This window comes from Eublepharis macularius, chromosome 16 (assembly GCF_028583425.1).
Source record: "Eublepharis macularius isolate TG4126 chromosome 16, MPM_Emac_v1.0, whole genome shotgun sequence".
NCBI classification, from domain to species: domain Eukaryota; kingdom Metazoa; phylum Chordata; class Lepidosauria; order Squamata; family Eublepharidae; genus Eublepharis; species Eublepharis macularius.
In genome coordinates this window covers 30818362-30925808 of record NC_072805.1, presented here as the reverse complement: position 1 = coordinate 30925808, position 107447 = coordinate 30818362, and the positions used below count along the sequence as shown (strand labels likewise).

The following is a 107447-nucleotide window of genomic DNA, read 5'->3' as shown; positions in this document are numbered from 1 at the left end:
TAAATTTTACATAAGTATCTCTCTCTCTTCATGTCCAGCATTCCCCTTTGACCCTACAGTTTGTTTTTCTTTTGTCATAACCTCCGAAAGACATGGACTGCTTACTGAATTCATCTAATTGGGCAATTTTATGGCTATTACAAAAAGTCCATAAAAACTTTAACTTGAATAAAAACATGTCTTTAAAGTGTTATAAAACTCCTTATTTGTGGTTACCTGTCTCTCATGGGAGGCTTTTAACTAATGTCTATTATTCTGCTATAATTAAGGGTTTTTTTCAATTGAAATAATATTGCAAAGATATATTATTGTAAGTGGATATTTAATTCTTTTTGGTACTGGGATCAACTCAGATTTGGGGATTTGGGCTGAATTCCTGTTTCTTTCACTGGTCTGTAAAATTGGGTAATGGTGCATACAGGCCTAGCTAATTTAAGCAGATACTATGCTGTGGAAGCATAAATATTGCATTTTGCCTCACTTATTATTGATGGAGCACAAGGGAAAACGTTTCTGTCTGACTTGCAGCAGCTCTGTGCACAGCTCTGACTGGCAGGGATATAGGAAGTCATGACTGCTACCCACCCCCAAACGATTTTTAAACTATTTAAAAATGTAAAATCAGTGAATAAATTTAAATTACATTAATTGAATATTAAACATGCTGGCAGCACCATAAAAATCAGGAAGCCTGCTTGAAGCATGGGAGAAGTATGAGAATAGATCTGCTGATTAGTATGTCTATTTTTGACATTTTTGAGGAAGTCGGGCTCCCTTCTCTGGAGGGGAGAATACAGGCAGCTCTTGGTTTCTGCTTTTTGTAGGCTGGCTCATTCTGTTGTACTGATGTGTCCTGAATAGACTGCCAAACCTAAATTCACCAGCTCTTGCTCTTGTATCAAAAGAGATTTCCTATGCTTGCTAGACCACTGGCTGATTGTGCTGTAACTGTTCTTTTTTCTTGCTGAGGGGATCCCGGATGATAGCAGACATCCCTTTGTATGGTCACCATGGTACAAAATGCTGATAATTTTCTAATAATTATAATAATCTTATTTCCATATTAGAAATATCGTTCTAAGAATCCAGACTTAGCTGCTTCTTTGGCGGCCAAAAATGCCACATCTTAGACGTCTTCCACTAATCCACGCCCTTTCCTACCCTACTTTGTCCAATATTGCAATACAGCATCTGAGGTTGGCTGCAGTTTCCGGTGACATAATGCTGTTCTGTTCATATTCTCCCACTAGACTAGCAGTTCAGCCACAGTTTCACGAGACCTGATTATGCTGGTAATTGTTACCTATCCCAGTCTAAATTTGCTAGAGTAATGGATCTGACTATCCTGGATTTGAAGAAAATGAAGTTTATTATTTTTGTTTTTTGCTTGAAGTGTCACCAATTTAAGAATTATTAGCAGTTTAAAGTATTTGGGCAGCAGAATGAAATTTCCTGCACAACTAATACAAAAGGCCCTTAATGTAAATGTGTGGCTCCTGGAGAAGAAAAAGAAGAAGGAAACTCCCTTCGATCAGGCAGTCTTTGATCCTTCTCAACTAGACAGTACCCATCTCAACGTTTGCATTGTGTTAGTGCCTCTTCATTTCATCTCCATATTTATCCATCAGTGCTGTGAGAGGAAAATGTACCTTATTCCATATTTATAAACTTATTAGCTACAGATTTTCACAGCCAGGATTTAAAGTAGATAATGGTTAGGATTTATGCTATGACTTCATTTTTGTGTTGTTCATGATGAAAGAGAGGTGCTCTATAGCGGGTTTTTAATGTGCCCCCCCCCCCAGTGGTGGACTATTGTGCGCTCATTTGTTTCCAATTGAGGGAGCTTGAGAGTCTAGCTTGCCAAAATATTTTTGCTTTCAAGAAAAATTTCAGGAAATAAATAAGATGCTGTGCCAATAGCTCAAGGCTACTTTTATTCTTGCTTGATGTGCTATCTCTGTCTCTGTGTATTACAAACAGTTGTGCAGTCACAAAGGAAAAGGTAGCTTTAAGCACATCTCAAAGAAATTTGTTAATCTTTGTTGGGCAGTGTGTTCAGCTCTTGGGACCATATATAGTAAGCAGGAAGCAGGTTTAGCATAATTTAGCAGCATGTAGACTGGAACTCTCATTAATTTGGCAGATAAATACTTGACACTGATAACAGCTAATAAACATGGGCTTATTCTGAAAATAATCTTAACGTTGAATGTGCAAAATTTGAGACAGCTTGAGGAAAGTGTGTATTTACTTAAATTGACAGAAAACATGAGAAAACTAACAAATGACGAGCAGCTTTTATGCTTCCTTGCTTCTCATATTTTATTGACTACAATTTTCCCCTGCCCTTCCTCCAAGGAGCTTCAGGTGGCTCATATGATTTTTTCCTCCTTCATTTTTGTCTTTTATAACCCTGCAAGGCATGTTAGGCTGCAAGACTGACTGATTTAAGGCCACCAGTAAGCTCTCCAGTTGAACAATGATTTGAATCTTAAGCCAACCAGGCCTAAGGCCGCTTTTCTGGTATGCTACACATTTAGCTGTAAAGAGTAGGAACTTTCCTTTTAAACAAAAATGGTATTAGCAGTTTTCCACCAAGCATCCACATAGATCACAAAATTGAGTTGGGGTTTTTTTTTTTGGAAATGTTGTACTTTTCAAGACTTTTTTCTCTTCAATGGATTGAAAGATATCTTCAATGGACTGAAAGATACCTTCATTCCAGGGCAGGGCATTGCAGAGGTTTCTTTCCACTATCCTGAGGAGGTATTCGTCTTGCCATAGCAATCAGAAAATGATGAGCTTCTCCCTGGAGATACTGTAAGACTGAAAAAACGGGTGAGAAAAACTCCAGGCGGTCTCTCTCTTGACCTAGGGAGTTCCTTTCCAATTCCAGCTCTGCCTGTTGTTGTTGGATTTATTATCCACTCCCCCCGGAAACCAGTTCAGTGCAGATTACAACATAAATAAATTATAATAAAAACTCCATTAAAATCATAAAATGTAATAATATATTTGGGTGGCAACCCAAGTTGCTCAACCCCCAACCAAAAACATTCCATGATGTTTGAATGGGCAGAATATATTAATATTTCAGTGGAAACCGGAGTGAGGGTTTTTTCGATCTAGGGCAGTCGGGTATCTTCCAGTCTACGGATGAGAAGGCACCCTCATAGTAAGGCCAATTTTCTTTCTCCGTTAGTGGAGGATGGTGTCCTTGTGTGACATAGTGAAAACCTCTATTATCCTAGGTGGTGGTAAAAGAGGAGAGGAATTACTGAGCAACTAACTTCCTGAGAACTCTTCTGTCAAACGCAGCCTCATCTAAAGCAAATACCCCTAGTATATTGCCTGAGGTTGCTATACTACATATTTCTGCAATGGATGCATTGGTGGAGGGGGCTGCAGATGTAGCAGTCACTCTAGTAGAATGGGCAACGACCTTGGAGGGTGGTGGAAGATGCTGAACATTGTAAGCCAGGAAAATGCATCCTTTGATGCACCTTGCTATGGTTGATGATGATACCTTCTTTCCCATAGTATTGGGTAAGAGGGAGACAAGCAAGGCATCCAAAGATTTGAAGCCTGCATGCCCCCTAATGTAGATGCAGAGAGCCCTCCAAACATCTAACTTACGCTAGTCATGTTCCTTAGGATGGCTAGGATATGGATCTGATTCCTATGGAACAAAATGTTAACCTTGAAGGGTTGATGCATCAGATCATCAAATCCTTCTGAAAGGAAGAGCTCGTCTCTGATGGAGAGTGCAGCAAGTTTTGAGATTCTTCTGGCCAAATTTACAGCTAGAAGAAAGGTCTACCTTGAAAGAAAGAGTTCTGAGGGGAATGAATCTCAAGTATTCCGATGGTTTGTGTTGACCTCTCAACAGCTTGTGAAGGTCACACACAGGAGAGTGATGCTGAATGCAGAAGATTAGGTAGGGCTGTGTGTCTGGAAAGTGATTGTTCTGCGACGGGATGGAGAACTGATGAGAGATCTGGCGCCTGGTGCTGAAGAGTGTGAGGTCTGAAGCTCTGATCCAGAACATCTTGGAGGAAGTGAAGGACCTCTGGTATGGCTGATGCTGGAGCGCTGGGTTTCTTTTGGCGGCGTAGCAGATTGCTTTATAGATCCTATGGGGAGAAGGCCTTCTTGAAGCCAAGATCACAGTCACAATTTTCTCTGGATAGCCATCTTGTTCTTGTGCAACACCTAGTCTGTTACACTTTAGGTGAAAAATTGTGTATTTGCCCAAGTGTTTTCAATTGTTTTGCAATTGGTAGAGGGTTTTGACTGCCTTGTGCTGGGTTCTTTTATCACTTCTTGCAAGTGACAATGGGCATCCTTGCTTAGAAAGTTCTTTTTATACTATTTTTATCTCTTATCCTGCTGTTTTTATTCTGCTCTTTTATAATTTTATTGGTTTAGTCATTTTATGTTTGCGTTCTGAGGTTCTTTTTTTAAAGCCTTTTTAGAAAATACAATACAGCTAGCTCATCCCCTAAAAAGAAATATTATCCTTGTAATCTATCATCGTTGTTTCTAGGCACACTGCAGCATTTTCTTTCTTAAAGCCCTCAACAGGCTGGAGCTAGGTTCCCTGCCCTGTGAGCTTGCCTTTTCTCTAAGGTCCCTTCAGAAACCCTTCTCTGGGTCTCACTGCCTACAGAAGAGAGGCAAGTAATGACCAGGGACGCAACTTTTTGCAGTAGCATGCTGCATCTTTTGTAGGACTCTTTTCTGGTAGATTGCCCAGCATCTTCCTTGCCAGGCAAACCTACCTGGGGAAAAAACATATATTCCCTTCAAGTTTTGATTTTTTCCCTGTCTGAATTTGTCATTAATCCTATTAACTAAAGTACCCTCTGGACCTTGCCCCAGCCAACCCCAATAATCATATTGAAAACAAATCATATCATTTCCTGGACTTCCTGACCTCCCCCAAGTGACTATGCTGTTGCTTAATTTTTCTTATTTGCATTGTTTTATGCATTGTTTTGTTGAAGCAAACAGCTTTGGACAAAATGGTACCCTAAAATGGGGGAAGGGTGTCTCCTTGTGAGTTGGAGGAATTAGCATACAAGGAGATGCAGGGAAAGGGAATAACTGGGATCTCCATCAATGTATATCAGGATTGTTCCCTTAGAGAACTCTCAAATAAGCAGGCAGATTCTCTACAGGAAAGGTTTCTTTATTAACAGAGAGGTAAAAGGCAAACATACAGGGAAATACACACTGCATGCACACAGAGCTAACTAGAAAACGGAGGAAAATGGGAGAGTAGTTGGGATGGGGTGATATTTACCAGTCTAGGAGAGAGAGGATATCTGTAGAGACAGCAGCTTGAGCAACTAGTGCTTCATGGCAGGAAGGAGAAGGCTCAGACATGCGTCTGAGGGTGTGCGACTGGATCCAAGGAGAGAGACACAGTGAGCACATGGCAGGGCAGCCCAATTATAGAGCAAAACATATCCTGGGGCAAAACTGACATCTTGTTCCCAAAGACAATGACTTGAGTATCTCTGGAGGTGGACAGTGGAGTTGCGAGAGGCTTCCTAAAGTGGACTACAGATGTGAAAATGCTTGATGACCTGCGATTGCCAGATGGGAGGGACGAACAGGTCCCTGAATAGTCCAGATTTGGAAGGTGGGGAAGAGTGTGGATGAGATTAACTCAGGAACTTTTGGGAGACCTCTTGGTTTCCCTTAAATGCTTCTCCTGTGCATGAAGGGGCAGCTAGTCAATCTGACACACCTTCTGTAATTTTCCAGCTTCAGCCGGGGTTGACCTCTGTTCTGCCTTGGCACATTGAAGAGGGGTCTATGATATTCCATATTCATAAACTGCTCTTTCAGTATAAGGACTGCTTACAAAATCCCTTTGGCAGTAGAAAAGAGCATCTACGCTTTCTGCTAGTTTTCAAGTTTGCAGCTACCATACCGTATTGTATCTGTTTTCACTGGCAGTCATAACCGTTGATCGTATTATATCTTTGCCTAGAGAATGTCCTAGCTCTCGATTCTATTGTATCCACTTGCAGTGTATAAACCGCCTTGAATCTCAGTGAGAAAGGCGGATTATAAAGAAAACAACTCTAGAAGCCGCAGTCAGGACATTCAATGAAGAGATACAATAGGGTAGGGTAGCCTAAAATTTGAAAATGAGCATAAAGCCAAAAAACCCCACTGAAATTCTTCATTCAGAAGGGCAGCTGTGGGCCCTCGCCGTGCAGAATCCAACAGGTGAAGCTTCTCCCTGTTGAAGTTTGAGGCCTGGCACCAGCAACACCCCACAGCCGCTACGAGCCTCGAAGCCCGGGCCTTTCTGAGGAGAACTCTTCTCCCCCTGAGGGGCGCTCCCAAGGCGGCCGCCTCGGCCCCTTCTCCCCACCGCTTCGGGGCGGGCTTTCTCCCCGTCTCTCCCCTCCCTTTCCGCCGCCGAGCGAGGGAAGGCGGAGCGCGGCCAGCCGGGGAGAGGGAGGGAAGGAGGCGGCCTCTCCGGCGGCCGGCGCTGCAGCCACCCGGTGAGGAGAGGCGGCGTTGCCTCAGGCGGGCGCCGCCGCGGTGAGGCGCCCGAGGCGGGAAAGCGGCCGGGGGAGCGAAGGGGGCAGCGCTTCCCTCCCGAGATGCCTCCTCTGCCGCCGCCGCCGCCGCCCGCCTGAAGCGGCGGGACCCGCTCGCCGCCCCGCCAGCCCCCCGTCCCCGGGCGCCCGGAGGAGCCACCATGAGGAGCGGCGAGGACCTGGAGGGCTTCGACGGCGAGGCGTCCAGCACCTCCATGATCTCGGGCGCCAGCAGCCCCTACCAGCCCACCACCGAGCCGGTCAGCCAGCGCCACGGGCTGCGCGGCCTCCGCTGCGACCCCGACTACCTGAAGGGGACCCTGGGCAGGCTCAAGATCGCCCAGGTGGTGGGTACCCGCCCGGGGGAAGGCGCGGGGGGCCGGGGGCGCGGACCCGCCAGGTCGCCTCCTGGAGGGGAGCTGCCTTCAGTGTCGTTTGTTATGTTAGGAGCTTCTAGTTCTTGTCCAGGGATCCAGCTTCACTCTTAAGTCGGGGAGGCTGCTGGTTCTTCTCCAGGGACCCTTCTTTATTGTCATGTATTATGTTACGGTCTTCTGCGGGGATCCACCTTCATTAATGTTGGGAGGCTTCTGATTCTTCTCCAGGGATCCTCCTTTATTGTCATGTATTATGTTAAGGACTTTTGGTTCTTCTCCAGGGATCCACCGTCTTTATTATGTTTGAGGGGTCCTACTCCCTTGTTCTTCTCAAGGGATGCACCTTCATTATTATGAGTGTGTGTGGGGGGGTTCTGGTTCTTCTCCAGGGATCCACCTTTATTGCCATGTATTATGTTAAGGACTTTTGGTTCTTCTCCAGGGATCCACCTTTATTGTCATGTATTATGTTAAAATCTTTCAGTTCTTCTCCAGGGATCCACCTTCTTTATTATGTTGGGGGGGTTCCTAGTTCTTCTCAAGGGATCCACCTTCATTATCATGTGTGTGGGGGGGGAGGGGGTTCCTGGTACTACTCCAGGGATCCATCTTTGTTGTCATGTATTATGTTAAGGTCTTTCAGTTCTTTTCCAGGTATCCACCTTCATTATTATGTTGGAGGGTTCCTAGTTCTTCTCAAGGGATCCACCTTCATTATCATGTGTGTTCTGGTTCTTCTCCAGGGATCCATCTTTGTTGTCATGTATTATGTTAAGGTTTTTCAGTTCTTTTCCAGGGATCTACCTTCATTATTATGTGGGGGGCTCCTAGTTCTTCTGCAGGTATCAACCTTCATTGTCTTGTATTATGTTATGGTCTTTTGGTTCTTCTCCAAGGAGCTATCTCCGTTGTCATTTAGTATGTTAAAGTCTTTCATTTCTTATCCAAGGATCCACCTGGGTTTTCTTTTATGCTAGGATCTTTTGGTTCTTCTCCATGAATCTGTCTTCCCTATTACGTTGGGGTCTCCCCACTCCCTTTTTGATTGAAAGTATCACCTTGTTTTGCCCTCCCTGCCCTTCCACCTGCCCCATTCCATATCCCTGCTTAGAGAACCCACAGAATTTGGGGGCTGGTGGCTGTCAGCTGGGATCGCTCTGTACAAGCAGCAGCTTCATGGGCAGCAAGCCTCCTTGATTTTCTAGTGTGGTGTTGCAGTTAGAGGGTCAAGCTAGGACATGGGAGGCCTGGGTTCGAAACTCCACTGACATGAAGCTGGCCAGGTGACCTTGAGCCAGTCATTCTTTCTCAGCCTTTCCTCACAAGGTTGTTGTCAGGTTAAAATAAGGAAGGGAGAGCCATGTAGGTTTCTGAGCTTCTTGTAGGGAGGATGGGATTAACAATCCATAGTTCGTTGTGTGTGTTTGGAGGGAGAGGGTGCAATAGTCCAAAGGAGCTATTTATGAACCTTTTTGTGGTTCTGGGATTTGGAGGAGAGGTTCCCTGGGGAAGAATGGTGGAATACTTTAGTGCGTGTTTAATGCTGTAGAATGGTCAGAGTGCTTTGTACACACTATCTTTCTGTAAGTCTTTCAGCAACTGTGTACATTTTATTATCACTATTGCACATGGGGGTGGGGAGAAGTGGCCAAAACTATCTGGTAAGTTTATGGCTGCGGCAAGATATGAACAGGGGCTTTCTGATTTGCAGGGCAGTGCAAACTCGATTTTTACGTGGTCTATCACGTCCCTCTTCACTAGAGGACCTTTGACTTAAATGCGAAGCGAACTTTGCAGTTCCTGTATTGTGGCCCACCCTAGCCCTCCCTAATATTACCCAAGTGGATGACATTGGCCTTTCCCTCCTATCTCTTGGACCACCACTTAAATATTTTTCCTTTATGGGTATCTTTGTTATCTTTCCCCACTCTAGCACTGTTGCTATTGCAAAATTTCCTAATCCTGTTGCGATAAGGTTAGATAAGGAGGTGGGTGAAGGACACATTTAGATAACAGGTGATATCCGGCATGATTCCTAGCATTCATTTAGCCTAGGAAGGTCACCTTTTAAGACAGAGAGAAAAATGACACGTATGAAGTCACCTCTCCTTTTCTAGTATCTGTTTTTCATTGTCTGTTTCTCCATCTTTTCAATCAAGGTGCATATATTTATGCCCCCTTTTGTCTGTTCAACATATTTGCTGTATTAATTGCTCTGTTGCCTACAAACCCTCATGATCCATTAAACCAGTTAGATCCAGGTTCAATAGCACCTCGAAGACCAACTAGATCTCCAAGCTTTTGAGAGTCAAAACTTCCCTGGGCTATCCACTTGAAACATTATGCCAGTTAGTCCCTTAATTAGGGAGGAGGGAGTCTCTTCCCTTTCATTTTGGGAGAGATGGAGTGGGAAGCACCAAGGCTTATGATTGTTTATGATTGCTGTTTTCATCTGAAGCTCCTTTACGCAGAATCAGGTCTTTGGCCCATTTAGCTCAGTATCGTGTGCTCTTACTGGCAGTGGCTTGTTAGGGTCTTGGGCAGAGAGAGGTCTTTCCCATAACCTAATATCTGAAGTCTTCTAACTAGAGATTCCGGGGAGTGAACTTGAGACCTTCTGCATGCCAAACATTTGTATCCTCACTCAGCTGTGGATTTCCACTGTTAAAAGTTTATCATGCCTCCATGTTCTACAAGCAGTTTCCAATCACTAACAACCCGCCCCCCCCCCCACCACCACCACAGTTCTTCTTATATCTCTACGTTCTTTGGATGATTTTAATGTAGGTGACTTTAAGAAGAAAAAAATCTGGTGTACTCTCTGCTTTATACTTGACATGCAAACAGTGTTTTGTTTTAACTGCAAGGTGACTTAACTGTAAGCACTGTGTGATGAAGGAGAGCCACATGATCTCTGTTCTTGTCAATCTGGAATTCTAATGTCAGATCAGCTGAGTTAGGGAGGCTTGGAAAAAATGCAACTTACACTAGCCCATGATTGGACAGTTGTCAGTCCATTCACAGGATCATGAGCAACATTTCAGGGTGATGGAAAAACAGCTGTGACTACCCTAATTTTCCCCCCAACATAAAAAGTGCTTAATGTAGATAGAAGCCTTAGAAATAGCTAGGTGAGACAGACTGTGGTTATTCTGTGAAAAGTATCTAATCTGACTAGTATGCGTTGAGTACATTGTGTTAATGTTTCTTCTTGGGAATGCTTGGCTGCTCTTTTTCTGGCGATTCTGCTGGGTGCTTAGTGTCTTGAAAGTTCTAATCTTTCAGTGTCATCCGAGATTTACACATTAACATATTAAAAGAAAAGATCTGTAACATCGTTATTAAGAGGCAGAGCACAACTTTTTTTCCTGGATTTTGCTATGGACTCAACGTAGCTAAGATTTTTGTCTGCATTGACCATATTGTACCACACTGCTCTTGCCAATTACAGTTTTTATAACAAAAGAAAGTGGGTGTGTAGTGGTACTAATTTTTTACTGGTTGTACACTGATTTGACTTCCTTTGCGTATTTCACTTAGGTGCCACTGTTCTTATCTCTCTGTTTAGGTACTGCTCTGTTTACATTCTTGTTACTTTTTTTTAAAGGGTACTTCAAGATCAGAGGCACTGAAAAGGAGTGCAAAGTTTTGTATATTTTGTGCATTTAATTGGAAAATTAATTTAGAGTTCTGATGTCAGAGACTTGTTATTTTGACTTAGTAGGAATCCTATGGCATGAAAATAATTGTGGGTGGTTATCATGACTTAGCTATCAAATTAAGGGCTACATCCATGTAGTCTTTATTAATTAATAATAATATTATTACTGGTATCATATTTCTGGAGTGGTATAGGATCACACTGGAAGGAAGTAGCTCTCTTATCACTGACGTCTACTATGAATTGGCCTCAGTTGTGATCTGGTAGAAATGTTGTATTTGGATTAATTTGCATTGAAGTGACATACAAGTGAATGTGTTGTCCTGATTTCTTTAATTGGCTGTTTGAGTTAATTGGGCACAGGATGGCCAAAGATCAATTTCACTGTTTTCTTTATTTTCTTTATTTATACCACGTTTTTCTCCCCAGTGTGGACCCAAAGCAGTTTATATTGTTCTCTCCTCCATTTCATCACAACAACCTTGTGAGGTAGGTTAGACTGAGAGAGGGTGACTGGCCCAAAGTTAACCAGCAAGCTTCCATGACAGAGTGAGGATTTGAACCTGGCAGTTTCAGATCCTCGCCTGATCCTCGCCTTTAACCACTATACCACACTGGTTTTCACTCTGGTTTCTTGGTTCCCTTTTTTTTTACTGATATCAAAAAATGCTGCTAACTTGACCTCTGTTCTGTTTCAGTCAGCTCAAAATAACTGCAGGGAATGCTTGCTGTTCCTTTTGTCCTATATATTTGTATTGCGTTAATGTTAAAGGATACCCAACAGGGCTTAGTTCTCCCCTCTGCCTCAGTGCAAAGCTCTTAGTAAACACCTTGTTTAAACTTGTGCTTGTGGTATAAAGTACCAAGCAAAGGGTACTGGTAAAGCTTGTGAAGACAATCACGTGAACATGCTATGAAAATATATGTTTAGTTTACACCCTGGGTACTGACCAAGATATAATGGAGAATATACCATGGCTTTATAACCCTCCATGTGATATAAACTGAAGCATGAGGTGGCTGAGGTTGAGCAGAATTATGAATATTTCATCTTTTTTAAAAGTCTAGTTTCTACCTCTAAGGCTTGAGAAGGAAAGAAAATGAAGAAGTAATCAGGTGAAATTGACAGGGAGCAGTGTGTGTCTTCCTAACATGTCATTCATGAAGACTGGCTTTAGCATCTGTATAGTGTTTTGTAGCTTCAGCAAGCTCTGATTTGCGTACTGGGCTTCTCCATCACTTCCAAGGATTTCCTTTGTATCGTTGTGCCACATTTTAGGCACAGTTATGTGAAATAGCATGTTGGTGGCTGAAAGCAGAGAATGGCTTTGTGAAAATTCTGATTAGAGTTGGGATCCCTTTACTTGGCACAGGTATGGGTCATTCCACATAGCTATCTGTCCATGTTTCCTCAACTGCATATATGTTCCATTTCTCTTCCAGATTTTTCCATGACGCAAGTCCCTGCTTTCCCAAGCCATCACAGCATACATACATCCCCTTCCAAGCTCTAGAGACTCTGCCTGTGATCATCCAGTGTGTCAAAACAAATGATTGGCTTGCCAAATCAATGTGCAGTTTGACATGTTTTGGCTTTGTTTAGCGAATTACCATTTGGCACCAGGAATCTGACTGTTAGGCTTTATTGACATGGCTTAAAGAATATCAGGTGCAAAACTGAGTTTGCAGTTTATGACAAGATACAATAAGTCAATACAGGAAGTGCAGGTAGATATTCTAACCATAATAGGCTATTTATACAGGGTGTGAGCAGTTAGTGCACATCAAGCTTTAGCTTTTCCCATCTTTTCTAGGTTTGTTAAAAAATAGACTTGTTTCGGCAGGTACACAACTGATAAGTGCAAACTGAAATTTGCACCTCTCCTTTCAGTTTGGTAGGAACTTGTAGTGTTCTTTAAACTGAAGAAGAGATCTATTTCAGGCCACCTCACGAGGCCCCCCCACACTGAAAGAATATGATATGGCTGGCAGTATTGTAATTTGGGGTGTCCACTGACACATAATTGGCAGGCAGTTCAAACAATGTGGTGGGAAGCCTCGTAATTGAAGTAGGGAGTCTGAAATGTGTTTCTAAAAAAATTTAGCTGTGGAAAACTTGTACTTTGGGGGGCATAATCTAAAACACATTTGAGTGGCTTTGTTTCAACCCAGGGTAGAAGGTAATTTTTCTGATTACTCTGAAAAAAACCCTCATCTTTAAGTCTTTTAGTTCTAAAACATTTGTCCAATTTGCAATCCAGAGCTAATATTTGAATTGCCCGGGGATTTTATATGCTTATCAATATCCCTCTCTATGGTGTATGATTTCCTTGATGCATACTGTGTTCTATGGGTGATGGCAGTGACTGCCTGTTTTGAATTGTTAGCTGCAGGTTGTCGTGGTACTTTCTACCACGATATTGAACATGTTGAAGTAATTTGCCACAGAAGTTTCTGTTTCTCTATCCTGCTCTTTGCTTTTTTTCGCCCTTTCCCCCGGCCTGTGCAGTAAGCTCTTTTGGCTGGCAAAGGCATGTTGTGCAAAGTTTTAATGACAGTCTTTAAACCTCAAACAGGTGGAGTCCCCCTGTGCTCTTCTTGATTAGATTTGAAAATTCACATTCTACAAGCCCAGATCCCCTTTCTTAAATGGAACTTTTCATACTGGGAGCCATCTAGGGAAAGGGACATACTGTGCTCGTGTTAATTGTGGGAGGTTTCTTATCTTCTTCAGCAAATTCTTCATTACGTTCCATTTCCTGTTGGGGAAAAAAATTGCACGCCCCAATATGTTTATGGGAACAAATAATAAGCCATGTTTGAGATTGCAGTAAATAAGAGTTTAAGAGGACATGCCACTATTGCCAGAGTTGGATTGAATGTTTTACTATGGCCAGTCTATGTCTGTTGCTTCTGCAGCATTAGATTTAAGGGAGTTGCCAGGTTGAGCCATCCCTTCGCATTTTCTACTGTACAGTTTACTGTACTGAAAGTAGTTGCATCACAAGCAGTTTAAACTTATCATGTTCTTGATATCCAGTACAAAACGGGAATTGCTGGCTTAGATTGTTGGAGATTCCTGAGGTTCTTTCAGAGGTTGTGGATTTGAGATCATATTTAAATCAATAAATGTTGCTTTACTCAGGGAGAATACAGGGGAGTTAATCACCCCCTTGCTTATCAAGGTGGACCCTTTTGCACTTGTACCCATCTCTGGATGAAATCAGCCTAGTGCGCTTATAGTCATTTGCCTGTATATTGTGGCTTTTGCAAGCATATTTTAACTGGGATCCTTTTATTGGAGACAGTCAACAAAGAGAGCGTTGACTTTTGCAAACCCATACCTTAGAAATCTAGTTGGTCTCTACTGGACTTGAGTCTTGCTCTTCTGCTGCAGACCAACACGATTTACCTACCTGAATCTGATACTGTTTATGTGTTTCTCTCTTTCAGTTCAGTGGGGCAATGTTGGGCAGAAAATTCTGCAGTACCATCTACCTTAGTTCTTCTGCAACAGTCCTGTCCCCAGGATGCTTTGGTCCCCAATGAAAATTTCATGAAATGGGGGGAAGGTGGTAGAGAAGAGAGGTGGGCGGGGGGGGGATGTACATTCTAGAAGAAGCAAGATCTTTTAAAAATAGCATCACATGGCTAATCTGCTTCTGCTTCTCCCTTCCCAGCAACCTGTTAGTAGTACTCGTGGATGCATCTTTACCCCCTCCCAAGCACGTAACTGCTGCCATTCTCCCAAAATATCCCACAGCATCTGCTTCTCCATTTTTAATTCTTTGTTCTGTGATTAGCTAAAACTTAGGCATGTTTTCTATCTATTTCATATCTCATTCACCTTAAAATATCAAGAAGCATTCTGGCACTGTAGACCCTCTGATTTTAATGTGGGTGTTAATTTCCATGGATTTTTCCCCCCTGATGAATTGCAGTCTAGCTCATGCCACTCAGAGCCGAGCTACAAGTGATGCCTGACACAGGTTGGACACTTGTCAGCTTCCCTCAAGTTTTGATGGGAAGTGTAGGCATCCTGGTCTTGCAGCTGTAATGGAGAGCCAAGCTGTAAAACCAGGATGCCTACATTTCCCATCAAAACTTGAGGGAAGCTGACAAGTGTCCAACCTGTGTAAGGCGTCACTTGTAGCTTGGCTCTCAGTGCCCCCTATCTGATAGTTTTGAGGGTGCCACAGGACCCTCGGAAGTTTTCATTGGAATGATATGAAAGAACAGTTTAAGCATTTGTATTTCACCTGACATTTTTATTGGGGCATAAGCTTTACAATGCATCGGATGAAGTCCATACAAGCTTATGTTGCAACAAGTTATCTGATATTTAAGGTGCTACAAGATTCTTTTTCTTTTTATTCCTTTAGGTTACCTCTGGAATTTTTCCACTCGTTTCATTGTCGCATCTTATTAATTTTTCTAAGCAAAGCTTTCTATATTTAACTTCCTTCATATAAAGGTGCTACATAGTTATTGTCTCTTTTCTAACTGTCACTCTCAATCTTCTTACAGAGCTTCTCTCTGATCTTAGTAATTTTTGAAACCTGTTTAATTATCTAGGAGCTCTGTGAAAGATAAGCTTATTTATTGCCTTTGACTTGATGCTTTTGTGGATTGGTAACTATGTAATTAAGGACCTGAATCTTCAAGTGATGCCACGTCGCCCTGCGATGCCCTCTGAACATGTTTACTGACTAACAGAGTTAATTATTCGGAGAACTGAATTTACCCACAGGAAGAAAAATGGCACTTCTCTTGATTTCAGTGCTGCCACACCTCTGAGAGGATTGAAATGCAAAATTTATGCTTTTTAAAAAAAACAGCACATCCACTGGAGCATTTATTTGTTTTAATTCTGTCTCACTTTTGATCCAGGAGGGTTTCCAGAAGGCAGCTAAAATAAAATAATAATCACCCAGGTATACTGGGGGTGCCACGATCCCACATAGGATTGCTCAGGGTTGCCTTTACCAGTTGAATATATTGTACTTGTTCATATTTTTAAAGCTAGAAAGATCCTCATCAAAAAGTTTTGTAAATTTATTATTTGAAGATGATTTAAACTTTGTCACAGGTGATGAGATAATTGGCTGTTTGCAAACACGTTTTTGTTTGCTAATGTAACACAATGTTATAGAATATGAGGTGACAAATGAGAGAGAGCGAAAATTTTAATTCCTCACTTTGCAAATAACCACTTTCCTGGTTTCTGGGCAATTGGGAATGATTCAGTGTCTTCCTTTTGTAATTCCTATCCAGTGGGAGTCTGGTCTTTTTATAGAACTGGAATCCATTGCGCAGGTTTAATTCAGGGCTGAGTGAACTTTAAATTATGTGAGATTGTTTCTCCCAATGTTTTTTTTTGAAAAATCAGAGTTGCAGTGTGGGAGTGAAGTTCCCACTGTGCCATTTTGCTGATAGAAATATACCTCCCTTTCCATCTGTTATTAGCCCCAACGAACTGCTTCTTTGGAATTATCTCAACAGACTATTAAGAAAAGAAATAAAGAACCAAGAGAAAAAAGAACATTTGGCATTTTTAAGCCCTGAACAGCTGTTTTGATGCCATTATTTTCAGCGCATGAGATTAAAGCATATTTTAAATATAAACATATACATATATTATGTTTTAAAAAAGAAATCCCCATGGCTAGTACAATTTTTTGTGGGCTGGTAAATTTTGTGGACTTGTATGAACATCACAGCCTTGGACAGTTTGGAGCTAAATTTCTTTAAAACGTTATTTTCAGAGTTTACCTGTGTTGGATATTTTATAAATGAAGCTGTGCATGTTTCTCATTTGCGGAACATACCATTTGATGCGCTCATTTAATATTTAGTATGCAGGATAGTTTTGAATTCTATATATAGTTTCCCTTTCCGTTGTTTTCTGTCTTTCTGGCCTGATTCATCCTTTTCACTTATCATTAGAAAGTAGAGTTGTTCTTTTATTTTAAAAAAAAAATGTTGAAGCATCCTTTGCAATATGAAAGTCATGTTGAGTCTTCCCATTATGTAAAATGGGATTTTTAAAAAAGGCTCTGCGAAGCCTGGTTACCACTTCTGGTTTATCATTGGCCAAATATTCATTGTTCTCACTTTTTCCCATTGTACTTTCCCTTCCAAAATAGCTTTAGGGTTAATGCTGGCAATGGAAAGGGAAGCCTGAAGCCATTAAGTGGTTTTTCTGCAAGCGTGTTTGCTCCATTGACAGTGTTCTTAGTGTTGTGGCTTATACATACACTTTTTTAAGGTTCTATTTTTCCAGCATGTCTAGACTAGTTTTCCTTTTAAGGCATGGCATCTAAGGGGGCCATCAGATTGCAAACTGTGGATTCTTGGGATTGCAAATACTTTAAGCTGTTAAAATTCTTGTTCTAATGGGTTCCTTTTAGGCCACTCCTGATTATTCCCCTCATTAAAATTCTTCTCCCACTCTGGCACTGGTAGTTGGATACTTGATATTTATGTATGACTAATCTCAAACAGGAGTCTTTATGAAATGATAGGTTAAAATGGAACTTGAATGCGAACTTCTTCATTTATATAAGAATTCTAAAAACCTGTCCCAGATTAATCTGCAAGCACTTCTACTTTTTGTAAAATGGGAAATCGTGTCCATTTGTGCTAGCTTTCAGTGGATTTTCCTATACAAATAGTTCAAACCTTATCCGTTCATTTCACCTCTTTTCCATTATATAGAAACTCAGCATTGAGGTACTTAGCACCTATGATGCGGTAACTTCACAAGAAAACTTACCAAATGAAAATTGCCTGCTTGGGAAAGAGGCATCCTATAATATCTTCTCTGCATTGAAAATGGCCCTAGGCGGTGGTCACATGGTGAAGTGGCCCTTAACTTCTAGTGCAGAGAGAGCTTGCCACAATTCAAACACAAAAATTGCAACATATGTTGTGTGTTTTAAACAAAGCACTGTTGCTGCAGAATGACCAGGTGGAAGCATTGTTTCTGGCTTGGAGAAGATCCTGTCATGATTATTGAACCAGCGACTGCAACTGCATGCTGCGCAGAGTATGCGGGCACTTGCTGTACGCCTAACCTGTAACTGGCTCGTTGCTTGGTGTTAATCCTGTATTGTGAACACTGTGGGGATGTTTAATTGTGTTTATAATGCATGACACGAGTCAGGGTAAAGTTCCATTCAGTTCTGCCCAATTCCATTGCCAGGGGATGTCTTTCTACTTATTTTGTGTAGCATACATGGCTCATTTTTTAGGGATAATGTAGAATAATGCCCTTTCTTCCAAGACAGTTGGTATGGCTTTGGTGTTCTCCTTTTATGCCCATCCACGTCATAGCCTGACTTGCCAAGGGCTCCCCAATGACCTTCAAGTTGAAGCAATTTGAACCTAGGTTTCTCATATATGGGGTCAACACTCCAGCAGCTATAACATAACAGCAGTCTCTGTGATTTCAATGTTCTGTCTGAATTGCCTTACATTGTTGTGGCTGACTGAAAGAAGAATAGTTTTCTACACCTAATAGTTTGTTCTATAAGTGTCTGAGACATCATGGCATTAGCTCTGCTTTCAGATAATCTTTCTCACTAATTCTTCTTTCTGCCTGCATGATTCAACTTAAAATCATATCCATTAAAAAAAAACTTGGCAGGAATTGTTTCAGATAATGAAACTTACAGGAACTCTAGCATCTACCCCTCCTCAGTATAAACACAGTTCATGTCAGACTTCATCTGTAGTCAGCAGCAATCATCAGTATATCTGATGCCAAGAACAAGTTTTATCATCAAGAACAAAATTTATTTTAAAAACAGTAGTAGGAAAACATAATTAGGTCAGACAGTGGGTGTGCTGACATAGGCTGGTATAAAAGCCAAGAACATATGAAACTTATTTCTTCGCACAGTTATGTCCCTAAATCCAGATCTGGAGGAAAGCATATAAACAAAATTAATGGCGTTTTCAGGTAGAGATTGCGTTTTAAAATATAATTTTCTAATAGGACATCTCCTATGAATATATGAGTAGTCTATTGATCTGCACAAATGTTTTTGTTTATTTTAAAGGATTGCTAATTTTGATGTAGCAGAAAGGAAAAGTCATGGGTAACCAGCCTGTGTGCTAGAGCCAAATTAAAATTCATCATAACCAGTGCATAACAGCCCTAACGTGGGCAGGCCAGGCCAGTCCAATCTCATCAGATCTCGGAAGCTAAGCAGGATCAGCCCTGATTAGTACTTGGATGGCAGACCTCCAAGGAAGTCCAGGGCTGGTATGCAGAGGTAGGCAATGGTAAACCAGGTCTGAACGGCTCTTGCCTTGAGAACTCCGTGGGGTCGCTGTAAGTCAACTGCAATTTGACTGCTAGTTTGCTAGCTTTAAAATAAAGTTGCCTACATCTTTTTTTTAAAAAAAACCTTTGAGTAAATAAGAAATCTTAATTTGTAGCTACAAGATTGCTCGTATAAATCCAAAGAATCACGCAACTGCTTTTTGAGCCCAAATAGGCTAAAATGTTGATCCCTGTGCTATTTAACATCTATTAGAAACTGCTGGGGGAAATTGTCTGGAGATCTGGGATGAAACCAACATGCAGATGACATCCAGCTCTGCTTCTCCTTTTCATCTGATCCAGGGGTACCTGTGGAAGTCCTGAATTGCTTGGATTCAGTAACAGGCCGGATGAATGCTAATAAAATGAATCTTAACCTGGATGAGGTCATGTGAACAGGTGGTTAATTTGGAACCTGATGGTATTTGATCAGTATGGGGTGGAGGGCTGCTCCTCCTTCAAAAATCAGGACTCAGATCCTGAGCAGTGCAAGTGAAGTCACGCTAGAGGAAGGCAACTTCCCTGCTTCATCCACCTCATTGCAGACCCCCGAATCCGGGGCCCAAAGAAACAGCTTGTGGCTGAGGCTTGGGTTAATTGGCAGCCTGCAGCAAGAGGGGAGAATCACTCTGAATTACCCTCCCCTCTTCCACAGATGAGAAAGCCATTCGGTTGGTGGAGCTGCTGCTGTGCTGACAGAAGGGCATCCTCGGTTCCCTGCCTTGTTTTACAGCTTGGTTGTGTGGAACCCTTTTCCACACAACCAAGCTCTACAATTTGGCTCTAGCACACAGGCTGATTACCCCATAACTTTTCCTTTGAGCTACATCAAAATTAGCAACCCTTTAAAATAAACAAAAACATTTGTGCAGATTAATAGATCAATATATTAATTAATATATAGGAGCCCCGTGGCACAGAGTGGTAAGCTGCAGTACTGCAGTCCAAGCTCTGCTCGTGACCTGAGTTCGATCCTGGCGGAAGCCGGGTTCAGCTAACCAGCTCAAGGTTGACTCAGCCTTCCATCCTTCCTACGTTGGTAAAATGAATACCCAGTTTCCTGGGGGTAAATTGTAGATGTCTGGGGAAGGTGATGGCAAACCACCCCGTAACAAAAAAGTCTACCAAGAAAATGTCATGATGCGACGTCCCCCCATGGGTCAGTAATGACTCGGTGCTTGCACCTTTACCTTTTTACCTGTGTGGAATATAACATGCCATGTGAGGACTGAAATAGCATCCATTGCATGAAGTGCCTTTGGCCAACTTCAGTGCTTACACCACTGTGTCTGCTTCTGGAATGAGAAGATCTGATCTGGCCACTCCTGTGTTTTGGTCATGTCCAGACTTGTGCAGCGCATTGTAGATGGGACTGCCTTTGAAGAGCAGCGTGGTGGTTAGAATGCCAGGCGCCATCTAAGAAGACCTGGGTTCCAATTCCTTTCCCATTCTTCCATGAAACTTACCAAATGACCTTAGTCTGAGTGTGCATTACTGACCCAGTTTAACTCGTGGGGTTGTTGGAGGAAATAAAATGAGAGAAGACCATGCATGCTACTTTGAGTTTCCTAAAGGAAGGGTGGGATAAAAGTCCAATAAATGCACAATCATTTGGAAGCTTCAGCTAGTCCAGAATATGGTGACAAGTTGTTTACTGAGTAGTGATAATCTCATTCCAACATTGAAAGGCCTTGTTAGGCTGTTTCCAAGCACAATGGAAGCTGCTGTTTCATACCTATCAAGTCCTAAATAATGATCAGATTCCCCAGGGCCATTACAAGTCTTCCTGAGAATTAAGATCTCTCTTTGAGACCCTTCTCTGGGTGCTCCCCCACCCAAGTAAATGGGTAGCTACAATGGCAGTTAGCGTGTGTGTGCATACACACACATACAGTCACATTAGAGAAAAGGTGTTTTCTGTAAAGGCACCCTGGTTTTGGAATTTTTGCCCTTGAACGATTTGCCTAGCGGCGTTAGTTAGTTAGTTAGTTAGTTTAGGCACCTGACTAAATGTCTCCTGTTCATGTCAGCTTTTAATGACAAACATTTTTATGGGATTTACTGTCACTGCTTTTTTGAAATCCTGTGCTTCTGTTGTCAGCTATTTTTATGTTATTTTTCTTGATGTATTTTATGGACTTTTTGTTGCATTGAGGATTTTATAATAGACAGGGCATACATTTTTAAATATGTCATTGTCTTGTTTTTCTCGGGTACAGTGGGGTATAGCCGTTATGAAACTAAAAGGAGTTTAAAAAAATTGAAATCAGGGCTTCTGTGAGGACTTGGGGGGAAGGGGGAATTCTGCGTCCCTCATCTTCATCACTGACTGCTTTGGGTCGCTTCCAGCTCTTCCCCACTTTTGACTCTGGTTTACCTGCCTTCTCATTGCAGCTCTCTCCTTCCCACCCTGCCTCCTTTTCCGGGTGGCCGTGGCTACTGCTTTCTGATGGTCACTAATTTTTTGCATACTTTTTTTTGCGGGGGGAGTGTTACTACAGAAATTTACAATGCGACCTGAATCTTACTTTTTTTGTGGGGGTGACTTCTGTGCATGTATAAATGTGGCTGTTAACTTTTTGGGAGATTGGGTTACTTACACTCAAATTAGGATATTTTAGTGTGTGTTAAACTCAGATTTTTTCCTGCAATCCTAGGGTTTTCAGAATAGCTGTAGCTGTCCTCATTGTACTGACTTGCCTGTTAACATACAGGTATATGGCATGGATGGCAGCTTTTGAAGTTAATAGAATTTATTGGATGTACACAAGCCCTACGAGCCTGAAGTAACTCATTGGATCATAGCTATCATATTTGGTTTTCATTTGACTTGCCTTGGCTGGTATAATTTTAAATGTTGTCTCTGGAAATCTGCCTATTTCTATAGCTGTGTCTGGGATACCAGGCACACGTTCGTTCGTTCGTTCGTTCGTTCGTTCGTTCGTTCGTTCGTTCGTTCGTTCTCTTTCTTTCTTTCTTTCTTTCTTTCTTTCTTTCTTTCTTTCTTTCTTTCTTTCTTTCTTTCTTTCTTTCTTTCTTTCTTTCTTTCTTTTTTCTTGCTTGCTTGCTTGCTTAAGTTTAAGTTTAAGTTTAATATAGGGTGGGATATTATTATCCATCTTCAAACAGGATTTTTGTTCTGGCTAATGAGTTTCTTCAAGTTCAGTATGAGTGCTGCCTCCAGTCATTTTGATCACTTACAGTAAAATCCTAAACAGAGTTACTTCAGTCTAAGCCCGTTCATTTCAGTGGGCTTAGATTGGAGTAACTCTGTTAAGGATTTCGCTGTCATTTTTGCTGTAAACTAGTGATGCTGGATATATTTCAGGAAACATAGAACTAGCCTTGTTAGTGGGATTGCGGTGAGATCACATTTTGATCCGTTGTAATCCATGTTGGGGCGGGGATGTAATTGTATCACAAAACACGGCGGGAGTCATGCCCAAAGGCATAGCCAGTGTGTCTAATTTTCTCTCTGAATTTCTTGGTAAAATCTGTAGGTTGGATCCCCTGATTTTCTTCTGCTAAGTTAGGAGTCTTTCTTGGATGAAAGATGTCTTCCTTTGCAGGAAGTGAAAGAGAATTATTGGATCCCATCCTGTGGTTTTGTTGTAACATGGAGTTCCCCATCACACATGTAGGTGCTTTTGGCAGCAGGGTGGAATCTCTAAACATCTTACAGTTATTGACTGCAATTAACTCCTTTTCTTGGCCTCCTGAGTATGTGATGGGGGACGCCAGGGGTTCATTTAGAAAGCATCTTTGGCGCCTTAAGTGAATATGTAAATCCGGTCTTAATAATATGAGACCAGATGGGAAATTAATTCTCCTTTTGCTTTGACAAAAAGATAGTTTCCTCTTCAGGAAGCAGTGCTGCACTGTAGCCATATATCGAAAATATTCAGATTTATGCCAGCTGTTTTAGATGTGGGAAAGACATCCACTTTATGAGGAATGGGGCCTACTCAGATGCAGACTCTTGAGTTGGCCAAGAAAAAAATGGTAACAGTAAATCTGTTTGAATGCAAGAAAGAGGTTTTTAATACCTTTAGATATATTTCATGAAGGCGTAAAAGCAATTTTTTTCCTATCTCTGTACTGTATATGAGTATTGTTTATGCTGTCCGGTTGTTTAAGCCATCAGGAAATAAATCCTGGCAGTGTGACATTCTTACTAAAATATTGTGGGCATTTTTAAGGAGGAAAAATGTTGACTGTTCTGTGGCTTTTCCAAAATCATGTGTAATTATATCATTGAACCGCACAATAAGTCTTTTTGTGGGCCTTTTCAGATAAACAGGAAAGCTGTTCTTTAAAACATTCATAATGGAACCATTTTGTAGTTCTTAGGTTCCTCGATTTATCAAAAAAATAAAACACAGCAAATTTTATCTTTAATAAGGAAAAAGATGTGGTGCTACAGTTGTCTTCCTCCAAAACCTTCTGTTGAGGTTTAATATGTCTTGAAACACATTCTGTTCATTTTTCTGAAATGCTGACTGTAGCAGTTAGTTCAGACGGCTTGCAAAAGCTAATCTGGTACAGCTACAGTTCATTTACAAAGCCATAGGGCTGGATGGCTTTTGTGTTTTTCAGATGTCCATTCAAAAACATGTGCTTTAGCATCTTTCTAGAGTTGGACAAAATATTCTGGCTTCATTTTTACACATAATGACTGTAAAGGGACTGGCGAACCTGCGTTGAATAAAAGGAATGCTGAAGGGATTTGGAAAGTTGCAAAGAAAAAGAAAGCTAAGGAACACCTTATGTCATGTTGGTCTAAGTAGGATGGCTTTCACTTCTCCTCTATGGAGGCTTCCTCTGATTTAAGTGGATGTTCCTCTGATGGAAGCTCCTTCATCAGGAGGAAGTCTTCAACATTTGCTCAGTGGACTGGTAGGATGGAGATGTGGCTGGCTACTTGCTGGGACATATTTGGGGGTGGAGACAGGCTTGCTAGCATTGTGTTGATGTGCAATATCACTTCTGATGGAAAACTGGAAGCAGCATCGTAGTGTCGGGGACATAGAATTCTTGGAGAATCCTAGAACATTGCCTTAATGCGATGATGGAGAAACAGTTGTTCGCAGAAGGAAAAAAAACCCAGGTGCAAGGTGAATAAGTTTTGTAAATCCCTTTGTGATTCCCTCAAAAGTTTTATCAGGGGATCTTCTAGGAGATATTTCAAGTGTCACCTTGAACAATGGTTCTTTTTTTCTCCTAACACAATGATGTCACCTGGTTTTGTGGCAAAGTGGTATCATACACTAGATAGCGCTATTCATTACCTCCCCACCAGCCTGTGAAGCGGCACAGGGGAATGTGGAGCCAATGGCAGGCCTCCCAACCCCACTTGGCCTCCCTAACCCCACTAAATTGCCACTTACCCTGTTGGAACATAGATGGGCTAACAAATAGCCCTACCTCTGTTGCATATTGCATATATGTTAAATTTTGTAAAGTGTTATTTACATTATGTTCTTAAAATAACTGAACAATGTGTTTTCCATGGTTGTTGTGGGGTTTCCGGGCTGTATTGCCGTGGTCTTGGCATTGTAGTTCCTGACGTTTCGCCAGCAGCTGTGGCTGGCATCTTCAGAGGTGTAGCACCAAAAGACTCTCGTTCTCCGGCCGTGAAAGCCTTCGACAATGTGTTTTCCATATTGCAAATATTAGGTTTTATCTTTCTTCCTTATCTTTTAAGATTGAAGGCGTGACTTTGTTCTGAATCCTACTTCAAGTCAGGGGAATATATTTTTGTGACATAGATTAATCTGCAATAATGTTATGTTTAGTGTGGCTTATGCAGGAAGAAGTGACCAAGTAAATTTCAGACAGTTGGTGCTTCTATTTCATATTCTTGAAAGAGCCAATGAGAGATTAGATTTGCAATGATGCTAATTTGGTGGAAGAAAATGATTGACATAAATTTAGTATCTGACTGATTTATTTTTTTTACTGCAAGCTAGAAATAGCGGTAAAGAACTTGTGTTGTTGCCAGTGGCATCTGTCTGTTGGCTCCATCATTGGGATTCTGTAAATTTTTGACTTGGCTTCACGTTAAATGCAAATTTGTCTTACGTGAGTGGTCTCTCTTCTTTCATCTGCAGTAACGAGAAAAATGTAACTAGCTGTTGTGTATTTTTACATTCCGTCTCCTTGCATCTGGTCAATACCTTTTCTTGGATTTTAGGCACAACTGAGGGCCACTCTCGCCAAACTCACCACCTCTAAATTTACCATTTTCTTCCTATTCTTATACTTTTATGTAGTTCCACTGAATCAAGCTGTATTCATAGTACTGTTGGATAAAATTCATTGATTCCAAGAGGTAAAATTTAAATCACAAAATGGAGATATGAAATACTTGTTTAGACTTCAGCTGCAGAAATAAGGGCTAATATAAATGTTGGCCGTACATATATCATCACCCCTCCCCCACCTCCCCCACGCCAAGATGAGTATTGGTACATAAGACATGCAAACAGCATGTATTGACTTATTTTTATAAATAAAATATTTATTTTATAAATAATGTATCATCTTGTAAATTGAAGGAACATTTCAGGATTATTTATAGTCGCTTTCAAAACGTCGTGGATCCATTTATATTTTCTTCCCACTTTTTCCTCTCCTTAGGTTTTGGCGTTGATTTCCTTCATCTGCATTGAGACCATAATGGAATGTTCCCCGTGTGAAGGCCTTTATTTCTTCGAATTCGTCAGCTGTAGTGCATCTGTAGTTACCGGAGTTCTGTTGCTTATGTTCAGTCTAAATCTCCACTCAAGAATACCGCAGATCAACTGGAACATTACAGTAAGTTCTCATCCAAACCTTCACTTTATAAAAATAGCTGAATAAACATTTGAAGTTTAGACGTTAAGCTCTGCCTGCGTCGTGCAGAAATTTGAGAGCCTTAATAAATGCTCTTTGCACTAAGCGGACTACATGTGCCGCTTTATATTCAGCATGAACCCCACTGGTGTAATAAGCTTTATGAAATATTGGATGTTAAAAGTATATAAAGCTGAAATTGTGTCTAAAAGTGATCCCTCTCTCCCCCGCTGCACGGCAGACTTTTCCTTCAGTGTAAGTCTTCATTGTTCACAATTGAGCGGCGCAGTCTGCAGTTCTCCAACTGTTCAATATCAACCAACGGTTTAAAAATTAAGTGTGAATTGAGGGAGTTAACCCTGTAAACTAGTAGGGCATCAGTAGAAACGATTCTGAAAACACAAGAAGTGTTTTAGAGATGAATTCTCTGGTGGTAGAAGCAGATTGGCCCACAGGTTGGGAGCGTGGGAGGGTCTTCTAACTGGCCCTGCTCCTGCACTGCCACAACAGGCTGAAACACAGGAATTCAACAGGTGAAGCATTTTCCCATTATGGAAATAAGTTGTGGGGAAACCTTCCTTTTCTCATTTTCTGCATATCATGCTCAGGAGTAGGTCCAACAAGGAAGGCTGAAGACGGAATGTTTAACAATAGGTTTGGGTGTTTCCGCTTAATTTTATGTCACTGTTGCCCATCTGGGGAAATTTCCCTTGGCTTAGTTTGGAGTGGCTTACCTAAAATGAGCTAATGTGGGTTTGGTTCAGATCAGACCCCAATTTAGTTGCTTTATCCTGATCATCACATCTTATCCTGCTCCCAGTGATAGGTCCCCTTCCTCGGCTTGGGAATGTGGCAAGTCCTTCTCAATTCCATTGTGACTCTTTCCTGTCCCCCATTGTTTTCTTTATCCCCAAATGCTTATGTTAGTGGTGGCAGGTGAGAAGGGCTGCCGATGTGGCCTTGAGGCACCATATTACTCTATTGCAGGATTGCTGGGAATTGTAGTTTCTCCTGGCAGACCCTTGTGCATAGGACACTGCCAGAAATACTTTTGGGTACCAGCGCCCTTGGGAACTGTAGTTCCCAAGGTCTTCTACATTTTTTCTGGGGGTCTTCATCCATCCTGAGGATAATTGATTGGAATGGCTGTTGCTAGATCTCTAAACTTCAGATTCACTGGTTTGTACCCTTCTTTCCAGAGTACACAATTTCAAAGACTACAATGAGGTCTTGCACATAGACTAAGAGCTTTTGAATATTGAAAATGGTGTTGTGTTGTGACACTTCATCTACTCTTGGCTTCAGTGAAGATGAACAATATGCCAGCCATTTAGTGACAGTGCTCTTTCATCTGTGCTATCCTTTGTTATAAATAACAGCATATTTTGGATTCTGCATCTTCTCTTTGCTTACTGTATTTGATAAATATTCATGAGCTTTTGACAGTAGCAGCATAAAGAAAGAAAGGCTGTTCAGTACCGTTTTTGGCAACAGCGCTCCAGTTTTCTTCCTAAACCATTTGAAATCTGAAATGTTTTTCTGCAATGTAGCACGTGGAAAGTGCATGCCGCATAGCTTGTGGTATGTTGGAAGGATGGCAGAAAATTTTGTGTCAAGGGGAAAGAGTGGATAAGTCATTCTACTTCATAAGATTGACAGCTTTGCCGTAAGAATTATGGGAGGGGGGAGATGATAGTGGAAATTTCCATTCTCCTCTTGCGATGCTTAACAAATGCGTTCAGCAGTGCAAGGATGCATGCAGGTAGCATCAAGGAATGTGACGGACATCTAAACATAAGTTCCAGATGAGCTTATATAGCTCATAGCACTTGATTAAACATATTACAGATATTGGATACATTTGTAGTGGGTATAGTTTATTCCCCATTATATGCTTGAGTAGATCCCATTTTAAACCAAGAACAGGACAACGGGAAACTTATCGCTGCTAAGTTTTTGCCAACAAATGATTTGACTAAAATTGGTTGGAAATCATTTCAGCGCAGGGGAAGGCCTGCCGGGTTAGTACAACTGAGTGGAAAACACACAACTCTGAACCCTTACCCAGTTTTTAACACTTGGCAGTGGTGGGGGCTGTCACTGCCTAGTGCCAGCGCATAACACAGAAGTGACATTGTTCCTTCCTGTCCAGGAGGCTCGCAGTTTAAGAAAGGCAGGGGAAGGATGAAAGGGACACAGCACAGAGGCTCCCAGAGAAGTAGCAAGGACGGTGAACGGAGAGGGCTAACTGACACTAGTTAGCATACAAAAGATGAGCTTCTTATACTCCAGTCAAGTGTTGCCTAGAGTTGATTCTGAAGGATAGGAGTTAAAGGAGACTGTGCTGGTTTGCAAGAGAGAGACTCGGGACGCTGGCCCTGGCATATGGAGTAAAAGGTGTGATACTAGGAGGGGAGAGAGAACCGGGCTGCTCCGCTATGGGAATTTCTGATGTAAATCATTTTTCCTTTTTCTGTCTTAAGAGGATTCAGAGAATTTACCCCAGCAAATACTGATTTCAAAACCTGGGACGGTGATGCTAACAAGCTGTCTTGGATTGAGGGGGTTTGGTGCTCGGATAGCAGAAAATGTTGACATGCGGGTCGTCTTTTAGCAGTGACCAGTAAAATGCATTTTCTTATCCCATTGTTGCAGCTGTTGCATTTTAAGCCCCCGTTCCTCTTCTAGTTCGTCTGCAAAGGCCTTCGGGTGGCTTTTGCACGCTGGAACATAAAGGACAGTTCCAAGTAGGAAGCTAGCGATGCCGTGCCATTATGTGCTGGGTTTGGCTTGATCCACTTGGCTCTTGGCTTCCGTCTAATATAAACACAAGCCCCATAATTGCCAAGCGTATAAGAAAATCATTGTGCCTATTCTGAGTTTTTAAATGATATTCTGTGAACTGCGAGATCAGCTTGTTTTTTATTTAATCCCCTGTTCCATATCGTAATGGAAAGTTTTGGCATTTGACCTTCTCAGTGCCTAAAAATTAACTCCGGCAACTCTGCTTACACATGCCAAAATGGATTGTATTATATAAATGCCCTAGTTGCTAACACCAAATTGAGATGCAGACGTATTTTGTTTTGGAGTCATCAGAGACAGAGACTTAATTTTCTTATTATGGATGGTAGGTGTCAGGATTACCGCTAGTCATTGAATAAATTGGTGTGTGTGTTTAGAGTCCTGGCTTCCTTCAGTGAATGCGGAATGGAAAGTGATTGTTTTACCCATTTCAAGTCAGCAAAGTCCATTTCTGTTTGTTCCTGTTTTGTCTGAAAATGTCAGGTGTTCAGGGATTTGGATCTGCCTTTAAAATGTTAGTTTCTGCTTGGATCTAAAACAGGAAATGCTTTGTGGAAGCCTGCAAAAAGAATGATAAACAGCAAAGTGAACATATTGGAAACTGAATGCTGAAGGATATGGGGGAGGGAAAGGAGGGTTGTCCAAAAAGTGCTACTATATTACAATCATTGGGGAAATAAAGCTACAGCAAGAGGTAGAAAGAAGCACACATTTGCACATTCATGAAGTTAAAACTGGTACGGAGCCAAGAGGTCTAACATATGCCTTGACCAGTGGTGAATTACTAAACTAAGAGGCCTAGAGGCCTGCGCTTGCTTGGCAGCTGTCCCCTTCATGTCCAGGGACAGGTTGTGGCTAGGGACTGATTGCTTTCATTTCAGGAATACTCTTTATTACCATCTTGCAGGTTACACTATTTTAAAAAAAATTCTGAGCAGTTTCAGTGGGTAACCATGTTGGTGTGCAGTAGAACAGTAGGATTTGAGTCCAGTGGTACCTTAAAGGCCAACAAGATATTCAGGGAATAAGTTTCCAAGACTCAAAGCTCACTTCCTTCTTCAGATCTGGAGCAGTGATTGGTTAGAGTGGGGCTAAGATTAACCCCTCCCTTATACTGTCGGCTTTTCAGGGAGCTGCTCTGATCTTACTCTGGCTTGCTGTGGCTGCTTGAATGTTTTATTTCCCTCTATTATGAGAGAGTGCAAGAGCGTTGTCCGCTCCCACCCATCTGTCTGCTTAATGAGTAACTATAAACTATCGCCTCCTGCAACCTAAGACAGACACAGCAGTGAGTCTGGCTTGGGTTCAGCTGCCAGCAATTTCAGACTTGCACTAGAGTTCCCAGGGCAAAGGACTGGGTCCGTGCAAGTCCAGTTCTTCTGGGGGAGTTTTTAGTGAGAGTAACATTGGCGATATGTGCTGGGGTGGGTGGGAAGGTTTCTCACATTTCCTGAAAGTTGAGGAATGTACATAGTGTTTGTGAAAGCAGCTGACATGAGAACAGATTAGATAGGGTACTGGCATTTAGGGTACTTAAGTATTTTCGCTTTGAAGACCACCAGCAGGTTGGAGTTCCATCGTGGAGCAGAGTAAGCAAGAGGCTCTTGTGCAGTGAGGATCAGTTCCTGGTACATCTGTATCATTTGAAGCTGTGTCTTCATCAGGAAGGTGAGAGGGGAGATCATGGGGCTATGCAAAGAACTCAATTTGTATCGGGGTTGGGGGAATGAGTGAACTCTTTTTGGGAGAGAAGGCATGAGTGGAGAAGATGTCCTGGGTGTTATTGTGGGAAAGGATTTCCACCTCACTTGCACCCCAGGAAGATCCCGAACTGATGCTGACTCAACCACCAAGAAGCAGCTGACTCCCTCCCCCATGGCCTGATAGGACTTATATTTTCAAAAGTAAACGCAAGTTTGGTTCCTAAATCTACATGTCAGATGACAAACAACCACATTACATTTTTTCCCCATCCCACAAGATGAAAGACAAGATTAAAACTGTTGTCCCAGCAACTGAATTTTAAAGATGTACTGTGTGCTCATGGATGGCCTTTCCAAGCCGCCCGTGGAGCTGTTTTCCTTTCCTCTCTTTATGTGCGGAATTTCATGTGGCTTTGGCATGACGGACAGGTCTTTCAGAAGAATGCCAAAGGCTCTGGTTATAGGGGGTTTAGACTAAAGAAGACTGAGTTGGCTTTTGGCAGTGGTTCCAACTTGGGGTATTTGGAGGAGGCTCTTTCCTAGCTGATCCCCAAGTTTCTCTTCCGAAGGAACGTTGTGGCTGGCAGAGCTTAGAAATTCTCTAACGGCTATGGCCTGCCGTAATGTGCCTGACATATCTTGGATTGGATCTTTCTGCTCACAACCAGGGCAAGCAAGACCTGATGTTACACTTGCCGATGTTTCAGGGCTTACATCTTTGTTTGTTCATTTTGCTTGAAATACTTGTACATCCTTCATCCTTGAGCATAGTAGCGATCAAGGCAATTTTCAAAGCTTTAACAAAAACCATAACAGCGATTAAAACAAAGCTCAATGAACCTGCAATAAAACTATTTTAAACAAAGCATCAAAATAATCAACAGACCAATAGCATAAAATTAGCAATTATTGAACATTAGAGGTAACAAACCCAATATTAAACCAGTGCATTTTACCCTGGCAACTTTTGGTAATGAATTATTTTAGCAAACTGACTTGAAGTAATACCTGATGCCTTTCCCGTCTCCTCCTCCTCCTGTTCTCCCACCCATTATGAGATGGGTAGAATTTCCTGCTTTGGCAGGAGACCAGCAAATGCTTTAAGGACAGGCAGGCGGAAATGAAACAGTGGAGCAGGAAGGAGTTGGCTGGAAAGCCTGCCCGTGCCGTGAGCAGACAATGACACGAGCAAGTTGTAAAGCTGGTCAAGGAATGCGTTCTTTGCTGCCGTGCTGCTGCAGTTGCATGCTTCTTGCATGCTTTTGGTCTTTCTGCACAGGCCACTCTTTCAGAGGCTGTGGGTGATATCCAGGTGGAGCTAAAACGACTCACTGCCCATGGGGAAAGTCTAACACAAATTCTAGCAGTTAGAATATTAATGGGGGCTGCTGTCACAGAACCCACATTTTCAGAAAGTGGGTTGGCAAGGACCACTCAAGTGTCCTTTTCAGCTGCTGCTCCTAAACTGTGGAACTTCCTCCCCCAGGAAATGCGACTGGCACAATTGTTGCAGGCCTTGTGTTGTTTTTTTAGTTATTTGATTTTATGTTTTTGTCATTTGTGAGCTGCCCTTTGGGATTTTATCAAGCGGAAAGGCAGCCTACAAATATGGTAATCAATAAACCCACTAGAGGAATGCACATGCATACTCTGGTGGTAAATTGTATCGTACCTGCGGTGTCCAGTTAGAAGAGAAGCATGCATTATTCCTTTTAATACACTGGTAGGCCAGAAGGAGTCAACCACTGCTAATATGTACAATCTTTTGTAACAAGCTCTCTAAGGGTTTGCTTCCAGGATCCCACCAAGAGTCAGGCATGAACTACTTGATTCAGTATTAACTTTTATTTAGCCAGATGGTTTGCCTATGCTTTTCTCCAAAGTCTACAAATGCATACCCTTTAAGCTTTTGAGGTTTCAAGTGTCTGAGCTTGAGCATTTTCCAGAAGTGCTTTGACAAACCAGCCCATGTGGTTTCAGTTTACATAAAGGTAAATTTTTAGTAGGAGTTGACCTGATAGTTCACGCTCCTGACCTTAAGTCTTAAGATATCTAAATGAACTGGAAGCAGCCTAAGGAATAATATAATGGGTACAAGTTTCTGAATCCCTCCTTTTAACTTTGGATTTTACTGTGCTGTAGTGCAGTTGTTGTTGAATCAAAATGAGAATTCTTGAAGCAGGTGAAGTTTTGGAAGGAAGCTGGCACTGTGGAAATCACTGCTCCTTAAGTTGCAGTTCAAACTATCTGGCTAAAGATTGCCCTCTGGGTTACTACCTTAAAAATAATTCCTTTCTGTCATAATTTAGACACTGCTTTCCTTTTGATCAGGCCCCCTAATACAATCTCTGAATACTCGGACAAGATGACCCATAAAAGCGACTGCAGTTTTTCATTAAATTACTTACAAATGGGATGATGGATGATCACAGTTTAAGACCGCCTTCGAATCTCATCCGAGATGGCCCTGTGAACTGTTCTGTCCTGTGAACTGTTTTATGTAAGAAATTGCTGTCTTGAAGCTGCTCTGATTTCAGATGAAATTCTTTCCTCCGTGTGATGTGGTTTTACTATGTCTAAAAATATCATAGTACAGTCTTCACTGAGGCCTAACTCAGAATAGCTCATCTTTTTCTAATTAGTTGGTCTTTTTTACATTGAATTTTTGTTCATATTTGGCTGGTTAAAAGAATTTTTAAGAAGCATCTCTTCCTCTTTTTTTGGCCCCATTTTCCCTAGGGAGTGGGTATTTGAGCAGCCCCCTAAATCATCTCATTGTGAACAAGAGGTGGGGAAGAAATAGGGCAGTGGGTGGAAATTTGAAGAGCTTCTTGTGTGAGGTTGTACTCTTGTATTGCCCCACTCATGCTGTATGCAACCTAAGCAGCTCTTCTTACTCAAAATTGACAGATGTACATTGGAGCTGTTACTTTGCTTAGCCTTTGGAGACTTTCTCAGTTCAATGGGTTCACAGCAGGTGTGGATAAAACTTGAGCTCAGCATGCCATAGCTTTGATGAGGAATTTCCCAGGATGCTTTCAGGGAGAAGGTGTGGCATCTGTAAAGTTCTCGAGAATTGCTTGAGTGCATTTGTTTCTTTAAATAATTCCTATCTTACTCTTCTGGGTATGAAACATGCTCAGGATGGCTCAAAAATATTAAAATACATGAAATGCAATAGTACATTAAAAAACAGTAGCATAAAACCCCACAGATCACCCTGCTTAGTGGCCTCCTGTGACAGGCGATGCTTTAAAGCTGCCAGAAGAGGGGATACAATGAAATTCGTGAAGGTTCCCCAGTTTAGGGGTGGCTGGTCTGAAGTCCCTTGCAAGGCGCCAGAAGCATGCCCCCCTTGCCAGACTTCAGTGTCTGGGCAGCAATCTACAGGTGGAGGCTCTCTGTCAGGGAATTTGGACAGGTTTTGTTAAGGCACTCTTGGACCCCTGAGCAAAGTTCCAGCAGTCCTCCTCTTTATAACTTTCTTAAGCAGAAGCATCTGACAAAATGACTGGTGTTCAAAGTGAGTCTTCCACCTGCTTTAAGTACCAATTCATTTCAACATCACGGGAACTTTAACAAAACGATAACATAAAACAGGACTGAACCCCCACTGTTCAAGACAGCATGCTAAAATGCTGTTTTTTCCCACAGTTGCAGATGCAGTGTTTACCAGCTGATTCTGAGTAATATATGGTAATTGTTTAAAAGGTACAAGGCCCATACGCCAGAGGCTGTGCTTAAGTTTTATAAAATTTAAAGTGGGGAAGAGACTGGATCATCAGCCCAACAGTCGAGCGGGAACATGACCCTGGTCTTCCCTATTCAAACTCCAACACCATAAAATTATGCCACACTGTTGGAAATTATTTTTATATGTAGCAATTACAGGTGGAGTTGAGAAAATGGAAATGGTGTCCTATCTGGCCTCTTAACAGGATGGGAGAGTGTATGGGAGGATGTTTCCCTAAGCCTATTAACATATCTGAACCTCCTGTGTGTCAATTTGCCTCCCTCTGTGCTTGTCCCTTTGAGGCAGTATTCTGGCAGGCATTCTGTTGGATTCATGATCCTCTGGGTTGCTGAGCAGAATACCCAGAATCCATAAGAGATTCCTCACCCATTGGGTAATGCACTTTCAATGCACTTTAGCTATCATTTGGAAGTGGATTTTTTGTTTCACACTCAAAAAATTCAGTTCCAAATGATCTCTAAAGAGGATTGGAAGTGCATTATCCAACATGTGCGGAATCAGCTCATGTCTCTAAGCCTTTAGAGGACAGTGATATTTCCATCAGTTTTTGTCACCATCCCAGATGCCCATACAGCCAAAATCTGCTCATTGGTCCATCACATCTTTGAAATGCTGCATGGGGGGATGGCTGCTTGGTTGGATTTATTTGTCCAGAGTGTACTAATCTGCAGATTTGGCAGAGCTCTGTTCACTTTTGGTGGCATTTCTCCTAACTGAGGATGATATTCTTAAGTAGTATAATAGCTTCGCATCCCACTAATATCCATTAGCCTCCAGGTGGAGTGAGGTACAGTGTGATCTGGTGAGTACGCTTGTATGGGGCCACATTGGATAAATATGGCACTCGTGCCATGTCGCTTAAAAATATGGTCTCACAGACTGCACATTGCTCATAATCGACATAATGGAGCCACATAAGGTTTTAGATGCTTTGTGGGACTTTTTGGCAGTGTTCAAGTTCAGATTTATTGCTTAACCAATTACCTATCACAATAAACAATAATTAGAGAACAAATTGTCAGACCCAAGCAAATATTATCAGTGTACTTGGCAGTTCCAAATAGAATCAAAATAATGACATTAGTTACTGGTGTGATAAATCAGCAGTGGTACGTTTGTCAATACCATCCACCTAAGATTACATCTGATTAGATGCCCATCTTGACAAGCAATGGCCTCAGGTAAGATAAATGTCTGTTGTTGCCATTGCTAATTTTATTGGTTATGGGAGAAGATATATTTTTAATGGAGGCAAAGAGGTGATAGATAACTCTACCCATGCCTGAATCTAAAGAAAAAATAACCTCTTGTCAGATCCGTCATAAAGCTTATTCCCACCCCCAAACAAATAATGTAGAAGATTTTTTATTCTATACATCCTACACGGACTTGATCAATTTTTATAATTTGTAGGACTAATCCTGACATTCAATACCACGGTATTTGTACTTCGTAGTTGTGATGAAAAAGCCTTCCTTAATTTAAAGCAAAACAAAGTAGTTACGTTGTCTGTTAGAACCTAGAATAGGAGTAAGAAACTTGGTTGCTGTGGGTTTTCCGGGCTGTATTGCCGCGGTCTTGGCATTGTAGTTCCTGACGTTTCGCCAGCAGCTGTGGCTGGCATCTTCAGAGGTGTAGCACCAAAAGACAGAGATCTCTCAGTGTCACTGAGAGAAACTTGTTTGGTTCAAGTACTGAAAGAGTACCCAGTTTCCTGGGGGTAAAGTGTAGACGACTGGGGCAAACCACCCTGTAAAAAGTCTGCCAATAAAATGTCGTGATGCGACGTCCCCCCATGGGTCAGTAATGGCTCGGTGTTCGCATCTATGAAGATGGTGGTGTGCAAAATGGGGTGGGTGGGAGGCGGAAGTTGTACATGGCTAGAGATGAACCAAGCTTTAGCAGTGCTGGCAGCATCTCATTGATTACATTTCAACTTTGCTGGTGGCTGTGCAGGCCTGGGAAGCAATGATGAGCATAAGCCATGTCCTTTTGCTTGTTCTGAACTGCTGGCCTCAGCAGTGCTGCCAATGCCTCGGTTGCTTGGGCAGAGCAGTGCCCAAAGTAGTAAGGTGTGCCGCTGTCAGCACGCATGCCATGTGTTGCCTACTTCTGGGCCCTCGAATATTGTATCAAGGGGAACTATTGGCACTGTGCACAAAGGAAAAAAACCATTTTGAAGGCCTACAACTTAGTCAACTTAGTATTAACCTGAGCTCTAGTGAAGGTCATATTAAGTTAGAAAAACCCACTCTGTGGATATACTCTTCCGTTATAGGTTGTAATTTTGGCTTCTTGTTAGCTATTTTCTTAATATGGAAGCCTGCTTAGAATCATCCTCTATGCTGGTGAGTCACAAGAAGTCAGACGTGGCTGTGAGCTTTACAAAATGAGAGTGGGAGTAGAGGCTGAGCAGCCCAAAACAATTTTTAAAATGCATCCTAGATGCTACATGAAGGCATAGCCAGTGTCCCAAAACATGAGTGCCAGATACGGTGGTGAAGTTCGGAGGGGAGGATGGAAGTGGAAAAAGAAAAAGTTGGTAAAATGATCATAGATCCAGAGGAGTTAGCCGTGTTAGTCTGTAGTAGCAAAATCAAAAAGAGTCCAGTAGCACCTTTAAGACTAACCAATTTTATTGTAGCATAAGCTTTCGAGAATCAAGTTCGCTTCGTCAGATGCATGGTACAGAAACTGGTCAAATATAGAAGAGGAGGGGGGAGGAGAGAGAAGATGCAATTAGGTTGCATCCTCCCTCTCCCCCCCCCAATTGCCTCTTCTCTCTCCTCCCCTCCTCCTCCCTCCTCTTCTATATTTGACCAGTTTCTGTACCATGCATCTGACGAAGAGAACTTGATTCTCGAAAGCTTATGCTACAATAAAATTGGTTAGTCTTAAAGGTGCTCCTGGACTCTTTTTGATTTTGTTGGTAAAATGGTTATCTTTTATCTCCAACATCGGCATTGGCCATTTATTTTCAGTGATGATGTTGACTGTTCTGTGTTTGTTTTTCATAATCTGCTTGTTGGCAAGTCAATAAAGTACGGAACAAGTTTCCTTTGCATTCGTAACCTCTCAGAATAGTCAGAATGGTAATTATGCCCATAGCAATATGTTAATGACATGGCTTGGAATGCTGAGGGCTTGGAAGCATGTCAGCTTCATTGCTAAGCAACGGTACGCCTGTGAAACCGAACGGTGCGAGTTTCTGAAGGGTTTTTTTCTGTTTGAGGAGGGAGAAAAATGCATTTAAAGACAATCCTCCAATGTGGGGAAAATGTGTGTTAATGTGGATAAATATAGAGCTCATCTTATTTATGCAAATAAAATCAGTATATATAGAACAGATGTCCTATGTTATATAATGCAATAGATACATGTGGTAGGCATATGAGTAACATTCTGCCTTCCAGAGAGCTAGCAGGCCAAAAAAAAAAAATCTATATGTTCACTATATAGTTGGTTCACATAACAGTATTTGTGGCTGGAAGAAAGAACAGTGGTTTTGGTTGAGTAGACACGTTGCATTAAAATTCATCCCTTGGAATGGAAGAAGCATGGTTTTCTGGTCCTCCCCTTTCTTTTCTTTTAACGTTACAGATTAGCTTTGCTCTTTTGACTAGCAGTTTTTCCCCCTGACTGCCAATGCCCACCACATTCTCAGAACAGTAATGCAGCCATTATCTGCTATCATACATAACATGGTTTCTATGTAGCTTTTGTTGCGGCCTCTTGTATCTAAACTGGGAAAATTCTATTCTGTTTTATCCACTCCGTCACTGTGCAATAACTTCCCAATTTCTGTTTTAATAGGATCTGGTCAATACTGGACTCTGCACTTTCTTCTTTTTCATTGCATCTGTAGTACTTGCTGCTCTAAACCATAAAAAAGGAGCAGAAATTGCAGCTGTGGTAAGACACAATTCAAATTTCTTCTCGTTTTTTTGTAGGACAAATAAATAATGGATTTGTGTCCTAGCTAAGGTGTATTGTATATTTTGCTCCGATTTCCCTTCCTGTAAAATGATATTTTCTGAAGAAGAAGCACAAGAACAGGCATTAAGAATGAACTGTAGGAAAGTGAAAATTGAAAAGACCATGAATGACAGCAAGGGTAGATTATGTAACAAAGCGGATGAAACTGTTAACCACGTTATCAGCAGGTGCAGTAAGATCACACAAACTGACTATAAAAACTGCCATAGTAAAGTAGCTGCAGTGCTGCGTTGGAATTTATGCAGAAAGTATTAGCTACCCTCTGCAAAATATTGGTGGGAACATAAAGCCCAAGAAAGTTGTTGAAAATGAGAAAGTTGAGATCTTGTGGGATTCCAGATCCAAACAGATACTACTGTGGTTGAAAGTAATTAAGAAAGCCAGTTTGGTGGAATGATTAAGAGCGCGGGACTCGAATCTGGAAAACCGGGTTTGATTCCTCACTCCTCCACTTGAAGCCAGCTGGGTGACCTTGCGTCAGTCACAGCTTCTAGCTCTCTCAGCCCCACCCTCTTTTTTGTTGTGTTTTGTTGTGGGGATAATAATGGCATAGTTTGTAAACCATTCTGAGTGGGTGTTAAGTCATCCTGAAGGGTGGTATATAAATCAAATGTTGTTATTATTAATAATAAAATAAGAAGGTCAAATAAACTGATCGATGCAGCTATCCCAGGTGACAGTCAAATTGAAGAAAAATAGATTGAAAAGATAACAAAATATCAAGATCTAAAATTTGAAGTTGAGCATCTTTGGGAAAAATATACAGCGGTTAATCTGGTAGTGATAGGGGCGCTAGGTGTGATTCCAAAATGACTGACTAAACATCTCAGTGATATTGGCATAGACAGGATAACAATTGGACAGTTGCAACAGCTGCACTACTTGGAACATGCCACGTACTAAGGTGATACCTCACCGACTCCTAAATTCTTTGATAAAATCCGAGTTGTAGAAGAACCAAACAATTCCAGCCCAAACATCTGGTGGATGGTGATAACATCCCATACTAATAATAATTTTCATTCCAGCAAGCAACTCAGAGTGGTGTATGTGGTTCTTCTCGTCATTTTGTCCTTGCAACAGCTCCGTGATGTAGGTGAAGCTGACAATGAGCGATGGGCCAAAGCTGGCCCAGGGAGGGACTGTGGCTCGTTGGTAGACCATCTGCTTGGCATGCAGAAGGTCCCAGGTTCAATCCCTGGCATCTCCAGCTGAAAGGACCAGGTGGTAGGTGATGTGAAAGTCCTCTGCTGAGACCCTGGAGAGCCACTGCCAGCCTGAGTAAACAATACTGACCGTGATGGAATGAAGATCTGACACAGTATAATAATAACGTTCGATTTATATACCGACCTTCAGGACAACTTAACTCCCACTCAGAGCGGTTTACGAAGTATGTTATTATTATCCCCACAACAATCACCCTGTGAGGTGGGCGGGTCTGAGAGCTCTGGAAGAGCTGTGACTGACCCAAGGTCACCCAGCTGGTTTCAAATGAAGGAGTGGGGAATCAAACCCGATTCTCCAGATTAGAATCCCACCACTCTTAAGCACTACACCAAAGTGGCTCACGTCATGTCAGGTATAAATGTATGAGTGGGAATTTGAATCCAGTTCTCCCAGGCCCAACGTGCTTCCTATTACACTGCACTGGCTCATATTCATTAGAAAGAAGAAGGATGATACACAAATGAATCTGTTTCTTTCAAGTGGCCACTCCTTGTGAATGTGGAGGCCTTTGCTGCACCATCAGTATTTCTGGTTAAATATGGATGTGTTAATCCAGCACCATCCATAATGGCAAAATGGCTACTGACCTTTTTCCCCTAGATTTTTGGAGGCATGTTTATGAGAGACCTATTAGCACACAAGGAGTAACAGGTGAGAAGAAATAAGTAATAGAACCCAGGGCACTTTTCTCTTTCTTTTGTCTAGTATGGTTTTAGTCCACCCACTGCAAACAAAATAAATAAAAGTGTACTCTAATATCAATAGTTTGAAACTTTCTTGTTCTTTATAGAGCAGAACCACAAGTGACAAAAGGCACAGATTGGACACTTGTCAGCTTCCCTCAAGTTTTGATGGGAAATGTAGGCATCCTGGTCTTGAAGCTTGGCTCTCTGACCGCTGTCCAATGGACTTTTCAACTGTCACTTGTCCAACATTCCGCCAAGCTGCCTACATTTCCCATCAAAACTTGAGGGAAGCTGACAAGTGTCCAATCTGTGCCTTTTGTCACTTGTGGTTCTGCTCATAGATGCTCTCATTCATGAATCTAAGGATGCTGGGCGAACTGAATTAGGAAGCTTATGGCCACACTTGTGGATCTCTCTGTACAAAGATTCCAACTGGAGGCCAAATATTCCACCGAGGCAAGCCAGTGCTGTGCCTGATCAGTAACAGGAGCAGGTGTATTATTTCTGGCTCGTGCTCAAAGGACTTTCGAGTGCCTTGAGGTGTGAGCTAACTCTGCGTAACCCCCATTATAGTTAGAGCGACATGGTCAACAACAGAATTAAAGCCATCGTCATTGTCACTGTATTACTGTTTTGGGTGGCGGTGGTATGGAAGTGCTGAATTATTTCTCGGTTAAAGGTGATCCACTGTCACTTCAATAACAATTTTTTTCCCCTTTTAGATATTTGGTTTCCTGGCAACTGCAGTCTATGCTGTGAATTCATTTTTAGCAGTTAAAAACTGGAGAATTAGCAGCCGACAGCAAAACACAAGGCAGACCAGTGATTATATGCGGGCACGGACAGAATCGAGAGAAGTAGATCACCGCCCAGAGATTCAGCGCCTGGATGGGTGAAAAAAACCGTGCAAAGCAGGAACCCCAGAGGAAAAGAAAATTAATAAAAGCCTGCAGACCTTTTACATTTTTTCCTGCTTTTATAGGAAATGAAGGAGGAGCATGTGTTGGCTGAGAGTGCAAGCATGTACAAAGAGAGGGAAGAGAACCAGCAATTAGAAGCAATTGGCACGAGGGCTATAAAGATTGACCTTTTCAGAGGAAGATTCTTATCTGCAATCATGAAGAACGGTAGTGATATTTTAGAGTGAACAACTGTCTGGTGCACCATACTTTCTTGAGTTAGTAAATCCATCAAGGGACTTGGTTTCCATCACCCAGTAGAAATGTTAAAATCAACACTGGCCCTGGATTGTTCTTTCAAAACAAAAAGTTTCCAATAAACAGAAGTTTTGCGGTTGAGGAGTGGGGGGAGAATCCAAAGGAGCAATAGCAATAACGTGAGATGCTATGTACATTTCCCTTAGCAAGATTTGCCAGTTGAGTTTCTTACACTCCCAACATTTGATTGTGTACCTGGAACAAACAGCCTTGTCAGGTTTTTGGTTGGGGGCTTGGCAACGAAATAAGCTTTGGCGTACCAAGAAAGCGCAATGCTTTGCTCGGTTTGCAACCACAGCTAGGTATGAGCTAAGGCTGATACTGCTGTATGTTGCACATTCTTTCCTCTCTAGATGGCGACTGTAGAGGTCCATGACATTTCAGCTTGTGAGGAAAAATCAATTAATGAAAGGTCGATGTTGAGTCCTTTCTGTTTGTCAAAATACTTACCCCAGTGAAAGTTAATTTTTCTTCCTCGTTATTTTAATGCTCAACCATAAGAAAATCTCGTTGTGGTCCATGCGTTGCAGTGTTTTTGAAACTGAGTAATTATCCTGAGAGTTTGATTTGCATGGCTGCAAACTTCAGTTGTCCAACTTCAGTTAATCTTTTTTTCTGAATTAAAATATTTTGAATAACTTAGTTGGGGGGTATCTAAATTAATAGCTTTAGGCGTTCAAGCAAATTTACAAAACGTTTGGGTCATTTGCACAGGTGAAAGATTATTTTCTGCTAGTGATGTGGACAGAATAATTTGGCCCATCTAGTTTACATAGCCTCACTTTTCTTTCCACCTTTTTGGTATTTCATGCGAAAATAATGTACTCTGCTGGTAGGCGACTGGGGTTTACAGCCAGCAATTTGAGTCTCTTTGGCTTTGTGTGTAGTGTCACTTGCATCTTCTAGTTAGGTCAGTTACAAGACTAATACGTAAAAGGTTTGATCTAAAGTTGTTGTCCCATGGGTATCCTTTGGACCTCAATGTCCTTAAGAGACAGTATCTATTCTTCTCGAAATGTGAAAATTGTTTCCCCTACTAAAGTTTTCTTGGGAAGGTGCTTTCTCTCTCCATGTTCAATTTTTATGTTCCCTTGACAAAGCCAAGAGGTAAAATGTTAAGGTATTGTGTTTGTGAATGCAGATCTACATTGGAAATTATGGGATGGATAGGTCCTCACTCTTACATTTGTTGACAGTGCTGGTGGTAGTTGTTGCCCTTGCATTCCATGTTTGCATCTTGCTTGCCTGATATCTGGGTCCTAAAAATGCACTTGAGCCTGTGAGATTCACTCTGTCCTTTACCCTTTGATTTTCCTGTTGCTTAAAGTCCATCTCCTAAAAAGTCTGGGAACTAGCCATGTTCCCCGTCTTCGTGATTTTAACGTCAGTAGCAGATGCAGAATTCGCCACCCTAAAAAGGCGTGCTTTCAGTTACTTTTAAAAAACATTTCTGGTCTTTTGGCTCTGGAGATAAGCTTATGGGCACTTCCTGGAAATGTGGCTATTAGTGGTTGAAGGGAAATCCAGACCTTTACATACTGCACCTATGAACTGCACAAGATAAGCCAAATAAGCATGTAAATGTGCCTTGTTTGCATAACAGGCTGGAGAATGTGTCTTCTGTTCACAAAGGTGAAATAATATTTTTGTTTTGAAATCATGGGTTATATATAGCATCTGCTGATTCTTAGAAAGCCTTGAAAATAGCTCCCTAGGCCCTTTAAATATGCATTGAACCCCAGTTGCTTTGGTCCAGACTTAGTGTAACATTATGCTTCGTTGTTATCGAATGCCTAAGAGCTGCTAATGCTATCGTAGCCCAATAGATTGGCTGCAGCAGGCAACCGCTTAAGGATTAAAACCTGCTCTTTCTCCAAGATTAGATACCATGGGGCACAAACACTAAGGCTACAATTCTAATTGGGTAATGTTTTCGTTTTTGATCGCAAAACGTATTTTGGGATGTTTCTAGTTAGAACTGCTTATCGTAAAGATTGAGTTAAATCTGGCAACTTCTAGGTTGGACTTAGAAGGTAGCTGTAGAGAAATATTTTAATATCCTTTCCAAAAGCTTTTGACATAATATTTAAGAATTCATTTTGCGCTCCTGTTCTCATGCAAGTTAAGTTATGGGAGGACACTGTGTGTTTGCTACTGCCGGCCCACTTCCTGAATTACTAAGTGTCTTCAGTTTACTGTCTAGTTTTCAGAAAGGACAGAAGCTGCCTGGGAATTATTTCTGTAGTTCTGTAATGATTAATTCACCTTAATTTAACCTCTGGGGGTGGCGATGAGATCTTTGGAGCCGTCATAACTTACTTAGAAACTCAGTCTGTTTAATTTTCAATCAGAGTGAAATACTGCAAAACGTTCAATATTTCTCGCTGTTTGTAGAGCAGGTTCCCTGGTTAATGTGAGAGAGGAATTGTGTGCTTCTTGGCGATGCTTCTGAGACAGCCAAGCACGTGGACAAAGATTGTGGATATTTTCCTTTTATAGCTAGTCTGGCCAGTAACTGTTGATCATCCTTCTTTAAAAAGCTCACAAAAATGATTACTTTGTTCCATTGTCAACATAGTTACCAGAGAAAATCCTCTTCTAGAACTTTTGGATAGTATGTTGTAATTTTTTAAAGCTTTCTCTAAGATTTCTTTTTTTAAAGGACCAAAGATCAAGTCCAGGTTTTTGGACGAGACACATTAACAGTCCAAAAGGGGATGGATCTGGTTGGCACGCGGATGGACGTTAATATAAAAATAGACTTCTGGTACCTAGTGAATTTTGGGGGGTAAAATAGTGCAGTGAAATCTCTGAAGCACGTATTGATTGGACTAAAATTTCAAGAGCTTTCTACTTGGAATGTTACTGTTTTCACTGACACAGCCTCCCCTGCAAAGAACTAGGCTTTTCCTTTACAATTCTGTTCTGACTGGCAGTTCTCACCAGTCTTGGGCAGAGGGGCCTTTCTCAACAGCTGCTGCCTGCCAGAAATTTGGGACCATCGGTATACGAAGCAAGGACTCTGCTACTGAGCCACTGCCTCTCCTTCCATTTTATTTTTGTGTGTGGGTGGAATATTAGATCCAAAGCAGGTTGTCTTTGTGTTCATGAACTACAACTCCCCAGCCTGCCTTGTGAACTCTATTCACACAAGTAAAGATTCTCTGGTTCCCTGTCATCACTGCCGCAAATGCAGAGGTATCCACAGAAGCAATGGATCATTCCCTTTTTTGTTTGTATTTTCTTCTGTCAGCTGCCATTTTCTCTGCATTTTTCACTTGCTGTGTCCCTGGAAGTCTTTTTGAGCCTCTCCTTTTTTTTTTTTTTACAAAAATAAAAACATGAAATAGTATATCATGGCAATAGATCATTATTGCACTATAGCGCAATAGCAGTTTCTTATTTTTTTTTAAAGCCCTCTGGTGGTACGGCAAGGAAAAAGGCATTGATGTGGGCAGGACCTTTGGAAATGCACCTCTTCCTGTCTAGACAGTTTGCTAACCTGCTTGGACTGTGTTCTTTCTGGAAAGATTGCACCAAACCAAAGTTGAGAGAGAATGTTCCAAGGATAGGGAAAGTGTGGAAAGTGGACAATTAGAGGATGAAACAGACCATTGGCCCACTTGAAATTGTTCTCTAGTTTCTGGCCCAAACTGTGTAGGTTGAAGTACAAATACATGAGATGACGAGGGCATCCAAAGAACTTGGGAGATGCTGCTAAAATGGGATGAATCTTTTCATAGGAATTTAGAAAATATTTTCAGAAACAATGAACACTGCAACTTGTTGCCTGGTTCTAAGCTGTTGACTTCAATATAAGCTGATGTAGGTGACAAAATTTATAGGCTGTTTTTTCTGTTGCAGTTAAGTGCAATTTAAATTATAACTAACCACCATCCCTTTCCCTAATACTGTATGATTTAGGGTTCTATGAAAGTGATCTGTGCAAATGAGACTCCTTAGTTAAGGTTGCACAGAACTTGATACAGAAGAGCGATGTTTGCTACTTTTCTTAATAACCAAACACTTCCTTTTTTAAAAAATAGGACTTTAAAGACCAAATTCGATCTTTATTTATACTCAAATATAATAAGCATTGGGCCTGGGCACTGGTAGATATATGCATTGTACAGTAATATTTTTTTTCATCCCATCATACGTATGCAATCTGCTCCACTTGCTGTTATGATTTCTAGTCCAGTTGTGTTAATTGAGAATGTTGATATCGGCGTAGCGGACAAAGCAGTGCTGGGTTACCCTCATCCTGTAACATTTCTGATGTAAGGGAGACACATGACCTCTTTGATCTGCTTTTCCTCTCCGGCTACTGATCAAGATAAACCACCTGATTGTCTGATGGGAGTGGATCAGTCCTTGCCACCACAGTGTTGAGTAGCTGTTGTTTTTTCAAAAGCATAATGGAACTTATGGCCATAAACAAATGATCCCCTTTAAAGCATAATATTGTGGAACTGGTGATGGTGTGATGGTGTACTTTCACCTCTTTTGCGAGAGCAATTGAATTACTTTAGTAGTTGATAGCACCTAAATAATTGGCATTTCTCTCTTCTCTCCCTTTGCTTTGGGCGCTAACAACATTTTTTAAAAAAATTAATCTGTAGAGCACATCTTTTTAACTTGGCAGAGCAATGTATTTGATTCATAGTTTGTACAGTAGTCTTGATTCTTGTATTTATATTGCAGAACTTTGCATTTTCAGTGTTGAGTTTATTTCTTCCTTATGGTTTTCATGGAAAAAATTAATGTATTTTGAAGGCCGTGTTGTCATTTTTTTTTTGTAATTAATTAGAAAGATGCAATTACCCAAGGCTATATCCAGGTCTTTGGAGTTGTGGCTTCCGTGGCTAGGGCAGGTCCCTTCAGCTGTAGTAATAACCTCTGGAGAAAAAATAAGATGGCAGTGGGAGATTTTTTTTTGACAGCTGCAGATGATTTTGTAGAATACAGTATATCTACTTCTGTAGTTTCTTGATTCATCTAACTTGATACGCCCAGTTCTCAGAAATAGATGGCTTGAAGGAAATGCTCCTTGTAACTAGCTTACCTGATAATTTTTTAATCTTCATGTCCTGCAGCTCTGGAATAGTCTCTTATTTTACATTTTTTATGACTATTTTGAAGTACACCCTTACCTGGATAGTCCAGGCAAACCTGATCATGTCAAATATTGGAAGCTAAGTTTTGGTTAGCAGTTGGATCGGAGACCTCCAGCGAGGTCCAGGTTGCAGAGGTAGGCAATGGCAAACCACCTCTGTTAATGTCTTGCCTTGAAAACTCCGTTAGGGGTTGCCACAAGTCAACTAGACGGCACTCTCCATCACCACGTTTTTAAGAAATTGGTTTGGATTGAAGATTTTAAAAATATCATTTGCTCTCAAAAACGTCATAGTGAAATCTCTGGATTTTTAACAAGTGAAGGGTGTCTTTCAGTAACAGAGCAAGCAGTTGATGGAGGAGGTGCTTGAGTCTCCTTTCGTCTTCTTTCCAAATGCCGGTTCTTATGTATGTCTTGACTGAACCAGGAAACAGGGTTCTTCAGTATAACACAGACTGCTGCATACTCTGCTTCCTTTGCTATGCTGATGTTGGGTGTTTGTGTAGTTGGCAAAACTTCCTCTGTCCGCTTCCTTTTGCAAAGCCCAGTGTGGTTTTTCCATCTTCTCTTCGTCCGCCTGGCATCACATACAAGACAGGAGTTGTGAGCTCTGCTAACTAGTCCTCTTTCAGTGTACTTAGATTTCTGCATCCTTGCCTATGGAGGCTTTCTGGGGTAGAGTGTGAGAACCTCCTTGCCTCAGATGTTTCTGTAAACTTATACAGAGCCTGGCGTTTCCAGGGCCAGGAAAGTTTAGACTCTAATGTTCTGTTTTTTTTTTAAGTACTGTCTTCATTTGTCCAGTGTTTGTATTTGGGAATTGAATGTGACTTGGTACTTGTTTGTTGGATATTGTGGGCCCCCTTGTGCTTTCCTGCACGGCTGTGTATGCACCTTTTTGTTGAAAAGTTGCAGGTTTATGCGTGGGGTGGGAAAACATATCTTGGTTTGTCATTAAGAACTCTTCAAAATAACTCCCAATACATTTATTCAGCCTGGAATAAATGATGCACTTAGATTGTTTTTTCTGGACAAGTTTCTCCTCTTCTGCATTATTGTGGATGGAATCTATTTGTATATATTGAAGTTTATGTAACTGATATAATACCAATTATGAAATGGTAATCTATGTATTTATTACTCATTGTATTGTCCCACTTTGGATTTGAGAAGCGGACACTTGTATGAAAAGGCATAACTTGTTAGCAAAATCCATTTTCACCCTGGGTGCCTTTGCGTGTGTGTTTGTTTGGTGCATGTACTTCTCAGTCGCACATAGATTCTCTGCACAAACACTTATTTTTGTACCAACGGATTGTTAACATGCCATGTTTTGTTCCTGTTAAAACACCAGCCTTAATGGAAATCTCAGGCCTCTCATTGGCCTCTGCACTAAAATCCTCTCGTTGTGCTGTCGTGACCAAACCCCTATTTTTGACAGCAAGGATGAGCCCTGTAGGGAAGGATCCTAGTATGTCATCACAAGGTATAATGTGCTCGGTGTTGAGGTGTGGCTGGGATGCATTAGATACAGCAGCAAAGGAGGAACCTCTAGTATAGAGTTTTTGGGCTGGACTAGGGGAGTAATTGGCAAACAGCGGCTCATGTGGGTTAACACATCACCCTTCCACTAGAAGTGGTCCCGATATTGGCCATTTCTGCACATCTGGCCTTTGAGGAGGCAGCCTTTTAAAACTAGTAAAGCTGTGGCTAGTTTTCCAAGTCAGTTTCAGGTGATGGTAATTCATCGCCCACATCCATTGAGTGAACTGTGCTCTAAGAGACAGTTTCACAAAGCCAAACCATTGCAACTAAACATATATCTGGTTGGATCCAGACTGAATTGGGAATTTCCACATATTCCCCCTTTCTGCTGCAGACCCCCTTCATGTCACTTCTCAGGGGCCCCTATCCCACAGGAGCAACATTTCACGGAGATCCATTCTGCTGTTAGAAAATTTAGTCCGAAGCCATGGCAGTCTGGCTCTCTGGTATTTGTGATATTTCTTCTTCAAGGATGATATCTGTGACTTCTGAAAGTCCATTGTTATTGGAAATCCAAATCTAGATTGGTTCAAATGTAAAGTCATATAGTATATGAAGAAACGACTCTGTATGAAAACCAAAAACTAAATGTTAACTTCTTGTTTAGACCTCTCTAACGAATGGGTCAAGGATAGGAAGCTTAGAAATGCCAGCAGAAAACCTTTGCGGGGGTTATCCAGAATTTGTTTTGAATTGGCCAGCCCTTGGATTAGGTAGAATGAATCTAGTTTTCATTTTGTCAGCTTGCAGCTGCCCTTAATTATTCTCTACATTTATTGTGTGCTGTGAAATAATTCAAACATTCCTGTGCAGTCTAGAAAAGGGCTGGAGAATCTGCATCCCGGCTCCTGAAAGCCTGTCTTGTGGACTTCTGTGTATGTACTTCCAAATATCTGTGGTTACTATCATGTGTCTAAAGCTACCATAGCAAGCACACTTGGTTTGAGGGGGGGCGGGGCGGGAAACACTGAAATGCCTGGGCCTTGTATTGAGAACAGAGGAGACTGCTGTTCCTTGTTGCAGCCTCTGTAGGCTTTGCTGCTGATTTGGATTGACTGGGCTTTCAGTAGAGGGCACAGCATTTCTCAAAATAAGTCATCCTGTCGACAGGAACAGTGTTGTCTAGTACACTTACAGTGCAATCCTAAGCAGAGTTACTCCAGTCTAAGCCCATTGACTTCAGTGGGCTTAGACTGGAGTAACTCTACTTAAGACTGCGCTATTAGTACTTAGAGTAGCTTTAGGCTAACGTAATCTACCATCAGCATGGTGCAATCACCATACAGAGATTGCCATGGTAGTTTTTTACTTTCTCGATGGGGGAACACGTTTTCCTAGCACTCCAGTTTGCACCTTCACCTGATACATTGCCAGCGTAGCATGAGAAGCATGCACAGTTGTTTGCCCAACATACTTGATTCCTCCTTACAGAAGCCCAGTCTACCTATTCAGCAAGAGGAGATGGCTCAGACCTGAGATGGTAAAATGGACTGCAGGCAGAGAACCACATTGTTAATGCTTCCTTACATAACAAACAAGCAGAGCCCAAACCCCAATGTCCAAGTAGAAAATTAGCACAAGGGATAGACTAGGCTGCAACCTTCTCTGGCATACTAGTCCTTTATTTGCAGAGAGCTTTTATGGGGGAAATACTAAAAAATGGCACCTTCCCACTTGCAGTCTATACTGGCCCAATCTGTTATACCACCTCTGGATACTACTGCTTTGTTTTTCTGCATGTGTAGACTGCATAGTCTATGTATGCTGAGATACTAGAATGGACGGTACCATTTCACACTGCCTGTGTGACATATTTGGATGCTTCTTTACATGAAAACCTCTCTGTATGTTAAAAAGCTAAGAGTCCTGGGGTGCAGCTGGGCTACCTCTGGCATGCTGTTTGTTTTTGAAAAACTTGGAAGTTTTCTTTTTTTAACATGCAGGACCATTAAAAATGCAGCCAGACTTGGTGCGGTCCATTTTCCCACCTCAGGATTTCACCACCTTGTTTTGCTGTATGTGAGACTAGGTCAGGCATCACTCCAGTGGTGGTGCACAGAATCCACCCAAGAGAAACTCCTTCAGTCTTCTCAAGTGGGTCCTTTGTGACTAGCACCCACAGATCAGTGTACCAGACGAAGGTGGGCAAGGCAGCAGTGGTATTGCTGCCCCCACACTGGTCTTCCAGCAGTGTAACAGATGGGCAGCATTTCAGCCAGCGCTGCCCACAATACCCCATTACATTCCAGTCTGAGGTCATCTCGTTCTGCGTTGTTCCTGTGGTCCTCAAAGGACATCCACTGCTTCTTTGTAACTAATCTGGACACGCAGGAAGTGATTTCCTGTGTAAACGCACCCCCCACCCCCGGCTCCACGTACAAGGAATTTGTGCTGTGAATAGCTTTTCAAACCAATTCCACCACTCCCTTTGGAGATACGTCACATTTCTCTTCCGCGCACTTCCTTTTCATTTGCAATATTACTATACAGTTATACATTTCCAGATGAAGGATTGTAATGATTTTTTACTTATTGTGATACTGAAGGCAATCACTAAATCGCTGCTTGATTTTCTTTTTTTAAAAATTTCATCTAAGTGGTGTACTTTGTTTTACTTTGTATATTGGCACAAACTTCTTGTGACTTACAACTTACCGTGTCTGTCGTGCTGATTTTTCTCTGTCCTTTTTTTTTTTTTTTGATATACTGAGATACTGAACTTTACAAAAGTTCACATGGTACATGTCTGTTTTCATAGTGTTTTAAAAAAAAATCTGTATTTTTGTATGTAGGGAAATTCGTAGGTTTTCTGAACACTAATCGATATAGTCTGGAATCATTGTAAAGGATTTGTTTAATAAATGGATAAGATTTAAAAACATGGCACTCTCTTGACATATGCCTTGAACGAGTTGTGATGACATTGTTTTAGTCCACCCTTGTGCTGAGTATCTTGATGAGGTTCTGAATATTACTGGTTTGAGTTTTGAACAAGAGATTTGGGATGAAATTCCCATTCAGCCATGAAGCTCAGTGTCTCCACTGATCCTTTACAGTTAAAAAGAAGAAAAAGCTGAAGGGCTTCCTTTGGGGAATGTTTGTTTTAATGAGTTTTAAAGCTTAATATTAAAGACTCACGAAACGCCATCATCACCACACCGACGAGTGGATTCTAATCTCCCGTTTGAGACACTCGCATTTCAAGACATTATGACGCTTCTAGCCCATTCTCCCTCCTAGGGAGCTGTGCACAGTGCTGCATTATCATTCTCTTGTACGAAAGCCGTTTCAAATTCATACAGACTTGGCCTCCATCAGTGGTGTTTATTCCAGCATGAACAATGTGCCACTTAACATGCAATATATAAAAAGGTCAATGTAAGAGACAGTCTTTTAAAAAATTATAACATCGTATTTACGTGCCTATAAAAAGAGGTATAAAAATAATACATTCATTTGGAGAGTTCCCAAGGCCTGTTCCTGAGGAGGTGTCAGGACTTTCAATGGTCTCTCGTTCGAGGGCCAGACTCTTTAGGAAAGCTCTTTTGCTCTCTCCCAGGCTGTGTTCTTGAGCCAAGCCATTCCTGAAAAGCACCTCCGCGCACTGCTAGGAGCCGGCTACGAGCCGCTTATTGAAACGCCACGAATATTTTGTTTGCCCTATTCTGTATCCTATAAAAACGAAACATTTCATACATTGTGATTTAGCATATGTAGTAAATGCTATGCATAATCAATACAATTGTTCCAGAGTTTTCTTTAACAGAGTAATCTTATATAGCTGAAGGAAAACAGAGCTCTGTTTTTTATATATAAGAGTTTAAGAAAGGGGTAATAGATGTGGTTTATTGAAATTATTTTATTAAAATCCCTTATTGGGATGTAAACTGTTCGTCATTTTGAATATGTATAGCCAGAGCTGCTTGACTGCTTATGCAAAACTATTCTAGTGATCACATCAAAAAAGCAGTTTCAGGTGGGTTGCTGTGTTGGTTTGTAGCAGAAAAGCAAGATTCGGGTCCAGTAGCACCTTAAATACCAATTATCCCTGTTCTGTGCAATAAGAACAAAAGTGACTCTAGTCCAGTCACTGTTGCCAACCAGCTGTTTATGGGGAGGCCCACAAGCAAGCAATGGGCAATCACTTTGGCAGCCTTTCCATTGCTTCAACCCAGAGGTTCCGCTTAGCTGTTACAGCCAGCTAATTGGGGGACTACAAGAGATTGTCGGGACGGGGATCATAAACTATTAAGCAATTCCTCCCCCGGAATGTTATAAGCTGTCAAAGGCTTTGAGCAAGCCAATCTTCCATCCCTCTTCAGGTTGGAAATGCCATCTAGTAGGATGCGCAAGGATCGGTGATCTTGCTCAATCCTGACTAGTTGGTAGGGGGAGGGGGATTATTAAAAAATGTACAAAGTAATATTTTCCTGCTTGCTTGGAATTTCTACTCCTTGCCTGCAGCTGGCCTGCTTCGCTGCCCTCGTGATAGGCACTGGACCACGGCTGTTAGGAGGAGGGGCGATAGCTACTGCTGCGTGGCTCAGCCTCCTGGCTCCAATTGCCCTTTTTTGGGATCTTAGGAACATTCAATACTTGAATGGAAGATCTCTTCCTAATTTAGCATGACTTCCTGGTCTCTCCTTGCCATAAGGCAGCACCAGTGGCAGGGCAGCCTTTTGGGTACATCCTCACCACAGATGTGCTTTGGGGTGCAGAGCAATTCAGAACCTTTTCCCATGAAGGCACTGTAATTCCAGGATAGCTTCTTTCCAAATTATACCAAAACTTTTCCTAGCAGTCTTGTTGCTTGTTTCTGGGTGTGTGTGTGTGTGTGTGTGACAGTGCTTATACAGATTGCTGGCTTGATAACAGTTTGGATTGTCATGCCGTGTGGTCTGTGCTTGCTGTCATTGCTAGAAGTTCTAGGAATATAATGGAGGACGGGCAGGAATTGGGCTGCCCTAGCTCTTTGGTTCTGAAGCACTGAATTTTTTCCATCGCTGTTAATATCCATATTCTTGCTGCAACATTTCTCAGTTAGACCTTGAGCCTACGATAACGACCGTCGGGCCATTTAGCAGAGTTATCTACTCCGTCTGGCTTTCTAAGGCATGTGCGGGGGGGGGGGGACGTTTCCCAGCATTGTTACAGGAGATTCTTGTAGCTGTGGGATCGAATCCTCTGCTTGGCAAAGCACTCGTTTCCACTCCTCCTCCCTTTTGAAAACTGGACCCCAAAGCACAGGAAAGTTAAGTTTCCCATAACCAAAATCATACTGCGTCACTAAGCTTCGGCTGCAACAAGCGCAGTAACAGATGCACATAAGCTGAGCAGGGAGACGGCTAGAATTCGGGTGTGAGTGGGTGTAAGCGCTCTGATGCTGGTTTTAAATACCAAAAGGCAGTTTCGGGGAGAGTAAGGCAGAGAAGCAGCAAGGGTTCCTACGCCCCAATTCACCGTATCTTCTCTCCAAATGCCCCCTGCTGCTTCTCCCCTAGTCTGGTTCCAAACGCAAGTTAAGTACCCATCTGGAACCTTGTCAAAGGAAAACAACCGGGCGAAGCATTTGGAGCAGAGAAGCAGAAGGCACGGAAAAGGTGAAGCTTCTTTCCCCTTCCCCAAACTACTTGCCCTGGTGTGCCATGTACGTTTTAGCTACTAATTTATCTGCGCCTCTTTTTTTGCATCTACAAAAATAGCTGCGGCAAATGCAGATTCTGTTCTTTTCTCTGTGTACCTTGGGAGATTTTTCAAAATCTAGAAAGCTAGACTTTTAAAAAGACTACAAACATTTACAAGAGGCTAAGCATTGTATGCTGTATCTTGCGCTGCGCCCGTAGGGCGCAACTGTGCACACACCTAGCCCTTGTTATATATAAAGAGTCTGTTTGTAAAAGATTCTTTAGGTTGGTTCTAAGTTTCAAAGTTCGTCCACACCCTACACTGTAGTGCTGAACGAGGAAAGGTAGAAGAAAATCATGATTAGGCTCAAACACCAGCAGATTTTGCTTTCCAGAAGAAGTTCTTGTGAGATGAGAACGTTCTTGTTCCCTTTGACCTTGGCTTTGGCAATGCTCCCTGCACCAATGGAAAGAATATTCACACATGTTACTTTGTTCCTGCTCCCCTACGGCTTTGCGCTTCAGTCTGAATCCGAGTCAGAGGCTTCATCTGAAAAGAGAGGCGTTACAGAAAATAAAGTTAGATGCAGACTTGCTTTATTTGTGCACACTGTGGAAGCCTGGGCAGAATTTCAGCTTACCAAGGGGCTAATAGAGGCACCGTACTTTTGCAAACTGGGGCAGTCCTTTGCTATATTACTGTCACGCACACAAACTGATTAGTCTCCATCTGGCACCAGCTGTGCCCAACAACTGGTGGCCCCGTATGAGCACTTCTGCTGAACTGCAGAAGGTACACATCTTAGTAACATTATAATAACATTCGATTTATATACCGCCCTTCAGGACAACCTAATGCCCACTCAGAGTGGTTTAAAAAGTATGCCATTATTATCCCCACAACAAAATACCCTGTGAGGTGGGTGGGGCTGAGAGAGCTCCAGAGAGCTGTGACTGACCCAAGGTCACCCAGCTGGCTTCAAGCGGAGGAGTGGGGGATCAAACCCAGCTCTCCAGATTAGGGTCCCGCGCTCTTAACCACTACACCAAACTGGTGTATAGGAGATGGTGGGAGAACTGTGAATAGATCCTCCTGCATAGTTAATGAAAAGGATGGCTGCCAGTTTCAGATTGGGCTATGGAGGCATAATCCTTTCCCATGTGTTGCCTTTTCTAACAGCCCCTACAGCTGCTATCTACTCCCTATGTTCCCCGGAGGGTGCTCCGTTCAGCTGATAAACGTCTGATAGTGATCCTTGGCCCCCGAGAGGTTCATCTGGTCTCAACCAGGGCCAGGGCCTTTTCAGCCCTAGTACCCATCTGGTGGAACCCTCTTTCTGTTGAGACCGGGGCCCAGTGGGGCTTGCTTTCGTTCCACCAGGCCTACAAGACTGAGATGTTCCAGCAGGCCTATGGTGGTGGTTGAGACGTGGGTGAACCATCCAGCTGGCCTCCTACTGGGGGGCCTTGAGCCCCCAGCTCTTGCCAGTTCACCCGAAACAGCTTACCTCCCGTCTCACAAGAGTGAGTGTATGGGTTGCGCAATATTGTGCACTGCGTCTGGAAGTGCTTTTATAGTATTTTGCTGTATTTTAGTCTATTTTAGGGTACGTTTTATCTTTTTATGCGTATGGACTACTGTTGTGATCCGCTCTTAGGCCGCTTGTAGGGAGAGTGGGCTAGAAATTTAATCAAGTCAATTAGGGCAAAAAACAACATAAGCGATACATGTTTCTGCCAATGGAACAGATAGCTCCAGGACGTCATTAGAATTTGAGAAAATGGTATGGGGAAGAAGCCCCCCTTCCTGGCTCTGTAGCAGCTCCAATCTGAATCAATTGCAATCTGTCAATAAAAAAAGTTCTGGAAACCCATTCACAGTCTCCCAGGGTGTCAGCCAGCTTGGCCTGTTGGCGTATCTTCCTTCCTGCCTTGTGTGTTAGCATTCCAGTTAAACAAACAAACAAACAAAACAGAATCTGGAATGCTTGATGCAAATTGCATAGACATCATCTACTCTAAATTTAGGGTGGAGAGTACACCCAATCCTTCCCCGATGATTACATTACACACATGCGCTCATTTGGAGCATCTCCAATACTGATGGGAGCTTCCTTGGGCGGTGCCTATGCAAAGCAGGTTTCTTACTCACCTTCTGATTGATGTTGCCCGGGAGCCTCTGTAGAATCGCTTTGCTTGAGTGACGTCACCAGGCCGTTAAAGGTAACATAGAAATCGACAGCGTACACGATAGTCGCAATAAAGCCGAAGACCTGGAGACCAAAAGATGGAGCATCTGAAACAATGAATATTATTTTTCTAGCATTACCTACTCCAACCCTGTGTCTCCCCTTATTAAAAGCTGAACAGCCCTTACACTGAAGTTCACCCAATCTGCTGCTGTATGGCAGTGTGTCCGTGTGTGCCGAGAGGAGACGGGACACAAAAGCATAAAATTTCAAAGGACTTTGCACACGCTTCAATTTAAAAGTTAAGGGTCACCCCAGCAGCTTTCAGGAATATCTTGCCACCTTTTAATAGATCCTCCCTCCTTCCTGAGTCTAAGCTTAGAATTACACTCTACAAGATGCCAGCAGATCCATGAATGAGCAGCTTCTATTATTAAAAAAATGTATAATGGGAGGGCAGTGAAAGACTTCCACCTGTGCCCCTGGAAACTGCTATCAACTAGACACAGTATTGACTTTGATAGGCTAATAGTCTGAGAGCGGAACCACAAGTGACGCCTGACACAGGTTGGACACTTGTCAGCTTCCCTCAAGTTTTGATGGGAAATGTAGGCATCCTGGTCTTGCAGCTTGGCTCTCCGGCTGCTGTCCAATGGACTTTTCAACTGTCACTTGTCCAACATTCCGCCAAGCTGCCTACATTTCCCATCAAAACTTGAGGGAAGCTGACAAGTGTCCAACCTGTGTCAGGCGTCACTTGTGGTTCCACTCTGATAGGCTGATAATCTGCAGGAAGGGTTACATCGGTGCTTAGTTCTCGTGGCACCTTCTTACATGCCCAGGCTAATGTCGATAGCCACTTTGGGGTCAGGAAGCAATTTCCCCCAGGCCAGTTTGGCTAAGGATCCTAACAGTGTTTTGCAGTCTTCTGGGCATGGAGCAGGGCTCCCTGGGGGTGGAGGGGAGGTAGTTGGGAATTTCCTGCATTGTGTAGGGGGTTGGACTAGATGACCCTGGAGGTACCTTCCAACCCTATGATTCTGTGTATGGAAACTTCATGTGTTAAATGATGCTCTCAGTGGGGCAAATAGCATGATGGGGAGGGAAGTCTGATGGCAGGAAAACCATTTGGGATGAAAGAGCCCTCACACTTGCCCAATCTGAATTTGGTGCCTCTGCCCTCTATGGCTGCTATTTACTAATAACAAAAAAACCCTCTTGGAAGATCCATTTACATATCATTGAGCATTTTGTTGACTTTATGGAATGTCTAATGTTCATTAGACCCCTCCACATCTAACAGAATGGCTGCCAAGAGTCTAATGATCTCAGGAGGATTTGTTCCGTGGCTGTTCTCTCCATTTCCAAATGGAGGCCATGGCTCCAACCCATCAACTTACTCCGGCTGCCTTCGATGCCCCGTCAGAGTATTTTGAGACTGCGGCGATTGAAATGGCGAAGTAGATAATAGCAGCGACGACACAGCACAAGAAATGCTGGAAGAGAAGCAAGAGTTTCTCTCAGTCCTGAGCAGATGGGAGGTTACAGTCATACAGTGAATCCTGATGGGAACCCAAATCCTTTGAAGGTTGGAAAGAGGCCACTAAGGTGTGCTGTTCTGGGATTTTTCCATATGTGCTTTTAATAGGGCCTCATGTTTGGAGATTTCCCCCTTTTTATAACATCTTGGTGGGCTTGTGACGTATGCTGTGATGTTAGAACTTTAGAAGTGGAACAGAGGTGGGATTTCTCAAGGCTCTACTGGAGCTTGCTAGCTTTGCACAGAGTTATTGTGAGATGTTTTGCCCCTTGAAGTTTCTGACAGTCAGATCAAGAAACTGATGGGAAATAACAAATGTGAACCAACCATTGGTGGAGCTAGAATTGGACCTTGGCTTTGCATTCTTACTGTGCCCCCGCTCATTCCTTTGTTTCCTTTGGAAGAACAGCAGCATCTAGTGGCCACGTTAAAGAATAACTACTGATACAAACTACTAAGAGTCAAGATTTTTTCTACACAAGATGCCTTGGTGTGTGTTCATCAAGTGTAGAAAGATGCAATGTTAGCCTGGAAGCATAGTTTAAAAAGACAGAGCTGCAAAGATTGCGTCTCAGAGAGTTTGTTAATTTCATCTTTGCCTCCCCAAAGGATGTGTCAATTTCATCTGTCCAGTCTAAAACTGTGTGGAATCACAACCAGAGGGCAGCGAGGAATGGAAATGGGCTGGAGCTGCCTTCCAGAGCCAGGTTTGTACCTGGAAAGGTTAGAATTGGCTGAACTTTCCCTTCTGGCATTTCACAGCCCCCTCACACAGCTCCAGTGTATAGCAAAGCTGGCTCTGCCTTTTTAAACTACCTTTCCTGGCTAATATTGCATCTCCCGACACATGTTCTTCACGTGTCAGATGTCTCATGTAGAGTGACTCATACACAGAGGGAGTTCTTGTACTTAAAAGAAAATGTAATCACAAGCTGCACATGGCTGCTTTGAAGATTCCAGTCATCGTGGTCTCTACAGGTGAAACTTTACTCCACTGGACAAAAATGGATTTTGTTTTTAAAGGTGAAAACCCCAAGGGCATCCTACGTCATGCTCAGCATGAAAGTGATACCTAGTGGACGTTCTCTTTAAATCCAGGAGTTTCTTGCGCTTCATGCCAGGGAACAAGCTTGGTGTGGAATCAAAACTCCTTTGTGTCTCATTTAACCTTTTGGGTTTGGGAGACAGAGGACAGGTTTTTTCCAAAAGAGTCAAAGGTTGAGCTATTGCTGCCCATGACATGTACATTAGCCTGACAGTGCAACTGTAGCACCTCTGCAAAAATGTACTTTCTCAGAAGTAACTGCAGTTTAAAAGAAAATTAGGCTGTGCCTCAGGAAATGGGGCTCATCTTCGATTGTTTTAGACTCTAACACGAAGCGGGTCAGATTCTACCCGTGCACGAGGAGCTGTTCCTTTGCTTGGATTAATTGCATGAGCTCGCTTACCGCCAAAAGCCAGTAGGTTGCTTTGACCTTCTCGTTAAGCTTTAAGGAATAGGCAAAGAAAAAACACAGGGCCAGCAGGAACGTGAGCAGCGGCACCGTCAAGAAAGACGAGGCTTTTGAAGCAATAAAGCAGATGAAAATGATAAAGGACAGCACCTGCAACAGAAAAGAAGAGCGTTGCTACTTGCACACGAGGCAGGGGGGGCCCTCCTTCCGTCACCTGGCCCAGTCTTGGAGAGAAACGCCTTGGCACCATTCTAAAAGGTTACGTGACTTATGAGGCTCCATGATACTTTTTCTTTAAAACTAGGAACAAGCTAACAAAGATCTTTATTAAACTAAAGGAAGCGTTGAGGATTCTAATTTTTACCATGTCTGCAAAATGACCATTTCAGAACGTCCTGGTTCAATTTGGAATGCAAGTTATTATTCCAAGAAAGCCAGTGTGATCTAGTGGTTAGAGTGTTGGACTAGGATCTGGGAGGTGTGAATCCCAACTCTGCCAGGGAAGCTTCCTGGGTGACCTTGGGCCAGTCACACACACTGAAGCCTAGCCTACCTCACAGGATTATTGTGAAGAATCAAATGGAGGAGAGGAGAATGCTGTGAGTTGTTCTGGGTCCCCATTAAAGGCAAAGTATAAATGAAGTAAGAGCCCCGTGGCGCAGAGTGGTAAGCGGCAGTACTGCAGCCCAAGCTCTGCTCACAACCTGAGTTCGATCCTGGCAGAAGCCGGTTTAAGGTAGCCCGCTCAAGGTTGACTTAGCCTTCCATCCTTCCGAGGTCGGTAAAATGAGTACCCAGTTTCCTGGGGGTAAAGTGTAGATGACTGGGGAAGGCAATGGCAAAGCACCCTGTAAAAAAAAAAAAGTCTGCCAAGAAAATGTTGTGGTGCAATGTCCCCCCATGGGTCAGTAATGACTCGGCGCTTGCACAGGGGACTACCTTGACCTTTATAAATGAAGTAAGTTAAATAAACACACAAAGAAAAGACCACGGGTTAGGTGGCTTGTTCCTGGGTGCTCCTCACTCTTTGCAGATTAATCCCCCCCCCATTACCTAATCAGCTGATCTTCCACTATGAGCAAACTCATCAATCTCTATCCGTGTGCTGCTTCAGCTCTTGTGTATGTGCATCAAAATTATCTTTCAGTCGGAGGAGGAGAACGGGATGGTAGTGGAGCAATGCCATGTCCAAAGCTCACGGCACCAATGTGATACTTTGGATCCCGATTAGTATTTTCCCAAGAAAGTCATATAACAGAGGATCAAATGCTGTCTGGCATCAGTCCTGTTGGGCACACCCTTCAAACATCACTTTTGTTATTGTGAGATATTTTCCCATCGGGCCTTTTTCACAGACTTTTTGCCAACATTCCTGGGAATGCTGAGTCAGTACATCTGACTTTACAGCCCAGATATGTGGAGTGCTCCCACTGGAACTGGTTTCCTCCCTGCTGAAGTCCTCAGGACTGACTTTGATAGCAGAAAGAGGGGGGAGGAGAGGAGAAACGTGACTTTGCAATGAGCTATACCTCCCACTCTTCAAGCATAACTGTGTGCCAAATACTGGTAGGTCCTGGATTTCTGCCCAGTATTTGGGATTGCCTCTCAGAGTACCTGTTGGGCTTACTCCAGAGCCAGTTTGGTTTAGAGGTTAAGAACGGCAGGACCCTAATCTGGAGAACCTGGTTTGATTCCCCACTCTTCCACTTGAAGCCAGCTGGGCGACCGTGGGTCAGTCAAAGCTCTCTCAAAGCTCTCTCAGCCCCACCCACCTCAAAGGGTAATTGTCGTGGGGATAATAATAGCACAACTTTGTAAAACACTCTGAGAGGGCGTTAAGTTGTCCTGAAGGGCGGTATATAAATCAAATTTTGTTGTTGTTGTTATTGTTACTACTACTACTACTACAACTACTACTCAGGATCAAACTAGACAAAGTGCTGGAAGATTTGCAATCAGAACTTTCTGGGGATTTTAAAAGAGCAGTTGCAAACATGCTTTGGCTCACTATGGATGGAGGACTGTAGTGTGGGGCCTTTCCAATGGCTAGAAGTGCTCTCCAAAATTCCCTGGGAATTTCCCATCACCGATCTCCTGGGATCCCAGTGCTCAGCATTGTTGATTTCCTGGGGAGGTCAATCTTCCAAACTTGCTCTTGTACTGAATATTCAAATGCTGCAGATAAATAAATAGATATCGAAGCAATGTTTTATGTCTGGAAAGGGAGCCAGGATAGGGGAAAAACAGCTTCCCCATAGTAACATTGGTATTGATTTCAACAAAAAGCATGAATACATGTTGTGAGGATGAAACTTGGAAGAGGGGAGGGGAGAGACAGCATCCTGGCTCACACACTGGCCAACCATTCTGGATGGCCAATGACAGGGTATAAAAACCAAGGCCTTTCCACAATTGTATCCAGAGGTTTACAGAATCCAAATGTGGAGTGACCGTGCCTAGTAGCCACAGATGGACCTGTCTTCCAGGAATCTGTCAAGTCCCTGTTTAAAGCCATCAATGCCTGTGGCCCTAACTACATCACCTGGCAGTGAACCTCACATTTTAATCACTCACTGATACATTTTCAGGTGGGTAGCCGTGCTGGTCTGTGGTAGAAAAGCAAGATTCGGGTCCAGGAGCACCTTAAAGATCGACTAGATTTCCAGGGCATGAACTTTTGAGAGTCTAGGCTCCTTTAGCTTTGACGCTCGAAAGCTCATACCCTGGAAATCTAGTTGCTCTTTAAGGTGCTCCTGGACCCGAATCTTCCTCATTGAGTAAAGATGTTCTTCCTTTTCTCCATCTTGAAGCTTTTGTCCATCAATTTCATTGGCTGCCCTCGAGTTCTAGTATTTGGGGAGAGGGAGCAAACGTTCTATCTACTGTCTCTGCCTTGTGCATAAATGTATACGCCTGTATCATGTTCTTCTTCTTTCCAGTCAGGGGAAGTACTGTGTGTGCTGCTCTGAGCTCTTCTAAGGAAGGACAGGATAAATATAGCTAAGAAGTGAATAACATTCTTCATTGAGTGCTTTAGATTAGAAAAGCATTTCTGCACCTCAGCTATGATTCCATGAAAATTCATCAATGGCTTTCAACTACAAATTACACCCCCAAGCAGCCCTTAAAAGACCCCTGCCTTTGGGGTAGACTCTGAGTTAAGAGAGAGGAGAGTTTATATTTACAGAACAGGGGGTGGGGGGTTATGTTGGAGCTGATCTGCCAATGGGCAGTTTGTAAATGTCCAAGAGTTATACACAAACATGTCTGAATGGCTCTTAGAAGTAACATTTGGAGAAGAAAATGAAGAGGCAAGATCAACCTGGCCTATAAGCCAGAGCTACCAATAAGGGCCATGAGGGACTTGGCAAAGACCAGGGATCTCGCTTTGTCTCTGCAAAGCAAACAGCAAGTGTGGGTGGCCCTGATTCAGAACAGAACTGCTGGGGGCAGACAAGAGTGCATTTACATTTTCAGCATCCTCCTTGGTTTTGCTAAAAGGAATGGCCTCTTCTGATATTGTCAGCGCTTTAAATGCAAATAAAATAAAACCGGTAAGTTACTAGCTCACAAACTTACTGGCTTGTCTGCCCATGCTGATGTTCTGGGGGGGAAAGGGGCTCTGTCCCCAATGGGGACTCAAAAGTGGTTTACATCATTCTCCTCTCCTTCATTTTATCCTCACAACAACCCTGCAAGGTAGATTAGGGCAGGAGTGTGTGAGTGGCCCAAAGTCACACACTGAGCTTCCAAGACAAACAGTGCAATCCTATGGAGAGTTACTCCAGTCTAAGCCCATTGAAGTCAATGCCCTTAGACTGGAGTAACTCTCCATAGGATTGCACTGAAAGTGGAGGATTCAAACCCGGGTCTCCCAGTTCCTAGCCTGAAATTTTAACCACTAGACGCTGATTTATAACTTGGACGGGAGCCAGTCTTGCTACAATTATGGGTTCTTGTAACTTCATAATCATTTCTGCTTTTAAGGAATGCTGCCAGCCACGTTGATTAATCCTCTGCTTAGTATGGTAAGGAAAAAAGTTACCTTTTTGAGATACTGGAATGAACTAGTAGAAATTAGTAGATAAAATTTCCACAGGCTGTTAGAAGGGAAACTCGTTTTCCCATACAGTGACTCACCAGAACTAAAATAAAATTAAAAACCACATGCACACAGCTACATTAATTATAACTGCCCTCCTTGGTTAAACTTGAACCCCCCCCCCCGCACAGGTAATACTTTCAAGCTTTATTGACACGTCAAAGTTGGCCACCTTGATTCTAAGCTAAGTATTTCCCCCCACCATATCTGACTCAAAGGTGGAGCTCTCCGTTCCCAGGGAATTGGTCAACCTTCATTCATTGGGTCATGAAAAGCGGTCTTCTGACATCATGCAATTTTTCCCCCCAGCTGGAAGCTTCCAATATGGAAAGGAGACTGAAAAAGAGAGACAGACAGAAAGGTAGAAGCAAAGTTATGTTTCCTGCATGTAGGAGTGATAACCCCAGGCCCCACAACCCCCCCCCCCTTTATTACAGTAACTTGGAATGAAAGTATAGAATTTGGTGTTTTCAGACAAGTCATGCTCACTGTATCATTTTTTTAGAGCACTATCTAGAAGGTTGCTATCCAGGTAGTGAATCCTGAGGGGGGAAAACCTATTCATCATTGTATACTGGCCTACGCATGCACAGTTGGCCTACGCATGCACACGCATGCATACTGGCCTATACATGCACAGTTCCCATGTGGGACTGCACAGAAGAACACCTGATGAACAACAGTTACAGGTAAGTGCAACCCTGTTTTATCTGCCTGCCGTCTTAGAGCATTGCTTCTAGCCAGGATAGATATAGTCATGCTTGCGTCAGAAGTAATTGCAAACTATGATTTATCTTGAAGGCAGTTCAGTCACAGAGAGAGAGAACCAGCTACTTCCAGGTTTGGGGCAAGCCCTAGTTTGCTGTTACACTTGAACTGGCAAATGCGGTTTTGAGTTTGCCCTGCAAAGCAGGATGTTAAACAGGGCCGTTTCCACACGTCTTCTCCCCCTCCCAAAAAATGGCGCAAAACTTATGGAACGACGCGCCTTCATGGTGCGATTTCCTGACATAACTTTGCTTCGTGGCATGACGACGTCAGAAAATGCACCATGAAGCGAATTCATGATGGAAAATTGCGCTATGAAGGCACACCGTTCCGAAAGTTTTGTGTCATTTTTCAGGAGGGGGGGGGGGGAATGTGTGGAAATAGCCCAGGAGTCTGAAATTTTGGTTTGCAGGATAAATGCAAACTAGAGCTCATGGGTTTGGATGTAATGATAAACTAGGTTTTACCATACATCCAGAATTCTTTTTTCATTTATTTAATTTTGTATGCTGTTTAAGCATGTGAAACAGCTTACAAGCTCAAATAAAATATACAGACCAATAAAACAAAGTTAAAACAATTACAACTAATCAAAACTTCATAGCTGAAGCAAGAGCCTCCTTGATCTAAGTAACCCGTCCATTTTCTTATTGACAAATTTCCCTACTGAGATGATTCTGCAGCCCCCACTGCTGTTTTCTCTCTGCCCTGCGGGACAAATGACTATCTTCTTGTAGTTTAAATCAGAGGGTTCAATTCAGAGAAGAACTGCGCTTTTTACATTTTGTTTCTGAACTGCACCTTTTGAGTCTTGTCCTGCCCTGGGCAGCTGGGAAACAAAATTTTACGCTTTTTAAAGAAGTAAGCCTCACGCCTCTCTTGGAAAAACCACCTCTGAATCCAGTTGATCTGAGTAATTATAGCTCAGCATCAATTTTACCCTAGGGTAAGGTGATTAAGGCACTGGCCAGACAATCTTGGATGAAGCAGAATGTCTGGATCAATTGGTCTGCAACTTTTATAGACCCAGGACCCACTGAGCTAGAAGCACATGATAGGAAGTCAGATGACAGACAGGAAGAGGAGGAACCAAGGACAGGAGGCACAAGCTGGCATTTGACCACAGCGAGGGACAAACTAAGTGTCAGCACACGGAAGAATCTTTGCCACCACTGAGTGGCCTTGCCAAGTAGGGTCAAGTGAAAGATCTTACACTTGTTCTCCCATTGTGGCTACACACACACACTGCTAGGGAGACAGAGTATACTTGAATATAAGACCACACAGAAAGTAACCCACTTGAGCGTCCCCATGTAGGATGTCTTGTGCAGAGAGACTCTCAGTGTGCATGCAAAGGCAGGTGTGGTGATTTCGCTCTCTGTGCATGTACACTAGCAGTCGGTCCTTCCAAAAGGCAAGGGTCGCTCTACCGAGATTTGTGAACCATATGAGGATTTCTGGGTTGAATACCATGGATCTAGATGCATTCTAAGTTCGGTCAACAGAGTCAACTTGGGTCACTCTGATGGGTGACTCATCTTGGGAGAAAGGCAGGGCTGTTTCTTCCTCGCTACTGGACTGACTGATCCCCTTGTGAGAGCAAGTCAAATAAGTCTCTGTTCTCAGTGCTAGAGAAGGGTCAGGGTGAGTAGCTTCATTCTCCTGCTTAGAGCACCAGAACTAGACACTCAGGGACACTAGTGTGCAGTTGTGATTTTGTGCCACTTTGGGGCACACATTTTTGAAAAGGACAGGTGCAGCATCTCTCTCCATTCCAAAGAGAGCTTGAAAAACAAGCCTCCTGCCCAATAATTGGTGTACAGTTGAGCAGCAGGATTTGAGTCCAATGCCACCTTTAGAGCCCAACAAAACTTACAAGTCTCAGGCGGGTAGCCCTGTTGGTCTGTAGTAGAAGAGCAAGACTCAGGTCCAGTAGCGCCTTAAAGACCAACTCAATTTCCAGGCTGCGAGTTTTCAAGAGTCAGAGCTTCCTATGTCAGGCACCATCTTCAGGTGTTACAGTTTTTTCAGGTGTTGTGTCTCTGCACAAGACATCTTACATGTGGACGCTCAAGTGACTTACTTTCTGTCTGGTCTTATGTTCTTATATACTCTGTCTCCCTAGCGGTGCATATGTAGCCACAACGGGAGAACAAGTGTAAGCTCTTTCACTTGATCCTACTCATGTCTCTCTCTACATAAGATATGAGAACATTCAAGTGTGGAGAGATGCAACTCTAGCTGGAAGCATAGTTTTAAAGACAGAGCTGAAGGGTCTGTCAATTTCACCTCTCTACAGAGCCAGCAAAGATTGCTCTTCAGAGGGTTTGTTGATTTCCTTTTGCCTCCCCAAAGGGGAGGTGAAATTGACAGCCTTGTGTAGAGAGGAGTACAGGGTCTTATGTAGAGAGACAGTTGTGATCCTTTGGGGGCATCCATTTTTGAACAGGACATGTGCACTCCACCCCCCATTCCAAAGAGAGCTTGACAAACAAGTCCCCTACCCATTTGGGAACACAGCTGTATAGTTGTGATCGTTTGGGGTAGACCGTTTTGAACAGGGGACATGCACGTCCGCCATTCCCAAACGAAGTGAAAGACAAGCCCCTTGCCCATTTTCCCCCTCCTCCTGGATAGGAAAAGAGCTTCCAGGCCCGCAGCTGCAATTCTGAGAGCTGCTTCTAGGCTGCCAGCCTCCAGGTGGTAGCTGGAGATCTCCTTGAATTACAACTGATCTCCCGCCCATACAGATCAGCTTCCCTGGAGAAAATGGCAACTTTGGAATATGGACTGCATGGCATGATACTCTGCGGATGCCCCTTGTCTCCCCCAACCCTGCCTTCTCCAGGCTCCACTCCCCAAATCTCCAGGAATTTCCCAACCTGGAGCTGGCAACCCTAGTTTCCAGGCGTCTCTAGGCGCCCCGCTGGCTAGCTAGGCTAGCCACCCGGCCGATCCGCCCTCCGGCTTCTCTTTCCCCGCTGCAGCCTCCGCGGAGTGGGCGTGGCGGCGGGCGCCTGGCTGCCCCAGCCGAAGCGTCTCCATTCTCTTCGGGCCGTTGCGCGATTCGCTCAAAGGCGCGGCGGCTCCCGCAACTAGGCGGGCGGTCAGGTTTGCGCCCCGCTGAAGGAAAGGAGACCCGGGCGGCTTTCTGCAGAGGGCCGGCCGGGAAGGGTGAGCTCATGTCCGCCCCAACTAGGCACCCCCCCCGATCCTTTGCTGCCCCCTTACCGCCTCGGCCAGCAGGAGCAGCCCTTTGCGGGAGAGCAGGAACTCCCTGGAGGGCAGCAGGAGGCGGACCCCCGGCTGGGACGCCGCCGGATCGGGCTCTCCCGCTTCGGCTCGGTCCATGCTCTTGCTCGCGAGGAGGATCCGGAGCGCGGCGCTGAGCTTGCAAGAGCGGATTTTCGAAAGGAGGGAAACGGAAATCCTGAGACTGCGGAAGCGGCGGGGGCGGAGGAGGGGGGTAGAGTGGAGGCAAGCCAGTTTCGCATCTGCAAATCTGGGGATGGTCAGGACGAAGCCCCGAGCGGCCAAGCCCCGAGCGCTTCGCTTCGCTCCTCCCCGGCGCTACGGCACAAAACTTGGCAACTTGGAGCCCGGGAGCGCACAGCGCAAAGAGAGAGGCGAGTGTTAAGAACCGCCCCGCTCCGGACTCACCTCCTCCTCCAGGAAAACCACATCCACCTAGTGCAGGTGCAACTGTGAGTCTTGCGTAGAGAGACTCTTGTCTTGCATTCTGTACGTGGCACGTAGGCTTTGTTGCACTTAGGAGAGCCCTGCTGTGGCCGAGCAGTGCAGCGTCCCTTGAAACCAGCCTCGCTCCAGGAAGATGCTTTTGAGAGGCTGACAAGCTGGGCATGGAACTGGTGCCCCTTCCCAATCTGGACTGAGTTTCTTTGATCAAGAGGTGTACTGCTTCGGTATATGGAGGTTCCATTTAGCCGGGATGGAGAAGCTGCTGTTCCTTCCTTGTCCACATGCCGATTTCCCCCAGCGAGATGCCAAAATTGCCTTTCAAGCCTGTTTGTGCAGGCTAGAACTGGTGTGGTGGGGGAAAACACCGCCAAGTCATAGCTGACTTATGGCAACCCCTGCTGGGGTTTTCAAGGCAAGAGACTAACAGAGGTGGTTTGCCATTGCCTGCCTCTGCAACCCTCGTCTTTTCTGGAGGTCTCCTATCAATTACTAACCAAGGCCGACCTTACTTAGCTTTCAAGATCTGATGAGATTCTGCTTGCCTGAGCTATCCAGGTCAGGGCAGAACTATACCAGTGGTTAAGTGGTTGGACTGCAAATCAGCACTATGCTTGTTCCAGTCCCACTACTGCCCTGAACTCAGGAGGCGGCCTTGGGTCAGCCACTCCTCTCAGCCCCCGTTCCCCAGCTGTATTGTGGGAATAACAACACTGACTTTGTTCACTGCTCTGAGTGGGCACTTATCTGTCCAGAAGAGCTTATACAAATGAACTGTTGTTATAACTTATAAGTAGACCCAGAAGCAAGCTGCCCTTAAATTGCATCAGTGATTCACAGTGCAGAGTTAATAGTCTTCCTTAACCACAGGAAAAAAACTGCTGGGTTTTCTATTTCCATGGATGAAAAACTTGGTTAAAAAGAGAAGCAGCATCTCTGTGAAGAATTTCCTAGTATTTTGGCACGGTTTAATGTGTCATATTAATACTTAGGCTTTGCTTCAGTCCTGTTTTCAGATTTTTGATAGGTTCCAGATGCCTACAACCCAAATTCTATTGCGTTTTCTATTGGATGTCCCATCCTGCTCAGGGTGTTGACTTACTGTGTAATCTACCTTGAGTCCCAATGAGAGACTATTATGAATAATGTATATAAACAAACAAATGGTCCAGTCGAACTCTTATGGCTTCAGGATTATGGTCTAAACATGAGATATGTGTCTGTTGGCAGACTATTTGAACACTTTCCTTCAGCAAATGGGTTCTTGTTCCTTTATGGGATGCAAATGATTAGGAGATTTCCCTCCTCTAGAATTAATTTGTAAAACAAGGTGGAAGAGGGCTGAGATTAGTGATCTGCAGCCTTGCAGGGATTGGAGGGAGGAAAAAAAGCAGTTATGAGTTCGAGGTTGGGTCTGACCAGGAAGGAGGAAAGGATAATAACAACGTTCGATTTATATACCGCCCTTCAGGACAACGTAACATCCACTCAGAGTGGTTTACAAAGTATGTCATAATTATCCCCACAACAAACACCCTGTGAGGTGGATGGGGCTGAGAGAGCTCTGAGAGAGCTGTGACTGATCCAAGGTCACCCAGCTGGCTTCAAGTGGAGGAGTGGGGAATCAAACCCAGCTCTCCAGATTAGAGTCCCACGCTCTTAACCACTACACCAAACCGGCTCTCAGAGAAAAGAGTGCCTCCTGCCTCCTTTAGATTACTGCAAAGACTATGCCAGGGATCAAAGTTACGCAGGACATGGTATGCAGTGAGGGCAGGAATCAGGTGAGACTGAGTGCAAAAGCTGCTAGGGTCCAGTAGCAGACAGATCCATGAAGCAGTGATGGTGTGTATGTGTACTGTATAGGCCTCCACTGCTTCTTTCTGGGAATGTGATGCCAGATCATGAATGTTGCTGCCTGTTTGAAAAGTCTACTTGATTTCCGGGTGTTAGCTGGTGTATAAAACAAGTATTGCAAAGCATCGGTCTGCAAAGGAAATGACCAGTGTAACTGAAGTCAGTGGGCTCAGAAGGGTCTCACATTGCTTAGGATGGCAATGGAAAACCCTTCGGAGCTGCTCTGGGATTTCTCAGGATTCAGGAAAGCAAGGTGCATACACACACACGCAGCTGAGCACTTTTTCTAGGTAAAGCCTTTTAATAAAACATTTAAGATTTAACACAAACCAGCGCAGAAACATACAATCATTTGAAATTTAACATTTACAATCTCACATTGGTTAGAACAGATATTTTATAAAATACACTGGACCATTTAAAAAATATTTAAAGATGGACTTGTACTGGTCAATAAGTGAACAAATCTGAAAAAGTGCGTAAGAAAAATTCCTAGAAAAATAAATTAAAAATGTGAGGGCACAATCTCGCCAAAGCAAAGCTTCCTTAGGTCCCCTTGGTTTCAGGAGGAAAGTTAAGCACAAACTTAAATTCCTCCTGTTGAAATCAGCGGGTCTTAAAGGAATTTGACAAGCTGGATCTTGCCCTATTTTTTTTCTCTTTAGACAAATACATAGGAGCTTGTGGCACAAAAAGCCTCCTGCTAAAAAGGCTTTCCGAAGGTTAGCTGGTTGTTCTAGTTGTGAGTAACATTCCGGCTTGCACCCTTGTTAAAGGAAATCATTTTCAAGAGGACAACAGCATCGACTATACAGAGAACGAACAGCAGCAGACAGAACACCTGCAAAGAAAAAGAAAGCCGTTCAGATTCTGTGCCCGTGAAGCACTTTACCTTGATTTAAATCAATCTTGACTTTGGCCTGGCTATTCTTTGAGCAACTGCTACAGCTCAGTGACTTGGCTCCAGTTTGCCGATCTTCCACTTAAATATTTTATTTGTGATAAATGAGAAAATTAAATTGTTTCCATATCACCTTCCATAAGGTCATTTTTTTTGTTTCACCTGGTAATTACCTACATTTATAAATGGAACACACTTTTGCAACATCCCATGAATTTCTCTGTTGCTTGCTTCCACGTAATGGCAGGGATCCAATCCACCATGGGCAACGTAATGCTCACACACACCTTCCAGCACCCCCCTCTCCTGCTGTGCTGTCTAAAGGGCCAGGTGGCTTTTCATCCCAACAGAAGAAAGCATCACCCTCCCACAACGTATGTGTGAAAGTGCTTTGTGCTTGTGGAAGGAGGGGTCTGGATCCCAGCCAATGTGTTTCAAGTGTGAGGCGCCAAGATGTGACCCTCAGGTTCCTTTAAAGCTATATGTAATCCCTTGAAAGGGGCCTCAACTGATGCTTTGGCCTGGACGCTGGCATCAGAAGGGACAAGAAGCAGGCTGACCCTCCAGTTCCTAATAGTGTAATCCTAAGTGGAGTCACCTGCTTTCAAGCCCACTGACTTCAATGGATTTAGAAGGGTGCAACTCATTTTAGGATTGCGTTGTATATGGTTCCCATTCACTCCTGTGGGGGAGAACTAAAGCACACCATTTAGAAAACAGTTCTAGTGAGGGCCAATTCTGACCCTGCACGACCCGACCCTACCTCCCTGAGATTCCCAAGGAGGATTCACTCATACTTGTTACTTCCGTGGAGACTCTCTTACTTACTCCTCCAACTAAAGTTCCAGTGTTGGTCTTGATTAACGTTGCGCACAGGCCCACGATGATGAGGAACAACGCAGCCACAAGACTGTTGAAAGCATCCTGGAAAACACAGCCAACAATGTGATTTAATAGCACATTCTGTAACGGCCAAGGTGCTAAAGTATCTACACTCGGATCCAAATTCAGCACACTTCTTAAAAATGTATATATCATAATGGAGCTTATTTCAACTGTATGGAAGTTGCTAACCTGAGACTAGGTCTTTGAAAGAAAATGACTGAACTTACGTTCAGGACTGCAAGTGTTGTAAGGTTCATGGCTTAGCCCAGGAATGTGTTTGCAGAGCTGACTGGAGACGCATGTAGAGCAGTCTCTTAAGTTCCCCAGATTCATCCTTGGCGAGATGGTTCTCAGAGAGCTCTGTGTTCGACTCCCTGTTTTTTCCACACAGCTGTAATGCCAATTAACAGCTGTTGCTGGGTGAGTCACTGAGACCTGAAGTGATGGCTTCTCAGCTCACTCAGTTTGACCAGTTTTCATCATGATGCAAGAGAGAAGCCGAAAGCTTCAGCTATTCTCTCACCTCAGCATGTCCTTATGCCGAATCAACTAGGCATGAGAGAGGGCTCGCTTTCTGGTGGCTGGGTGAGATATGCCACAATGGAAACCACTTTGAGATGCTTAGGTAGGTAGCTCTCAAGTTTTAGACAGGCAGTTTTAATAACGTATGGATTTCTTATTTTAATGCTTGTTGCCTGAGTAAGAGTGTTTCATCCTTTTGGAGACACTCCTTAACTAATAAACTTATCTTTTACTATGCTGAGTCTGGAACTCATGTCTCGTGTGTGGCTACACCCCAGAAATGAACCTGAGATTCGAAAGACTTGTCTTTGGGAAAGGAAGAGCTTTTGATCTCACAAATAAGGTGAACGCATCCTGCTTGCCTGCCTGCTTGCTGGAGTGGCTGTGATCAGGGCATGAAACTGGGAAGCGAGCACCTGAGCTTAAATATACACTTTTGCTAGAATCAATCCTGTATCGTTGGTAAATGAGTTGTATCACCAGCCAGGAACAGACAGCAAGCTATTAATCTTGAGTAGCACAAGAGTTGTGTACTTCGCAAATGGCTCAAACTCACATTCTAGTCTCATACGTGCTTGTTCGTTTACATCTACAACACTGAGTGGTTGCTTTTATTTTTGAAATAGTGATTACATTTTAAACTGAGCAGAGACGGTTTGTATAATCACATGACATCCTCTGAAACATCACTGCAGTGAACAGACGCAGTTTAGGAGTTTGCTCATGAAGCCCTGGCAAGTGTACATTTACAGGCGGTTGCTCCCATTCTGGCTCCCTGCTGACTGTCCTTCAGTTGGCAAACATGCTCTTGACCCATCCATTTTTTATATATTTAGATGCATTTTAGCTGTGCAATACCAAATGACTGACAGTGAAATCCTAAGCAAAGTTACTCCAGTCTAAGCCCATTGAAATCAATGGGCTTAGACTGGAGTAACTCTGTTTAGGATTGCACTGTGAGTGCTGTGCAGATGGACCCTGTAAGTCCAGAAACAACCATGTTCCTATTTTTGTCTCTACTGGTGACCAAATGTATGTGTGGAGTAACAACGTATGCAAATTAATACTTACAGCTAAGGGCCAGAAGAAGAAATGCAGTTTTTTTTGTAGACTCAGCAGATACAGCAAAAAGAATAATGCAGCGATGACGAACTCCATGATTACGAGCGTTATGAATGCCTCATGACCTCTTACAGCAACAAAACTGACAAATGCCATGAAAGCTAAAACCTGCCAGAATAAAAACAGAACAGATATTTGTTATCAAACTGGGATCATTATAGACACAGGGGAGAATTTAGTTATGTTAGTTAAATAAACTCCTTAAAGGCTGTGTATAGGGGCAGACTGGCCATCTAACTTAACAGGGAAATTTCCTGGTGGGCCACTGATAGCTAGACCAAGCAAAGCCAAAATCCAGCATCTCTGACAGTGTCTTGAGGCCCCTTGGCTCAGACCCTTCACTGGTAATGGTCATGTCTCAGGGGCCACTCACTTAGCTTGCTCTAGAGCTGTTTTCACTCCTCACTCCACTCCTGGGTATGTGAAATTGCACTGGAATTCTTATCCATTAGCCAAAGGCTGTTTGAACAAGCTATGGATATTCCCATCTAGATGGTCCAGTGTAGTTAGAGAGGTTTGGGGGAGCAATATCCTTGGGTGGTGGCAGACCCCAACATTGGGGAGAAAAGAGGAAATTCAACAAGGGAGGTTGAGATTCCTTGCAAACATGAATCCCCAGGGCAATTCGGCTCTCTTGGCCACATGCATGTGTCCAAACAGTGGTGGTGGTGGGGAATTCTGGGCAATCGTGACAGTTGTGATGACAAAATGGGGAGAATAATGGGTGAGATCCAACCAGCTTTTCTACCAGTGAAAAAGGGAGAGGGGTGTCTTTTGCCCTCCAAAATGGGTATGTTGGGGATCATAGGCCTTGCATGGCCAAAGGTCATATGAGATGAGGAAATTAGGTGAAACCACGTGAAATAGTGGGCAGCATCTAACCCAGCATATGCTACTCTGAACTCCTTGGAGGTAGGGTGGGATAAAAATTAAACAAAATATACAAGCTCTCAGATTATAAAACAAACACATTCCTACAAAAAGAAATGTATACATTCAAAATTCGGCATTTGTTCATTCAGTGTCTTATTCTGAATTAACTGAATCGATATTTGTACATTCTTTGACTGTTCCTTGCCCCTCTGGCTGTATTTGTATTTTATTGCCCTGACCCAAAGATCTGGGAGAGTCCTGGGATTTGGGGGGGTTCCTGCTCCTTCCTCAATGAGGGGAGAGCAAAGGAAGGCTTGCACTTTGGACAGAAATCTCAGATGGAGACCCCCAGAAAATACTAAATGAGAGCAGCAGACACCAAGTTCTGTGTGTCAACATACATGCACCATATGCACCTGCATTGCCAGTACATAAACAAGCAAGCACTTCTCTTTTCTGTCTGATGGGAGTTGGGTAATTTCCATGAAGGCAGGATGGGCAGAGAATTGCAGCAGTGGGGAGAGGGGAAGCAGAATTTAATGACCTATGGGAGGGCCAACTCGGTGTAATGGTTAGAGAATTGGACTAGGACCTGGGAGATCCAGGTTCAAATTTCCGCTCTGCCACAGAAGCTCACCGGGTGACCTTAAGCCAGTCACGCTCACTCTGTTTAACCTACCTCACAAGATTGTTGTCTAGATAAAATGGGGAGGAGGAAAGCTCCTTAGAGGAGTGGCAGGATAAAAAAGTATTAGACAGCAAAGAGTCTTGTGGCACTTAAAAAAACACTAACTAGTATTTATTCTAGTATATGCTTTCATGGGATTATTCCCAGCAAGGACCTCAGAGGCTTGATCCCTCGCATTTTTCTTATTAATTTAAAACATTTATATACCCCTTTTAAAAATTAATTTCTAGAAATAAGGAAACCCCAGCCTCTCTTCTGCACATCCTTAAATCCTATGAGGGAAACGCCCTCTGCACTAGACCAAGGGGATTGAGCCCTGATAGATTTCATATTTATTTAAAACAAGTTCATAGATTTTTATTTACAACATGTACTAAAACACAGATATACTGAAACTGGAGTGATGCAGAGAAGATCAGCATTGTCCCTGGCACAAGGATGTGGTGCACGTTCATGAAGTGGTCCATTTTAAAAAATGATATCAGCTTAGTATCTACAACAGACAGGATAACATCTGGCCAGTTTCAAACAGCCACAGTACTGGAACATGTCACACCCTAAGGCAATACCTCACCAACTCCTAGATTCCTGGATAAAATCTGCATCAGTGAGGGACCATAAATTCTAGCCCAAACATCTGGTGGATGGTGGAAAATAAGAGTGTAACAAGAGCAAACCTGCAAGGGCTTGCAGGGGGCATCTCATGTGTCCCTCCCTCACTATGTCCTCTTTCCCTTCTCTGCCCCCCATAGCCTCTTTTCCTGCTTCCTTCTCTCCTTCCCACCCAAATCAGATCTGATCTAACAATAATAATGTGGTGTCAAATTGCTCAGTGGTTGCTTCTGGTCCTGGTCCCAATGAGTCCTCCCTCAAAGGCCCAAACAGCCCTGGAAAAGGCCCCGCCTTTTATTGACAGAAACCAAGCCTACAATACTGTTATGGTTGCCTAGCAGCAATCATGGAGGACATCTGATTCTTAAAACTACAGGGGCTCCTTTTATCATTTTTAGGGGTTTTTTTTACTCCTTTTTCATTTCAGATTTTTCTGCACACTTGGGGCATTTTTCAAGTACGTAGGAAGGTCTGTCTTGTTCATTCTTGGCCCTAGTCTTCGAATTTAAGAATCCACAGATCAGAGCCACTTGACTATTAGTATTAGTATATAATAAGTAGTAAATAGTAGTAGCAGCAGCAGTAGTAGTAGAAGACAGGATAACAGCGGGACAGTTGCAAACAGTCGTACTACTTGGAACGTGTCACACACTAAGGCGATATCTCACCGATTCCTAGATTCTTTGAAAAATCCAAGTCAATAACGGACCAAAAATTCCAGTCCCAACTTCTGGTGGATTGTGGAAAAGACAGACAGCAGCCAAGAAAATAACGGGCCAGTTGCAAACAGCTGCACTACTTGGAACGTGCCCCATCCCAAGGTCATACCTCACCAACTCCTAAATTCTTGGATAAAATCTGAGTTGGTGAGGGACCAAAAATTCCAGCCCCAACTTCTGGTGGATTGTGGAAAACAAAGATGATATCTAGAAAAGGTGACGCCTATCCAGACCCCCGCCCTCCTGCACCAGATGCCCAAAATGGCTTGAGAGGCGATGCCCTCTGCACCAGCTCAGAGGCACTCCTCTCAGCAAGCCCCACTGAAGAGGCCCCTGAGTAGACCTGCTTAGGCTAGCTCCCTCCGCCGCCTCTCCACCCTTCGGGGTTGGGGGGCGGAGGCGGGAGTGGTCCAGCCTCGGCCTGCCTCTCCCTACGGAGACGCCCTGCCCGCCCGGCGGCCTAAGCGAGCCCCTCGTACCATGCGGGCGATCTTCAGGCCTCCCCTGAGGGAGCGCACAAAGGCCACGTTCACCTCCAGCTGCACCATGGCGGGCTCTGAGGAAGGGGAAGAGGCCGAGGCGGCGGCTGCTCAAGCCGGGCAGGCGGTGTCGGAAAGGGCGCCCGTTGGTTGCCTCACGGGCTCGCCCTTCTCGCCTTCCGCCCCCCCCCAAAGCCCGCAGAAAACGCAGGGCCGGGCCTGTCCCGGTTGGGAGGAGGAGGAACCCCCTCAGCTCTCGCTCCGCTCGGCCCTGGGCCTTCGGAAAGCGGCTCTGGGGATGGGGAGGGTGGTGGGGCCGATCTTCGGCTACGCCTTTGGTGCGTTTTCCGTCCGCTCTGCCGTTGGGAGCTCGCTTGGGCCATTGCAAGCTTGGGTTGCCAAGCTCCAGGTAGTATCCCAATCCAAAAGGGCTCCCCTGGAAAGAGCAACCTTAAAACTACAAAGAACTCCGGAGGTAAGAATCACTCAGACTCCAAGCCTACAAGACTTAACTATTGATTTTTAAAAGATTATTTATATATATATATATATCAAAGTGCTAATAATGTGCAATAGTTTTGAATATATTTACAGAAGTAGTAAGTCACTCTAAATCCAATATAAATAGACATACAAAGTCAATAAAGCAGCACAATCAATAAACAGTACAATCAATAATTAGCTGTAAATAACTCCTGTAAAAGTCCAACGTTCAGCTCTAGTTATTTTCAACGTGATTGGTGGTCACTCTCCGGAATTTTGCATAATGGAAAACATCACCTGTTAAGGAACAAAGGAATATTTATTGATTCATGAATTTTTCACCAGTTGGACTTTTATAGGAATTACTTATAACTAATTATTGAGTGTACTATTTATTGATTGTGCTGGTTTATTGACTTTGTATGTCTATTTATATTGGATTTAGAGTGACTTACTACTTCTGTAAATATATTCAAAACTATTGCACATTATTAGCACTTTGATATATATGTAAAATCTTTAAAAAATTGTAATTGGTAGGCTTGTAGGCTTGGAGTGTGAATAATTCTTACCTCCAGAGTTCTTTGTAGTTTTAGGAAGCTCCAGGTGGTGGCTGGAGATCTCCCGGAATCACTCCAGACTACAGACATAAATTCCCCTCCAGAAAAAGGGATAGTTTGAGGTGGGTAGCCATATTGGTCTGCAGTAGAACAGCAGGATTGGGGTCCAGTGGCACCTGAGAGAACACAAGATAGTGACAACCCTATTTTCAGGGGATAAGCTTTGGAGAGCTGAAGGGTCTGAAGAAGGGAGCTCTGACTCTCAAAAGCGTATACACTAAAAATCTTGTTGGTCTCTAAGATACCGCTGGACTCAAATCCTGAAGAAAACGGCTGCTTTGGAGAGTGGACTCTATAGCATTATAACCTGCTGAGGTTCCTCCCCTCCCAAACCCTGCTTTCCTCAGGCTCCACCCCAAAGCTCCTGGAATTGCCCAGCCCAGAGTTGGCAGCCTTCTCAGTCCACGTTGTCAGATATCGGGCTGGTCTCTCTTCGTTTGTGCCTCTTCCCTTTGCGCATTGCTCCTTGTGGCATTACAAACTCGAGAATCTACCTTCCCTTTCAAGTTACATGGGGTGTCAGAAGAGATTCAAAGCAAAAACAACTCTTTGCTCCGTGGGAGTAAGCGAATGTTGCCAGCTCCGGATTGGGAAATTCCTGGAGATCTGGGAGTTGGAGCTTGGAGAAGGCAGGGTTTAGAGAGGGAAAGGGCCTTAAGCGGGTATAATACCATAAAGTTAACCCGCCAAAGCAGTCATTTTCTCCAGACGAACGACCTCTGTTGGCTGGAAATCAGTTGTAACTCTGGGAGATCTCCAGACACCACCTGGAGGCTGGCAAAAAATGTCCTTGATATTGACTGTACTAATGCACTGTGTAATCCACCTTGAGTCTCAGTGAGAAAGGTGGACTATAAATAACAGCTGGGGAGAGGAGAGACCTCGGTGGAGTATAATGCTATATCATCATCATCATTTTTATTACAGTACCAAGACCAATATACAAAAATTATGTTACCAAACCACTTGTCAGTAAAAAAAAACCCATCAGTTTTTAAAAACTTAAAATACATTTCACGGTTTAAAAATTAACGTACAAAATCTGGCTACTTGCCGTGAGTGATCATGTGTTTTTTGTCCGCTAAGAGCCAGCAAAGCTTTGCTTTATTTGTAGTTATATGACCAGGAATCCTATCTAATAATGGAGAAATAATTTTAAAACGGTCCTCTCCATAAAATGGGCAAGAGTACAAGGCTGTATAAAGCCTACTCTCCAAAGCTGCCGTTTTCTCCAGGGCAAACTGTCCCTATAGTCTTGAGATCAGTTGTCAGGCTAAAAGATCTCCAGGCCCCACCTGGAGGGTGGCAACCCTAGCAAGCCGAGCAGGTTTGCATTCTTCTCTAGCGGGTTAGCCTGCGCCTTTAAGGCTCTCTCCGGGCTGGCAGAGGCTCTCGGATTGCAAACAGGAAGCAAAACGTTTGCAGAGCAGGAAGGAAGCCAGCCGGCGCAGGCAGCATCGTTGGGCCTTTGCAACGCAGCGTCGTTCTTTGCAAACTCCGCGTTCGGATATGGGCCATGTGGATGCTACGACCCCTCTGCTTACGGCTCCCTCGAGGGACTCGGCCCGCTTTCGGGTTTTGTAGCTGGAAAATCCGCCCCCAAACGCCTCCGCCTCCAGACAAGCCTGGCCGCCTCCAGACTGACGCCGCCGCCGCTGCCTCCGTGTCTGGTAGTCGCTTCTTTCTGAAACGCATCTCAGGAACGCGAGTTTGGCAGGCCGTTCACACGCCCAGTGCAAGATTGCACGGCAGTTGCAACCCTTCGAGGCTGTTGTGCCTTGATGTTCTAAATCTGGTTTTTGCAGCTGTACTGTAGTATTGTGATTCTTCTGGGTGGTTTCTATGTTAATATGGCAGTTTTAGGATTGCTTATGCTCCGTTTCAGCATTTCTTCAACTCTGGCTGCTTTCACACGCTTTCGGGAACCTTTGTGCCTGGATTTTCCTGTGCGAAACAGGAAAAGCCACTTGAACACGATCAAATAAAGTGTATTGAAAGTGCATTCTCCAATGTGTGTTAAAGCAGCCCCTGTACTGGATTTCTGCTGAGTTTAAATCTTTCCAAATTAGCATCTGTGTGCCCTGTTACATTGTTTATTGAAAGGACTGAAATTGACTGTACTGACTCACAGTTTGTGTAATCTGCCTTGAGTCTCAACGAGAAAGGCAGACTATAAATAACATAAATAATAATAAATAATATTATATTTATCTTTGGTTCTCGATTTGCCCACAATCTGCATCCTCCCCCCAATTGGTTGTATGTATTATATGTTCTGTATAAAAACTAGTGATCGTCTTGCCCCACTTTCTGGTGCCGCTGGTACGTAGAATAATCTGGGCCCATCCCCTGACCCATTGCTTCATTCTGTATAGCATGATAATTGTACCATGCCTTTGTCTGTTTGGCAATGTGCGATCTGCTTGACTAGCAGATTCGATGCTGTTTGTTTCTCAGTATGAAAGCAGACAGTATGGAGAACCATTGTTCCTCTTGATGTTGATCGCATTGTGCATACTGTTGCTTCTCCCACATCCTGCCTCTTCTGTCTACCCACATCCGAGTTGTGTAGGGCAGCTGGCTGGAGTATTGGTGCTATGCAGGAGTGCCAGCAGCCTGGAGGAAAAGAAATGTCTTGCCTTTTTAATCTGTTTTAAAGCAGTTCCTGTATTGGATTTCTGCTGGTTTTAAATCTTTGCAAATTAGAATTTATGGGCCCTGTTGCATTGTTTATTGAAATGACTTTGACATGGGATATTTACCAAATGATGCTCCATGCCATGAAAAGTAGGCCTCTGAGCTGAAAAATTCTTCTAAGTGACATTGATTATAAGTATATAATATATAGGTTGTCCCTGCAATGCAAAATATAAAGCAAACGATGCATAGCAAGAGAGTTAAATAAAAATTTAAACTTATTTGCTAAATCAAAATAATGACATAGCTGAGACGTTCCGTCATTTAAGTAACTTTCTCTTTATTATTTTTAAGACAAACACCTGGTGAATGGAGGAAAGAAAAAGACTGTTGTAAGTAAGAGATTTTTTTTCCACACTAGTAAAGGCAAAGTTTATGGGAGATGAGGTTCATATTGAGTGCAAAGGAGACCCTGTACGTGAGGTAATTAGGATCCTCTTGAGATCTTGAATGCTTGAGACATGGTCACAGAATTTTTACCACAAAGTATTTGTAAAATAGAATAGAATTTTAAGAAAGGAAGGGGGGGGGGAGAATTAAATGCCCCGTTGAACTAAATAAACTTGTATGTATAATGTACCCTTAACTTAAGCTTTTACAATTTACCAAACTGATAGTTCTAGAAAAATTTAACAATGCTTGCTAATATTTCAGAATTATTAACTAAGATAATTTATATAACTTTTATAGTAGGAAGCTTAACTAAAGCAAAAGTACCTAGAACACATCTATTCCTAACAAACCAAAGAAACTGTAATAGTTACTCACTTTAACCAAGACAAAAGGAAATGTATATTTCTTTGTGGTCTCTGTGCAGCATATGTATCCTAAATCTTTGGTTACACGTGACAGTTCCACATTGAAATATATATGAAAGTATCAATAGAAGAGTCACTTTGTTTTTCAGTTTTCTTTATCGTCACAGCTGTTCAAACTGTCAATAAAATACAAATGTTATTGATCTAAATATTGACATTCATCAAGAATCCAACATGAGCACACATTCACTTGTCCTCCTTATGCCATTTTGAATCCTCCAGTTCCATAATTCCCTCTCCTCAGGGCCATTGAAAATAATTCTCCTTGCTCCATGTAGCATCTCTTATTCCAATCACTCTGGGTCTGATCAGAAATTAACATGGCCAAGACCTCTGTTGCCCCATGGCTTCTAACTAAACAGATTCCTGAGGGGTGGGAAATCTTTGTTTTGGTACTGTTGGTCACATATGGAGGGGAATTACATTTACTGCTTTCTCCCCACAGGGTTTGTCAACTGTCACTTTAGCTTAATTTACCGATTTGTCATTTAGTTCTCAAAACTTGATGTTTCTTTCAACAGATCTGCATTGAAGGGAACATTGCAAGTGGGAAAACAACATGCCTGGACTACTTTTCCAAAAACTCTAACATTGAGGTGATTGGATTTGAAGCTTCTTTGTACGCCGCCAAATTTTTTAGGTGCCTTGAATTTTTACTTTTGGTGGATCTTGGGCCTTGTTTTCACAGAGGTGGTAAACCTATGAAGTGGAACAGCTCAGATGTGGGCCTGATGCCTCAATAAGAACTCAGTCTCAGTCCGGATACAATCTTAAGCGTACCGGACCAGGAGCAGCCATGATACGAATCTGTTTTTTTGCAGTTCCTCCCAGTTCTTTGTGTGTTTGTGTATGTGCATTTTTACTGAATTGTTTTAACACTTTAAAAAATGTTCTTTTAAATTTTTCAGTGTTTTAATGTTTTCCATCTTGGGGACTCTATTTGGGTGGAAAGGTAGCATACAGATGTTTTAAAATAAAAAAGAAATTCATTGGCTCTCCTACCGGAATTATAGTGCAAATCATGGAAGATGCTGAGAGGTATGGAACATGGAAGGCAGCTATCTTAGCATTTCCTTCCTAATCTCGTATCTCCCTGGTTTTAGGAAGAAGGATATGTGAGAATTCTCTGTGTTTGTCAGATGAGGAGATGCATGCCAAGGGGCTCCAGTTTATATAGAGGCCTCTATTTCTAAATGTTCAAGAAATGCTGAGATAAGGTATAGTTTTTGTGCGCTGTGATCCTGAGTAGGTGCTCTTGTCAGAAAATGAAAGTGTTTCCTGGATTAGGTCCGCTTAGACCAGCTTTCTTGGAAAGAATCCCAGCAGTTGCTTAGTTATCCGCCATAACTTGGCCAGTAGTCCACCAATGGACCCACAGCATACCTTATGCCCTCCCCATCTTATGTCAGCACAAGTGGGGTGTATTTAATTTGTTTAACATCTTGTCTTTCCTGGATGTTTCTTTGGACCATTCAGAGGAATGAGGAAACGAGAAAGACTGAAAATGCGTCTGGATGAAAAAAGCGGTTGTGTTGAATTACTTTTTATTTTAAAACTCAGGTGTTGCCCGAACCAGTGTCTAAATGGAGGAATATTCGTGGTCATAACCCTCTGGTAAGTTAAAAGGATGAATCCCTAACTATCATGGAAGGCTGTGCTTTTTGACCTCATGTGGGTTGTGATGATTTTAAACACACAAAAACCACCCCCTCTTGCTGTCTCTGAAGTCTGTTGCGTTGTCTACTCTGTTGGAAAGAACCTTCATTACATCTAAGTCTATGTTCCATCTAAATGGCTGTGCTAGCTGAGCAAAACCATCACCGTTGCTCTGTTTCTCTTGATTCCAGGGCTTAATGTACCAAGACGCATCACGGTGGGGGATAACATTACAGACTTACGTGCAGCTTACCATGTTGGACCAGCACACAAGGCCAATGGTGCGTTGGAAGTTTTTTTTTGCTTATCATACTGAAGGTTATTTATTTTATTTATTTAAAATATTTATATGATTTCTTTCCGTTTAAATCAAGTCCCCTACGTGGTCAACCATAAAACATTTATAACAATATTTTAAGCAATTTAAATTTAAAACAATGTTTAAAATAATATAAAAATAATTTAGTGAAACACACACAACACCAAGAATAGGGAGGAGGGGGATGCCAAATGAGGGAGGGGTTTGGGGGGGTATGCCAAACGAAACGGAAAAGTTTTCACCCACTGGCAGAAGACAATAGAGGGGGATAGGCGAATCTCCCTGGTGCCATGACTGAGGAAGCCCTTTCTCGGGTTACCACCCAAGAAAGTTCACATTCCAAACAAGAGTAAACCTAAGTTCATATAATTGTATCTGGTCATATTCGGCCTGTATTACTCTTGACACCTCCCCCTCCCCACCTGAAATTCTGATTGTAAGTTGTGTGGGAATAGTGCCTGTCTGTTTTGCTTATGCTTCTTTGCAGAGTGCTGTATACATTGATGGAGGTGTATAAAGTAGCAGTAACTATTTGCATGAGAAGCCAGAATTTTTTTCAAAAATTGCTAGATTTGGATCTGTGGAACCAATGCAAATTCTCATTTTGCACAGTGAAGCTGACAAGTTAGCATATGTAAACCAGTCAGGATGTGAGAGTTCTCGCAATTTCCTTTCTTCTTGCTTTTACGTCTGATCTATTGCCAGAGCAGCTTCCTGTTTCATGTTGCTAGGAGCCCTTTTTCCTCTCCTTTCCTTTTACCACCCAACTGTAACGATTACAAGTTAACTTATCTCATCTTTGACATACAAGATTCCACAAAAAGCCTTTTCCCTCCAGTGGATTGAAAGAAAAGTAAAATGACTGAATATCTCTTGTCTGTTAATCTGCAGACTTCTCCCATAAGAATGATGGAGAGATCAATTCACAGCGCAAAGTACATCTTTGTAGAAAACCTGTATCGAAGGTGAAGTACTGGGGGTCTTGTCTGACTCAGCTGTGGTCATTTTCACATTGTGAAACATTGCGCTCTGTAAACTCATTTTCAGTATATTCTGCACTTTGCTTCAGAAAATACTAACATACTATTTTATCTGACTTATTGTATCTGATTGTAAGCACTGGCAGGAAACCCACACAACTAATTAAAATTTTGATGCAGGTCAAGTGATTTTTTTGGGGAGCTGCCCCAAGCAGCTGCTGAAGGAAGTGGCATATAAATAGTCAGGGCTTATTTTGACGGGGGAACTCACAGGAACGCAGTTCCAGCAGTTCCCCAAAGAGGTCACATGTCAGGTGGACCCGTCCACCTGACTCTCAGCCATTTTAGGCCCGTTTTGGCCTGGATTGGGACCGAAACGGCCCGAATTGGGCCTCTGACGGGTGGTGGATCACTCTCCTGCTCATCAGTGGCCTGATCCTGACCATTTTGGGCCCCTTTTCAGCCCCTTTTTTCCATTTTGGGCCCAATTTCGTCCCTGAATGGCCAGGATTGGGTCTAAAACAGCCAGAATAGGTGCTGTCAGGGGGAGTGGCATATGCAAATCAGTTATACTAATGACACACTTCCGGTGAGGGGAAGAGGCGGTGCATATGCTAATGAGTTACGCTAATGAGTTATGCTAATGAGTTCCTCTAGTTCTTTTTCTATGAAATGACCCCTGTAAATAGTCTAAATAAATAAATCACGGCATTCAAATGTAGTGAAACCCAACCCAATTTGATCATTGGTGCTCCTTTAGGTTAATGTCTTTGAAATGAGGTTACTTGTAGATGGAACTACATTGTCCTGTTGCAGCCTGAAATCTACCACGTTCATAAACATGGCATGTGTATTGTGTCTGTTGCATATAATCAAGTGGTTGCCAATCTCATGGCATAATTGCCTGCATACCCCTCTCTGGAGATCAATTTCTTCTCCCCATCCTCAGAACCAGAGCATTTATTATCTCCTTTGGAAGAGAGGGGGAAAAACCCCAATTTGTTCGTTAAGCCACAAGGTGGCAGCTGTGTAACACAGTCATTTTGAGTGATGTTACATTTTAGGTTATCAAAAGACGCAGATCTGAGCATGCAAGAATTGATCTGAAAAGCTTCGGTATTTGTTCCAGTCTGTATGGAAAACAAGATCTATCGAATAGCTTTCAAATCGCTTTCTCGTTTGGATCTTAAGTCATCAGTTTTTGCCTCCCTCCTCTTTTTTTATCAGATATTACTTGCAAGCACTGAAAATCTTAGAGCCTGTGTATTTTTCTATTGATTGAGTTGAGAATTAGGGCCCTACTCCCTTAGTTTAATTGTAGATCTGAATTAATTGATGTGCTGGATTTGTTGAATTCAATACAGCGAGCTGTAGAGTCACCAACGTTGTATGTTCCGTTTCAACCAGCTGCTGTTTAAGACTTTTGAACAAGAGTTGGTGCTGGCCCTTATCAGTTGGAAGATAATAATAAGACCTGCACTTAAATACTGCTTTTCCAGACAGTTCAGTGCCCCATTCAGAGCAGTGAACAAAGTTAGTGTTACTATTATCTCCGCAGTACAGCTGGGGAGCTGGGGCTGAGAGGAGTGGCTTACCCAAGGCCACCTACTGAGCTCATGGCAGTAGTGGGAGTCGAACCGGCAGCTCAACCACTTAACTACTATGCTATATTCCAGAATGCCAAATGTCGTTTTTCTTTTTTTTAAATTTCTTAGTGCACACAGTTGCAGGTCATGATGTATTTCTGTATTGAACTAACGCACACGAACCATTAAGTAACTTTTACATTCAGCTACTTAAAAGCTCTTTCAAGCCAGCAGAACTTCCAAATGAAAGTGTTTTAAGAATGAGGTAGAAAAAGTTGTAACCAGCCCTGTTGGCCCATGCAAAGTCCAAAACAAAATTCATGTAATACTTTTTGATTTGGGCCAGCCAACATGACACAAAACTTTCAGGTGTCAGCCAGCTCTTGTGAAATTTGTTTTGGCTTTGTTGGATTTGGTTAGAAGTCATAGAGTGGATTCTGGAGGGAAGAGGGTAAACACATGGGTACAGTTCAGTAAGTTGGTTGTTGTGGATTTTCCGGGTTGTATAGCTGTGGTCTTGGCATTGTAGTTCCTGATGTTTCGCCAGCAGCTGTGACTGGCATCTTCAGAGGTGTAGCACCAAAAGACAGAGATCTCTCAGTGTCACAGTGCGGAGAAGATGTTGGCAGGTAATTTATATCTATTCAGGAAGGTAGGTTTGGGCTGAGTCATCCTGTAAGAGTTTCCCAGGGTGTGGAATGCTAATGGAGGGAGGCTTCACTGTATCCTGAGGAGGTTCTTTTGCATATGGATTGGTGCTTGATATGCTAATCTTCTTTGCAGGGCTATTGTAGGATGTAGAGTATTTTGTTAGCCTGGTGTTTTTCAGGACTGGAAACCATGCTCTAGTCATTCTTAAAGTCTCTTCAGTTCAGTAAGTTGCATGACCGTGCACTTTATCTAATTTTTTTCTTATTTGTTACAGTGGGAAAATGCCCGAAGTGGATTATGTAGTATTGACAGAATGGTTTGAATGGATCATTAAGAACTTGGATGTTTCAGTGGATTTAATAGGTAAAATGTATACCTTGTGGTAGTCTTTTTAAATAGGTAGCTTTCTTGACAGCCAAATCATTAGCTGTTCCTTGAGCTGGTAAGCGATGACCATGTTTTGTTTTGTATTTAAGGGCTAGTTACATGTTAAGAACATAAGAGAAGCCATGTTGGATCAAGCCAATGGCCCATCCAGTCCAACACTCTGTGTCACACAGTGGCCAAAAAACCAGGTGTCATCAGGAGGTCTTCCAGTGGGGAAGGGACACTTGAAGCCCTCCCACTGATTGCCCCCCCAACACCAAGAATACAGAGCATCACTGCCCTAGACAGAGTGTTCCATCTATACCTTGTGGCTAACAGCCACTGATGGACCTCTGCTCCATATGTTTATCCAATCTCTTCTTGAAGCTGTCTATGCTTGAAGCTGCCACCACCTCCTGAGGCAGTGAATTGTATGCAAATGTGGGCTATGCTTTTTTATTTTAACAGAAACAGGTTGGGAAAACTGCTTAACCGTTCTCTGCTTACTGTTTCTGCACTCTCTCCCCCTTGCCCTCCCACTCCTGTGCAACTCTTGCTGGGGGAGAATGATTTAAACCAGAGAAGCTGGTCAGGCAAAGAAAGTATAAATCACACGCCCCTCCAGTTGCTCGATTTCCAGTTTTCAGCTGAAGCTGCTTTTATTTCTTAAAACTGCACGAAGGTTCCCTAAGATGTGCTTGCCCATAACATGTTATTAGCTCCTAAAAGAGACACCGTCTTTGGCATCTTTGGAATGTGAGATCCTGGACGGGCTGAGCGTGTCTAAACAGCCATAAGCGCGCTTTGTCTCTGAGCTTTCCAGGACTGTGTAGAATAAAAATCACGCTAAATATGTTTTATTTTTATGGCAGTTTATCTGCAGACCTCTCCCGAGACGTGTTACGAGAGGCTGAAACGGAGATGCAGAGAAGAGGAAAAGGTCATTCCGGTGGTAAGTTGGAAGTCTTTGGACATCGTTTGGAATGGAATCTCGTAACTGGTTTTAGAAGCTGATGATCTGGGAAGTTGGCCAGGATGGAAGGAGAGTATATAGAGAGAGCCGTGTGAAGCATTAGCAAAAGTGTGCATTTCCTGGGCAAAACTGGAACTAAATTAGTCACCGTGGCAGTTTTTCAACTTCAGCCTTGTCCCTTTCTCCTTGAAGTTGTAGAAACTCCCCAGAGATGGACGGAGGAGGGTAACAGACTGGCCACCCCTTGGGAAGAAGCATTCACCCTTTTTACTGGTGACTCATGAAACTGAAGATTTGATTGTTGAGCATTTGATGGGGCAGTAAATAAACAATTAGTACAGTTAATGTATGAATACTTTAATGTATGTAGTTGCCCTTGGGGATGGTGCATGATGATTTCTGACTGGCACCAGCAGCACTTCATTTGATAATGTTCTCTGTTTAACCAAAGGGAGCATTTACCTGTGTTTTGAATAGCAGCTGCTCTCCAGAAAGAGCTAATCAAACAGTTCTGTAATGCTCCTTGTTGTGTCCACTATAGACAGACTTTTAAAAACAACTTTCTTTCTCCTCCCTGATACAGCAATATTTGGAAGCTATTCATCACCTCTATGAAGAGTGGCTCATTAAACAAACACTGTTTAAAGTTACTTCTCCCGTGCTCGTAAGTATATATTCTTGATGTGTTTAATCCCTTCAGAAAATCACTGGGAAAAGAACATTCAATTTGCCTCTAATAGGAGGCTTTTAGCAATGCTTTTAGAAAGCAGATCCCATTTCTTCCTTTGGTAGGTTTAATTCCAGCCTCCCCAAACCAGACAGACAGATTGGTTGTTTACTGCATCCCTGGTGACTTTGCAAATGACAGGGGGAAATCTCAGCCATGGTGCAGCTTGGGTTTAAGTACTTGGATTTAAGTCTTCCAAAGTTTGGAAGGCTTGTGTTCCAGTACATGACACATCAGAGTAACTAGAACTACCAATAGAGGGATGGGTTTCACTGACAAACTACAAAACACATGGACACAAGGTCCTGTGAAGCCCAAGACAAAAAAGTATAGGAAATATTTGATAATTTAATAGTGACTAGAAACATTGAAGTGCAAGTGCAAAAAGCTACAGTTCCAAATTTATGCTAACAAGTTTCCTATATACAATATTGTTACAGTACTAATATTTTTTACACAATGAAGTAAAAGAGCCCCAAATAGTTCTCCCAAACTTGTACAACTTTCTCAGAGTACAAAATTCAATACAATGTTACATCTGGAACCAATGCAGTTCATACAGTAGTCAGTCTTTATCAGTTCATTTGCAGTGTTCTTTCTTTCCTAGGCAGAAGCCTGTTGGAAAACCAGCTAGAGGGAAAGGTGCTCCAGGACAGTTGGCAATGGGAGCACCAGCCCTTGTAACATCCCATTTCGCTACTGCTTCTTTATAAGCCAAACTTATTCACTTTCTGCTCTTTATGCCAATAAAGAATCATATCAGGCACAGGTCTTCTCTCTTCTTTGTTTGCAAAGGGCTGATACAAGGGCTGGTGCTCCCATTGCCAACTGTCCTGGAGCACCTTTCCCTCTAGCTGGTTTTCCAACAGGCTTCTGCCTAGGAAAGAAAGAACACTGCAAATGAACTGATAAAGACTGACTACTGTATGAACTGCACTGGTTCCAGATGTAACATTGTATTGAATTTTGTACTCTACCTGAGAAAGCTGTACAAGTTCGGGAGAACTATTTGGGGCTCTTTTACTTCATTGTGTAAAAAATATTAGTACTGTAACAATATTGTATATAGGAAACTTGTTAGCATAAATTTGGAACTGTAGCTTTTTGCACTTGCACTTTAATGTTTCTAGTCACTATTAAATTATCAAATATTTCCTATACTTTTTTGTCTTGGGCTTCACAGGACCTTGTGTCCCTATGTTTTGTAGTACATCAGAGTAACTGCCAGCTGAGCTAGTCTGGGAGGCAGTTCTTGATATGTCTTCAATGATACTGTATTTATTTATTTTAGTACATTTTTATCCAAGGAGCTCAGGGAAGCATACATTATTCTCTTCTCCATTTTACCTTCACAGCAACCCTGTGATGTAGGCTAGGCTGAGAGAGTGTGACTGGCCCAAAGTCATTCAATAAACTACCATGGGGGTTTGAACCTGGGCCTCCGTCTAGCACTGCACTCAGCACTGGCTCTCATGTGTTTTTAAATATAACTTCTTCAGCTTTTTGTGATCGACTTACAGAAGCCTTGTTTTAACGTTTGGTTTCTTCCTCTGAAGGTACTTCAGGCCAATCAAGACATGCAGGCTATGATTGAGAAATATGAAGAAAACCGGGACCGAATCTTAACCTCTTGTGACGTGCAGCAGTGCTTGTAGAAACACGTTCACTTTATTGTATTGTTTGCAGAAACAAGTCCTAAGGTTGTAGCTGTTACTTAAGACTTCTGTGCTGAACTCTGCACGTGTGACTGGTCTTACCTTAGCACCTCCTCACAGTCTCTCTGTGTATGTATTTTTGATAGGTTTTTGAAACTCGAAGGAGCTTCAAAAGTGGTTTGCAATGAGGTGCCACTGGAATACAATTGAGAAGCCCCACTGCTTGGCTGCAAGGCCTTGAATACATCTTTAGAGTGCAGCCTAGCATCAGAAAAGAAACTGGACCTGTCCTCCTGGATCCCAGAAATTCCCTTCCCTGCCAGAAGAACTCCCCACCTTGAGTCCTCGTGTTGCTCTGGTAACAATCCCGAGCAGTCTGAGGTCTTGTGTAAAAAATTTCCAAAGGGAAAATGAAGCCTGCTTGCTTGCTATGCAGATATTCCTGCCACTTCCCTTCTCATTTCTACTCCAGACAGTTCTTCCACTCAGTCCCCAGTCCCAAACTGGTTTGTGGACTGTAGGCAGTTAAAAGAATAGATCTGTCACTCTGTTGGGTAACTCGTTGGGAGGGAAATGAGGTGTCCGTGTCAAAGGTCTGTTGTGCTCTGTTCTGAATAATGTTTATGTAGAATGCAATATTTAACAGATCTTTTCATATATAGTGTTGATCTTGAATGAGAGACTAAAGACTTTGTCCCCCCGCCTCGCACTCAACTTTGGCTATACTCTGTTGGCTTCAGTTATCCTAATATGCTGCTGTAATTTTACTTTGCTATTTCATGGACAGCTTTCTAAGAGGGTATTTCTGAAATACATGTGTATTCAAATCCTATTTATATTTAATCCAGAAAAAGATTTAAAAGTATAAATTATTTTTAAAAAGCCCTGAAAACCAGCTGTTGTATGAACAAGTTTTGTGTTTTTATTCAAAATAGTCTCTCGCCACCCAAATATTTAGAAATTATACGAAACTCGGAGAATAGATGTGCCGTTTCAACAGCTCCCTCATTTACCTGACCAGAAGACTATCCCCGCCCACAAATGCTATAATAGGGGATTCTCTTAACTTTGTAAGTGGGGGTACTTTTCCCCAGGTGTTGTGTAATACTTACTAAAAATATGTCTATATACTTCACTCTGTGAGTGTGAATAATTTTAGTCCCAAACATATACGTGATGCATATTACGGTGCACTGAAAGGAAGGAATATTTCTGGTAGACAATGTTCAGCTTCTTAAAGTGTAGCAGTTCTCAAACAGGTGATCTTAAGCGTGTAACTTACCATTATCAGTGTTTGTGGAAATTATCTGGTACTTAATGGGACTGCAGTTTGTCATGGTGAAGAAGAAAATAGAGGATACAGTATCCTGAAGGCATATTAACATTCCTTTTCTCACTACTCTATTAAATTTCAGCTGTTGTATAGAAGCATCTAGTGGCTCACTCTCTTGAGTACAAATACTCAGATTAAACCAAGCCGTTTTTAAACAGCTTGTGCTTAATTTATTCTCATTGGAACGATACGATTTCCAAGTTATCACACATCATTACTCTCCTTTAGTTGCATGAGCTCAGTTTAAGAGATGCTGCCAAAAAGGAATCCTCAAAAGGAGCGTTCTTGAGGTTTGATTCAAATACACTCTAACCCACCCTGAGCTAGAATACGATAAGGATAAAAACCAAGATGTGTTCCATAGAACCTTTATGATCAGCTATTTTAACAGTGTATTGCTAAATGTCTTAATTTTTTTGATAGCTCAGAGGAGCTGCATTTATACCCTGATTCTCCATTTTGTTTAAAAGGATGCATCCGTTTTTAAACTTATGCAATTGTAGCTAAATAAATGCTTGTATCACTTTTAGATGCTTTCCTCAATGGTCAAGAAGGTAAACTGTCACCTGGGATTTTTTTTTAAATGGGAAAAAGTGGTGTGTGTTTGTGGACAATTACAGTGGCTTTAACAGTGTGTATTTCCATCATTCCTAGAATATTGCCCATTTTCAAGCCAACATATTATCCACCTGCTTGCTTCTTTTAATCAAAACAAAACTGCCCAATTTAGTCACAGGAACAGCATCCCAATTTTCAAACTGGCCATTCCATTGCAGGTGTCTCTTATGTGTTTTTATAGTGTGTGATAAGGTTCTAGCTTACACATACGTGTGCCTGACTGTGCAATCTCCTATTGGAAACCACTGGTGCTGGGGCATGCTTTCAGCCCTGTATATTTTCATTTTGCATCAAACGATGCACTCAGCTGGTTCAGTGCCTCTTTTGATAGGCATCTATTTCAGCTGCAACCCCCTGCCCCTGAGCCTGCTTCCATATTCATTCTTCCTTGTTACTTGAGAGCAACCAGGCAAGAATGTTCCAAAAGTCCTGTAGCTTATGATGGAACATGCATGGATAAAAAATGATATTAAAGGCATTGAAGCAGGTGTATTACTAAGTAAAGTTTAACTGTGTTGGAGAGCTTAACTGTATCTTGACCTTAAGCTCTGTTAGCAACTTAGAGTTTCTCTACATGAGACGCCTTGGCGCATGTTTAAGTGTAAGGAGGCACAATTTTCGCCTGGAAGTATAGTTTAAAAAGATGGCAGAGATCACTCCTCAGAGGTTTTGTTAATTTCATCTTCACCTGTCATGGCTCTGTCAATTTCACCTCTCCAGGCTAAAACTGTGTGGGATCACTACCAGAGGACAGCAATGAATGGAGATGGGCTGGAGCTGCCTTCCAGAGCCAGGCTTGGACCTGGAGAGGTTATGGTCTGAAGTTTCCCTTCTGGCATTTCACAGCCCCTTCACACAGCTTCGGTATATAGCAAAACTTTTGCCCTGCCACCAGCTCTTTTTAAACTACCCTTCCCAGCTACCACTGCATCTCCCAACACATGTTCTTCATGTGTCAGATGTCTCATGTAGAGAGACTCTTAACTACTTTCAGTGCTGTGTGCTACAAAATCCTACACCAGCCACCCCCCCCCCCCATGGCTGTTCCACAACTTGCATTCCTTTTGCCATCCGCCCCCAATAAGCAATGCATTTGTTTGCCCCCCACCCCGGAGCTCCCACCTTTTAATCCATATATTGTCATTGCTGCCTGCTATGTTTCCACCCTTTGTTGTCTTCAAAATGGCGGGGAGGGAGGGGGGGGGAATGGTTGGCAAGCTAATCTCTGCAAAAGAGCTGCCAGAAAGTATATTGCTTTTTGTAAACTTTATTCCAGAAAACATTTTTTTTTTTTTTTTGCAAATTGCTATAGAAATATTTTAGAAATAAAACTGATTCTTCTGCAAGGCTTCTCGCGGGCACTTTACACAAAAGCTGGTGACCCGTGGAGCTTAGAAGTGGGCCACGTTCTAATTGAAGTTTCATTCCATTTGCTTGGAGCCAGAGGGAGGGACTGAAAGCTTTGGAACCTGAGGACTCCCGACAGATTTTAATAGGACTCTGCAGCGGGAGTAAGTGGACAAAGCTGCTTGGTTAATTTTGTATTAGGGAATTAACCACTTAAAAATGGAGTATAAATGCATTGCGATACACGTGCCTAAAAAAAGATGGGTTAGATGGCTGTGTCTACAGTAGATGAATGTCCAGAAATATTTTATTTGTATCCAACCACATTAAAAAAAACACTTAGGCTTTCTTAAGATGTAGTGAGTTCCAATAATCCCCTTGTCCAGGAAAAGGATCCAGGGTGTTCACTGGAAAAAAAACCTTCTGTCTCAAGACCACGTACATGCCCTTAATTCACATTAACCAAAAATGGTTGGATACAGGCCACTGCCTGATGATTTTTTTTTTTAAAAAAAGCATTAATTTTGCAAGAATGCCCTTTTTGTAATGCCAATGTATGGTATGTAGAATGAAGGGTAGCTGTCCAAAGGTGCAGGATAGAAGAAATTGTTAGCTGCCACAGTTCAGAATCAACATAATATTAAGAAAAGAATGTGACAAAACTGAAAGTCAGGAAAGGGCCCTGCCGCTATGCAATTCCATTCCCTACCATACAAGTTACATTTTTTTTTGCTGAAGTATTTAATGCATATAAAAGTGATTTAGTATGTTTGTGTGAAGTGGCTCACCCAAAAGCACGAGCAAGCTAAAACTTAAATCTGTCCTTTCCATAATCTCAGATCTTAAAAATGAAAACAGTATTTGCTTAAGGTGGGCCAGGCTTGGAGGAAAAAAATTTAAAAGAAACAGATAATGTGCTCCTCATTTCATATACCACTTAGTTCTGATCTCCCTTTTTGCTGGATATATTTTGGGTTCTCTGATATGAAATAATTCCAGTATTCTAATCCCTTCCTGTTTCTTTAGCCCTTTGAATGTGGGATGCAAATAAAAGAGGCTGGAGAGTTAATGGGAGGTCAGAAATTGAGTCAGTAGTTGTACCCCACCTTCTAATGGCCACCAGGGGTGAGGGTGAGAAACATAGCTGAAGAAAGAAATAATAGTTGGGTGCAACAGTTTGGCACATCTGTCAACCCAATTGCCAGAGAACCTGCTCCATATTTGGATATGGAAGGTTCTAACGTGCTTAAATCCAGAGCCCAGTGAACTCCTCACTTAGTCTTTGCTTATGAGGACATAATCGTCTGGGCTGGTTTCATTCATCTTTACAATGCAAGTCTGAAAGGCAACTTCGTCTGAGAGAGAAGACTGCAGAGGACGGCCTTCAAGGTCCCCTCCGCCCTGTAGATCTGGAATGCCACCAGGATATTGCATTTCAGTACTGGTTGGAAGGATGGTACAGGGTGAACTGGCTGGCTCTCCCATATGCCCGTAGCACTCATGAGCCTGATGTGGGCTTGAAATGCCCACTAGAAGTCTGTTGAACTTCGAAGCACCGGTGGGATATGCATTCTCGATGGTGTTACGGAACTGATCTGATGAATAGAGGTCAACGCTGAAATCGTCTTTATGCCCTCCAGGTGAATCTGTGAGTTTCACCCTAGTAGGACTAAATTCCTGAGGTTCATTGTACATTGTGGATTCTTCTTGTGTGGTTTCTTCTATAGGATACATGAGTGCTTCTTCACCATCTTGCTTGACCTTTAATTGATCAGAGGCGTAAGAGTCCTCTTCTCTAGACAAGCTCATCACAATGTGCAATTTATTGCCGTGTTGTATGGCGCTCTTCCCTTTCAGTTCTTTAGGTTGGTCTATGGGATGTGATTCACCGACAGATAGGCAATTCATGGCATCTCTGATTTCCGATTCGATTGTCTCTTGGGAGGATTCTTGGGTCCCGTGGTCACAAGACACTTCCAAAGCACCATCATTAAGAATGGCTAAGGCTTGTGGACCGCTTGCATTGGGAGATAGAAGGGTGTGTGAGTGTAATGCTTTTGCAGGTGGGCCCAGTGTGGGTCCGATGAGTCCCATGGGCCGGTTCTTATCCTCTGATGCTTTCAGGGGGAGATTGGTAAGATGCAGAGGCTTTTGCCCAATTACAATGTCACTATATTTTGTCAAGAAGTCCTCGCTGTCCGAGCTTTTCACACAAGAGGTTGTTGAGGCACTTGCTTGGCTTTGGTTTGAGCTGTTGAATTCAGAAGAAACTGGCTGAGACTCTGCTGTAATGACCGAGAGGCTAAGTTCTCCTCCAAGCTCAGTATTTCCAACTTTCTCAAAAGCTAGTTGGCTGTTTGCTAAGTACATTTGCTGAGGACAGGAGTATCCTGCTGTGTTATTTCCTCCTCTGTTCAACATGTACTCCTTCCTTTGGGACGGCTGGTGTGTTCCGTCCGCCTCGCCTTCTGGATGCCAGTGCGTTTGGGCTCTCTTCTGTAGGACATCTCTCAAGTCACTGTCTCGTACATCTCTTGTGATTTCAAGGAGGTCTTCGCATTCTATTCTTGCAAGGAATATTTCAAACGCGGCTTGCTCAGCTTCTTCCTCATTCAGCTTTCGGACAAGGGAAAATTCTGTTGCTGCTGTTGCGACGTAACCTATTTTCTCTAGCAGTTCTTCCACGATGCATTTTGGTAGAACGGACTGCATACAGTAGACAAAGTTTCCTGTAAAAGTCTGTGAGAGAGGCGGAGGGAAAAAAGCGTAATTAAGAAATGGAAGGATGGGAACAGCCCAGAACATTTCTCGTCTTCACAGAGGGAAGCCACATTCCATGATCCTAAAGCTACTGGAATCCCAGCCCTGGCACTTAAGTTTTGGGATTGGTATAGTAGTTGATATCAGACTAGGATCTAGGAGACTTATATCTGAGTCTCCACTCTGTCATGCAAGCTTGCGGGGTGACCTTAGACTAGTTACACATTCTCAACCTAACTTACCTTCAGACTTGCTGTCCGGATAAAGTGGAAAAGGGAAGCCACTTGTAACACTTGGAGGCAAAAAGTGCATTATAAATCAAGTAAATAAATCTGTGGGGGACAGGCTGTCTACAGTTTTTTGCCATGACAGCTATAGAAGAACATTTAACTATCAAATATTAGGGGCATATGATGCCCTCTTAAGGGGCTGCCTGAAAGCAGCTATTTTTGACAAGTTTTTTTACAAGATTGGCTACTGTTGATAAGATTTTTATTATGGCGACCCAAAACAGTTTACAACATTGTTTTCCCTTCTTCCACTTTATCTTTGACAGTTATGTGAGAGGAGAGATTGTGTTAGTGGCACTTACACGTGAAACATGATAACATACAGAATCAGGGCAGGGGGAAATCTCTGCTATATCTCTGCTATATTCCACGGGGCAAGAATTCACCCATGGAAGGCTGAGCATCCCCTAAGGAAAGAAAACCACATGAGCCACTTCTAAAGGTGGCCTAAATTCCAATACACGGACTTAATTGTTCTTTGGATTGAGTTTTTGAAGGAAGTCCCCCCCCCCCCGCTTTCTTGAACTGTTTGTATGTTTTTATGTTGCAAGTTTATCATTTTTTTAAAAAAGTAAATCCGACTTAAATAATCAAGCCATTAATCACGGATGATAACTGCTGCTCTTTATTTAGTTCCACAGTTCAGTTGCTAAATTCAACCTCTTGTGGAGTTAATGGGATTTTTGTTCAAAGGTAGGGAGATTATGTGGTTTAGAGGATTCTTTGCAACATTGTGGGAAGAGAAGCCACATTAAACAGCCATAAGCAGAACACTACAAGTTCTCTGAACAGGATAATTAAATGCTGCACAGTGTAGGAAATGCATGAGCTTTACAGGTGGAGAAATCCATTCTGCCACAGTTTGATCCTGCCTTTCCTCCAAGGAACACACATTACTTATTTCTCTCTATTTTACTTCCACAACAGTCCTATGAGGTAGCGTAGGCTGACTGTGTGAGTCACACAAGTGAACTCTTGATGGGCTAGTGGGATAGGAACCCAGGCGTACTCAGTCCTGATCTAATGCTCTAACCACTATACAATACTGGTTCTTATAACAAAGGAGCGAGCAGGGAAAAGTACAGTTGCAAAATAAGACACTAGCCTAGACCTGATTTAAGAATAGCTGAATGTGCAAAAACAGCCTTCACCTGGAGTGCGTCACGTCATACGGTTGATGGAGGATTGATTTTTGACTGTTTCCTCTTCGAGGGAAAAAGTTTCCTTGCCAATAGAAAGCTCACATGCTTTTTAATGAAACCTCTAACAGACAAGCAGTCCTAATGAAAAGAGATTTATATTTTTTAAAGATGCAGGTGCCTTCAAGTATGCAATCACTTGTCTGCACTCCAGGAAGGAGCTATGCAGTGGATGTGTACAGATGGGCATAAGGGGTGTGTGGGGCCAACTGCTACAGAAAGCCCCTCAACCTGTTTGGTTCAGATGTGATCAAACTCAGGGAAGCCTGCAAAGTTTTGACTAGCTGGCCCATGTGATGTCAAAATCACCTCCCCGCCTCTCCCCAGAACCGGTTTTCAGTTTTTTAGAAGCTGCTTACATTGTTTGTTTTATTTTTTAAAAAGGCCATTAAAACATTCAGGTGAGTTCAGACTTTTATTCACACTTGCTTCTTTACTATACTAAAAAAGTAAAATCGCCTGCCCGAGGTAGGAGGGAAGAGGCAAGACAGACACATCTCAGTTTTTAAACTGCTGCCAAGCACATGTGCCAATCACATGGGAAAGGTAGAAAGGAAGCCCAGCTTACACCAAAAGGGGCAAAAATTTGCTTCTGATTTAAGACTCGTCTATAAGCATCTTCTTAAATTTCACAGAATGGCTAGAAGATAATCGATGGAGACACAGCATTGAAACGGGTATGATTCTGATCAGTTGCCTAGTAAGTCCTGCTGGGACCCCCCTTTATGCTTCCTAAAGTTCTACCAGTGCAACTACTGCAGGATATAAATATGGTTAAATAAATGAAAAGTGTAATGAGGATCCAGAAAGTGACCATGTATCAGCGTGGTTTAGTAATTAACTCGGCTTGCAGGCAGCGTTTCTCAAGATACACCAAGTCATACCCATCTACCCCTCCAACTTCTAATCAGGGTAGATAGAGAAGGCAACCCACAGCCTATATTTTGGACGCTTGCAAAAATACACACACAACACCACCAGACTGGGTGGATCTTAGCCCAATCTAGCCAACACACTTTTCAGTGTTCTTATGCACTCATGTGTAACATCTTTCCAGTGCTATAACTGCTAAGAGAGTCTGACCGTACACACTTATTTAATAAATTGAAGACTTACTCATAAGGTCAGAAAGACTGAATTTGGCCTTGCCCTGGATCTTTCATGAGGGCTTAGGAAAAAATTTGTTGGCTACATTTTAATTTGTTAAGACAGCACAGGGTCAGAGCCACGCAGATATGCTGAAAACCATTCCTTAGCGCCACTGTCTTTTGCACCCGTTTCTTGGAAGGAGTAGCGCAGATGCTTTGGGTTGCAGAAGGCCCCACATTCAGGCCCCAGCAGCTGCAGTCAAGAGCTCTCAGGGCTGAGAGAGACCTCAAAGGACCACCACTGGTAAAAGGGAGCATTCGCTTCCTAGGGAGGAGGAGGCAATAGAGGTTGCCAGAAGTTCAGATTAGTGCAGAGAGCGATTTTTAAAAACTGAATGGCAGTGCTCCCTAGAGAAAAATGCAGGCTGTAGTTCCAAGTCAGTTCAGTGCTGGTGCGTTGAAGTGCTTAAGAGTGCTAGACTAGAATCGAGAAGCCTAAGGTCCAAATCCCCAGCCTGCCACATGGCCTTAAACTGACCATGGGCTAGTCACGTTCCTAGCCTACTTCACAGGGTTGTTGAGATGAGTACGGGGAGATGCAGGCAGGCCACTCCAAGCTCCTTGGGAAAAAGGCAAGATAAAAGGCAAGATATATTAGAACCTGTGTCCCATTGAAACTTACTTTCAAGTAAACACATTTGGGCTTAACTTCCACTTAAAGGCATCTCAGCACTTCACTATCCATGCAGCATCCTTTTCATTAAATACATAAGGAAAAATTAATATTTAACGCCTCTGACTTTGGCCTGCCAAGCTCTTATGGTTTACCTTTCAGTAGGTGCAAAGCTTACAGGCATAGGAGGTGGGAAGAGAACAGCGTGCTGTAGTGGTTAGAGTGTGAAACTACAACCTGGGTTCAAATCTTCACTTTGCATAGGCGGCCTTGGGCCGCTCACTCTTTTTCAGCCCAACCAACCTCGCAGGGTTGTTGTTGGGAGGAAAAACTGGAGAGGAGATCAATGTTGTAAACTTCTTTGGGGTCTCATGGAGGGGGGCTTAAAGCAGGGTATAAATGCCTAAATAAATAAAACCTAAACAGATCCTTGGTAAAAAAAAAAAAAGATCAAGATGAGTGCAGCCACGTTAGTCTGTCTGTAGCAGCAGAAAAGAGCAAGAGTCCAGTATCACCTATAAGACTAACAACATTTAAGGGAGGGTATGAGCTTCCTTAAGTCACAACTCAGGATATCTGAAGAAGTGAGCTGTGACTCACACAAGCTCGTATCCTACCACTAATTTTCTTAGCCTTATAGGTGCTACTGGACTCTTGCTCTTTTCTCGTGGCAAAAAAAGTTTCCCCGCTTGCCTTTTCTCCTGCTGCCTTACCTTCAAGGACCTGATTTCTTTCCTCCAAGGGGAGAGGAAGAGGTTCACGCACAGCAGCTCCAGGAACTCGAAGGCTCGGACGAGCTTTGGGAAGACGAGCCCGCCCTGCTCGCCCTTCGCCTGCAAGCACTTCTCCGCGATGCTGTACACGTTGAACTGGCTGAACCCCTCCTCCGGGCAGGAGGCGCGATCCAGGAAGCGCCGGGCAGCAGCCTTGACAGCCACTTCGTTGCAAACGCAGAGTTTCCCTTCCGACCAGTTGGTGCGGTAGAAGGCCAGATAGTCCAGGAAGACCACGCGCAAAGCCACGCTGGGGGGCCGCCTCATCTTCCCCCTCCGGCTTTTCTCCGCCACAATTTCCCCCCCTCCCAACACATTAAAGAATCACCTGCCCAAGGAAGTTGCTGCAAACTGGGCTTCGCTCCTCTGCTCGGCGAACCGCCCTGCCCTCCCCATTTAGGCGCTCATTGGTCCGCTGATTGCTCGGCCTGCCTTTCCAAAGGCCCTCCTGGCTGTCACTCCCAGCTGCAAGTTTGCAAAGGGCTTGGTTCCTCTCCTAGATCAGGAAGTGGGGTTTGGGTACACCAGAATGAAAGAGAAAGCTTGCAAGGGGGTGGCTTTGTAGTGTTGCATTTAGGTTAGAAGAGAAAGTGGTCTTATTTATTTTTTATTTTGGGGTATGTTTTGTAAAGTTGCATTTAGCTTAGAAGAGAAGGTGGTCTTATTTATTTTTTATTTTGGGGTGTGTTTTGTAATGTTTCATTTCAGTTACAAGAAAAGGTGGTCTTATTTATTTGTCATTTTGAAGTGTGTCTTGTTGCATTTAGGTCAGAAGAGAAGGTAGTCTTATTTATTTGTTATTTTGGGGTGTGACTTGTAATGTTGCATTTAGGAGGGAAAGAGGATCGGTACTGAAGAGTAGAGTAAGGTGCTCGCATGCAGGGATGTATGGTGTATCATATGTATGGTATACCATAGAATCTGTATAGTATACAGTATGATATACCATAGAATCTGTTCTCTAAAACTGCCATTTCCTCCATGGGAGCTGATCTGAGTGGTCAGAAGATCAGCCATAATTCCAGATCTCCAGACCCCACCTGGAGGCTGGCAACCAAATCAGGGACTTCTGTCCTTCTACCACTGTTGGACTTCACAGGTTTTTTAAAAATTCATATATCAAAAGGAACATGATTTTCACTGAGTAATCTGACACCTGGGAGCTTTGGCCTATTTTGAACCTAATTAAAGTTCCCAAGCTCCAACCTTGCCTTCTATTGAAATGTCTTTTTGTTTCCAACTCTTTTGGAGGTTTGCCAGAGTCCAAGCCTAAGTGTGTTGTAAGAAGAAATGAAGAAACTTTGGGGAGGCTTTTGGTAACTGGCTAGTTGGTGGTAGCATCAGAGAAAAGCTAAACTATTGCTGGAAGTCTGCTGGGTCTCAGTGCAGAACTGATAGGTTGCATCCCTTTCTTTCTTTCTTTCTTTCTTTCTTTCTTTCTTTCTTTCTTTCTTTCTTTCTTTCTTTCTTTCTTTCTTTCTTTCTTTCTTTCTTCCTTCCTTCCTTCCTTCCTTCCTTCCTTCCTTCCTTCCTTCCTTCCTTCCTTCCTTCCTTCCTTCCTTCCTTCCTTCCTACCGAGCTACCGGTACTCGTGATGTTTCCGCCTCTCAGCCCAAACGCCTAAGAGGTGCTGGTACTCCATACTGGCACATTCCCCCTGAAAGAAAACGGCATATTAGAAACACAACCAAATTTCAATTACGTTTATTTCAAAAATTCTGATTTTGTAAGTTCCGTTTTGAGGAATGCTTTTTCATATGTTAAATCTTGATGAATTTAAAAGCTGTACTGTTATGTATCCACTTGCAAAACCCATCAGTTCTACATTTTAAAAAAATCTTGTTTCCCTCTACTTCGCCTCTGAGGAAATCAGAGTAGTGTTTGAATCTCACAAAACCATGTACAGAAACTGTCCTTTGCCAAAGATTGCTTAATGGGTTTGTTTGACCTGACCTCACACTCAGACCCAACAATGGTAGATGCTGATCTACACCGCCTCCAACAGAATCCAAGATTTGGTATTGACTTGTCATTTTCATATTCAAGTTGAATATTAGAGAACTGTTCCAGTGTAGTATTGGCTACTGGGTGACCTTGGGTGTTACATGCTTTTACCATAGCCTACCTCACAGGCCTGTTATGAGGGAGAAGTGGGCAGAGTAGAACCAAATGTACCACTTTGACCTCCTTGAAGCAAGGGTAGGATAAAAATATGCCAGCCAGGGAGCTGGACCCAACCCATTTTTTAACTCAGTCTCACTAAACCCCCTTTTTTACTATGGCCCACAACCCACCTTGCTTTTGCTGCACTTCTCATGATTTCCAGTGTAGCCTTTTTGTTGGTCAGAGGGAACCCCAACTTCTCTTTTCCACCAGAAGAAAAGTTGGTTGGATCCAACCCAGATATAGCTGCTATTTTACGAGGTTGTTTGGAAGGGGAGGTATTTTATTGTCATTTATTATATAAATAGTTGTCTCTTCTTTGTAGAGTAACCTTTTCTTCTACCTGGGGCAACATATCAGTAAAGACGGTGGGTTACAAATCTTTTAAATAATAAATGATTTTTTTTTGTTGAGAGTGCTCTCAAGTCATAGCTGACTTATGGTGACCCCTGGTGGGGTTATCATGGCAAGAGACTAAGCTGACCCTGCTTAAGCTTTTCTGAGATCAGATGAGATCAGGTTCACCTGGGCCATCCAGGTCAGGGTAACAAATGAATATTAAGGTCTAAATCATGCGGCTAAGAAAGAGGATGGCCTTCACCTGGACAGCCCAGGCAAGCCTGATCTCATCAGATCTCAAAAGCTAAGCAAGGTCGACCTTGGTTAGTAATTGGATGGGAGACATCCAACGAAGACTAAGGTAGCAGAGGCAGGCAATGGCAAACCACCTCTGTTAGTCTCTTGCCTTGAAAACGCCCATAGGAGTTGCCATAAGTCAGCTATGATTTGATGGCATACTCCACTACCAAGAAGGGGGATGAAAGGGAAATGGGTTCCACATCAAGGAACCACACCATTAGCAATTACAAGAGAGGTCCTGGATGCTGTCAGTGATACTTTACCATGGAAATCTTTCACCGCCTCGATTTTCTGATCCACAGGTGGGATGGCTCCATTCTGATCACCATTCTGCCTTCTTTCCACCTCTGTCAGTCACTTATGTGACCTATTTTGCTTTCAAATGTGAGCTGATTTGCATGATTCTTTCATGGTGCCATATCATTAACCCCCCCCCCCTATTAAACACTGTCAATCTTGTATTCAGTTTTCTGGAATTATATTGTGCAAAGCACGTGCTCACAAGTCTGTACCCAAGTTTCAGTTAACTAACGCTAGCTAGCATCTTTAAGCTTTCCCTCTGAAGTGAAACATTTCCCCTCAGAAACCACACACCAAGAACTGGTGCTAATTCTGAATGGCACTATAGTGTGTTGTGTTTTATGTGTTTTATTTTATGTTTTTTGTAGTGTTTTATGTTGTGCTTTGTTGCATTTTCTGTTATGTTGCATTTTGTGTTATGTTTTATGCTATATATTCAAAACAAAAAGGGCACTATAGCAGTTGCTGTTCACTGTTCAGAGGAAACTGAACATGAAATTATGAAAAATGTAAACTATCATAGTAGCACAATGACTTTCTACTCCATAGAAATTGTGAATTGATTCTACAACAATGGGGAAAAAATTGCAACGGAGTGGCTCTTGGAACAATCAGGAGTTTAACGGAAAAAAGACTCAGAGCAGAACCACAAGTGACAAAAGGCACAGATTGGACACTTGTCAGCTTCCCTCAAGTTTTGATGGGAAATGTAGGCAGCTTGGCGGAATGTTGGACAAGTGACAGTTGAAAAGTCCATTGGACAGCAGTCAGAGAGCGAAGCTGCGAGACCAGGATGCCTACATTTCCCATCAAAACTTGAGGGAAGCAGACAAGTGTCCAATCTGTGCCTTTTGTCACTTGTGGTTCTGCTCTCAGTCTTGTTGAGATAGAGTAGGCACCACCCCAAAATGGCTGCCATGAGAGATGGGACCAATCAGAAAATGGCTGTCGTGGAGACTGTTGTTAATCACAAACTGTTGGGAGGTTCTAAGCCAAGGGCCACCTATGAGGGAAGCATCCAGGGGTCATTTCATAGAAAAAGAGCTGGAGGAACTCATTAGCACAACTCATTAGAATATGCAGGGCTGGTGCCACTGTTGAGGCCGTGAGGCATGGGCTAAGGGGGCCATGGGGCCAGAGCGGGCGCCGGAGGGGGTGCCGGGGGTGGAGGTGCGTGTCCTGTGCCACCGCCAGCCAGCCCCGTGCCACCGCCTGCCCCCAGGCAGGTGCAGCAGACACAGGCCAGGAACAATAGGCGGCCAGGGCGGTGTGCGGTGCGCGGGTGGCCTCCTTGCTCCGTCCCAGCCACCTGCCAGTGGCACTGCGTGATGACGTCATCATGTGATGATGTCATCACGCAGTCCAGGGCTGCGCGCACGCAGAGTGGGTGTGCGAGGCTGGCCTCCAGCACCAGAAACCCTGGCGCCGGGGCTGAGCATATGCCATGCCCCTTGACATCACCAGAATTGTGTCATTAGCATAACTGATTTGCATATGCCACACCCCCTGACATCACCTATCCTGGCTGTTTTGGACCATTCAGGGCCGAAATTGGGTCCAAAATGGCAAAAAGGGGCTGAAAATGGCCAAAAAGGGGCCCAAAATGGTCAGGAATGCTGAGTGGGAGAGTGATCCACCACCTGTCAGAGGCCCGATCCGGGCTGTTTCGGCCCCAATCCAGGCTGAAATGGGCCCAAAATGGCTGAGGGTCAGGTGGGCGGGGCCACCTGACGTGACCGCTTTGGGGAACTGCTGGAACTGTGTTCCTGCGCATCCCCCCTCCGAAATGAGCCCTCGAAGCATCTATTTTCAAATGGGTACTCCCAGACGCAAACAGTCTTTTGGAAAAATGGGAAATCAGTGGAATTTGAGAATAGCTGACATCCTCTGGGAGTGCTGTTGTAACTGCCTTTCTAACAGATGACAGTTCAGCCACAACTGACCAGTGTGAAACCACTTCAGATAAATGCACAGTTCCCACTTGTTTTTCAGTATTTTGATTTTACATGGACCCCCCTTCCTTTAAAGCTGTAAGTAAATCAAGACTGCATAATAGGACCAAAAGTTTCCAAGTGCCAGTCAACTAAAAAGTAGGGGGGGGGGACCCAGAAACAAAACATCACAAACTGCAATTTAGTGCACTCATAATGAAATCGACTGACAGCAACAATTTGTGTTTTATATTCTTTACTAAAAGTTTTCTCAGCAATGTATTTAAAATTAGAAAGGGGAGGAGTAAAGTAGACATGCCGTTTGTTACAAATCATTACACTGTTCAAAGAAAAAATAGTCTTGATTTCTGAGGTGAATGGAAAAGATTTCTGAGCAGTGATGTTACATACCATGTGATTTTAAAAAAATGATCTCCAGTAAAAAAATATTCAAATTACACAATGGGCAATGAAATGTTTTGAATGGATCTTATTGCTATATCCGAGCTAATGCTTGTAGCGCAGTATATTAGCATCTGTGCGAGTTTTCCTTTAGTACTTCTGCCCCAAGCAATTTGTTGGTTTGCTGCCAATATAAGAGAATGTTCTCACATGTATATTCACCTCTTCATCATGTGATATAGGGCCAAGCTACAAGTGACAAATGACACAGGTTGGACACTTGTCAGCTTCCCTCAAGTTTTGATGGGAAATGTAGGCGTCCTGGTCTTGCAGCTTGGCTCTCCAACTGCTGTCCAGTGGACTTTTCAACTGTCACTTGTCCAATATTCCGCCAAGCTGCCTACATTTCCCATCAAAAATTGAGGGAAGCTGACAAGTGCCCAACTTGTGTCATTCATCACTTGTCGTTTGGCCCATAGATAACCACAATAGGTATGCTGTGACACATTGACCTTGTTCACCTTTAACCATGGATCTCAACTTTCCAGTACTTAAGAAACTATTTCAGAATCTTAAGTGTACCAAAATATAGGAGAGCTTTTATCTTAGTTCATTATAATGTTTTGCTATCAGCAAATCTTGAGGGTTGTTACAAGCAACCCTCAAGATTTGTTACAAGCAAATCCCTTCAAATTGCTCGGTTGTGTTCTTGAGGTGTGGAACGATAGAGACCCATGTGTTATTCCGTCATTATTATAAAGGAGTCAGAGATGAAGTAATTGTTCCACTCTTCGCAAAGGTATCAGACTGTTCGGCGGAAAACCTAGTGACCCTATCCCTTGCTGGAAATGTACATATTGCTGAAAGAGTGGGTAATTTTTTAAAACGTTGCTTTTGAGACTAGATCTTGAAAGGACTCTGTTAACCAAACGTGGTAAGGTACTATAATTTGCTTTAATGATTGTTTTTTTGGAAAGTCTGTTGACTGCATAAAAAAGATGATGAGTTTTGTATGTGAACAAACCATCACAGATGGATCAACCACTGTAGACAAAGTGTTTCGGTCTCATGACTCTTCCAAAGATATAATGCTTTGCAGTGGAGGTGGTTCAAGACAATGGGAAAGGATTCTTCCGCTAACAGAATAAGGTTAAAGGTAGATCCTATGTCTGAACTGGGGGTGAATGACCAGGGAAGAAATCTTGATGTCACAGGGAATAGTCTCATGAAACCAGTTTGCGGCAGCAGTGAAAAAGGCCAATTCCGTGCTAGCAACTGTTAGGAAAGAGACTGAAAATGAAATGGCCAATATTGCAATGCTTTTGCATAACTCCATGGAATGTTGTATTGCTCCATACTTGCCTTTTTATAACTTCATATTTAGAGTACTGTGTACTGTTCCAGTTGCCTCATCTCAAAAAGGATGGGTGCAGCCGTAGCTCAGTGATAGAGCATCGGCTTTGTATGCAGAAGGTCCCAGGTTCAATCCCCGGCTTCTTCAGTTATGTGAAAGAGATCAGCTTGGAGACCCGGAGAAACAGGGAGAGTAGACAATATTGAACTTAATGGGCAAAAGTTTCAGGACAGACAGAAAAAAGTGAGCCAGTGTGGTGTACTGGTTAGAGAGTTGGACTAAGATCTGAGAGATCCCAGTTCCAATCTCTGCTGTGTCGTGGAAGCTCGGTGGGTGACCTTGGGCCAGTCATAGGGCGAAGCTACAAGTGACGAATGACACTTGATGGCAAGTGTATTTCTCCCTGTTCACTTGTGCTCCACTCAATCCACTTGCTGTTCAAGTGTCATTTGTCACTTGTAGCTTGGCCCATAGTCTCCTAGCCTAACCTACCTTATGAGGTTGTTGAGAGGATAAAATGGAGGAGAGGAGAATGATGTAAGCTGCTTTGAGTCCCCACTGGGGAGAAAGGCAGGGTATAAATTAAATAAATAATAAATATGAATAAATAAAGTGCCTAATGTGTAAATGACTTGTCACTTGTTGCCATGGGATGCAGTAGAAGCCACTAGCTTAGATGGCTTCCTTAGGGGATTAAACAAGTTGGATAGGCCCATCAAGGGTTGTTAGTCATGATGGTTGAATAGAACCTCCATGTTTAGAGGCAGTATACCTTCAGATGCAATTTGCTGGGGGCTATGGCCCCTGTATCCCTGCTGTGGGCTTTTCAGGTCATTTGGTTGGCAACTGTGCAAAACAGTATGCTGGACTACAGAGCCCATTAGTAGAATACAGAAGGGTGCTTCTTATGTATTCGTGAACTAATTCTGCAACTTCTTTGATAAATGATTTTGTATCGTTTCCTAGGTATGAATCAGAATGTTTAAAAATTAATATCATAGAAAAAAATGCCATTATTTATACCAGTTATAAGATAGATGGGTCTATTGAAAGTTGTACATAGAGAAAAATGATTATCCTTATGAGAATTCTGTGGATGTCTCATAATTTGGCTTTCGGCAATAACAAATTATTTACTATAATCATCATTCCCTTAAGGAGTAATTATACACTTGTCCTTCAGAAGAGATGTTAAA

The 107447-nt window shown here is 42.9% G+C and overlaps 5 protein-coding genes and 1 non-coding gene across 6 annotated transcripts; 3 read left to right on the top strand and 3 right to left on the bottom strand.

Annotated features, from left to right (window-relative positions):
• Window positions 1–6572: 6572 nt before the first annotated feature.
• Window positions 6573–50700, top strand: CMTM4 (CKLF like MARVEL transmembrane domain containing 4). The gene is made up of 4 exons (XM_055000529.1): window positions 6573–6913; window positions 25573–25749; window positions 37843–37941; window positions 40664–50700. The coding sequence occupies exons 1-4, from the start codon at window positions 6728–6730 to the stop codon at window positions 40835–40837; spliced, it is 636 nt and encodes a 211-aa protein (XP_054856504.1). The 5' UTR covers window positions 6573–6727; the 3' UTR covers window positions 40838–50700.
• A 428-nt stretch (window positions 50701–51128) lies between these two features.
• CMTM3 (CKLF like MARVEL transmembrane domain containing 3) lies at window positions 51129–66930 on the bottom strand. The gene is made up of 5 exons (XM_055000530.1): window positions 66728–66930; window positions 58621–58776; window positions 57033–57128; window positions 55596–55716; window positions 51129–53993 (listed from the first exon to the last, which is right to left on the bottom strand). The coding sequence occupies exons 1-5, from the start codon at window positions 66845–66847 to the stop codon at window positions 53965–53967; spliced, it is 522 nt and encodes a 173-aa protein (XP_054856505.1). The 5' UTR covers window positions 66848–66930; the 3' UTR covers window positions 51129–53964.
• Window positions 66931–69581: 2651 nt separating this feature from the next.
• On the bottom strand, window positions 69582–76141 carry LOC129344052 (chemokine-like factor). The gene is made up of 4 exons (XM_055000531.1): window positions 75851–76141; window positions 72429–72587; window positions 70779–70874; window positions 69582–69890 (listed from the first exon to the last, which is right to left on the bottom strand). Exons 1-4 carry the CDS (start codon window positions 75917–75919, stop codon window positions 69786–69788), a joined length of 429 nt encoding a protein of 142 aa, XP_054856506.1. The 5' UTR covers window positions 75920–76141; the 3' UTR covers window positions 69582–69785.
• Window positions 74409–74513, top strand: LOC129344352 (U6 spliceosomal RNA). Its single transcript, XR_008598382.1, has one exon. It is a non-coding gene; the product is annotated as a U6 spliceosomal RNA (small nuclear RNA).
• Window positions 76142–78376: 2235 nt separating the features above from the next.
• Window positions 78377–91243, top strand: TK2 (thymidine kinase 2). The gene is made up of 10 exons (XM_055000687.1): window positions 78377–78623; window positions 79945–79982; window positions 80990–81064; window positions 82029–82082; window positions 82316–82405; window positions 83335–83408; window positions 85935–86023; window positions 86899–86978; window positions 87583–87663; window positions 89283–91243. The coding sequence occupies exons 1-10, from the start codon at window positions 78470–78472 to the stop codon at window positions 89379–89381; spliced, it is 834 nt and encodes a 277-aa protein (XP_054856662.1). The 5' UTR covers window positions 78377–78469; the 3' UTR covers window positions 89382–91243.
• A 1354-nt stretch (window positions 91244–92597) lies between these two features.
• On the bottom strand, window positions 92598–99778 carry LOC129344059 (spermatogenesis-associated protein 2-like). The gene is made up of 2 exons (XM_055000545.1): window positions 99403–99778; window positions 92598–95418 (listed from the first exon to the last, which is right to left on the bottom strand). The coding sequence occupies exons 1-2, from the start codon at window positions 99727–99729 to the stop codon at window positions 93955–93957; spliced, it is 1791 nt and encodes a 596-aa protein (XP_054856520.1). The 5' UTR covers window positions 99730–99778; the 3' UTR covers window positions 92598–93954.
• Window positions 99779–107447: the final 7669 nt, after the last annotated feature.

What these genes read in the sequence shown, in the direction of transcription:
- LOC129344059 (XM_055000545.1), bottom strand. Translation starts at nt 99,729, where the DNA reads ATGAGGCGGCCCCCCAGCGTGGCTTTGCGCGTGGTCTTCCTGGACTAT. An exon ending in AAGAAATCAGGTCCTTGAAG is followed by an intron (nt 95,419 to 99,402) that starts GTAAGGCAGCAG and finishes CCTCTCTCACAG; the next exon opens with ACTTTTACAGGAAACTTTGT.
- LOC129344052 (XM_055000531.1), bottom strand. Translation starts at nt 75,919, where the DNA reads ATGGTGCAGCTGGAGGTGAACGTGGCCTTTGTGCGCTCCCTCAGGGGA. An exon ending in TCTTCTTCTGGCCCTTAGCT is followed by an intron (nt 70,875 to 72,428) that starts GTAAGTATTAAT and finishes TGTGTTTTCCAG; the next exon opens with GATGCTTTCAACAGTCTTGT. An exon ending in CTGGAACTTTAGTTGGAGGA is followed by an intron (nt 69,891 to 70,778) that starts GTAAGTAAGAGA and finishes TTTTCTTTGCAG; the next exon opens with GTGTTCTGTCTGCTGCTGTT.
- TK2 (XM_055000687.1), top strand. Translation starts at nt 78,470, where the DNA reads ATGTGGATGCTACGACCCCTCTGCTTACGGCTCCCTCGAGGGACTCGG. An exon ending in ACCAGCACACAAGGCCAATG is followed by an intron (nt 82,406 to 83,334) that starts GTGCGTTGGAAG and finishes GTTAATCTGCAG; the next exon opens with ACTTCTCCCATAAGAATGAT. An exon ending in TGTTTCAGTGGATTTAATAG is followed by an intron (nt 86,024 to 86,898) that starts GTAAAATGTATA and finishes TTTTTATGGCAG; the next exon opens with TTTATCTGCAGACCTCTCCC.
- CMTM3 (XM_055000530.1), bottom strand. Translation starts at nt 66,847, where the DNA reads ATGGACCGAGCCGAAGCGGGAGAGCCCGATCCGGCGGCGTCCCAGCCG. An exon ending in CAACCTACTGGCTTTTGGCG is followed by an intron (nt 57,129 to 58,620) that starts GTAAGCGAGCTC and finishes CTTCTCTTCCAG; the next exon opens with CATTTCTTGTGCTGTGTCGT. An exon ending in CGGGCAACATCAATCAGAAG is followed by an intron (nt 53,994 to 55,595) that starts GTGAGTAAGAAA and finishes CTCTCTTTTCAG; the next exon opens with ATGAAGCCTCTGACTCGGAT.
- CMTM4 (XM_055000529.1), top strand. Translation starts at nt 6,728, where the DNA reads ATGAGGAGCGGCGAGGACCTGGAGGGCTTCGACGGCGAGGCGTCCAGC. An exon ending in AGATCAACTGGAACATTACA is followed by an intron (nt 25,750 to 37,842) that starts GTAAGTTCTCAT and finishes CTGTTTTAATAG; the next exon opens with GATCTGGTCAATACTGGACT. An exon ending in GAGCAGAAATTGCAGCTGTG is followed by an intron (nt 37,942 to 40,663) that starts GTAAGACACAAT and finishes TTCCCCTTTTAG; the next exon opens with ATATTTGGTTTCCTGGCAAC.